This window comes from Rana temporaria, chromosome 2, assembly GCF_905171775.1.
Source record: "Rana temporaria chromosome 2, aRanTem1.1, whole genome shotgun sequence".
NCBI classification, from domain to species: Eukaryota; Metazoa; Chordata; class Amphibia; order Anura; family Ranidae; genus Rana; species Rana temporaria.
In genome coordinates, this window is record NC_053490.1 from 336401591 (window position 1) to 336545769 (window position 144179).

Sequence of the window (144179 nt, forward strand, 5' to 3'; positions counted from 1 at the left end):
GTTCTGGCGACCCTCCATCTCGATAGCAGCAGTGTTGGCCTGCACGACCACCCCCAGGCTCTGAACCTCCGCCATGATGCCTGCTGCTGTGGCCTGCAGCTCCCCCATAGCCATGTTGTTCCGATCCAGGCTCGCCTGCACATCAGATGCCTGGTCCCCAGATATTGAGGGACCCCCTGCTACCATGTTGTGACGCATGGCATCAAGGGTCTCGGATTGGTCACATAGGCATGTGGCCATGGCTGCACGGTTTGCATTCACCTCCTGCAGGCAGTCAGTGATGGAGCTGGTATGCTCAGCCTGTTGGCTGAGGCACTGCTGCATATCGGCTGCGGTGCCCTGCACAGCCACTGTACACGCAGCCTGGGTCTCCACCGAGGACCCAACAAATGAGGCCAGGCTGTCAGCGACACGGTGGAGGTCACTAGCAATATCGGCCATGTGCCGTGTCTGCCGTGTCTGCTCCCTCTCCAGCCCTTCTGGGAGGGATCCGGCTACACCCCTGGTCTTCCTCAGAGCCTTCCTTGGAGATGGAGAGGCTTGTGTCCGTCTGGACGGGGTAGCCCTTGAGGGGGTTCCCCTGGATGGGGTAGCCCTTGAGGGGGTTCCCCTGGATGGGGTAGCCCTTGAGGGGGTTCCCATGGATGGGGTAGCCCTTGAGGGGGTTCCCCTGCATGGGGTAGCCCTTGAGGGGGTTCCCCTGATGGGCGTCGAGGTCTCAGAGGGTCCAGGGAAGATGGAAGCCTCCTCAAGGTAGAGGCATTCCTCCAGGTGGATATCCACGTGCTCCTCCACAACTACCTCTAGAGCAGAGGTGTGGGCACTCCCCTCCACCAATGTTTCCTGGCTTCCCAGGGGGTCAGGCTGAGGCTGAGGATGATGTTCCGGGGATGGCGTGGGTTGGACACAGGCAGACGATGGCCCAGCTCCCTCCAGCACATCTGTGGATGACACAAAGCATTCACATGTTGGTGGACCCACACTTGTCACATGTTCCTTTCCACCCCCTTACATTCACCACACCGGATGGGGATAAAACACACTTACCTCTCCTCAAGTCCTGTTCACTGGAGTCAAAGCCCTCCAGGCCCTCCGCCTGCTCCTGCTCCAGACAGCTGGCAATCACCTCCTCCTCAGCTGTCAACTTGAGAGAAGTAGCTGGTCCGCCTCCTGTGCCAATGAGGTGCCTTTTGATGTTGGCCAGCTTCTCCCTGACCCGCCGACGCATGTCGTTTATCTTTTTTTGTATATCCCTGCAGGTCCTGGTTTCATGCCCAAGGGCATTGATCTCCAGGGTGACCTTCTGGAGGATCTCCTGCTTCCTGGCCTTGCTGGTCTTGGCGCTCTGTGCGCCATGGAGGAAGGCATCATACTTTGAGATGGCTGAGGTCAGGATCGCCCTCTCATCCGCCGAGAAATTTTGGTTTTGGCCAATTGTGGCTCTTCGTTTTTTGCGTGCTGTGATTGGCCAAGCATGCAGGTCATAGTGCATGCTCGGCCAATCATCAGCCAGAAATGCCGCAGTGAATTATGGGCCGTGATGCATCACTCGAATTTGGGGCGAACGGCCTGTAACGTTCATCTTTCGACGAACTATCGAACATACGATGTTCGAGTTGAACATGGGTTTGACTCGAACACGAAGCTCATCCCTAACCGTGAGGTACTTCAATGGAAATTAAACCTATTGTAGCAACGGGTGCTCTCAGATTCAAGCCCAAGTCCCACAGAGGGAACAAGGTTTTCCCTCAAGGTCATGTATAGATTGTTATCTGGAAGAAGCATCTGGTCACTGGCTTTTGCACCCTTCTGCAGCCTGTGAAAAGATAAAGTAGAAATCTGTACCTTAACTGTAGTTGTAGCGCTCTAGCGCTAACTGTAAAAACGTCAAGGATATTGGCTAGAGCAGGGAACACAGGAGAGAAAGCTTTCACTGAGCAAACAAAACAAACCTCTTTCAAATCCTTTCCTATGTATTGTTCATGGATGATCTTCTGCTCATCAAGGTCTGAACAACCTCAGATGAGAATGCCTGCACCTCTAGTGTAGCCTATTCCATAGCCAGGCTATTAAAAGTAGTCTTTGCATTGGTATCCTGTTGAAAATATCAAAAGCTGCATGTTCAGTGAATTCTCCCTGAGAACTACTGCCAGGATGTCCCATAGGGCCAATATTGGTATGAGGCACTAAGTGGTTCTTATTTGCAAGATGTAACAAGAAAATACTTTTGGTGTCCTCATGCAATGTAGGCTACTACAGTCTTGTTGTCAACCTTACTCAGCCCCCTGGAAGATCCTGAAAGGCTTGTAATGCTAGAAAAGACTTCCATCCATTCAAGATACCTGGCAAGTCTGCGTTTTAAAAACATTTCAATGGCCTTGCACATCTCCTGGGCTGAGCGGCATGCCTCTGAAAGAAGCACAGTGCCAATGTTCAGTATTCCAGTTCTTGTTGAATTTGTATAGGCACAAAGATTTTATGATCCATAGACAGCTCAGCTCATAGGTTAAAGAAGGCAACTTGAAAACATCTTCATGTGTCACCTGGCCCAAGGTACCACCACTGCCAACAAGATCTTCAATCCAGTGCCAGTTCTGTAAAAGGCAGACATCTGAAGTGGAAGTGACATCTGACCACCACAAATTTCACATGCCTCTGGTGCTCGGCATTGATTGGTACATGGAAGTTTGAGTCGGCCGGTCGATTTATACCAACTGGTCCTCCTGCTGAACTGTCCCTGCGACTGTCTGCATGGACTCCATCTTAAACCTCTTGGTGTATATGAACACATTTGATTCCTTCAAACTGAAACAAGCCAGAAGGCTCCTGCCTTAAGTACTAGAAAAACTGGGGGGAAAGGCCCACAGATCTGTTGAACATAAATTAAATTAATAAAGTGGTCAACTTTAGAATTCTCCATTGTACTTCCACCTCTCCTCTGGACCCTCAAGAAGGAGTCTAGAACCATCAATTGCACTCAGGCCCCCTGGTCCCAACTGGAAGACACTGGTTGGACGGACCTTCAAAAGACTTTCCAGCCATCTTTGCCGCTTGCTCTGGACTTGATTTCATGTCAAAAGTAACTTTGAGACAACTCCACTGTGATCTGTTAAATCTGCAGCCTGTCCTACAATACCTGTCGCCGAGAATGTGTTTCCAGCACGACGGCATCGCGCTGATTCTCTGCGACATGGTGCCGACATCTCGCACTTGCTGGAATAGAAAAACCTCCCATTATAGGACATGTCAAAGGTTGTGTAGAAGTTCCGCCTGTCCTCCAGTGGCATAACCATAATGTTCTCGTAGCAGTGCATGTAATAGGTCTACCAAAAGCATCAACCAAAAGGCAGATTCAACTCCTTCTGAAAACTATGCCAAATCTTGTCGTTTCCTGTGTTGAATGCAATACCATTTCTGAAGTTTATATAGCGAATTTAACTGCTGATTGGCAGGCAAAATCTGTCACTGCATAGATCAGGGATCCTCAAACTACGGCCCTCCAGCTGTTGCGGAACTACACATCCCATGAGGCATTGTAAAACTCTGACATTCACAAACATGTCTAGGCATGATGGGAATTGTAGTTCCTGAACAACTGGAGGGCCGTAGTTTGAAGACCCATGGTATAGATTCTGTGCAAGTCTGATGGCCAGATTACCACAATTACTATGTTCCATATGTGTTTCTGCATGAGTGTTCTTGATGCATTCTCAATGCGTTTTGCCATTTTCCAGATGTGTTCCATACAGAAACAATGCAACATTCTACTTTTGTTGACTGCACTAGAATGTGCTTGCCCCCGACTCCCGTGCGTGTGCCCGGCGGGCGCGATCGCCGCCGGGCACACGCGATCGCTCGTTACAGAGCGGGGAACGGGAGCTGTGTGTGTAAACACACAGCTCTCGGTCCTGTCAGCGGGGGAAATGCTGATCTTCTGTTCATACAATGTATGAACAGAGGATCAGTGTTTCCCCTAGTGAGGCCACCCCCCCCCCACAGTAAGAACACACCCAGGGACATACTTAACCCCTTCCCCGCCCCCTAGTGTTAACCCCTTCACTGCCAGTGGCATTTTTATAGTAATCCAATGCATTTTTATAGCACTGATCGCTATAAAAATGCCACTGGTCCCAAAAATGTGTCAAAAGTGTCCGCCATAATGTCGCAGTACCGAAAAAAAATCGCTGATCGCCGCCATTACTAGTAAAAAAAATATATTAATAAAAATGACATAAAAATACCCCCTATTTTGTAAACGCTATAACTTTTGCGCAAACCAATCAATAAACGCTTATTGCGATTTTTTTTTACGAAAAATACGTAGAAGAATACGTCTCGGCCTAAACTGAGGAAAAAAAATGTTTTTTTTATATATTTTTGGGGGATATTTATTACAGCAAAAAGTAAAAAATATTCATTTTTTTCAAAATTGTCGCTCTATTTTTGTTTATAGCGCAAAAAATAAAAACCGCAGAGGTGATCAAATACCACCAAAAGAAAGCTCTATTTGTGGGAAAAAAAGGACGCCAATTTTGTTTGGGAGCCACGTCGCACGACCGCGCAATTGTCAGTTAAAGCGACGCAGTCCCGAATCGCAAAAAGTGCTCTGGTCTTTGACCAGCAATATGGTCCGGGGGTTAAGTGGTTAATTAGACTCGATCCAATGTTAAAAAAAAAAATTGGGTGAACTCCCGCTTTAAACACACATAAGCGAGACCAAGTGGTGGGGGACACACAATGTCGATGGCGGGGATAGACGGGAGGGAGGGGCCTGATTATGCCTGCCAGAGTGTGAGTGCCGTCCCCGAGAAGAGCCAGGGCAGACCAACGACGTGTGAGGCTGTGAGGGCCTGCGGATGAAGTCCCCTGAGACTACCCAGCTCCCAGGTGCTAGTGGGTGGCGTAGCCAGTGCCTGTGGAAGCAGCACTTACAGAAGGAGACATAGGAGCTGCGATCTGCTGCCCCCCCTCCTCATCTCCCGCATACTCCAGCTGCCTCTCATACCAGCAATCAGCTGTTAGCCATGCAGCGTGTGGGAGTAAGGTAAGATAAGCTAGGAAGCAGGCTGGAAGAAGATTCCCGAGAGCCACAAACGGATCAAGCGGAGAAACTGAAGAGCAGAAGAAGGAGGTATCGTTAGTGTCATATTTGGAGTTAATGAGAACTGTCCTCAGAGCTTGCTTCTAATTTGTTATTGGTATATAATTGCCAGCCGGTACTTCGCCGTGTCTGCACTATACATAAGTAAATACACATGGCAGTGGAAACGGTGTCATCAGGATAAGATACTGCGATAAGAACTGTCCTTGTTATCTGTAATCTCAGGCTTGTAACAGATAAGAACTTCTGGTACAAAGGACGGGTGTTATTTAATAAATGTATCAGCTAATCAGCTAAGTGAAGACCCAGTCTGACCTAGACCTAGACTGAAGAACCCTGAAATTTAGGGAGCAGTGAGCAGAGTGGGAATTTCTCAGAGAGTGTCGGAGAAATCCCATAGCCATCACGCTTAGTACAGAAGAATGGGCTGCGATTTCAAGGGTGGTTGTAATTCACATTAATTTCAGCTTATTCAGTCAAACTTCCATACCCTGCCATGAGTATGATCAATGCTAACAGGAGGAACAACTGAGTTTATGAACTATGAGTCCGGAGTTAATTGTGAATTGACGAGATAAGCGGATGAATAAGTTTATGTGAACAGATAAAGTGGCGGTAGCTGGACCGAACCTCTGTTTGCACATCTTGTCCGGGCTCAGCGTTTTTTTTTTCCTCCTCTGCAGCTACGGAAAATAAGCCAGCCCGGCTAAATCAAATGGTATTAAATACTACCCATTTCCTTCTTCCTCCCCTTAATTTTTTCATTTTTTTGCACCTCTCAGGTCCATAAGACGGGGCAACTAGGGGTAACCCACATAGACGGATTTATCAGTACCCTTGTACATAGAGGTGGAAATCCAACCTCTAATTCATCCCGCTGGGGGTTGATAACGGGCACTAGTGAATCTGCCATATCAGCTGAAACTGAATTATAACAGAATTGTATATATCAATGGGTCTGCCACAAAACAAAAGGAGGAGAACACTGTAAGCATTGACATTTTGCTGTCAGGAATAGATCTGCAGACGGAGGGTGAAGGTGAACTATACTAAGTCGCCAGGGGCGAAACGTTTTTTTTTTTTTTTTTTTTGCTACTTTGACGGACACAGGGGAAATTTTATAAAGGGTCAATTTGTATACCTCATCCCCCTTTATTTTTTCTCATAAGTACACCTCTGTGGGCCTATATAAATTTGCTCTTTGGTAATTGGTAAACTGGCTTGCCCAGTTGAAGTTGCATCGCACTAGAATCACTGCTATAGAACTGTGGATGGAATTGGGACTTTTTTCTTTTTCTTTTCTTTTTTTTTTCTAGAAGCCTACGGGGACATTTGGGTATCCATACTCCCTGCGCAAGACAACATAATTTTCCGCTTTAACGGACCCACAATCTGGAAATCTATAGGTCGGGTTGGATTATAAAGTAATCCACCCTCAGTATATATAGATAATAAAAATATCTAACTCCAAACTGGGGAAGCGCATAAGAGCGGTTAATAAAAACATCATGAGTAGGACAACAAGCAAAACCACGAAGGGCAGCGCCCCGAAAACCCCTAAAAATAGCACAGTAACGAGTACTATAAAACAATACATGACCCAAGAGGCTAACCCCAAAAGCCCTGGCCTGAGTAAGCAGCAGCCAGATAAATCAGATAAGAAAAAAAGATAAAAAGAAGAATACGGCTAAAAAAGCAGAAAGTACGCTAGACCTAGAGACGACTTAACTACAGAGAGTGAACTAGAGATGAGCAGAATGGATGAACAACAGACAGATGCACAAATCCCAACAAACAGGGGAAATGACGGAGATGTTAATGCGACTGGAAAATGCTATTAAGGTTGAGATAAACTTGTTAAGATCCGACCTAGGGCATCTCCTGACAAGGGTAGAGGTGATGGAAGAGAGAACAGATAAACACGCCCAGGAACTAAGTAAATTAAAAAAGCAGGTCCGTGCAACACAACAAAATCAGATCGAAATTCTATACAGATTGGAAGACCAGAAGAACCGAAATAGAAGACAAAATTTGAGGATGCGCTCGCTTCTGGAAGAAAGAGTAGAAGATCTGAGAAAAATTGTGAATATAATATTTAATCCCTTATTAGAAAAGGAGATAGAGGACCCCCTTATGATCGAGAGAGTGCACCGGATGGGAAGACCAAAAAATGCAGAAGCTGATTGGCCAAGAGATATCATAGTGAGGTTCCGGTTCTACGAAGATAAAGCAGAAATATGGACGAAAATAAGGAAAAATCCTCCTTTACAGTATGGAGGGTCGGAGCTTCAAAACTATACAGACCTAGCCCCAGAAACACTCGAAAGACGGAGACTCCTAAAACCACTTCTGGAGCAAATGCGGGAACCGAACATCAAATATAACTGGGGATTTCCGGCCTGTTTAATAGCCCAGAAAGAGGGAAGATCAGCTAGATTGAGGTTCCCTGAATAATTACCAGGATTTTGTAAAAAAAATGCAAGGTGCCCGAATTGCCAGGCTGGGCAGAAAAAGAAAATGAGATATGAGAGGAATGGTGGGCGGGTGGGAAGGGAGGAAGGGGGAGGGAGGGAAAGGGAATCTTACCTCATTGATTCCTCAAGAAGGTGAAGAAAATTTTTATGGTAGGCAGATCAAAGGTGACAGCAAAAAAAAAGAAAAATAAGATGAGATGACAGCAATAAAGTTAATGTCCTATAATGTCAGAGGCCTAAATACCCCCCTTAAGAGACATAAGATATTAAAAGAGATCAAACTGTACAGAGCAGATGTAGTCTTCCTACAAGAGACCCACCTGGCTCTGGAATCAAACGTTAGGTTTTTCTAAGGAAATGCGGTTCACTTTGGATGCTAGGATGACGTATACAGAAGGAAGATTTCTCTTCCTAAAAGGAAAACTAGGGGACATGGAGTGCACTTTGGCAAATTTCTATGCACCCAACGTGAACCCCATTAAATATGTTACCGGAATGATGGGAAAATTGAAGGCATGAACCCGGAAATTGATAGCACGTCCCGGGCACAGGGGACTAATAAAGTCAAGTTGAAAAAGATAAAACAAAAAATGTATAGTAACCAGATGGTCGATATCTGGAGGATAATGTACCCAAAAATACAGGATTATACATTTTACTCCCCTGTGCACGGGACGTATTCTAGGATTGACTATATTTTGGTGGACCATAGACTATTGGAGAAGGTAATAGAGACACATATTGAAATTGTGTCACACTCGGACCATGCCCCTATAAGTATGAATCAAAAACAACCTTATTCCTGGCGACTCAATGAAGAATGAGGCGGGATTAGAAAGGGTGAAAAAGGAATTAGCACAATATTTTCTGATAAATGACACCGAAGGGGTATCAGGAGCCACCCTATGGGAGGCACACAAGGCCTACATTAGGGGGATTCTGATCTCGGAGGGAGCTAGGAGGAAAAAAGAGAGATGTAATAAATTAAATACTCTGATGGGGAAATATTCAAAGCTGAACAAGAGCATAAAAAACAGAGACAACAACAAGAGCTATACCACAAAATAGTACTAAAAAGATTAGAGCTTAACCACTTAAGGACCGCCTCCTGCACATATACGTGGGCAGAATGGCACAGCTGGGCACAAGCACATACCTGTACGTCCTCATTAAGTGCCTGCGACCCGGTCCGAAGCTTCGTGACCGCGGGACCCGCAGGCCCGACCGCCGCTGGAGTCCCGCGATCGGTCCCCGGAGCTGAAGAACGAGGAGAGCTGTGTGTAAACACAGCTTCCCCGTTCTTCACTGTGGCGCTGTCATTGATCGTGTGTTCCCTGATATAGGGAAACACAATCAATGATGTCACACATCCAGCCCCGCCCCCATACAGTTAGAAACACATATAAGGTCACACTTAACCCCTTCAGCGCCCCCTAGTGGTTAACTCCTAAACTGCAATTGTCATTTTCAGAGTAGAAAAACAACAAATGCGGCGCTAAAAGGCAAACAATAAACACTGTGATCCACTAACATGTGGAAGTATAAAAAAATGCCACTGGGTGCATACAGAATGTGTAATATAAACATATAAAAACGTGCAAATGTACATAGATAACCATATACAGCGATGAACTGAATAAAGTGCTGAAGTCCAAAATCACCACAGTGACACTGTGAGAGATTGAATCATAAATGGTTCTGTGATGCGACTATGTTGAACATGTGAGATGAGTCGCAACACTCCTGAATTTCAAGGCTCAAGCGGAAAATCCACCATAAACTCCAAAGCCATAAAAGATGTATAAAGAGAATGGGTACTCTTACCGGACGTAGTGGACACACTCACCAGCGGTGGTGTGTCAATCAAGCATATACGAGATCCTCGAGCTGGTACCGTCCATAGAAGGAACACCAAAGGCAACCAGGGGAATCCAGAGTCCTCGATCTTATGCGTCCAGGGTATGGTGGATGGAAGAAAGGCTCCTCACGGAAGTGAATTCACATGGAAGGACATGCAAAAAAATGAAGGGAGACTCTACATAGTGCAATTAAACCCAATGAGGGATAAAGCAGCTTTATTTGCAAAAAGCAAAGTATAACAAATGTCATAAAAACATAAAAAAATATATAAAAAACAACAGGGTACTAGCCACAGTGAAGAGGTAGGTACAGGTGATCACAGAGAGCAAAGCGTGGTGGACAAATAGCTGTGGCAGGCTATGTACCCCGCCATTTTTATAGCTTTTTTGCTGTGAAAATGCCAATTGTCCCAAAAATGTGTCAAAATTGTCCGATGTGTCCACCATAATGTCGCGGTCACAAAAAAAATCGCTGATCGAAAGGCGCATGCGTGGCAGATTCCAAGATGGCCGCCGGCATCTAAAGCTCCGCTCCACCGCCGCCTGAATCTGCTCACTGGAGCTGATTAAGCACCCCCTTAGCCCTCTTACCGGGTAGGGGAAGCACCCCCGAACCCGCGGATGTCCTCACCACCGGCCAGGAGAGATCTATCGGATCAGATAGCAGCGTTTCCTGGCCCCCTCAGTTATGCCAAGATGGCGGCTCCACGAGGCCTGCAGTCCTCAGAGCGGACGGAGGACTCCATAGCCGACCAGGACCTGCTCCCCCCGCAATCTCCAGGTACTGACTTTGCCCCCTTGGCTGCAGCCACCTCTCCTTTATCACTGCTGGGCAGGGTGGGGGCTGGATTCCCCACTACCCCCATGATGGATCCCCATACAGGCCTGCTGCTGTCTGTCAGTGAGGCACAGGAGGAGGCCCCCATTCCCACAGACATCCCTTCCATGATGGCTGCTTTCTCCCAAATGCTGTCCAAAAGCTTAGCTTTAAATGCAGCGCAAATTACATCATCCATCCATGCGGATTTGCTGCACTTGGGGATGAGGATGGACACTATTGAACAGAAGGCTGATCAAGCGGTGGTACTGATTAATCAGAATTCCGCTAGGCTGCAGGAGGTACAGGATCAATTGGAAACAGCTTTTTCAAAGATTGATGACCTCGAGAACAGATCAAGACGCTATAACTTCAGGGTACAGGGGCTCCCGGAATCCGACAAAGAGGTACAAGTAGCGATGAAATACCTCATAAAAAGCCTTATCCCTGATATTGCCGAGCACCATCTTGAGCTAGACAGGGTGCACAGAGCCTTGCAATCTCCACGATCAGATAGTCTGCCCAGAGACATCATTGTAAAACCGCACTACTATGCAGTCAAGGAAGAGGTGATGAAAAGGGCTAGGCACTCTGACAACCTCACTTTGAGCGGCCACAGAATCCAAATTTTTGCTGATCTATCTCCATACACGGTGCAAAAGTGGCGCACTCTTAAACCGCTGTTGCAGGTCCTTATGAAAAAATAAATCACATACAGATGGTCCTTCCCGTTTGAACTTTTCCTACAGAAATAAAAGCTTTGGATTCTCCTCTTTCGCGGAGGGAGAGCGCCTGCTGATACACCTAGGGCTGATCGCCCTGGAGCCTCCATCTTCACAGACAGGCAGAGGAACACCCGCTTCCACAAAGAGGCCTTCGCCTGCAAGCCTGCTGCAGCAAACTTGGCTGAAACAAAGTCATAAGCGTTCCAAAGAACATTTTCAGACCTGAGGATCGTGCTCTCTTTATTTCCATTGATTGCCCATAATGGAACAGTTTACTTGTTACATGGTTCAAGCATTTTTTTTCTCACCCCCTGGGTGTTTTTGTTTTGTTCTTTTTGGGAGTGGGACAATTGACTTGGACTTGTGGGGAGGTGGGTGTCCGGGGCCCCTGCGCTCCTGGTGGAACCCTAATTACAAAGTGTTTTACCTGGTTTACATTTCTTTCCCGGTCTTTCAGCCTTTCCCTAGTCTGGGGGCTGGGTGTTATGCTCGTTCGGGTGGCCAGTCTTTTTTTTTTTTTTATAGCAAACTTAATAGCTTTCTCCTAGGCATAGCAGATTCAGTGAGTATCTCAGGTAAGACTGAGACTACTTTATGGGGGGGTGCCATCCCCAGTTCTTTATCCCTATTAGTAGTTAATTCCCTGGGTGGGATCTGCTTGTCCCCCTATCTCCTCTGCACTTGGGGCTGGGGGGGGGTCCTTCATAGGGCACCCGGTGAGTTAGTTTTATAGGTATTTTATTACTTTTTACTTATATTCCTTATTCTGTTGGGACGTTCAGTTTATGGGTATCATGGGCTCATGGCTATTTTGTGGTGACGGGGCTGTGGTGGACCCAGTGCACCTCTATTGGATCAGGAGCACCTTTGGTGCAGCCAGATCCGCTTCCGGTCTCCCTGTTTTAGGGTAATTCCGGCTCTCGATTTGTCTGGGGGAAAAAAGAATATAGATATCCCTCGGGTATTCTCTTTCGCCTAAAATCACAGGGTGGTCTGGGGCTTCCTAACCTATGGGGTTACTATCAAGCTACAATCCTGATTGGCTCACAATGGAGCGTCAAGCAATCCCTTTAAACACCATTGATTACCTGTTGGGGTGTGACCCCAAACACAGACCAGCTATATTGTCTCCCACACTCTCCCACTCTGTTGCCCTCTGCTCCAAACTATATTCCCTACACACCCTGATTTCCCCCCTGAAGCCCCTAACACATTAATTTCATAATCCTGAATTCCCCCCAGGGTTGGATATCAGGGCATTTCGGTGGTGGACGGATAGAGGCCTGTACAGGATAGGGCACTTTTTCTCCCCAGTGGGCACTCTTTCCCTTTCACACTGCAAGAAAAACTAGGCATGCCCAACAATGAACTCTTTAGGTTTTCCCAAATTTCCCACTTTCTACATTCTATTTGGATGGATAAGTCAGCACCCCAACTATAACTCCCTACGAACACTGGTGTTCAAATACAATGGATCAGAGGGGTGGAATCTCCTTGATATATATGGCTCTGATGTCTAAGACAGATAAGCCATCTTATGCACGGGCCTAGGAGGAGGACATGAACGCCTCATGGAACACTGCGGTATGGTATCGCTCATCAAATCGGGCGTATAAAGATATTCACAATATCTGTCTCATAGAAGCAAGTCTTAAAATTATGCTTAGGTGGTATTATGTTCCTTCCAGGCTGGCAAGAATGTTTCCAGGGACTTCTCCACAATGTTTTAGGGGATGCGAGCTGGAGGGTTCCATGTTTCACACTTGGTGGTCCTGTCCCCGCCTTAGATCCTTCTGGAAGAGGGTTTTTTGTACCATCGGTTCCGTGCTGGGAACAGTGGTACCTCCTCAGCCTGGTGTGGCACTACTGAACCATTGTATACCTGGCCTTTCTAAACACTCCCAGAATCTATTATTTTTCATTTTATTAGGGGCCAAAATGACCATAGCCAAGTCGTGGAAGGAACCTTCCGTTTCCTTCCTGGTATTTAGGAGAAAAGTCTCATGGATTATGTCGCAAGAGCAAAGAGTTGCTAAATGCGCAGACCAATCTGAAAAATTTAGATCCACGTGGGAACCCTGGGCCACCTTCTGCAAGCTGTCTCTCATACCTGGGGTCCAGCCTGGAAGCGGGATCACTCCAATCCATTCATGACAGCGTTTCTCTGATCTTCCTCTCCTTTCCTCCATCCCACGTTTCTCTCTCTTTACCTCTTCTCGCACCTCTCTTGGTGTTATGGTGTTCTGCCGTGATTACTAAAATGGCTTGTGACATGCTCTAACGTTTGCTGTTTGCACTGCTGTAGGCAATCTTCTTTGTCCGTGTAGGTTGTGCACTGCCTGACATTACTGGGCGGGGCTCTGGCCTTGACTCCCAGGACGCAGTGTGACCGCAGAGGTGATCAAATACCACCAAAAGAAAGCTCTATTTGTGGGAAAAAAAGGATGCCAATTTTGTTTGGGAGCCACGTCGCACGACCGTGCAATTGTCAGTTAAATCGACGCAGTGCCGAATCGCAAAAACTGTCCGGGTCCTTTACCTGCATTTTGGTCCAGGTCTTAAGTGGTTAAAGAACTCATGGAACAAGAGATCAAACAAACTTTAAATAGTATCGCCAGAGAAAGGTATATATGGGGAAATAAATCGAGCAAGCATTTAGCAAAAATGGTACAAAAGAAGAAAACCAGGAATTATATAGAAAAATGGGAGCTTTACACAGTGGAACAACAGAATTGGCAGACAGGAGAGAAAAAAGCAAAAATGAATGAGTTTTTAGGAAAAGCTAGAGTACCAAAAATTGAGGAGATTGAAAAATCTATATTAGATGAACCAATTACAGAGGAAGAAATCAGCAGAGCTCTAAGGAACTCGGCACCAGGAAAAAGTCCTGCACCCGACGGGTTCACAATATTTTACTTTAAAAAATGTAGGGAGATTTTGATCCCTAGGCTGAATCAATATATGAACGGGATCAGACTACAAAATGAGTAGGGAAGCCGCAGTGGCTACTATAACGGTAATCCCGAAAGAAGGGAAAGATGGGTCACTCTGCCCCGGATATAGGCCTATATCATTGCTTAACGCAGACATAAAATTGTTCGCAAAAGTCCTGGCAGAAAGATTGAAAAGGGTGATCACCACCCTGGTCCATCCAGACCAGGTCAGATTTACCCCAGGAAGGGAGGGGAGGGAAAATGGGGTGAGAGCCCTACTCTTCCTCCAGAAAATAAAAGAGAATGGGTCCCCAGGTCTACTCCTGTCAATAGATGCAGAAAAAGCATTTGACAGGGTAGACCGGGGACTCATGACTAAAACACTGGAAACAATGGGAATTGGATCAAGGATGATCCAGTGGATAAAAACACTATACCATCACCCCTCTGCCAGGATTAAAATTAATGGTACCTTATCTAAAGCTTTTGAGATGAAGAACAGAATGAGACAGGGCTGCCCCCTATCTCCCCTTTTGTTTGTGCTGTCCCTGGAGCCTCTTCTTGCTATGGTCCGCAACAATCCGGATATCAAGGGCATTAAGGTAGAAGAAGAAGAACATAAACTGTCAGCTTTTGCAGACGACATACTGTTCTATATTACCAACCCCAGGACTACATTACCGAATGTGCTTAAAACCCTGAAACAGTACGGTGAGATATCAAACTTCAAAATCAATGTAACGAAGATGGAGATTTTGAATGTCAACATCAGTAAAGGAGAAAAGCAGCTCCTGAGAGATGAGTTCAATTTCCCATGGCAGAAGGAGCTTAAGTATCTGGGCATAAAATTGGCTAACTCAATAAAAAAAATATATTAAAAAAAAAACGACATCCCTCTCCTAGACGAAATTAAAAGGGAAATAAAAAAAAAAATAGACAGATATCATGGATAGGACGAATTAACATTCTGAAGATGGTATTCCTACCAAAGATACTGTATAAATTTCAAATGTTACCAGTGGAAATACCCCAATCTTACTTCAGAGTGTTAAATACCCTGTTAATTAATTATGTATGGAAGAACAAAAAACATAGAATCTCCCTAAGGGTATTAAAACAGGACAAGAAACATGGAGGACTGGCTGTTCCTGACATTAGGAAATACTACGAAGTGGCAGTTTTGTCTAGGGTAGTGGAGTGGGCCAAAGACAAACAGGAAAAAAGATGGGTAAAAATTGAATATGCACTGTCTAAGACACAATTGGGAAGTATTATATGGAACCCACCGCAGTATAGAGCACTAGATGGTAGTACACACGTTTTGACACGTAACACACTAAGGATATGGGATAGGTTGCATAAACAAATAGATAGGGACTATAACTCACCTCTTATAGATTTAAAAGAAAACAAATATTTTGCACCCGGGAAAAAAATTGTGGGAGGGAATTGGATAAAAAAGGATAAAGCACAATTAAGAGATATTATAAAAAAAAGGAAAAATAATGACACTCCAGGAGCTAAAATGTAAGGAAGATTTAATGACAATGGATGAATGGCGTTATCGCCAGCTGTATCACTTTGTGCAGAACCTACCCCAGCTGATTAGGTCGGGGGAGGATCTTACACCACTGGAAAGGCTGTGCATAGCAGAAAGTACAAAAGGTATTACTTCAAAACTTTATAAACTTCTGCTGAAGATGGACGAGTTGGAGATACCCCCATTCATCCATAAATGGGAAAAGGAGTTGGGAACACAATGGGATAAAATCACTATAGAAAGAATTATAGACTTGACCCACTCTTCTGCCATCGATATCAGGACCGCTGAAATGAATTACAAGTGCATAACAGGGTGGTATGCAACACCCGATAAAATAAGTCGATTTAGTGAGGGACAGTCAGCAGACTGTTGGCGAGGGTGTATAACAAGGGGAACAATGGCGCACCTATGGTGGGATTGCCCTAAGATCAAAAATTATTGGGAGAAAATCTTAGGCCTAATAAAATAAGTCACTAAGAAGGAGGTTAAAAAAGACCCATGGGTAGTCTTATTCCATGGAGGTGAAGAGAACGTAAAACATTACAAAGAATCACTGATCCCTCATTTATTAAATGCAGCCAAAAGGATGATCCCAAAAAAATGGCAAGAAGCCGAAAGTCCACTAATATGGGAATGGATAGACTCGGTGGAAGAAACTTACAGGATGGAGGAGTTGAAATACAGTACAGGAGAGGAAAAAATATGATTTAAAGAAAAATGGATAAAATGGAAAGAATTTAAAAAAACATGGAGCTACGCGGAAAAATTAAGAGTACTGGTGTTAGAGTAAAAACTAGGGCGAGAGGGAGAACTACCATAAAAGGAGAGGAGGAAAAATGAGGATGGGGGGGGGGGGGTTTGGTAGATAATATGTTGAAATGGGTGTTTATTCGGACAATTATCTGGTTGGCCTCTATTGGAAATATGAAGGCCAATATCTCTTATGGTTTCTTTATTAAAAGAAAAAAAAAAGAATAAGGGAAAAAAGAAAAAAGGAAAAAAAAAAGAAGGGAAAAAAAAACTCTTCATAAATAAACGAGTAAAAAGATAACCACAGATGATGTGAAACCGAGCAGAGACAACATGAGCTAAGAAACCATGAGCAGGTCTCTTGTCAATGGTGGAGTCTGAAGTGGATAAAAAAAAACACACATCAGCCATCCTTCCTATTTAGATAAAGTTCAGAGAACCTGTTACTGTAAATTGGTCTTCTGACGAGGTCTCGTCATCCTTCATCAATTTACGCTCTTACATTATGGGAAAAGACCATCCTCCATCATGAGCATTTTACGCTCTGCCATTGTGGGAAAAGACCATCCTTCATGAACGAGCGATATACGCTCGATTGTCATGGGTGTTGCTTGTGGTGTGGATATTTTGCAGTATACTGCTATAGCCGCCTTAATAGACCTGAGAATTTTGCACAACCACATCCTTCTGAGGCAACCTGTGCAATTTCATTTCTCTGCCACTGCAGACAGCATGCAGGCCCAAAATGCACCCTGAGCTTGGCTAGGCATCTTCTATCATGCTGGTATAAACACATGTGCCAATCTCCTGGATCCTGTCCCTTCACAGGGTAAGTGGAAACAACTCCTTTAGAGTGTATTTACCACATGCTTAAAGAGGAGTTCCACCCAAAAATGGAACTTCCTCTTAACCCACTCCTCTCCCCCTAATTTTTTTTGGGGGGAAGTGGGGGCTTCAGGAGAAGGGGACTTCCTGTCCCACTTCCTCCTTCCACCGAGGGGCTGCTAAGGCGATACGTCATATCGCCTTTTGGAAGCCCCTTCCTGTAGGCGATCGCCTGGGACACGTGACAGGTCCCAGGCGATCGTCTGTCCAATCAAACAGCGCAGCGCCGGGCCGCGCCGCGCGCGCATGCGCAGTGCCGCTCACGCATGCGCAGTGGGTGCCCGGCCGTGAAGCCGAAAGCTGTCACGGCCGGGTGCCCACAGTGACAATGAAGACGCCGGCCGCGGAGGGGGGGAGAGGAGCGGACCCCCAGCCGGCGCGTCGCTGGAACGCTGGAGCAGGTAAGTGTCAGTTTATTAAAAGCCAGCAGCTACACTTTTTGTAGCTGCTGACTTTTAATAAACTTAAAAAATGGGTGGAAAACCCCTTTAATGAATGTGACAGCCTGTTAGGTGTCGTCATCCTGCAATCATTGGCAGGTCTTATGTTTTTTGAAGCGTTTGAGTTCAGGGTTTTTGCTCCTCAAATAATGCAAAACACCTTAATTTGCATATTTTCCTTGGGCACTCTTTTAAGAACCTATGTTCTATGTCGCCCCCTTTTACCTTTGCTAATCTTCTGTGCCACTAACAGGTGTGGCAAGCTCATATTTGCACAAAATATATGGAGAAAAGCATCTTACCTCTCACCAAAAAACATGGATTCCTGTCTGTTTAACCACTTGCTTACTGTGCACATATACCCCCTTCCTGCTCAGGCGAAATTTCAGCTTCCGGCACTGCGTCGCTTTAACTGACAATTGCACGGTCGTGTGACGTGGCTCCCAAACAAAATTGATGTGCTTTTTTTCCCCACAAATAGAGCTTTCTTATGGTAGTATTTGATCGCCTCTGCTTTTTTTATTTTTGTGCTATAAACTTTTTGCTATAATAAATATTCCATTTTTTAGGCCAATACGTATTCTTCTACATATTTTTGGTAAAAAAAAAATCGCAATAAGCGTATAGTGACTGGTTTGCACAAAAGTTATAGCGCCTACAAAATAGGGGACATAATTATGATTTTTTTTTTTTACTAGGAATGGCGGTGATCTGCAATTTTTATTGGGACTGCGACATTATAGCGGACACATTGGACACTTTTAGTTAGTTAGTCAGGTTGAAAAAAGACACAAGTCCATCCAGTTCAACCACAAAAAATAAAAAAACAAAATAAAAAACACAGTACAATCCTATACACCCAACTCCATACCCACAGTTGATCCAGAGGAAGGCAAAAAACCCCAGCAGAGCATGATCCAATTTGCTACAGCAGGGGAAAAAATTCCTTCCTGATCCCCCGAGAGGCAATCGGATTTACCCTGGATAAACTTTACCTACAAATCTTAGTACTCAGTTATATTCTGTACATTTAGGAAAGAATCCAGGCCTTTCTTAAAGCAATCTACTGAGCTGGCCAGAACCACCTCTGGAGGGAGTCTGTTCCACATTTTCACAGCTCTTACTGTGAAAAAACCTTTCCGTATTTGGAGGTGAAATCTCTTTTCCTCTAGACGTAAAGAGTGCCCCCTTGTCCTCAGTGTTGACCGTAAAGTGAATAACTCAACACCAAGTTCACTGTATGGACCTCTTATATATTTGTACATGTTGATCATATCCCCCCTTATTCTCCTCTTCTCAAGAGTGAACAAATTTAGTTCTTCTAATCTTTCCTCATAGCTGAGCTCCTCTATTATTATGCCATTATCGAGCTTATGATCAACTAAAACCCCCAGATCCTTCTCCACTACAGATCCCCCCAGTTGTACTCCCCTAGTACATATGATGCATGCATATTCTTAGCCCCCAAGTGCATAACTTTACATTTATCTACATTAAACCTCATCTGCCACTTAGTCGCCCAATTAGACAGAGCATTGAGGTCGGCTTGTAAATTGGAGACATCCTGCAAGGACGTTATTCCACTGCATAGCTTGGTGTCATCTGCAAAGACAGAAATGTTACTTTTGATCTCAGACCCAATATCATTTATAAATATATTGAAAAGTAAGGGTCCCAGCACTGAACCTTGGGGTACACCACTGATAACCTTGGACCATTCAGAGTAAGAATAATTAACCACGACTCTCTGAATTCTGTCTTTCAGACAGTTTTCTATCCATTTACAAACTGATATATCAAATCCTGTAGACCTTACCTTACAGATGAGCCGTGTGTGCAGAACTGTATCGAACGCTTTTGCAAAATCCAAATATATCACGTCCACAGCCACGCCTCTGTCCAGGGTTTTACTTACCTCTTCATAAAAGGAAATCAGGTTTGTCTGACAACTTCTGTATTTCATGAATCCATGTTGTCTGCTGCTTAAATAGTTTTTTTTTCCAGCAAGAACTCATCCATGTGGTCTTTTAATAAACGTTCCAGTATCTTCCCAAATATAGAAGTTAAACTAACAGGTCTAGTTACTTGGTAAAGACTATAGTTACTTGGTAAAGACTTTGTTCCCTTTTTAAATATGGGCACCACATTGGCCCTGCGCCAATCCAGTGGTACTATTCCTGTCATTAATGAGTCCCTAAATATTAGATACAGCGGCTTTGAAATGACAGAGCTCAACTCACCTAGGATCCGTGGGTGGATGCCATCAGGTCCAGGTGCTTTATCCACCTTTATTCTGTCTAAATATTTCTGGAGCATATCACTTTTGAGCCATTGTGGATTTGGGGCTGTGTCACTCCCACCCCCATTTTGGACATGAGCTCCCCCATGCTGCATTGTATACACAGAGCTGAAGAAAGTATTTAATAAATTTGCCTTATCTTTGTCCCCAGTCACCCACTATAGATTATTTTGTAAGGGGCCTACATGCTCAGACTTCACCTTTTTACTAATAATATATTTAAATAATTTTTTGGGGTTTGTCCTACTATCTTTTGCAATCTGTCGTTCGTTTTGAATTTTTGCATCCTTGATTTCCTTTTTACATATCCTGTTATATTCTTTGTAACATTTAAACAACACTAGTGTTCCTTCATTGTTATATTTTTTAAAAGCTACTTTCTTATTGTTTATAGCTTTTTTTACTTTGACCGTGAGCCACATAGGTTTTGTTTTTAGCCTTTTAAACTTATTGCCCATGGGAACATACTTTGCAGTGAGGTTCCACACAGTCTTTTTGAAGAATTCCCATGTCTGTTCTGTGTTCATCTGTGCCAATAGTCCCTCCCAGTCCAAGTCCTGGAGAGCAGCCCTCATCCTTGGAAAATTTGCTCTCTTAAAATTTTGTGTTTTAATATTTCCTGTATGTATTTCTTGCTTATAGTTAACATTAAATGAAATCATGTTATGATCACTGCTACCCAGGTGTTCCTTTATCTGAACATTAGTAATAAGCCCTGCATGGTTTGAGATTATCAGGTCCAACAGAGCATCATTCCTAGTTGGGGCCTCAATAAACTGCACCATAAAATTGTCCTGCAATAGGTTTTTACATTTTTGTCCTTTAACTGTCCCAGAAGTGCCATTAATCCAGTCAATTTCTGGGTAGTTAAAATCCCCCATTATTATCACCGTCCCAGCCCTTGCAGCCCTTTCAATCTGTGCAAGGAGCTGAGTCTCCACCTCCTCATTAACATTGGGTGGTTTATAACAAACTCCAATGATTCATTTTGAACTACGCACATCTGTATGCAGTTCCACCCATAATGCTTCAGCCTCATCACACTCTCCATCAACCAGGTTCTCTTTCACGCTTGCTTTGAGGTCACTTCTCACATAGAGACAGACCCCTCCACCTTTCCTTTTTACCCTGTCTTTCCGAAAGAGAGCATATCCAGGAATATTAATAGCCCAGTCATGTGAGGATTGAAGCCAAGTTTCAGCAATACCGATTACATCATAGCTCTCCTCATGCACCAGAGCTTCCAGCTCACCTGTTTTGCTTGGCAGACTTCTGGCATTGGTGAACAAACACTTAAATGTATTGTTACATTTTTCTCTGGTGTTTTTCATATAATTTATAGTAGTACAAATGGCACTTTTATTTCCAATGGCTGTTTGCAACATGGGAACTTTCCTGTCACCTGCCATAACCCTCCCCCCATCTATCCCCATTCCACTCTCCATTAATGTCTGACCACTAACTGACCTGTCTGCTCGATGTAATTCTAATTCACCCTCCCCCTCAATCCTAGTTTAAATACTCCTCCAGCATTCCCATAAACCTCTCCCCCAGCACAGCAGACTCCCCTCCATTCAAGTGCAAACCGTCTTTAGCATATAGGTTGCACCCCAATGAAAAGTCAGCCCAGTGCTCTAGAAACCCAAATCCCTCCTTCCTACACCAGGTCTTTAGCCATGCATTTAGCTCTCTAATCTCTCCCTGCCTTTCCTGTGTTGCGCATGGCACAGGCAATATTTCAGAGAATATCACCTTGGAGGTCCTTCCCTTCATCTTGCAGCCTAGTTCTTTAAATTGATTCTTAAGGAGCCTCCACCTTCCATGTATACTGTCATTGGTTCAAATGTGGACCAAGACAGCTGGGTCATGCCCAGCCCCTCCCAGTAATTTATCCACCCGGTCCAACAAATGCCGAACCCTGGCACCAGGGAGACAGCAAACCATTCGGTTGAAGCGATCCTGGCGACAAATTATTCTATCAGTCCTTCTGATTATAGAATCCCCTATTACCACCAACTGTCTAGGCCTACCTGCACTCCCCTCCCCATCTCTACTAGATGGGTTGCTCTCCCGGCTGTTAGGGGTAGCAGTAACATCTAGGGCTGCCACCTCTGTGTTTGCCACCTCCACATCATCACCCAACTTGGCAAATTTGTTTTGATGCACAAATACAGGACTGGCCTTCCCTTTCTTCATGCCCCTTCCACTCCCTCTAACTACATTAACCCATCTCCCTATCTGATAATCCTGACTTGCCCCTCCACCCTCCACATCAACCTTACTGACCACTTGCTCAGCGAGCAGAGGACCCCTTTCAAGGTTGTCATTTCTACCCAGTGTTGCAACTTGCTCCTCCAGATCTCTAATACGAGCTTCCATTTTTGGGACCATTCACATTTATACAGTGAACAGTGCTATAAATATGCATTGATTACTGTATAAATGTGACTGTCAGGGAAGGGGTTAACCACTAGGGGGCGGGGAAGGGGTTAAATATGTAGCCTAGTGAGTGTTCTAACTGTAGGGGGAGGGGGGTGACTGGGGGAAGTGACCGATCTGTGTCCCTATGCACAAGGGACACAGCATCGGTCTCCTCTCCCTGACAGGACGTGGATCTCTGTGTTTACACAAAGAGATCCACGGTCCTGCTCAGTTACTGGGCAATTGGGGCTGTCGGGCATTGCGGCCACCAGGCACGCGCACTGTGTTCCCAGTAACGCGGCGGATGCGCGCGCACGCTGCCGGCGACGCGCACGTGCCCCCTAGCGGCTTTAAAAGACGAGGACGTCATATGACGTCCTGTCAGAACAATTGAGCTACCTTGCCGCCGTCAATTGACCCATCTGCATTATATTCTATTTTTTATTTATTTTTTACCATTTTATCCACAATAATATTAGATATGTGCATTCCCGTTCGTACGAATGTTATTTTCGTACGAAAATGTTCATTTTCGTACCCGCAGAATAATGTGTACATACGAAAAAAATAAAGCACCAAAGTACGAAAACGATAGGATTACGAATGAGCTGCATAACGAACAACCGCAAATACGAACGAATGATCTGACGAAAATACGACAAAAAACGAAAACGGCAAAAGAACAAAAATTACATCTATAACAAAAGATTTGCATTCTGTATCCTGTTTGAATCCCCTCTCTGTTCGTATCCTCAGCCGTATGCTCACACGACATCCACAACAAAAGACCTGCAACCTGTATTTTGAATTCCTTTTTTCTGTTTGTATTTTGGATTCAACAGAATGCAAATCTTTTGCCACAGATGTCACATGAACACACGACCGAAAACACCAAAAGAAAAAGGACCCAAAATACAGAATAGAAATCTTTTATTATAGATGTGATTTTCGTTTTTTTGAATGGGCAGTGAGTGTAGTTAGTGAAGCAGCTTCTCTTTTGTGCTGAGTAGTATAGTAAAGCCAAATAAACTTTTCTGTGGATTTTCATCTGAAGGGAGATCAGTTGGCCAGACTTTTGAACCCAAAAATGGTTTTCTGATAGAGTTTAAAAACGAACAAATTTTCTGAGAACGAACGGAAAACGATCGTTTTTATGTTTGTTGTTAAAAAAGTCTGACCAAGTGTATGGGGCTTAACAATCGTTAATATGGATGAGCCGCGTGTTGAAAGTGTCCCGCGAATCCCCGCGATATATTTACGAAAGTACAAAATGACGAAAATCCTTTTTCTGTTCGTATCTTCAGTCGCATGCCCACATGACATCCACAACAAATTGTCATAGATGTCACATGAACACACGACCGAAAACACGAACAGAAAAAGGAATCCAAAACACAGAATGCAAATCATTGACGAAAATTCACGAAAATTATTGTCTAACAAGTAACGAACATGAATTAAACAGAATAACGAACCATCCCGCATGTACGAAAATAAAACGGTAACGAAAATACGAAACGATCGGAATACGAAAAAATCTCGTCGTACAAAAAACGAACGGGAACGAACAGGAAAACGGGCGTCTTACGAAAAACGAACGGAAACGAACCTACGGAACGATACGAAACAGAACAAAAAAAAAACGAAAACATTTTCTGTGCACAAGTCTAAATAATATTAATAATATATATATATATATATATATATATATATATATATATATATATATATATATATATATATATATATATATTTCACTCACTTGCTACTTTATTAGGTACACCTGTGCAATTGCTTGGTAAAACAAACTGCTAATCATCGAACCACATGGCAGCAACTTTATGCATGTAGGCATCTGTATATATGTAACCAGATCTGCTACCAGAATAAAGATTAAGGCTTGGTTCACACTATTGACATATTCGGCTCATAGCAAGGGTCCGGTGCGTGCACATTGACCATTTCAGGTCTAACTTCAGCCCGAATTTTTGGCTGAATTCGGACCTGAAACGAACCAAAAGACACACAGGACCCCTGTGAAAATTCACGGTGGAGATGTGTGAACCAGCAATATAGAAAGCCAGACAAAATCTCATGCTATTGTGAATTGGATGCGGGGAACCCGCACCCAGTTCTCAATAGTGTGAACCCAGCCTTATCTTATTATATGTTAGGTTAGACAACTAATGCTAAAAAGAACCAGGACATCGCTAAAAGAAAAAAAAATGGGAGTCAAAGGGATTTAGGAGCAAAAAGGCCAGAAAACAAATGTGGTTAATATGCAATCATTTATAATAATGATAAAATTGTGTACATAGAAGTGAGATGTTTTTATCCACAGAGATATTCACCTGCACCATCTAGAATGATTTTGAAACAACAAAATGCTATATGATCAGCTGATCCAGTATAGTATCTTCTAATAAATGCGAACATCACATTATAAATTACTTTAAAGTAAAATCGTAGAAAGACATTCTAATCAAGTTGTATCAATAGAAATCTAAATGTTTAAATATTTTTAAATATCACCTAATTTGCCATTATATTAGTCTCTTGCAGCTTTGTGTGCAACAGGATTTAGACTGGAGAGGAAAGGAAGCACCAGTTCTATATGCCAATCAGGCTTTACCACATTGCACAGTGCAGAGGTAGCTGCTGGATACAGTAGGAGAAGAAAACAGAGAGTTGACATCATAAGTGTTTTTCTACTCCTTTACTATCCAATGAAAAGCTGGCGTGGTCAATGACCAAGCTACTGTATTTTGCTTTAACTGAAAGAGAGGATAGCACTTGACTGTGCTTCCTGACAATTATTGACTGGATTAGAAATTTGTCCTAGCAGAATTGTATTTTTTTTGAAGGTAAGACAGTTCACAAAATGTATTTCCATGGCAAATGTTGCTGTTTGTACATATTGTTAAATACTGAAAAAAAAAAAAGTAAAATAAGGGCTCGTCACATCAGGTGCAGTGAAACTGAGCTGGGCAACTTGCCTCCGATCCTTGGCCCTGTCTAATATCAGGCCAGTGTGCACAGAAAGGAAGTACTGCTTACAGTACTTTTTGGAGCACAGCGGACTGTGGCCAGTAGAGCTCTGTGACTTTTCAAATTTGCTTAAAAAAAAAAGTATAAAGTGTGATGAGCTGGCATTGGCACATCACTGCCATCCTACCACACACCAGCTGCTTGCATTGTAATGAAGCCGCTAAAGCGAATGGGCCTAAAAATACACAATGCTCTTCTTTAAAAGGTTTATGTTTTAACACATATTTAAAAACTGCCATGAAATGTGAATGAGCTTTACAATTTTTTTATTGTACATAAATGGCACTGGAAGGGTATCCTCTGATTACTGAAACATCAAAAAAACTAAAACAAAACCTTTCAGACATTATATGATTGTTTTATTGATAAGCTACTTTTATTGGGGGAGTTTATATTTGATTCCTAAATGTATGGTGTATGTATGATACACAAGGTTTATTTTTCTGATCTATTAATATTCCAGTCTGCTTGGTAACCTACAGAAAATGGTTATTTATTTTGAAATGAAAGCAGTATGTCTTACTAAGCTGCCTTTAGTAAGGACAAAGGCAGCGTCTTGTTTTACAGTTATAATACTGTGCACTACATCACCGCCCTGCTAAGCTGATCTTGTCCTTACATTGGCCAAATATTAGCATAGAAAAGTTTATTATGTGAATAAATCAAAACATTCAAAGACAGTTTGTGCATTCTGCCTGGAGTAGATTGCAGTCATTACTCTCTCTGTGCATTCATGGTCTGGAAAGCAGAGATGAGATTTGATTATGTCGGAGCTGAAACAGGAGGCAGCATGAAGCGAGCAGTGAAGGAGATGGTCCATCAATCATCAAAAAGGCCGAAGCCCCCATAGGCCCTAGGGGTAAGGGGGGATGGAAAAGGAAAATAGCCAACAAAATAGCTTGGTAAATAATAAGGCTGACACATCCTATTTCATGGAGTGTTGAAAATGCACTTTTGTACTTCTACTCATCTTTTATTCTCCTGTTGTGTTTGCATTATAGTTTTCATACTAATGGGAAATTGTGGCTGCAACGTATCTAATTACTTACAATTATTGATGAGAAAATTTGGATTTATACTAGTGATACTAATTAAAAAAAAAGCAATTAGTATATCTCTGATTAGCTTTTTCACAATGCTGTTATTCTAGAGCAGGGGTCTCAAACTTGCGCTCCATAAACAACAACGAAAGGTGCTACTACCCCAGATTAATGAAACTCCCCCTGAGCTGTCGGGTGCAGGATGTGCAGTTTCTTAGCTTCCAAAATGATGAATGGTTAAAGGATGAATAAGAAACTCCATACATGCTCTTTAAATCAGTCCAAATTTATTATATCTCCATAAGGCATGAGGTAGACACGTTTCAGCTGCAATGGCCTTGTTTAAAACATTGATGTACAAAACAGCACAGAATATATACTTGTAAAAAACTGACAGCCCTCCAGCTGTTGCAAAACTACAAGTCCCATCGTGCCTCTGCCTTTGGGAGTCATGCTTGTAACTGTCAGCCTTGCAATGCCTCATGGGACTTGTAGTTTCGCAAAAGCTGGAGGGCCACCAGTTTGAGACCCCTGTTTAGAGGTTCATGTTCTTTTTAAGATATGGATATAAAATATTACATGTTGTTTGTTAAACAATATTGCTTTTATTACTGGAAAATAATATATTTAATAAACAATTAATACTGAAATTGAGAAGTATCCTTGTCACTAAGAATGTGTACAGTTTACCTAAGAACGTCAAATGCTTAATTTGACCTTCAGCTATACTGTACTGCTCTGGTTTAAATTGTCAACTGTGTTAAAGATGTTCTTGAATGGGTATAAGGGAACCGGGTAATGTTTGATCACCACCATAGGGGACATGTACGAATGAAAAAAAATGTAACGTAAAGTACAGTTCAACACAGAGGGGCAGATCCTCAATGAAATTACGCCGGCGTATCTCTTGATACGCCGCGTAATTTCAAATTTTGCGCGTCGACACGACGGCATCTGTGTTAGATCCGACAGGCGTAAGCCTTAGTACGCCGTCGGATCTTAGATGCAATTTTTCGGCGGCCGCTAGGTGGCGTTTCCGTCATATTCCGTGTCGAGTATGCAAATTAGCTATTTCCGACGATCCACGAACGTACGAGCGGCCGTCGCATTTTTTTACGTCGTTTCCGTTCTGCTTTTTCCGGCGTATAGTTAAAGCTGCTATATGGTGGCGTACTCAATGTTAAGTATGGCCGTCGTTCCCGCGTATAATTTTAAAAGTTTTACAATGTTTGCGTAAGTCGTCCGTGAATAGGGCTGGACGCCATTTATGTTCACGTCGAAAACAATGACGTCCTTGCGACGTAATTTGGAGCAATGCACCCTGGGAGTTCTTACGGACGGTGCATGCGCAGTTCGTTCAGCACGGGGACGCACTTCATTTAAATGAAACACGCCCCCCTACCAGCCGAATTTGAATTCCGCTCCCTTACGCCACAAGAGATACACTACGTCGCCGTAACTTACGGCGCAAATTAGTTGAGGATTCAAACCAAAGCCAGGTAAGTTATAGCGGCGTAGCGTATCTTACATACGCTGCGCCCGGCACAGATGTATGTGGATCTGCCCCAGAGAGTGTATTTTAATGCAGCTTAAAGGACATTACTGCTACTAAATGTTAAATCTTCAGATAGCTGGTATTAGTAAACAAATTGGCCAGGGATCCTGGGTGGCAACATTGATCAAATATAATCCTTACAATATTTTGTCAATGACAAAACCCTTGATCCCCTGCCAGTTTCATAGTTGCCAACATTGCAAAAAAATGTATAGTGACAATTTTTTGTATATAGGCAGAGCCTTACTATAATTAGGGCGACATTTGTTTGAAGGCAGGACATCTGAAGGAAAGAACAAATGGGTGTGGTTTAAATGGAACATGGGCATGACTTAAAGTGGGCTCAAAGGGTGTGGTTAGAGTCTTTGGCCCCATACACACGATAGAATCCATCCGCTGAAAAATCCCAGCAAATGGGTTTCAGCGGATAGATCCTATGGTGTGTACACTCCAGCGGATCTGTTTCCGCGGATATTTATCCCCTGGGATGGATTTCCAGCGGATAAATATTTGTTGACATGCTATCAAATCTATCCACTGGAATCCATCCCAACGGATGGATCCGCTGGTCTGTATAGACTCACCGGATCCATCCGTCCGAAGGGATCCCCCGCATGCGTCATAATGATTTGACGCATGCGTGGAATTCCTTATATGACAGCGTCGCGCACGTCGCCGCGTCATAATCGCGGCGACGGCGCGACACGTCATCGCCAGAGGATTTCAGCGCGGATTTCCATGCGATGGTGAGTACACTCCATCGCATGAAAATCCATGGAAATCCTCGAGAGGATTTATCCATTGAAACGGTCCGCTGGACCGTATCCGCGGATAAATCCTCCCGTGTGTATGGGGCCTAAGATGAATGAGGGAGAAAGTAAGGGCTGAGAGAAAAAAAAGAAAGAAAGAAAGAACAAGGGAGGGAAGAAGAGAGAGAAAGAAGGACAGAAAGAAAGAGGGATGGAGGGACAGCAGGCCCAGATCCTACACCACAATAGAAATATGTGTATTGCAGAAAGTTTAGCAATCAGCAGATAAAGATACTCCAAACACCTGTAGCGCTTCAATTCATCACGGCACCATTGTTGGTATGGTGGCAGGATGATTGAAGCACATTATTTGGAATCAGTGGGAGCCCTGAGTGTGTCACTGGCCACCGTCACCTGCCATCAGATGCCATCAGGTGTCCCCAGCAGAGTCCCTTTCTTAGACAAGGCATTTCCAGTAAAGTCCCTCCTTACATTAGGTGCCCCCAGCAGAGTCCCTTCTTACATCAGGTGCGCCAATCAGAGTCCCTCCTTACATCAGGAGCCCCCAGAAGAGTCTCTTCTTACATCAGGTGCCCCCAGCAGAGTCCCTTCTTACATCAGGTGCCCCAGTGGCGTCCCTCCTTACATCAGGTGTCCCCATCGGAGTCCTTCTTTACATCAAGTGCCCCCAGCTGCATCCCTCCTTACATCAGGTGTCCCCAGCCAGTGGAATCCTTCCTTACATCAGGTGCCCCCAGCGGCATCCCTCCTTACAACAGGTGTCCCCAGCAGCGACCTTCCTTACATCAAGTGCCCCCAGCAGAGTCCTTCCTTACATCAGGTGTCCCCAGCCAGTGGAGTCCTTCTTTACATCAGGTTCCCCAGCCAGCGAAGTCCCCTCAGTTGCGGGCCGCAGGTGATTTGGTCTCTGTGCCATTACAGAAGACTGTCAGAAGGGAAGAACCAAGAGACGGAGCCTGGGTTCTGCCTCTTCTTTCTTCCTCACGATAGCTGGTCCTCAGGAAAATGGCAGCCTCTAGCGGCGGTAGTGAAAAAATGGGAAAAACAACAATTCGGGACAGTTGGCAAGTATGCGTTTTTTTTTACAAAACAACACCTTTTTTTTTTTTTTTATATATATTTCATTCTTTATTATATTTTTATCTCATACAAATTTTTAATAATTCATTAAAAACAGGAAAAAATCATTCCCTATATACATCACAATCTCAGTACAGACACAAAAAGTAAGATCTCCTAAAATTAGTTGAGGAGCCCACCGGACCACTAGTTCTATATAATATTATAGTTTGTGCTATTTATCAACCTTCCTCTCTTTTCATTCCTCCCTACCTAATACTGCTCCATTAATCTATTTCACCGTTGGCTTCATGAATTTATTCCATCGCCCGGCTGTCTCCCCACCTTCATCCAATCCAGAGACCACAGCAGTCACCGCTCCACCAAATTATCCCACATATTGTTTATTGATTGATTATTCTCCACCCCAGGTGCAGTTCCTACCTCCTAGAGAGAAGCGCCCCTTTTCTCCAACCATAGTTTCCACATTTCCTCAAATTCCTTAAAGCGGGGGTTCCGCGGGTTATCCTTTTTTTTTTGCATTCTTCTGGCGCTCTTACCTTTAGCGCCCCTCCACCAGTGTGTCCCACTCCTTTAGCCGCCGTAATCTGTCTTCTAGAGGAAACGATAGTTTATAAAAACGAGCGATGGTCGTTTCCATTTTAACTGCGGGCACTGTGAAACCCACAGGGTAGTCTTCCGGGATACGGTGAATGCTGACCTCCAAGCATTCACTGCTCTATCCCACGCATGTGCAGTGCTGACGGCGAGCGTCGCCGTCAACACTACACTGTTGCCATAACAACGGCCGGCGTAATAAGCTCACGCCCCGTTGTAAAGACTCCTACCTTTCCTATCAGCTGTAGCTCAGAACGGTCACTGAGCAGCTGATAGGAAAGGTAAGCAGATAGAGTTTCCACTGTGCCCTCAATACGAGATAGTGCCCACTTTCTGAGTCACCTGACCCGCGAGCACAGCGCGTCTCCTGGGATTCTCATGACTCCCAGGAGACATAGCGCTGGTCGGGGGAAAAGGACCATACACGCCCACTCCCCGCGGGGAATGTTGATTGACAGGACACAAACGGCAGCAATACAAAAGTAAGGATGGTGATTAAAAAAAACAAACAGCGAATTATTTCTTGTCTATGGCTAGTAGTTGACTTCAGCCAAAGTGAAAATTTAGGGTGAACCTCCGCTTTAAGGTTGCCTCTTTTTATGTAGACTGCTCTTTCTTTACAGATTGACTTGTCTATCACCCTGGTCCATTCTCTTAGCGTCGGTGGCGTTGTTGCCTGCCATCTCATAGCTATTAATTTTCTAGCTTGAAACAAACATCTCAATATTGCAACTGTGGTACTTCTTTTCTCCGCCCGTTCCTTCCTATAACCCAGTACACATAGTGTGGCCTCCATCTCCAACGATACTCCAAATATATCTCTCAAAATATTGAGCACTCCCTCCCAATAGCGAAACAGCTTTGGGCAGCGCCACACCATGTGCACTAGGTCTCCAGGCTCCTGACATCTAGGGCATTTATCATCTGATCTTTTACCATATTTGAACAGTTGCATAGGCCTGTAATAGGCTCTGATTATCAACATCAGGTGGGAGATTTTCTGAGGGGGTGCGACTGAAACCTTTGATCCCATCTCCAGTATTCTCTTCCACTGTTCCTGTGTTATTTCCCCTATATCTTCTTCCCATCTCTCTCTTACTTTAAGGAGGTGTGACCCTGTATTAAACCTTTTGGTTATCTGTACATATATTTCGCATATGAGGCCCTTGGTTAGGCCACCTTTAACTAAGTTTTGGAATAGAGGCGTTTTATTCCAAACTAGGGTTTGTGTCCTAAATTGGGCTTCAAGAGCGTGCCCTGCCTGGATATAATTAAAACATGAGTGTTGCAGGATATCAAATTCCTCCCTCAAATCCAGGAACTTCCTATACCTGTCGTCCTTATACAGTTGTCTCAGCCTTTTTATACCGCACTTTTCCCATTCCCCCACCTTTCCTATCTTAATTATTTCCTGTAGGTTAGAGTTATTCAACAAAGGGGTATACATATTCAGTGCATCCAGTATAGCCCATCAGTTTTTTAACCTTTTTCCAAATTTTTATTATAATTTTTATTGTTGGGGTCCTAAATCTAAAGGAATCTGCTTCTAATACTTCAATAACAGAATCATGTGGGGCACCATTCAGCATTATTCTCCCATTAGGGGTATCCCCTCCCGGGGTATTACATCCCGTTAGTTGTTGCAATTGTGCCGATAAGTAGTAGCTCTCAGGGTGGGGAACAGCCAGACCCCCTTCCACTACCGGGACCTGCAGTGTACTAAGTCGAATCCTAGGTTGTCCCCCTTTCCATATTAGTTCTCTGAAAAGCGTTTCGATTTTATTAAACCATTTTCTACAAATCCAAACAGGACAATTATGCATTATGTACAGCAGTTGTGGCTGCCAGATCATCTTAATTAAGCTGCATCTGACAGCCACTGATAAGGGAAGCCGTTTCCAAATATAGATTTTTTGTTTGAATTAAGCCAGTAGGGGGATTAGATTTTTATCTATATATTGATTGGGGTCTTTCGTCACCAGTATCCCCAAATATTTCAATGTGTCCACCACCTTCAATTGTGGTATTCCCAATACCCCAGTTTCTCCAATTGGGTCTAGCGGTAATAGCTCTGATTTTTCCCAATTTATCTCTAAGCCCGTAAAGCTACCAAATTCCTCTACTATACTCATTGCTCTTACCAGTGATTGTTCCGTATCACCCAAATAGAGGAGAATATCATCAATTCTTTCGTCTCTCGTCTTCCGTTGAAATCCAGTTATCTCAGTGCTTGACCTTATGGCAATCGCCAATGGTTCCATCGCTGGGGCGAAGAGCAGGGGTGACAAAGGGCACCCCTGTCTCGTCCCCCTCTCTAATAGAATATTTTTTGAAAATTCATTATTAATTCTGATTTTAGCACTAGGACTGTCATAAAGCATTTTTATCCAGCCAGTAAATTTCGGACCAAATCCGAACTTTCCCAGCACCCTCCAAATATAACCCCATTCTACACTGTCAAAAGCTTTTGTCACATCAAGTGACAATACGGCTCTCGTTCCCTCCGACTCCGTTGGGGTTTGTAAATTTAAAAAGGTCCTTCTTATATTCATGCTGGTAGATCTATTAGCTATGAATCCCGTCTGGTCTGGATGAATCAATTTTGAAATAAGCCTATTAAGCCTCGACGCCAAGACAAAACAACACCTGGATTGGAATTTGTCACTTGGAATGGGGCTGCATTGCCAGGTGGAATGTCATTGTGGTGGCATGGTGGCATGGTGGCAGTAGTCCTACGACTGCTAAATAATATATCTCTGCCTTATTTTTACACACAGCAACTGGCTGAGGATCTGTCATTTTGCTGACAGTTGTTTGTAAACAAATCAGTCAGGGATCATGGGCGAAATCTTTGATCCATCCTATGATTAAGTAACGTGTGATCGTTACGATACGCGTGAGGAAGAGGAGGATTGCTGGTGACTTGATCCGCTCGCGGCCGCAGAGCGGAGACCCGATCATACTACACGCTGTTTATACAGCTCTGTCTGTAAGTGTTTTAACTGTTTTTACTCATTAAATTGTGAATGGTCCTACGCTAAGGAAGCCTCCTTGTGTTCTTTTTGAGTGCCATTGCTGGGATCAGGTCTCTGTTTATGCAGTGTAAGAACGGCAGACTGGCTGTGGGACATCCTTCATTTACATGTTATAAGGCTTACATACAAGCCGCTTCAAGGTAAGGGGCTTGTATTAACTATTTCCATCTTCACTACTGCACTGTGAAACGGTTTGGAGTCTGTCATTTTGGAAGCACGTTTTTTACTTTGCAATGAAGCACTCATCATGGAATCTTAATAGAAGTGAAGCACAGATGCACTTTATATTCATTCATTCTTTGCTTGATATTGCGTTCTTGACTATTGGATTGAATTGTTTTTCATCTTCACGTTATTATTGCACTGGACACGTTTCTATATATATATATATATATATATATTTTTTTTTTTTATATATATATATTTTTTATATTGACATTTCTTGATATATATATATATATATTTTTTTAATTCCTTGGTGAATTATATGGGACATTTTTCACTGCAGTCATTTATGGATTGAAATTTTTTTCACTTTTATGCATGGATTGGAATTTTATTATTTATATTTCTTCCACTTTTTGATGTTTTTTTCACTTTTATGGATATTATTAATTTATTGCACTATGCACTTTGGATTGGTTTGAGCTCATTTGCATATTTGCACTATATATGTTATATGTTTATGAAGATAGCTACTGCTTGTTAATTTTATCTGAACGATTCCAGATCACTCGCTATTAATATTGTGTGGGTCACTGGCACATTTGTCCTTTTTATCATCATTTATCCACTATTACTACTCTTCACATTACTCAGTTAATGTTGGGTGGGTATATGATTTTATTCAGAGTTGAACACATTTTACACAGGAACCAGTGGAGCACATTTTCCTGACAACTTATTCACATTATGGAAATCGTTATTGATATTTAGTTTTAATTAGATCCTGTTGCAAGCGCCATTACACCCCCCCTTGTCATTATTTGATCAAATATGGTTATGATCTAATTTGGTAAATTACATCACTCAGGATCCCTGAACAGTTTGTTTACAAACAGCAGTTGGTTAGGGAATGGATCCATCATTTTGCAATGATGTGCATTGTTGTGCAGCAGATTGCGTGTCAGTGGGTAAACATTGTTGGGCAGCAGGTTGTCATGGCAGCCAATTATTATGATTGACGTGGATATACATTACTAAATTATGTAATTGACATTGGATTTGCAAAGTACGATGGGGTAGATTTGCTAAACCTGGAGAGACCATAATCTGGTACAGCTCTGCATGGAAATCAATCAGCTTCCAGTTTTTTGTTTGTTTTTTGTGATAGGTTAACCACTGATCCATTGGGCACTTAAACCCCCTTCCTAACCAGACCAATTTTCTGATTTTGGTGCTCTCACATTTTGAATGACAATTACTCAGTCATGCTACACTGTACCCATATGAAATTGTTGTCCTTTTTTTCACATAAATAGAGATTTTTATGGTATTTAATCACTGCTGGGGTTTTTATTTTTTGCCCTATAAAAGAAAAAAGACTGAAAATTCTGAAAAATAAATAACATTTTGCAAATTAGTAATTTTTCTTTTGGGCAAAATGTATACTGCTGCATATCTTTGGTAAAAATTAATCCAAATTGGTGTATATTATTTGGTCTGTGTGAAAGCTATGGTGCCAATCTCTGAAAATTGATCACACCTGAAGTACTGATGGCCTATCTTATTTTTTGAGATCCTAACAAGCCAGGGGACTAAAAAAACAAACAAATGACCCCTTTTTGGAAAGTAGACATCCCAAGGTATTTAGCAAGAGGCATGGTGAGTTTTTTGAAGTTGTCATTTTTCCCCACAATTTTTTGCAAAATCAAGACCCCCCCCCCCCCCCACACACACACACACAATTGTCATATTAGCAGGTTATTTCTCACACGTAGAATATGCATACCACAAATTACACCCCAAAACACATTCTTTTTTTTTTTCCACAATCAAAGTTTATTCAAAGAAAATTGTAACAATGAATTGACATTGAAATGGGCAACAGTGTTTCAGTTTGTACATAACAATAAACGTCTGCAAAGAACATGAATTGAGTAACTGTAACATTTGTAGATATATTTCATGCATTGAGAAATATGTAGGCTTTATCAAAGGGACATGGGGGAAGAAGTGGGAGGAAGAAGGGGGAAAAAAAGAAGGGGGGGAAGAGTTGTGGTGGAGGAGGAAGGGAGGGGGACAAAAGAAAATGATTATTTGCAAAAGAGTACCAGTATGAATTTTACATGATAAAACAAGTGAGTTGGTTGATTGTAAATTAACAGCTATTGAGAATAAGGGGAATTCCATCAAGATAGCAATATAAATAATTATCCCAGACATACAGTACACAGAAAATTAGCGCCTTTGGGTGAGACAAACAGAGGCGCCATTAGATTATAAAAAAAACATAAGTTTCTTAATGTCTTATAGTCAGAGTCAGAGTAGATAAATAGGACCCACTGTTGCCATAGGTTATGAAAGTTCTCAGAATTTTCTTTTTTCATAGCAATTATTTCATCCATTTTAAACATATAATGCACTCTGTCCAACCAATCCCTGACCATCCCTGACCATCGGAATGCACCTCCAGTGCAGAGGGATTAATGTTTTTGCTGCTGTCAAAAGGTGTCTCGTGAGTACTTTTTTTATATTTACTGATCGGGAGCAGCTGCATCTAGCACAATTTCAGTATCTGTAATTTTTTTAATCCAGTGAATAACTTGAGTCCAGAAGTCAAGGATTGGGGGACATGGCCACCAAACATGTAAAAAATAACCAATCTCTTTGTGACAGTGCCAACAAGTATCAGAGGATATTGGTGACCATTGTTTAATTTTTAGTGGAGTGATGTACCATTTAGTAAGGACCTTGTAGGAGATTTCTTGGAATCTTGTACTCAGGGAGCATTTATGAGCGAATATGCTAGCTTTTTCCCATTGGGCCTCACTCAGTGCAAAACCTAATTCCTTTTCCCAATTACTCTTGTAACTATTGTGCCTTTTCGCAGCTGGTTGACTTAACCAAGAATAGACCAAAGAGGTTGATTTTGAGATCTGGGATCCAGAAAGACACATTTTTTCTAGCTGAGTGAGGTCCGAAGAATATGCTTTTTCATGTTTACTGTTTACTAAAAAGTCCTTCAATTGCAGATATAACCAAAAACCAGATGACATCTCCCCTAGATCTGCTTTTAGGTCAACATAGGATCTGACTGTGTTTCCATTCAAACAATGGGTAGCTAAGAGTTTACTAGTGTTAGAGGACAAGGTAGAAATCAAAATGTTCTGTCCAGGGAAAAAGTCAGGGTTGTCTACAATTGGGGTCAGTGTGCCTGGTATAGAAGCCAGACCGTAAGTCGGTGCTGATCTATGCCAGATCTCCAAAGTAGTGGCCACTAGTGGATGAATAATAATTTTAGTCAATTTGGAATCATTAGACCAGGGGTAGTAAGAGATTGTTTTTATATGATGAGGATGTTCAAGATGGACCCAGTCCTTGTTGGCCCCATGGCAGTGCCAGTCTATTAACCTTGTGATGTGGGAAGCAATGTGATATTTCTTAAAATCTGGGAGACCAATGCCCCCTCTGCTCTTAGGTAATGTGAGTTGAGAAAAGTTAAGTCTCGACCTCTTTCCAGCCCAGAGGAATCTCAATTGCATGCTGCATAGTTTTGTGAAAAAGGAGGAGTGTATTTTATTGGCAAGGTGTTAAAAAAAATAGAGAAGCCTGGGAAGGATTGTCATTTTTAGGATTGAGGCCCTACCAAACCACAAGAATAGTTTAGGAGACCACTTATGTAAGTCCTTAGATATAGAGTGCAAGAGAGGGGTAAAATTTGCTGAAAATAGGCCATCTATCGTTGGGGTAAGTTTAATTCCCAAATACTTGAGGGATTTCTGTTCCCACTTAAAATTATGGTTACTCTTCAGTTGGTCATAGTTGCTGGTAGAAAGGGTTAAATGCAGTGCCTCAGATTTACTGTGGTTGACTTTAAAATTAGAAAGATAGCCGAATGTACTAAAAAAATATTGTTGGGTATGGATATGTGTGGACTATAAATGAAAAAAAGAAGGTCATCCGCATAGGCGGCTATTTTATATTCTCGGTTGTGAATTGAAAATCCCTTAATATTCTGAGATATGAGTTAATGGACCGTATTAAATGTTCTAAAGATAAAATGAATAGAAGTGGGGAAAGGGGGCAGCCCTGACGTGTGCCGTTATTAATCTTTATGGGGTCCGAGAAAACATTGTTGATCTTTTTTTTTAATATTTTTTTTATTTTATTTTTTCCACTTCAGACTTAACCATTTTCCGGAGGAAGGTGGCGAGATTTTCCCGCCATTCATTTGCCCAACAAATCTCTTTCTGGTATTGCATCATATGTGGTAGTTTTTATTTGTAAATTTATATATTTATATATATATATATATATATATATATATATATATATATATATATATTTTTTTTGAAGTAACACTTTGACCCTTTAGTGCCTTCGTGGCCCTTCAACCCCCCTTCCCTCCCCCCCTCCCCTCCCCCTGTACCTCCAGTTACCTTTCTGTATCTTCTATTCAGTCTTCTCTTCTATCTATTTACTTTCTTAAATTGTATCCCGCCCTGGATATCTAAATAATCTTACAAAATTATACCCTATGCCCTATGCACCCATTAACTCCGCAAATACCATGAAATGTTTGAACTCTGACCACTTTGCCCATGTCTTTTCATATTCCTCTAAGCCATCTGTGTCACTTAGCCTTAGGGATTCTAAGTTTTGAATCGAGTTTATTTTGTTACACCATTCTTTAATGGGGGGACTTTCCTTGTCTTGCCAGTGACTGGCTATTAGACTTTTAGCAGCTGTTAGAAGATGTGGTAAAAGACTTTTTTGATATTGTTTCATAGGTAATCTGATCCTTTGATGCAAGCATCCCCATGGATCATCTGGAATCTCTATGTCCGTTATTTTAGTGATTAACTGTCTAATCCTTCTCCAGAACCACTTAATTTTTGGACATTGCCACCATATATGCGCCATATTTCCGATCTGTCTACATCCTCGCCAGCACAATTCTGAGGCATCCTTCTTATATTTATGAGCCTTATCTGGGGTGATATACCATCGCATCAAGCATTTGTAATTTAGTTCGGTAATTTTACTATTAGCTGACGAGGTATGCACTCTTCTCCATATTTGTTTTAATTCGAGGAGACTCACAGAGGATCCCAATTCTTCCTCCCATTTTTTGATATATGGTGGAATGTCCAAATGACCCACTTCTATTAGACATTTATAAATTTTTGAAATAACTCCTTTCCCTGAGTCCCCCTGACAAATTCTCTCCAGGGGGCGTAGGTTTTCCACAGATCTATGTGGTTGTGGAAGGGCCTCAAAAAAGTGTTTTAACTGACCATATCGCCATTCATTTATCTCTATTACCTCCCCTCTGGCCTTTAATTCCTCATAGGTACCTAATTTGTCTTGCGTCATGACATCCTTCAACTGAGCATTTTTTTTTTTAATCCATTTCCCAGAAATTTTCTCTAACCCTGGTGAAAAATATTTTGAGTCATTTAATGGCATAAATGGTGAGTTAAAATCCCATTTTTCCCTCTTATGAACTTTGTCCCAAATTTTAATAGCGTGCCTTGTCATGCTATGTGATTGTTTATCTAACTCCCTATATTTATCTGGAATCCAGATAATACTCCCTAAACGAGCCTTGCTCATATGGTATTCCATGCTTACCCACCTTTTTTGCTTAGTGTCCCTAATCCAGTCTATCACTCTTGTGAGAATTACTGCTTCATAATAACTTCTTATATCTGGTGCTCTCCATCCCCCTTGTGTCTTATTTTTTTTTAAAGTTGCCCAACTAATACGCGCTTTTTTGCCCTGCCAAACAAATTTTAATAAGATCGTTTGTAGGGTCTTAACCTCCCTGGCGGTATGATTCTGTCTGAAATTACGTACCAAAAGCGGTACAATTATTTTGCAAGGAAATTGGCGTTTTATACTGTAGGCCTGTAATTTTTAGAAATAACTCACTTAAATCTGACCAAGCAAGAGTCTTGTAGGCATCCCGGGTATGATTTTTTTTTTTAAAACAAAATTATAAATTATAATATAATAAATAATTATAAATAATTATAACAAATAATAATATAATTATAATAAAAATTATTCAATAATGTAATCAACTCAAAATCACTGAAATTTGCAGTTGCAGAATTGTCGTTGTCATTATTTTATTTTTTTTATGACGAATTTCCCCGCAAATCGCTATCGCACATTTCTGCAAGTGATTATAATTTATTATCGCTGTTTTCTAGCTGATCTAAAACCATTTTTGACATAAAGGAACACTTTTGGACAATCTACAGTTTTTAGGCAGAAATTACATTTTTTATTATATAAAAGTACATGCAGGGCACTGGGCAGACCACTAGGGGCAAGGGGGGGTGTGTATTTTTTACATACAGTACTGTAATCTATAAGATTACAGTATACTGTATGTAAAGTGTTTGTTTACTTTTTTGAATTTGGCGCCGTTCTCCGTCCCCGTGCGTCGTAACGTCGCAGGGAACGGAGATCGGCGGCACACGGGGACTGTGAATCGAGCGAGGAGGACCCGCTCGCTCACACAGCGGGTGGCATCACTGGATCCAGGGACAAGGTAAGTAAACCAAGCCTGTGGATCCAGCGAAAGGTAAGCCCGTCCAGCCCGAGCGTCACTCGGGTTTACCGATCCTAACATGAAAAACCAACCCCGAGTCACGCTCGGGTTTACCGTCAGGGGGGTTAAAGTACTTCTGAGGTAGAGCGATCGGTAACATCTGTATCTTATACATAATTTTAGGTAAGATTACCATCTTAAAAATATTCATTCTCCCCCCCCAGGATATCTGACCTGCAGAGAGTCTACTGAGTTCTGTTTTAATATCATCCAGCAAAGGTACAAAATTTTCTTTATAGATCATGTCTTTTGAAGTGGCTATTTTTACCTCTAGATATTTTATTACCTTTTTCCCCCAAACAAATGGAAACTCCTTTTGAAAGGTGTTTTGGTCATTCTTAGCTATATTGATAGAGAGGGTTTCAGATTTAGTTGGATTCATTTTAAAATTAGACAGCTCTCCATACTGTTTCATTAGTTTTAATAAATTTTATAGTGTTGTTTTGGGGCGTGTTAGGTAGAACAAGATGTCATCCGCGTATGCCGCAAGTTTGTGTTCCTCACTTCCTACTTCTATGCCCTTTATATCAGAATTCTTCCTTATTGTCCTAAGGAGTGGCTCTAAAGCTAGGACAAACAAAAGGGGGGATAGAGGACAACCCTGTCTTGTGCCGTTGTAGAGTTCAAACGCCCCTGAGAGGATCCCGTTAATTTTTACCCTGGCAACGGGTTTATTATACAGTGCTTTGATCCAGTTTAACATTTTTGGGCCTATTCCTATTCTCTCTAGCGTCTTGTATATGAAGCCCCAGGCCACTCTATCTCTCTGCTAGGATTTTGGAGAAGATCTTAGTGTCACAGTTCAGTAAAGAAATTGGTCTATAATTCGCACATAATGTGCTATCCTTCCCCTCTTTCAGAATTAAGGTGATAGTAGCTTCAATAGCTTCTTTACTCATGTCCCACTTCTCCCCTAAGCCATTAAAATACGAACACATTTTCGGGGCCAAAATATCGATAAACTTTTTATAGTATAGCACTGTTAAACCATCCGGTCCTGGGCTCTTACCATTTGGCGCATTTTTAATTATTTCTCTGATTTCTCTTTCTGCGATCGGGGCTTCTAGTCTGTTGAGGTTATCTTCAGAGATTTCCTCCCACTCTATTTCCTTTAAAAACTCATATATTTTTTTCCCTTTCAAACTTTGCTCATCCTTATTTTCCTGTTTGTTAACATTGTTGATCTTGATCAAAGCTTGGGGGTTGGTGTAAAGTGCTTTTATCCAATTTATCATATTATTCCCTAATCCAATGTGAGAACATGTAGACAGCATATATTCCCATGAGACCCTGTCGAAGGCCATCTACGCATCCGTAGACAGGAAAAGGCCCTCGATTCCCGTCTGTCTAGTGTAATGGATCAAATTCAGTGCTTTTGTGATATTGTCCCTGGCTTCCCTACCAGGCATAAAACCTACTTGTTCTGGGCCAATTACCTGTGTCAAAAGAGGTTTCAGTCTATTAGCAAGAATCTTGGCCAAAAGCTTGATGTCTACATTTAACAGTGAAATTGGCCTGAAATTCACGCAATCAGAATGGTCTTGGGCATCACAGCAATATGAGCCACATACAGAGGCCCAACATGCAGGGAGCACCAGCAGGTGTTCTAGGGGCATACATTTGAAATCTAATTTGACTACCTATTACACTTTTGTGAGACACTGTAGTGGTTTGGAAGTGGTATTGATGAGAACTGATGTGGTGTGAATGGGGATGGACGAGCTGTGAATGTAAATGGCTGAGTATGGATGGGATGACTAAGCATGAATAAGTATGGCTGGGTATGGCTGAATATGGATAGGATCGCTGAGTATGGCTGGGTATTGCTGAGTATGGCTGAGTATGGCTGGGTATTGCTGGGTATGGCTGAGTATAGCTAAGTATGTATTGAGGTGGTTGGGATGGCACAGATGAATGAGTGCTGCAATGGGCATAGAGTAGTGCTGTGGGAGCTACAGATAGGAACCGGAAATTACACTGGTTTGTTAACAAGTGATCGCTCCGTCATCTGACGTTGCGATCACGTGGTAAACGGCGGCTGTCAGTGGCCATTAACCATGATCCACGATGCGTCGTCATTCTCCCCAAGTTATCGAAGCCATGCTGTAGCCGTCTTTTGGCTATAGAGCGGTTAATTGAACAAGCTGGTTGGCTACTATGCACAGCTGCACCAAATTTTGCACTCTCCAGTTTTAGTAAATCAACCCAATTGTCATTGTGTGGGTGCTTTTATTTACTTTTTTTTTTTTTGAGGAATGAATCATATAAGTACTAATGCACCTCATACTCTCTTCCCTTAGGGGGCGGTTATCTAGAGACCCCATTATTTTAAAGGAAGCCTTCAGATTCCAGTAAGCTTCCACTCTGCTGTTGTAAACAAACTTATATATCTTACTAGGAGCAAAAACATTACCCATTGGTCTTGCTAAAAATCTTTCTCAATATTTTTATTGAATGTTCAATTTTCAAATAGAAAATACAAACTGTAAACATACATCCGTAGTTATACAGTGAATTTCCATAAGTGAGTATTGTTGTCAATAACAGTATGTAAGGAAAACAATATAAAACAGTAAAATAATTAGAAGTATTATGTAAATTCTTAATATTAAAGGTTTCATAAATCCCGTATAGGGTATACATTGTAAGAAAATTAATTAGATGATTAAGTAGAGACGTAGAAGCAAAAGGACATATAAAGAAGAAGTATTGAAGTTATTATGTCTTATCAAAGCAGGAGACATGTATTATGTTTCAAGTCTCATCGTCAATTTGTTTTAAGTATTATGGTGTTTGGATATAAGCAATCCAAGGGGACCACACTTTTTCAAATACAGCTTGTTTATCTTTAAGGATGCTGTTCAATTTCTCATTGACCATGATCCAAGAAATTTAATTTTTTACCACATCAAGATTAACCACTGGGGTCTTCCATGCAAGTGCTATTGCTATTTTTGATGCAGAAAGAATAAAAAAGATAAGAGTTCGAAGATTTCTTGGAGTCCCCTCTGGCAGGTCCGTAAATAGTGCTGTCTAAGGCCTCGTACACACGACGGGACATGTCCGATGAAAACGGTCCGCGGACCGTTTTCATCGGACATGTCCGCTGGCGGATTTTGTCCACATCCTCTGAAGCAAAGGGGCAAAGTTTCGTTGGGACCATATACCACCTGGATAATACTTTAAAATTTGCTTCCACTAATGAAGAATTAAGTATTCCTCTGTGCACTATGGTTGACCATTTTTCCCAGGTTTCATTCTCTATAGTTTCACCCAAGTCTGATGCCGCGTACACACCATCACTTTATGTGATGAAAAAAAAACGACGTTTTAAACCATGAAATAAAACGACGTTTTTGAAACTTCATTTTCAAAAACGAAGTTGCCTACACACCATCGTTTTTTTCAAAATGCTCTAGCAAGGCGCGGTTACATTCAGCACTCTTTTCCATTGAAGCTAGCTTCATAACTTGCTTCTGAGCATGCGTGGGTTTAAAAATGTAGTTTTAAACGTAGTTTTGCCCACATGCATGCTTCAATTTTTTTTGTCGTTTTTCACAAGACATAAAACAACGTTTTCCCCCACACACGGTCATTTTAATTTACGTTTTTCAAAACGTTGTTTTTTTTTCATCACATAAAGTGATGGTGTGTACGCGGCATGATTCCCATGCTATTTGCTAGAAATCTTGCCAGACAATTCCTGTACACTCTGCCTCTATTGCGCTCTTATGGGCTAGCATTAGTTCAAGCTCACTCTGTAATTTACAGAACACATCAACCCTATTATTTTGGAGATGAGGAGAAAAGGTGTCCTGTGGTCCTATAACCCTTCCTAGGATGGCAATACTTCTTGTACATATATACAGCACAATGAGTGAGTGTTGTAATTCAAAGACCTGAAGTGTGTTACTAGCAGAATCACCACATGGAAATAAAAGGAAAACTGCCTGAAAAACAGAAATGTAATGCAAGCAACACAACTAAGAACTCTCATGACAGCTTCCTCTGCTATAAATACCAGAATGCTAGCCCTATGAAAATAAAAGTGTTTTAACATTATTCATTAGAACAATAAACCTAGTTCAAGAATCACTATTTTTCTATGCTAGGGTGGCAGCCAGGTATAAACAAATCTGCCCATGTTCAATTTATTGCCAGTTTCACAACATTTGGAAAATGTTAACGTTTCCAAAAACCCTGAAGTATAGGGTGGAAAATTATGATATCCAATTCATTATTTATATGGGGCTAATAAACAAACTATTGTCAACAAAAATCAGAAAATCAAACAAAAGCAGCCCTGCACTAGGTCCTATTATGTAGTGACAAAATGAAAGAGAGATATACACAAAGGGAATGATGCACTCATAAAAATGTTTGAATATGGAACACATCATCTAAATAGTGTTGTGCTTTCCCTGTAAATGCTTTCCCTGTAAATGCATGTAGTGCTAACAGTGCACAGCAAAAATAAATATTGCACAACATACAGTATAAAACCATCGTGAAAAATTGCACACTGCCTGAAAAGACCTTTATGCAGGTAAAGGACCTGGCCAGTTTTTGCGATTCGGCACTGCGTTGCTTTAACTGACAATTGCGTGGTCGTGCGATGTGGCTCCCAAACAAAATTGGCGTCCTTTTTTTTCCCACAAATAGAGATTTCTTTTGGTGGTATTTGATCACCCTTGTGGTTTTTATTTTTTGTGCTATAAACAAAAATAGAGCGACAATTTTGAAAAAAATGAAATATGTTCTACTTTTTGCTATAATAAATATCCCCCAAAAAGATATAAAAAAAAGTATTTTTTCCCTCAGTTTAGGCCGTTACGTATTCTTCTACCTATTTTTGGTAAAAAAAATCGCAATAAGTGTTTATCGATTGGTTGTCCTGCCTGTCCCTATCTTCCCCTATCTCCACCTTCCTCACTTTTCCTCCTTTTTATTTTCCTTTTCCTTACACACACGCCCTCATCTGTTGGTTAACCCCATTCACTCCAGCTTATCACACACACTTCATTATATCCCTTTTCACCCCATCCATTTTCACTCTTCCATGTCCCCCTCCCACATTCCCACTCTCACTTCCTCTCTCCTTACACCTCCCTTTCCCCCAGCTTTTTATGCACCTGCACTTTATCACTCACTATTCCACCCTTCTTCTGCCCTCTCACTCTTTAACCGCTTCTTCACATTCTCACCTTTAGTGTCTCTCAATTCAATTCAACCCACGTGACACTATCACTTAATACAAGAAATCTACATATTTAGTCTTATTTATTTTCAATTAATTTAAGTTGTGGGATCTGTTAGGGCTGGCCATTAATGGGATCCAATTACTACAAGATGTGTTTTATGGATATATATATATATATATATATATATATATATATATATATATATACACATTACTAAAATCTAATTTAAGAATGCCTTTAATTACTTTACTGCAGGTCAAAACTCCCCCCCCTCCGCTTTCTCCCTTCCGATCAACCATTTTGTCGGGCGTCGCCCCCATCCCCCTGTGGAGTCACATATGATTACTCAGCAACCTTTTGGGACGCCTGTGTGGGGGCACCTTGAGGTTGGAACATCATCCAGGGAACCAGCTGGGCCTCCTTTGTTGCGACGATGAAGCTTTTTTTTGGACTGTTCCATACTCTTCTACTTGGCAAAGATGATTTCCATATCTATTTTTACTTTATTTTTTATTTTTATGTGCATTTATCTTTTCTCTCCCCCCTCCATTTCACTAGTGCCATATACAGATGGGGCTGGGGCGGGGGACAGTTGATATAAACATATAATTAATAAATATTTTTTTTGCAATTTTTTCTTTTCAGTCACAACTAAAACCTCTGAAGAAGACCTTTAGGGTTGAAACACGTTAGTATCTATTTTTATATATGCTATGTTTACCCTTATCAAGCTGTATAATTACCTGTTGTGTGCTGTAAAAAGTTATGGAATTGTAATGCCTTTTGTATTACCGCAACTTATGTCTTAACCATACTCCCCATCCCTCCTTTTGTATGTGTTATTCCCAATAAACCTTTTTTAAACATTGCATTCTAACTCATTACTTGAGCTGCCTAAAAACCCCACTGGGGGAAAATTTCTCTGTCGCATTTATCGGGGTGAGCAGCAATTTCTCTCTACTACGTGTGTTTTGTCCCTTTCACTCATCCTCAAGTCTGCCACTCCTGGCAGGTTCTGGCTGCCTGCCCTCCAACGCCAGGGCCATGCGGGTGAGCACCGCATTGGTCTCTACCTGCATCCGCAGCTGGCGGGTGGTGGTTAGCTGATGGTGGCGCCTCCTGTGCCTTCCCTCCGCCGCAATGGCAGCCGTATTGGCCTTTACAGCCACTGTGAGGCTCTTGACCTCTGTCACGAGGCGTGACGTCATGGCCTGCAGCTCCCCAACACAGGTCACAACAGCTGCACAGTTGGCACTTATATCCTGCAGACAGTCGGGTAATTGTGCCGAGGAGGCCAGGCTGTCTGCGAGACGCCGAATGTCCCGGTCAACAGCACCCACATTGTGGGTCTGGCGGGCCTGATCCCTCGCAAGAGTTTCCTGGATGGCTTCAGGAACAGCCCTGTTTTTTTGGGTGGCCTTCCTGGGGGCAGGAGAGGCTTGGGGCCCTGTATACGGGAATGCCCTTGAGGAGCTTCCCCTGATGGTGGAGGAGGGTGAAGGTCTTTCCCTGAGGGGGAGGATTGGGAGGGGGGGTCCCCTGATGGGGGAGGAGGGTGAGGGGGGTCCCCTGATGGGGGCGGAGGGTTGGGAGGGTCCAGGGATGATGGGATTTTCCTCCATGAGGTAGAACATGTCCTCCAGGTCCCCGTGCTCCTCCACTACTTCCTCCAGAGGAGAGGTGTGGGCACTCTCATCCCTGGATGGCGTGGGTCACCCAGCAGCCGACCATGGCCCAGCTCCCTCCAGCACATCTGTGGATGACACAAAGCATTCACATGTTGGTGGCCCCACACACTTGTCACATATTCCCTTCCACCCCCTCACATGCTACACACCGTATAGGAGCTAAAACACACTTACCTGACCTCAAGGACTGCTCACCGGAGTCTAATCCCTCCCTATACTTCACCTGCTCACGCTGCAGGCATTGGGCGATCATCTCCTCCTCATCCGTCAACCGCATAGATGAGGCTGGTCCTCCCCCCGTGCCTCTGGCATGCTTCCTTATAGCTGCCAGCTTCTCCCGAACCTGACGTATCAGGTCATTGATTTTCTTTTGAACATCCTCGGGGGTCCTGGTCGCATTCCCCACGACACTGACCTGCAGGCTGAGCTCCCCCAGGATCTCCTTCTTCCGTGCCTTGCTGGTCTGGTGACTGAGGGCACCATCGAGGTACTTGTCATATTGGGCTATCCCAGCAATGATGATAGATTTCTCCTCCTTGGAAAAGTTTATTTTCCTCCTCTCCTTGCCTCCATTACCAGCAGCCGCCATCGCACAGCAAAATTACCTTGCTCAGGGGGGGGGGAAAGCAGGATGTAATTTTGCGCCGGACGGGCGCATGTCTGGGCGTATTTATGCGTTCGGCGTAAGCCAGTGGGCCGGCGTATCCCAGGAAGTTGAGCCGGCGTAGTTGTGAGCATGCGCACATGGGAGCGTTCATACGCATGCTCCGTTCATGATACGCCGGGCGTAAAACACTGCTCCACGCTCGGACCATCATTTGCATAAGGTCACACCCACTTACGCTGGATTACGCCAACAAAATTACGTTACGACGGCGCAACGTTGGGAGCAAGTGCTTTGTGAATACTGTACTTACCTCTCAGGCCCCATACTCACGACCAAACATGTTTGCTGAAACTGGCCCGCGGACCAGTTTCAGCATACATGTTTGGTCGTGTGTAGTTACGAGCGTACAGAATTTCACCGTACATTTGCCCGCCGGGCCGTTTTTCAGCAGTCATTTATTTCCAAACTTGTTTTAAAACCGTCCGCTCAAATCCTGTCCGAACGTACATGTTTGGTGGTGAGTACACAAAACCAACGTACAAAAACCCCGCGCATGCTCAGACTAAATGAGGCCACGGGAGCGCTCGTTCAGGTAAAACTCACGTTTGTTTGGGATATGGCACATTCGTCAATAGAAAGATTAATTCTAGCAATAGAACACTGAAGCAAAACACACAATAACCAATGCTTGATGCCGTCGTTTTATTCATTCTTCTCTTGCTATAACTAATCAGTTATTTAGCTCATGTTATTTCAACTGAGTTGTTCCATACTGAAAAGTGACATTTGTTAGCTGTGATGTAGTAAGATTTTTGCAAACTTTTATTGGCCCGACGTATCATATTTTTAGTGGTCCTCCACATTTCAAATTTTTTGCTTTTAATGTTTAATGGTTATCTTTCCCACTTTCTTTAGGTGTTTATAGTTATGTCACCATTTAGAATATTTTAATAGGAAATAGTTTTGATTTAGCTTTTGTTTGTATATTTAACATGATTTTTTTGAAGGTTGTTTAAATTGTCTACCATGTTGGCACACCAAATGACCCCCCCCCCCACATGAGTTAGTGAATAGTTTAGATTAAACATTTTATTTGTTTGTAATGTTTGATGCCTAAAATAATACCCACAGTATTACAAACAATAGGCACGTTTTTCAAATCAACAAAAAGGCTTTTATTTGAGCAAATTATAAAAAGGATCAAAAACAGAATGGCAGCACTTGAACAGCTAGCAACATACATGCAAACTTGCATTTGAAACATGGTGAAGGATAAACTAGCCAACCTCAGGAAGCACACAAAATAAAATCTGAAGCAGCAGCACATAACCAAAGGAACCCAAGCTGTGGTAGTCCAAACAAGATGCCATTTGTGGGGGATCAAATGGAAGGCAGGGCATCAACGTCTCCTCTTCCTTGCAACCTTCCTTCCAGGCTGCCTTCCAGCGGGTCTTCCCTGGGCCCTTGCAGGTGGGGATGATGTGGCAGCAGGAGAATGGTGTTCAGCAAGCCGGGCCGGGTCACATAGCCCAGTGTCTGGGGTCAGCAGCTCCCTCTGCATCCACCAAAGGGCCTGGTTGATGATGCCCTTGGCCAATTGCCTCTGCTCCTCCGTGCCTTTATTGAGGTCATGTGCCACGGAGGCACTGTAGGCCTCAGTGGGGTTGAGGGGGGCCCTCATGATGGCACTCGCCTCCTGAATCATTTTCAGGCTGGCTTCCTCCACTGCCCCCAATTTCTTCTTACGGCCTGGTGGCCTAATATAAAGGGGAGGAGCCTGGCTGGTGGTGCTTGTCCTGGGGAGCTGCTGAACGCCACTGGGCCCGGCCTCCTCCTGGCTGCCACTGACCCCTTCGTCCTGGCTGACAGTGAGGAGAGGATCTGCCACCTCCTGGCTGGTCTCTTCTTCCTGTGTAAAAAAAAGGGACATGTTGTAATATATTTAGGAATATACTCACTCACATTTTCATGCTTGAATCTTATTTTTTGCCTTGAATTTAAACTTGAAAACAGACTCACCCTCTGACCCCTGCAGTTGTCATCCCTGACACCTATTTGTTTGCCCACGATTTTAGATTTTTACTTCCCAGCTTGTATTTTATTAACCAATATCAAGTCAAGAATCAAACAATAATTAAGATTATTACATAACTAGTTATGAAACTACTATACCTCATCATCGTAGAGGCGCAGATCTGCCTCTCTGTCAGCCAGGCCCTCTTCATCCGACTCTGCAGGGCTGTGGTGATCTGGGGAAGTCCCGCTGGGAGGTAGCGTGGAGGAAAGGTTGGGATTCAGACTTGACATTGATGCCCTGCCTTCCAGTTGATCCCGCAAAAATGACATCTGGTTGTAATACCACAGCTTGGGTTCCTTTGGTGGTCTTGCTGCTGCTCCAGATCTTAGCTGCTTTTGGTGAGCTTTGTACGCTCTCCTATATGTGCCCCTGAGGTTGGCAAGTTTATCCTTCACCATGTTGGCACTGCATTCTGGCACCCATGTCCTCATGTATGCTGCTAGCTGTTCAAGTGCTGCCGCTCGTACGTCCTTGTTATGATAATGGTCCTGCTTTGAATCCCACAGGATGGGCATTTCCCTGAATTTATCCAGCAAATGCTGTATAATGTCTTGGCTCTGCAGGAGATCCATTGTGAAATTAGGATTTACTTTTTTTTTTTCTAGATTGAAAAAATAAAAAGAAACCAAAAACACAATTAAAAAAAGCCTCAGCATTTACATTGATAGAATATGTTGTTTAAAAAGTAGTACCTATATAGAAATACAAACACAGTGTCTCTTGTTTAGAAAATGCTGGCCAGCTCTGCCCCATTGGTTGGTTTTAGATAACATTTTTTTTATACATGCCGCCCCTTTGGTTACATTGCAGGAAATAATATAAATCTACAACCATACACAATTATTACAAATGACAGCATTCATCAAGCCACTATTGCATGTGTAGATATCCTGCCCCTCAGCATTGATTACATGAAAGAAACTTCCTAATGACCTCTGTCCAACCAACACAGAACAATACTTGGCCTGATCTGAATACACCCTACATAATTGATAATGAGTCACAGCATTTTTGATCTCTCTATTTTGTGATGTCTACAAAAGCATTTGGGTATGAAAATCACATTCTGGTATCCAAGAGACATAATAGCTTAATAAAACTGTGCAACCAACAGACCAAACCCCCATCCCATTGCTCTACATTTTAGAGCCCGCTGCTGATCCCATGTTTAAATTTCTTACCTGCCTCTCTCACAATCCTCGTTTCTTCCGCTCGCTGAATTAACACGTAACCTACGTAATCACGTCAAGCGCCTTTTATACACTCCGCGTATGTATGAAACGCCGCCCTCGTCACCTTTGCCATGCCCCTAATCAATTGAAAAAGTAAATATGGCGTTAACTGTGTAGGTTCTGGAATCGCGCGAATATTCTCCGCGTAACGTACGTCAATACGTTGTTGGCATTCGCGACACTCCGCATATGCAATAATCCCCGCCCTCATCTCCGCCCCTGACGGGACATTTCCTCGTTTCCACGCCCCTAATCTCTGTGGGAAGGAAAGATGGCGATGTCACACGAGCGGGCACGGAGCTCTCATGGCGCAAGTGAAGGGACAGAGGCTGGACCGTCCCGATCCAGGCCTAAAAGATATAAAGCCACTAATATGGCGTTCGAAGAAATGGTGGAGTTGGTTTACATCATGAGGAGGAAGGATTATGATGGTGAATGTGGGCCCTACAAAACACCGAACCGTAGGAAGTCACACATAATGGACAAGGTGGCAAGGAGAATGAGGAGAATGTTTGGTGTCACCAGGTCAAAGGAGCAACTACGGAAGCGTTGGTCCGATTTAAAATTGAGGGAGCCACATCACATGAAGAAGATACTAAAAATTCTGCGTAAAAGTAAGTCCATATTATTTAAGGGAGGGTGGGAAATGTCTGCAATAATGTGTTGACATGTATTTTTTCACATCTGCCTCCTTGGCCTGCTTGTACTTTTGAACACGTGTAGATACTGTATTGTGTTTATGTCAAATAACAACCTTAAACAAATTTGGTGAAATAGTAAACACGCGTAATATGACATTGTTTAGCAAAAATGTGACGTTACTCCAGGAACAACACACCTGGACATGGCTGACTGGCCACAAACTTGGTTTTCCAACATTGTTGACTAGCAAAATCACAGAAATTAAATTGAGTGAATGTGACAGGCAAACAAGATTCATTCTCCAAAATGCAAATAAAGCTGATGTTTTAACATCTTGAAATGCAAAGCACCTGTGTCTCAAAAATCTAAGTATATTTATTTGGAGGGTCGACGAGAATTAATGTTTTGGGGTGACATCCATTTGTGTCACTTCTTTGCAAAAAAGGGGCAGGATCAGAGCTTGGCCTAGAACTACGCCAAAAATGGAGGATTGCTGAAAGAATAAACAACCAAAAATCATCATAAATGTATCGTCTATGCAATGTGTGCGATTTATGATATCCAATATCTGTGTGCTGATGAGTATACCTTTTGTTTTTTATTATTTCTTATAGGGGAAAGAAGACGCCAGCAATTGGAGGAGGCAGAGAGGGCCAGACACCCGGAAAATCAAACACCTCCACATGTTGAGCAGGAGGAGGCTGGGGAAGGAAGAGAGGAGGATGTGGAAGGAGAAGAGGATGTGGAAGGAGAAGAGGATGTGGAAGGAGAAGAGGATGTGGAAGGAGAAGAGGATGTGGAAGGAGAAGAGGAAGGAAGAAAGGAGGAAGGAAGAGAGGAGGAAGAAGTTATTTTGGACTTAGAATTTATATCAGATGAAGGGCAAGTGGCGGAAGAACAATTTGGCGAATTGCAAGAAGGTGGATTGATGGATGAAGGAGGAGTCGAAGATGATGGGGAGGTGGTGGAAGAAGGAGGAGTGATAGAAGATGATGGGGAGGTGGTGGAAGAAGGAGGAGTGATAGAAGATGAAGAAATTGGGGATGTGGAAATTATCAGGCCATCAGGTCAGTGTCACCCCTATATTAATAGGGCCAAACATATGCAGATAGGCTGGAAATTATTTACATATTTTGAATGCCAATTTGTTTCTTTTTAGGGGATCAAGATGGAGTAGCACATTTTTCACGTGCAAGTGCTTCTATCATTATACAGCAACTAATGGAGTGCAGCACGGAAATGGACATTATGCAGGAAAGGATGCTAGTCATGGAGCAGAATGTGCGAAATGTCATTTCAGAGTGTAGCACGGAAATGGAGAACATGCGACAAAGGATGCTAGTCATCAACCAAAATTACAAAAATATCATGGACATGATGGGCCGTGTCAAAGACTGAACCACAGAAGCCCATCCCCCGCCCATCCCCCGCCCACAAAACCCTTTTTAATTTTTGTACTTTAGAATACGCCAAAATTTCTAAATGCACACACAGTGTGCCAATATGTGCTAGCTGCCATCACAGACTATCTATTGTCTGTGCTTTGTGGGTACAAACCCCTCCTCGATCCTCAAGTAGTTGAGAGGAAGGGTTTGCTCCCACAAAACACAGACATTGATCACCCATGATGTCAGATAGCACATGTGGCCATTTGTCTGTTTAACCAATGACATTTGGCGAGTTTGCACTGAATGTGTGCATTTAGAAATTTTGGCGTGTTCCAGTGTGAAAGCACACCATCCATATGACTGACTGCTGTTATTGTTTTTAATTTTTGTTTGGTGTTGATCTTTTTTGGTTTGTAAATGTTTCCAGTTTCAGATCACAAAACGAACAATAAATCTCACCTAAAGAAAGAAGTTAACTAATTTTGGTAACAAATCCTAAAATTTTTGTGTTGTGTTAAAATCTTGTTGAAAAAATTAGACACAAACAAATGACAAGCCCAAAAATTCTTGCGTATAGTTTTAGTGAAATTATTCTTACATTGTGTTTCGATCATTATTATTGATAATCACTGTCAATAAAGACAAAAAAATAAATAATTAAAAGCCAATATTTTGTCTCAAGAATTTGCAGGAAATGTTTTCTGCCTAAAAATACACATTTCTTGTTAAAAAATGAATAAACTAAAAAAATAAATATGAGACATCAAAAGCAGAAAAATGAGTGGCTTCTTATTTCTAGACTGAATACCCAGTTAGTAGATGAGTGAATAATGTGCAAATGTGGTTAGTTTATACATCTGAGTAAGTAAATCTGGCACTAGAAGTGCACTATTTTTGGAGATAACCTGGAAGACAGAAAAATAGAGAAAAAGCAGTAATGACAAACAACTGTATAAAGTCCAATGGTCTAATTATTTATTAGTTGTGAGAATATTCCTTTCTTTGGGGGCCGAATTAGAAAGAAATATGATCTGGCATAGCAATGGCCCCCCGACCCATGAAGTACTCAACATATTTGTCGCGTACCTCACGAGCAGATTGGGGGGCCAAGCCAGCGCGACCAGTGTCCAGGCCAGGAATGTTCTCTGAGGGTAGTCCTGCCTCAGAGCCCATGGAGGCTAGGTACGTCTGGGAGTGCCTGCGTAGAAAATTGTGCAAAATGCAGCAGGCAAATATAACGGTGTTCAATTTATATTCCGCCAAATGTATCGATGTCAGGAACAGGCGGAACCGGTTGCTGAGGATCCCAAAGGCATTCTCGACTACCCTCCGAGCCCTGGACAACCGAAAATTGAACACACTCCTCTCTAAGGTGAGGGTCCTCTGGGGAAAAGGCCGCATTAGGTGAGGTCCAAGGCCGAAAGCCTCGTCCGCTAGGAACACAAACGGAAGTCCTTCCACATTATCTTCATCTGGTGGCAATGCCAGACCACCAGTTTGGAGACGATCATAGAAATCAGTCCGTGCGAACACTCCCCCATCTGACATCCGGCCGTTCTTCCCCACGTCCACATATAGAAACTCATACTGTGCCGACACCACCGCCATCAACACGATACTATGATAACCCTTGTAATTATAATAGTAGGACCCCGAGTGGGGTGGGGGCACAATGCGGACGTGTTTCCCATCTATTGCTCCACCGCAGTTAGGAAAATCCCACCGCTCTGCAAATTGGGAAGCCACAGACTGCCATTCCTGTGGTGTGGAGGGTAGCTGTGGGGACAAACAAAAAAAGAGATTTAGTACTTTGGCACATAAACATTGCAAACAGAATCCTACAAGCATCCTTGTGCAACTTTACATTTTTAAAATAGCATTTGCAAATTATGAAGGGAGAATTTCGGGGCACAAATATATAGGCCCACTTAATTAAGAAGAGACTCCACAGCCCTCTGATGGGGACAAAAACACTTTGAAGGGGGGGTGGGGGGTGTTAAAACTGTTTTTAGAAAAAAAAAAAAAAAAGTGGCATGGTGGGGGTTGGCCCGAAGATAGCATGCTGGACAGGTTAATATTGGGTAAGATCAAAATATGCAGGTAGGCCAAAATAAAAAGAACATGTAAAAGCTGATATCAACATGCATAGTGAGAAAAGGGAACGTTAGTTAAACACACAGCATATCTGGGAAATAAAATAAAAAGTTAGTTTGCCACATTATTAAAGACACATTGTGAGGTTAAAATGAGGAAACTTACCTTCATATACTCCTCGTGCATAACTTTAATGATGGCAGCACACGTGTCCGGTATGATGACCCCAAGCGCCTGCGGAGAGATGCCTGTCGAGAACTTGAGGTCCTGCAGGCTCCTCCCAGTCGCCAGGTACCGCAACGTGGCAATAAGCCTCTGCTCGGCCGTGATGGCTTGGCGCATCACAGTGTCCTGCCTCGTGATATAGGGGGACAGAAGATCCAGCAGACTGTTGAATACGGGGTCCGTCATGCGGAGAAAATTCCTATAATCATTAGGATTATTCTCCTGGATTTCCCTAAGCAGAGGCATATGTGAGAACTGGTCACGCTGGCGCAACCAATTCTTGGTCCAGAAACGCCTCCGCCCCCTGTTTCTGGCCAAAGTACTGGAATAATGAACATATCCAGCAGCCATCCCATAAACAGCACCAACTCGCGAAAATTGACGCTGCTGCTCCATCATGGCTTCAAACCGGCCGGCTGGTCAGTCAAGAACACACTCCAACAGAAAGCACAATCAAATCCAGCGGTACCTGCAAAGAACGCACGACACACAGATACGAACGCACAGTACGAATCTGCTAAGCAGAACGAACTGCACGCCTGTACCCGAATGCCAACTACGTACCCACAAGCACACGCACTGAACGAGAAAATACTACCTGCTAAAGCCTGGAGACCGAGAAGCGCGAATCAGCTCTAACCAAACCTTCACTAACACGAGCAAAGCCGTAACTAGCAAAAGCGGAACAGAGGGCGTCGCCATTGACTTTGGCCTTTCCCTTTATAGTGACGTCAAACGTGGATTACGTGCACGCGTTCAGGTCCGCAGGGAAATATCGTCCGCTGGTGTGTACAAGCCAGCGGGCCAAATGAAAAAACAGCCTTGTACGCCGGAAACAGCCCGTCGGACATTTCGAACGGACATGTTTGCTCGTGAGTACTCGGCCTCAGAGTTACGTCGGCGTAGCGCATATGAAATTTTACTACTAATGGCGGCGATCAGCGATTTTTTTTTTCATGACTGCAACATTATGGCGGACACATCGGACAATTTTGACCCATTTTTGGGACCATTGTCATTTTCACAGCAAAAAATGCTATAAAAATGCATTGTTTACTGTGAAAATTACAATTGCAGTTTTAGGCCCCGTACACACGACCAAACATGTATGCTGAAACTGGTCCGCGGACCAGTTTCAGCATACATGTTCGGTCGTGTGTAGGCGCGAGCGGGCCGAATTCCAGCAAACATTCGCCCGCCGGGCCTTTTCCCAGCAGACAAATATTCCTGGACGTGTTTTAAAACCGTCCGCTGGAATCCTGCCCGCTCGGACATGTACGGTCGTCAGTACAGACCTACCGTACATGTCCGAGCGCCCGCCGTCCCTCGCATGCGTCGAATGACTTTGACGCATGCGTGGAAGCCTTTAAATGGCAGACCCGCCCACGTCGCCGCGTCATCGCCGCGTCATTGTCACGGCAACGACGCGGACACGCCCCCGCGTATTGTTTACGCGCGGACTTCTGTACGATGGTTAGTACAGCCATCGTACAGAAGCCCTCTGGCAGACATGTACGGTGAAAACGGTCCGATGGACCGGTTTCATCGTACATGTTTGCCCGTGTGTACCGGGCCTAAGAGTTAACCACTAGGGGGCGCTGTAGGGGTTGTGTGTGACCTTATATGTTTTTCTAACTGTAGGGGGAGGGGCTGGACGTGTGACATCATTGATCGTGTTTCCCTATATTAGGGAACACACGATCAATGAAGCTGCCACTGTGAAGAACGGGGAAGCTGTGTTTACACACAGCTCTCCCCGTTCTTGAGCTACAGGGACTGATCATGGAAATCTGACAGCGATCGGGTCCGCGGGTCCCATGGCCGCGGTCACGGAGCTTCGGACCGGGTCGCGGGCGCACGCCGCGGGGGCGCTCCCGCGACCCACGACTGGGCACTTAAAGAGGACGTACAGGTACGTTCTTGCGCCCAGCCGTACCATTCTGCCAACGTATATCTGCAGGAGGCGATCCTTAAGTGGTTAATGTGAAAAATGGTGCAAAATATGTGAAAATTAAAAAAAGACAAACACAGAATCAGTAGTTAGGTGCTAATTGAGAATAGGCTCATTGGGCCGGATTCACAGACATTTGCACTTGTGCCGCGTATCAGTAATACGCTACGCCGCCGTATCTTACCTGGCGGAATTTAAGTAAGTTACGGCGGCGTAGTGTTTTTCTGGCAGCGTATTTGAAATTGGGCGGGTTGGGGGCGTGATTTATTTAAATGAAGCTCCGAATGAACTGCGCATGCTCCGTTTTGAAATTTCCCGCCGTGCTTTGCGCAAAATGACATCGCACCAACGTCATTTTTTGAACTTAGACGTGAGTTACATCCTTTCCTATTCACGGACGACTTACACAAAAAAAAAAAAATTCAAATTTCGACGCAGGAACGACGGCCATACTTAACATGGCAAGTTTATCTATACGCCGCAAAATAGCAGCTTTAACTATACGCCGGGAAAAGCCGACTAGCGGCGATGTAAGAGAATGCGACGGCCGCGCGTACCTTCGTGGATCGACGGAAAAAGCTAATTAGTATACCCGACGCGGAAAACGACACGAACTCCACCCAGCGGGCGACGAAGTATTGCACCTACGATCCGAAGGCGTACGAAGCCGTACGCCTGTCGGATCGAAGCCAGAAGCCGTCGTATCTTGGTTTGAGGATTCAAACTAAAGATACAACGCGGCAAATTTGAAAGTACGCTGGCGTATCAGTAGATACACCGGCGTACTCGCTCTGTGAATCTGGCCCATTGTCACCATGTCTATGCTCCCCACCACACAAAATATGTGTCTCTTGCTAAAAGACCTCATAAATAAAGGTCAAAAGCACATCAGGGTTATCATTAGACATGTGCACACTGAAATATTTTGTTTCGGATTTTCGTTTTTGTCCAAAAAATGTATTTAGTTACTCCCGAAATTCGTTTTTATATATTTTGTTTTTCGTTGGAAATTGCATTCGTCCCAAAATCCGAACAAATTAAGGTTGAATCTGTCATTGAAGGCTTATGGTGTCTGACTGTCTGTTGAATGTTCAAAGAAGATTCGACGGAGCAGTGAAACTGTATGACGTTGCAATCATACTTTTCCGGTTGAATGTTCAGCCTACAAGCTATAGCAGAATTCTAATGTTGTATGACTAGTAATAATTATATTTATTAATTATTATTACTAGTCAACCAACAATAGAATTTTTATATAGCCTATGGCCTGAGCATTTGACCGGAAATGTATGATTGCAGCGTCGTACAGTTTAGCCGCTCAGTCAAATCTTCTTAGAACTATCAACTATCAACAGACACCAAAAGCCTTCAATGACAGATTCAACGTTTTTCAATGCTTTGTCGAATCTTCGTCGTTCATGTTGAAGTGTCAAGTTAGTTCTAGCTATTTTACTGCTCCTCCTCTTTGGTTACAATCAGCCAATAACATTCATCATCATCATTATTTTTATTTTACTTCCCCCACCCAATTCCAGCAGCGATCTTTTCTCTCTATGTCAAATCTTTCCTCTCTATAATGTTGAATCTTTTCTCTTTAAAATGTCGAATCATAATGTCAAATCTTTTCTCTCTATGTAGAATAATCTTGGACTAATATAGTTAAGGTTAGGCACATTCGACTGACGAAAACGAAAATAAAGCATTTGTTTATGTCGGATTTTTCGGTTTTCGTATTCTGTGCGTTCGTTTTCGTTTGTTAAAACGATAACGAAAATACCTGAAATTCGGACGAAAATGCATTCGGACGAAAACGAATGCACATGTCTAGTTATCATAAAGATTCAATGTACCAGGTCCACTGTATTAATAAAGGTAACACTTCCTCTGATGGTCTGATGGTGTATGGAGGAGAGGACCTGCATACAGTGAGGAAAATAAGTATTTGAACACCCTGCTATTTTGCAAGTTCTCCCACTTGGAAATCATGGAGGGGTCTGAAATTGTCATCGTAGGTGCATGTCCACTGTGAGAGACATAATCAAAAAAAGAAATTCCAGAAATCACAATTTATGATTTTTTAACTATTTATTTGTATGATACAGCTGGAAATAAGTATTTGAACACCTGTCTATCAGCTAGAATTCTGACCCTCAAAGACCTGTTAGTCTGCCTTTAAAATGTCCACCTCCACTCCATTTATTATCCTAAATTAGATGCACCTGTTTGAGGTCATTAGCTGCATAAAGACACCTGTCCACCCCATACAATCAGTAAGAATCCAACTACTAACATGGCCAAGACCAAAGAGCTGTCCAAAGACACTAGAGACAAAATTGTACACCTCCACAAGGCTGGAAAGGGCTACGGGGAAATTGCCAAGCAGCTTGGTGAAAAAAGGTCCACTGTTGGAGCAATCATTAGAAAATGGAAGAAGCTAAACATGACTGTCAATCTCCCTCGGACTGGGGCTCCATGTAAAATCTCACCTCGTGGGGTCTCAATGATCCTAAGAAAGGTGAGAAATCAGCCCAGGACTACACGGGAGGAGCTGGTCAATGACCTGAAAAGAGCTGGGACCACCGTTTCCAAGGTTACTGTTGGTAATACACTAAGACGTCATGGTTTGAAATCATGCATGGCACGGAAGGTTCCCCTGCTTAAACCAGCACATGTCAAGGCCCGTCTTAAGTTTGCCAATGACCGTTTGGATGATCCAGAGGAGTCATGGGAGAAAGTCATGTGGTCAGATGAGACCAAAATAGAACTTTTTGGTCATAATTCCACTAACCGTGTTTGGAGGAAGAAGAATGATGAGTACCATCCCAAGAACACCATCCCTACTGTGAAGCATGGGGGTGGTAGCATCATGCTTTGGGGGTGTTTTTCTGCACATGGGACAGGGCGACTGCACTGTATTAAGGAGAGGATGACCGGGGCCATGTATTGCGAGATTTTGGGCAACAACCTCCTTCCCTCAGTTAGAGCTTTGAAGATGGGTCGAGGCTGGGTCTTCCAACATGACAATGACCCGAAGCACACAGCCAGGATAACCAAGGAGTGGCTCTGTAAGAAGCATATCAAGGTTCTGGCGTGGCCTAGCCAGTCTCCAGACCTAAACCCAATAGAGAATCTTTGGAGGGAGCTCAAACTCCGTGTTTCTCAGCGACAGCCCAGAAACCTGACTGATCTAGAGAAGATCTGTGTGGAGGAGTGGGCCAAAATCCCTCCTCCAGTGTGTGCAAACCTGGTGAAAAACTACAAGAAACGTTTGACCTCTGTAATTGCAAACAAAGGCTACTGTACCAAATATTAACATTGATTTTCTCAGGTGTTCAAATACTTATTTGCAGCTGTATCATACAAATAAATAGTTAAAAAAATCATACATTGTGATTTCTGGATTTTTTTTTTTTGATTATGTCTCTCACAGTGGACATGCACCTACGATAACAATTTCAGACCCCTCCATGATTTCCAAGTGGGAGAACTTGCAAAATAGCAGGGTGTTCAAATACTTATTTTCCTCACTGTAAATGATTTATTAAAACAGGTTTTACAATGGATACTCACAATAAGATTCAAGTGTATACCGTATAGAACTCAGACGCGCAACATCAGCCAACATCAGCCAACCAAGTGATATACAGGAAATAAGTATAGTTAGATCTATAGAACTCTGAACACAGAGGCATAGAAAAGGTGGTGTAATTTACCACAGTAAAGAACTGTAAAGCATAGTATAGCAATAACATTTACACACATTACACAGATTTGTCACCTTTCCCTAACCAGTCCGAACACACAGCTATGATATGTCTACCTTAAGCCCAACCTTTTTATAGTAAGGAGACTGGATTGTCAATTGTTTTAGATTATTAATTCCCATGGACCGATCTGACCAGAGGCAAGAATTATGTGGTGCTTAATTTAGGTCATAAATTGAGTTTCATAACACAGATCCACATTGGATCCAATGTGGCCCCTAACCAGAAACTCGTCCTTAGTGAAAACCCTGTTGTTGAGTCAGTGCTACTGTGGGTACTATCAAACCTATAGTATGTTATTAAAATAACTGTATTTCTCAATGAAGAGGCCATTGGCTCCCGCTGCTGTCAATCAAATCAATGACGTGGTGCGCCGGGGGGGGGGGGCGAGTGATACAGTCTGCGGCTTTAGCTGCTGGCTGTATCACGGGAGCGCACCCGCAAGCTAACCCCCTTGGGAGAGCGCTTCCCAAGAAGGGGGTTAGCTCTTGCGGCGAGGAGCCGAGACAGCTGCCGAGGGACCCCAGAAGACCAGGGGCCGGATTCAGAAAGAAGATACGACGACGTATCTCCTGATATGCCGTTGTATCTCTGAGTCCGGCCGTCATATCTATGCGCCTGATTCATAGAATCAGGTTACGCATAGATATATAAAAGGATTGGTTCTGAGATCCCCAACCAGAGAACCAAAGGGGAGTGGGGCCATTTGTTGGACTATTGCGGTACGGGTAATATAGATATAGAGTGTACAGACACAAATATACAATTATAAGTAAAACATTTTTATTGGATACAACATCAATAAAAAATTACAGCGGGTAAAAACAAAATGACATTCAGCTTGACTAGTTTCGCGGCTTTGGCCGCTTCGTCAGAAGCATGTCTAAAATTTAAATAGCAAACAAAGAACAATTATACTTTGAACAACATATAAAGAGAGTAAGTTGGGGAATAAGGGGCTCAGCTGCTCACCTAAAAACCCTGCAAGCGAGCAAGGTGGGTGCCACCGCACAGGGTCGTGTATGGAGACCGGGGGGGCGCGCAGATGTCTGGATGGACCTACTACTTGGGTACATAAAGTGGAAAATGGTAATTAGTGTGGCAAGCTCAAAACTTGGGTGAAGGGGGGAAGTGCACACACGCGTGAGAGTGACCGTGAAAGGAGGAAGATAAGAAAGGGGGTGATGTGAAGGTGTTTGGGGGGGGGGAGGAGGGAGGGGGGATCGGTGGCTAGGCAGGGAAGGACAGAATAACCCAAAGGAGGGAAAAGGGGGGGGAGAGGGGGGAAGGGGGAGGAAGGGGGACCGGAAGGATAGGAGAGGGAGGCAAAGAAAAAGGGGGTGAAGAAGGAGAGGGGAGAGAGGGAAGAGAAGGGGGAGGAGAAGGCAAAGGGGAAGGATAGGAGGGGGAGGGGGGGAAGGAAGGAAGGTAGGGAAGGGAAATTGAAATTATGATAAGGTGAAAAAGGGGGGGCGAAGATTATTATATACCTTAAATACAGGAGTGTATTGTGTGTAGGGGGCCCCGGGATACAGGAGCCCAGACTGAGGCAAGTGTATAAAGCCACATATAACCTCCAACAGGGAGGGTCCATGGTAGTGGACCCAGAAGGGAGGGGGACCACGTTGGATCCCAGGATGGCTCCAGGGTGATGGAACCTACCAGTGGAACCTGAATGAAAAACAGTGAAAATGATTACAAACAGTGAATGGATAACTAAGGGAGAAAGGGATGTGAGGGAGGGAGTGGACTGAGAAAGCCAGTTGAAGAGAGAGAGCATGAGAGGTTCTCACTTACTGTGGGCTAGGTAAGGCCACAGAGATCCCGGGGTCCAGCATCCATTGCGCTCTGAACAGATGGAAGCTGCTATTTAAACCCCCCGCCCATAACAGCTGACACACGTCCATAGGACGTTGATGTACAGCAACGACGGGTCTGGGCGTCAGCGTGACGGCAGCGCGGAGGTTTTGCGCATGCGCCGTACAGGGCTGACCCGCGATGCGAGGGCATCAGCATGACGACAGCGCATGGGTTGTACGCATGCGCCATGCAGTGATGGCCCGCAATGTAAGGGCGGAAGCCCACACCGCGAGGTCTCCGGACGGGGCACGCCCCAAAGGGGTGGGGGCAGCCTTCCCATGGAGACAAGGGCTCGGACGCCACAGGGAGGAGTCCGGAAACGTCCAGACCAGCCCGCACAAGGGGGAGTGGTGGGCAGCTGAGTCCTGATTAGGAACATAAATTAAATATAAGAAAAAGGGTAAAGTTATTATAACATGGTTAAACATTGAATACATAAAGTGTAAGTAAAGTATAACTACAATAACCATTGTAGTGAGATGCCCCATGGATAATGAGCATCAGGGTGGACTGAAGCCCCATATTGCAACCACTGGGAGCCTGTGTGAGGTGAAGGCAGGGAGCCTTACCCAGGGGGATCATAACACTCAGACTGAGCTGGTAAAGCACACTTGAGATGGTCAAGAAGTACTCAGCGTGCCCTCGCGATGGCAGTCGCGTAGGGCAGGCTGAGCGCATAGTCTGGACAGTTTGAGGTCATCTCGTCCAGCCTGGTGGTGAATCAGGCTGCAGGCGGGAGGGACAAAACCAGGCCTCGAGTCCAGATTGGGTCCCAGCGAATGACAAGGCACGGTCGCTAAAGTCTGACTGTCTGTCCAGACGAAGCTACGCATTTGCCTTGCGAAACGCGTTGACGTCACAGGGCGCCGGGCGCCACTCAAACCATGCCCCCTTACAGCGGGAACCAGAAAGAGTTTGAACTAGATCTAAACGAGAAGCTACGAGGACTCCTGGCGACAGGACTTTTTCAACTAAGGTGGTCGAAAGGCCCATACTCTAACCGCATAACCTGAACCTGGTAACACATGGTAACACATGGATGTAAGCAGCGTCCGAAGACACGATCGAGCGCACGGCATCATTACCCTCCACGCATGCTGCCTATACAGACGCATCTGACAGAATACAGATGCTGTTAGCAGCACACCAGCAATTCGGATGTCGGGAGGTACATAGCCAGCGGCTCATCCCCGGACTCATTACGTCCAAAACGGGTAAGATCGTTTCATTCTTTCGTGACGCTGTTCTATACCAGGAAGTCCACTGTCCACTGTATTGCCATTGTGCCTCAGCGGATCTAACCATATATTAAAGTGGAGTTCCACCCATAAATATAACATTACATCAGTAGTTTTAAAAAAATGTCATTAGTCCTTTACGTATTTTTTTTTTTTAAATGCCTTCAAAGTGTTGTTGCTAGGCAGAATAGTTAATCTTCCCACTTCCTGCACCTAGGTGCTTAATGCACCGCACAGACTCCTGGGAATGTAGTGGGTGTAACTTTCCAGGAGTCTGTGCACTCCTCAGTCTCAAAGAATCATGTGACTTGGACAAGGCACAATAAAACCGATCTTAAAAAAACCCACCCTCGACCCTAAAGATCCAAACAATAGGAGGCCCATAACGGGTCTAAATGTTTTCTCCAAGATAATGGAGAAAGAAGTTGTACAACAGTTACAACTGCATTTAGAAAACCAGAAATTACATGATACGTTTCAATCAGGCTTCCGTCCGGGTCACGGAACAGAAACCGCTCTGGTAAAAATATGGGATGACGTCCTAGAGGCCGCAGATGAAAGAGAATCCTCTCTCCTGATCCTGTTGGACCTTAGTGCGGCCCTTGACACGGTAGACCATGAACTACTACTCACTAGGCTAGCTGAAGTAGCAAAAGTCGCAGAAGCAGATTTATCATGGTTTTCCTCCTTCCTGGAAAACCGATCACAAACAGTAAAATTGGGATCTTTCACATCAGGAAAGCATACGGTATCATGTGGAGTCCCTCAGGGATCTCCCTTATCACCGGTACTGTTCAATATCTATCTCCGTCCCCTCTTTGAAATCATCAGGAACCAGAAGCTACTTTACCATTCCTATGCAGACGACACTCAACTATATCTCCGCGTCAGCAACGAAAAGGATCATTCTCTTGGATTAGAGAGATCCCTCACTCTAATAGATAACTGGATGACATCCAGTTATCTTAAACTTAATGGTTCAAAAACAGAACTTCTCCTGTTTCACGCAAACCGGAAAAGTCACTCCACCCCAACTTGGACCCCACCGCCTATTCTGGGTAAAAATATCTCCCCTAGCACCAAAGTCAAAAGTCTCGGAGTCACCTTTGACTCCTACATGACTATGGATGCACAAATAGGGTCAGTAGTCAGCGGATCCCATCATCTGCTGCGCCTACTACGCCGACTTACCCCCTTTATCCCTAAAAAGGATATTGCAGTCGTGGTGGGAACAATCATCAATTCCAGACTGGACTACGCTAATGCCCTTTATTTAGGACTTCCCAAATACCAAATCACTCGTCTGCAAGTCGTTCAAAATACGGCCGCTCGATTAGTGACTGGAAAAAAACCATGGGAGTCGATCTCCTTTTCGCTTAGATCTCTTCACTGGTTACCGGTGAAAGACAGAATCACTTTTAAGGCACTCTGCCTAACACACAAGTGTATTCAAGGAAACGCTCCCCAATATCTATGCGAAAAAATAAAAACCCATAACCCAAATCGCATTCTGCGATCAACAAATCAAAACCTACTGGAAATACCCAAGGCAAGATACAAATCCAAAGGAGATCGGAGATTTGCTGTCCAAGGACCTCGACTGTGGAATGCACTACCAGCCACCATCCGACTGGAGTCGGACCACTTGGCCTTCAGGAGAATGATTAAAACTCATCTCTTCTGAGGTAAAGGATTTCCTTATAGAAGGAATGGAAACAGCGCCCAGAGGCGATTCAGTTCGCAAGTTGTTGCGCTCTATAAGTTTTTCACTCACTCACTCACTCACAGCACAGGTGCTGAAACCTGATCTGACACTGCTTGTGCAGCACTGAGCATGTGCGAGATCTGCAAGGCTGAAATCCAGGAAGTCATACAGTCTAGCTTCATGATGCCCACACTTAAGATGGCCCCAGTCAATTTCTATTTTATAAAGTGTCTAAAAGCTGTAACAACCTAACAAAACGGACCTTAGTTTACAGACTAACTTTACTAGAATACATTAAGCTTGTGTATTATAGGGGTATTTATATTTAAAAAGTGAAATTGTGGCCGGAACTCCGCTTTAAGCATCACAATTCATGAATTGCAACGTATTGCTATATATTGAACCTTTCTGTTGAACCCAAGGAAATCCTGAAGGGAACTGTATGTTTTTCTTTTTTCATAGTCCTCTATACTTATATGGAACTACTACCAGAGTGGACTCACTGTACAAAACAATTCAGTTCTTCTTTTTTCCTGACAGAACCAGCCTGTTCAAACTAGTGCGCGCAGACATCCACACTGCACCGCGCACCTGAATCAGATCTTGTTTATTTTGGGTTCTTTTTCCTCTGCAGGGCTACTTCTGCTGTTTATCCATTTATTTTTCAATCTCTTGATAGAACATCCTACGGTCTATCTTGACCAGGATTATCAGCAGAAGGGAGCTATCAGGCGTCCGGATCGCCATTCATTTTTGTCCTTTATGTTTGTCACTTGTCTGTGTCTTTTTTATGTGGTTTATGGTGCACATATATGAACTAGGTTCATTAGTGCAGTACGGGCCGGCTGTTGCAACTAGGTTTGTTACTGAGCTATCTAGCTCATTTGGTAGTAATTTTGATATCATATCATGTACAGTAGTGTAATTTTGTAATTTTCATTAAACTTTTAAACCTTATTTCTGTACTTTTGTCCGTCTCCACCTTAGTAGTCCCTTGGTTGCCCCTTGGGATATCATTCTTCGGTATACCCATGGGACAACATCCTCCCCCTTTTTGTATGAGTGTCGTGTTGCACCAGTGTGAACCCGGCCTCAAGATGAACAAAGCACCTGTAAAGCAGCAGGGTACAATTAAAGTGGTAATAAACCCAAAAAAAAGCTTTTACTTTATTGCAGCTTACCAATTCGTAAATGTGATAGTTGCATTTGTTTTCTTTTTTTTTACTTTTTTCCTTTATATCCATGTGGTGATCCAGTACACAAGGGGTGCTTATAATGACCAGCTTTTCTTTATTTGTGTAAAACCTTTATCCCCCCAAAAAAAGTTGTTGTAACTACTTATAGTGTTAGCTGGAGTATCTAAACGTGCTAGTATATCTAATACAGTAGTTCATTCCCCCAGATTGGCAATACTGCTGTCAAAAGGTGCCCCTGTGCTCCTTTATTTAAAGTAGAGGCAGTCTAATACAGGATGTGATTACCAGGATAAAATAGAGGTGGGAAAAAAAGCATAAAAATGAAAGCGAATGAAGCTACCACATCTATTGAATGGTAAGCTGCAATATATAAAATGTTGGGTTTTGAGTTTAATACTGCTTTAACACAAAAAGATATTGCACTCTACAGACCACATCCTCCTACACGCAATCCTTCTATCAATAGTTTCCAGAGTGCATTTGTTATGCTGAACAGACTCTGTCCTCCCTTTCACTTTACTAGTGAAAGCTTACTAAATGACATGAAAATGCTTTCGGCATTTGCTAAGCGATTGAACTAGTCATCAGTGAACGCTTACCCACCAGGAAGAAAATATTGTATGCGTTAACTCTTACTCCAAACAGGAGCTAATTACAGCTGCTGCTAGAAGGTACAATCTGTAGGAATAAACCCTAGAAGGGCATATGTAGAGAAAATAGAAAAAGACTGTGAAGTCTGAGACTAGGAGAAAGTGGACTTTGTAGGCACCAGATTTTTGAAAAAATATAAATAATTTTAATTTGAACAATACACTAGCACAAAAAACACTGAACAATTGCTCAATTTGATAATTAAGAAAGAAAACAAAACAATACAATGAGATACACAAATAACTCAATTCCTATCCCTTTTTGAAGACATTGCTGATAGCCACAGGGCTGAATGTATGAAATACACGAAAAGCACTGGGTGGCGTTGTCACTTCAAGAGATGGTACAGGATGAGTTTGGATAAAAGTGGGGATCAGCTCGACATGTTTCGCGACGTTGTCGCTTCTTCGGGAGCTTCTAATTATTTAAAAGACAAAACAATATTGCCATTAGAAATATATATATATCTGAGTACAATACAGTATAATTTCACATTTAGGCATGTTGTACATAAATGCAAAAAGCCTCTAAGCATATTGAGAGAAGTGTTTAACTATGACCATAATACTCACCGAAAAACCGGTGTTTAATAACTTTGAGGAATGCTCAGCAGCGTCCAAACCTGGATATATGATCAGACCATCTACCTTAGACAGATGAAATAAACTACCATGGGTCAAAACCACACTGACCATGCACCGCCGGGCAGATTGGAACCAGTTGGGGTATCTAAAAATAGGTAGTAAACAGATAGGATAATAGGTCCAACATTGGATGGGACCGTAAAAAACGGAGATCAAAAAGAAAAAAGAAAAAGAAAAAGAAAAAAGAAAAAAGACAGATATAGAAAGAAATATGAAACAGTATGTGTAGCGCTTAGCTGGTATGGCGTACCTTGAAAGAGGTATAAGGGCCTAGGCATTCAGAGGACAATTCCAGGGACTGGAAAAGGGGAACACCCTTAGAAATAAAATATTGAAACAGCAGAAGGTGGAAGATCCATATAGGTCCCCTCCTAACTGTAAAAAGTCCAGAAAAAATTGAAAAATAAACAACTGTGTATGTAGGTATAGAGGGAAGCAATAATAAATAATTAATGTTATTAATTGCCAAATGATAGGCTCAGAATTAATAAGCACTTAATTTATAGCGAATGTTATTGATGTTTTAAACCAAAACTTTGCATTTAAGCAAAAAAGTTGGTAGGTGGGCAGTGATTAATTACCTTGATACTGGAAGACTGGATAACACGTCAATTCAAGAACTGCCACAAGATGGCAGCGTTGAGCGTTAGGCTGATGCAGGGAGTAGAGACCCCTCACAGAGGAACAGCAATCAGCTGTTAAAAATACAAAATCACTCTTAATAGAGACATAGTAGCAAGCCAGCACTAACAAAGATAATGAAGGGGAAAGTGTACATACCTAATGCTTAACTGGTAAATGAAACAGTCTTGAGCAGTGAAATACCGTGCAGGCCTCCCAGACCTCCGTCCTTGCTGGCATTCAACAAGAGCACCTGCAAACACAGGCTCTTGTTGAGTTTAAATACCCCGCACGGATGACGTCACGGTGATTGACAGTCATCCGGCCGGCCAGAGAGAGATACACGGCGCATGCGCGTTGCGCATGCGCACAGTGAGCCGCGATGCGGCTCCCTGTATGGATGGACAACAAGTGTATACATATGGTGTTTCCCAGATGGAAGGAAATAGGGAAATTGAGACACCATATTGAAAGTGCCACCACACGTTCTAAGGTCTGAATGAATAACATCTGACCAGAAGGTGTGATGGCTTACCTGGCCACTGGTTCATTCACTCAACGGCGCATGGTAATGTGGTGACAGTTGGTAGGGCAGGCATAGGTCTGAACATATATATCCGCTTGGTGAGCAGACAATAAACACAAAATGATAAAACATTTAAATAAGAAAACACGCAAAATGCATGTATAACAGTTTTAGATCCATCAAAAAAGTTGGCATGTAGAACATATTAGTGAATGATAGTTGTGCTACTGTTTCTACTTATTGATAGAAAATCAATAGAGAAACTGCACAATATTAGTCACAGACTACACTTTTTAAACCTGGAAATTGGAAAAGAAAGAGAAAGAAAAATGGGGGTGGCCCAAAATGGGGCCAATGCGGCCACTAGAACAGACTAGCTAAATACTGTAGCTGGGTCAGGTAATAAGGACTTGCGATATTAGTCACATTTATCTGTGATGAAGTTATTTTGTAGAAAAAGTTGAAAAATTGAAAACAACACCATTTAGATTCATAATGGTCAGACCAGAGGAACAGTGGCTCAAACATCAACATCAAACCAATAGACATATAATTATAAATTAGATGAACAGATAAATGAAAATAAATATATAGAAAATGTCAATTTTGATGTGATTTTGGGCGGGTAAACCGTCAACGTTGAAAAATCAACGTCGGTTTGATGGAGAGGTCTCTGGGTATGAGAACTGCCATACAGGTCCCTCAAAGGAAGGGCCTGTATGACAGTACCTCATTAATCCCCGGTGCTTTAGTGGCGCCCAAGCGCTCTATCCACAGAGTCTCCCTCTGAAGAATAGATTTGTCCCAGTTACCCCCTCGAGGGTCATGTGGGACAACCTCCAATACTAGAAATTTAATAGAGGAAGTGTCAAATTTATGAAATAGCCCCAGATGGCGACTTATGGGTGTGAGCATCTTAGCGTATTGTGAATAATAAATGTGATCATAGATCCTTTTCTTGAATTTGCGTAATGTTTTTCCCACATAGTAAGCCCCGCATTTACAGGTCATTAGATAAATGACCCCCTCGGTGTCACAGCTGGCCTGAAAGCGAGGTCTAAAAGTTTCCCCGTTGGGCAAGCTAAATTTAGTGCCAGCTTGCACCCATGGGCAATAAGAACAATGGCCGCATTTAGAGATACCTGGGCTTTGATTGTGAGTCACAGGATTGGTTTTCGCTTGGTAGAGACTTGATGTTAGTTTATTACCAATTGAGGTGTTCTTCCTAAAAACTATTTCGGGTCTGTGTTTGACATATTTACCAATAGTAACATCTTCGCTCAGGAAGTGCCAGTGTTTTTCTAGGCAACTGCGTAGTTGGTAGTGTTGGGACGTATACTTTGTTATAAATCTAGTGATTTGTTGGTCTTTGTTTTCAATTTTTTGAGGATGTATAAGAGAGGGTCTATCTCGATTGAAAGCCTTATTAAAGGCTTTTCTCAAGGGCATAAGTACCCTCCCGGTACAATGGGATTTTAAGGGCAAACAAAAACAGAAATTTGTAAAAATATGGGCCCAGATTCAGGTAGATCCGTGCAATATTTGCGTGGGCAAAGGGCAACGATGTTTGCTCTGCGCCCACGCAAATATTTTGAAATGCCCGCGATTCACGGAGCAGTAGCTCCGTAAATTGCGCGGGCGATATGCTAAATAGCCGGGCGTAAGGCTGCCTAATGTAAATGATCCCGCCGGGGGCGGGAATCATTTAAATTAGGCGCGCTCCCGCGCCGAGCGAACAGCGCATGCTCCGTCGGGAAACTTTCCCGACGTGCATTGCGGCAAATGACGTCGCAAGGACGTCATTTGCTTCTAAGTGAACGTGAATGGCGTCCAGCGCCATTCACGAATCACTTACGTAAACGACGTGAAATTTAAATTTCACGAGCGGGAAGGGCGGCTATACTTTAGCATTGGTTGCCCCTGCTACAGCAGGAGCAACCTTGCGCTAAAGTCGCCGTACGGAAACTCCGTACCTTGCGTGCGCAGGGCCCGCGCAACTTTTGTGAATCGGTGGTAGTATGCAATTTGCATACTATACGCCGATCACAATGGCCGCGCCCCCTAGCGGCCAACGCAAGAATGCAGCCTGAGATATGAAGGCATAAGGAAGCTTATGTCTGTCATATCCTAGGCTGCAGTCGGTGTAACGAGGTTCCTGAATCAGGAGCACTCGTTACACCGGAGCAAGTAAGCACTTGCGCCGCGCAACCTATGGTTGCACGGGCGCAAGTGCTTCTTGAATCGGGCCCATGGTATTTATTAGAAAAAGATTTTCATTATTTTAAAAAATGTTATCTGAATGCAAACATAAACATATGTCAAGCACATTGATAGTCTGCACAGTATACATTATATTAGTATGAAACATAAATTTAACACGCGTTGTACAAATTTTCAATGAAGAAAAGTATTGCTCCTTGAGTCTAAGGCCTCGTACAGACGACCGGATCTATCCGCTGGGATTGATCTGCGGATCAGTTCCAGCAGATAGATCCGGTCGTGTGTACGTCCGAGCGGACATTTCCCAGCGGATAAAAATCCAGCCGACGGATTCCCAGCAGATAAAAATTTCTTAGCATGCTAAGAAATCTATCCGCTGGAATTTAGTCCGCCGGACTTATCCGGTCGTCTGTACAGACTCACCGGATAAGTCCGTCCGATCCCATCCCTCGCATGCGTCGTATTGATTCGACGCATGCGTGGAAGTATTTACCTTCCAGGGTCGCGCACATCGCCGCGTCATCGTCGCGGCGACGGAGCGGCCACGTCACCGTGGATGTATTCCGCGGGGATTTTGATCTGATGGTGTGTACAGCCATCAGATCAAAATCCGCCAGAGGATTTATCCGCTGGAAACGGTCCGTCGGACCGTTTCCAGCGGATATCCTCGCGTCTGTAAGAGGCCTAACAATTCCTTCTTCAGAGGCTCTTGGTACATATCTACTCTGGAACAAAACAAAAAGACAAAAACTCAGAGAGTAATTCCATGGGTCAACCTCAATAAAGTCACATACACATTCATTGTACATACCAAGCATTAAATTGGTAGATTTTAAAGATGTTTCATATCATTTAAAAAAAAAAAAAAGCCCTAAAAAAGATTGTCGCAGGACTGCCATTGCCATGTATAGGGGGGGTGGATAATGATACTCATCCCTGTCCCAGCACGAGATGTCCCACACAGAGGTCCCTGTAAACACACTGGGGTGGATTCAAGAAGCAATTGCGCCTGTGTAACCATAGGTTACACAGCGCAATTGCTTACTTGCCCCGGCGTAACAAGTGCTCCTGATTCAGGAACCTCGTTATGCCGACTGCAGCCTAAGATCTGCGCGGCATAAGGCTCTTATGCCCGCATATCTTAGGCTGCATTCTTGCGATGGCCGCTAGTTGGCGTTCCCGTTGTGCTCAGCGTATAGTATGCAAATTGCATACTAACACCGATTCACAACATTGCGCGAGCAGTGCGTACGCAATTTACGTCGTTTACGTACGGCGGTTTTCGCGCAAGGCTGCCCCTGCTATTAGCAGGGGCAGCCCATGTTACGTATACCCGTAGTTCCCGCGTCGCAAAATTTGAATTTTACGTAGTTTGCGTAAGTGAATCGTGAATGGCGCTGGACGCCATTCACGTTCACTTTGAAGCAAATGACGTCCTTGCGACGTAATTTGCCGCAATGCACGTCGGGAAAGTTTCCCGACGGAGCATGCGCTCTACGATCGGCGCGGGAACGCGCCTAATTTAAATGATTCCCGCCCCCTACGGGATGATTTAAATTGCGTGCTCTTGCGCTGGGCATTTTGCCGGCTCGCCCGCGCAATTTACGGAGCTTCTGCTCCGTGAATCGAGGGCAGCGCAAAATCGTTGCCCTGTGCCTCCGTAATAAATGCGCAAATCTCTTTGAATCCGGCCCAGTGCCTGAAATCAATTGATCTGTGGCCCAGAGATGTACTGTACTTCAAATCCTGACAAAGAAAGGAAAAAAGAGTAAACCAAACCAGAGAATTTGTTTTTAAATAATACCCATAGGTTGCTTAATACAAACTGATTTGCATTAAATATAAATAAATAAATAAATAAAACCAATATGATATAACATACTGGGCATTGTACCAGATATATGTAAGAAGGAAATCTATTATTAAGTAGGTTGAATGGTGAAAAAGTGAAACTGACATGTAAGGAGAGTAGGGCTGAGCTTCGTGTTCGAGTCGAACTCACGTTCGACTCGAACATTGTATGTTCAACAGTTCATCGAAATACGAATGTTATGGGCCGTTCGCGCCAACTTCGAGTGGCGTGTCACGGCCCATAATTCACTGCGGCATCGCAGTGCATTGCTGGCTGATGATTGGCCAAGCATACACTATGACCCGCATGCTTGGCCAATCACAGCTTGCAAAAAATGGAGAGCCATAATTGGCCAAAGCCAGGGTGGCTTTGGCCAATTATGGCTCAGGGGGTTTAGTACACGCCCCACACTATAAAAGGCAGCCTGCAAGTCGGCCTTGTGTAGTGTGTTGCGGCGGTGGTTAAAGATAGAGACAGAGAGAGAGAGACAGTGTCATTTCAATTGAGTTAGATAGAGCAGGCAGGCAGGCTAGTCAGTTAGAGTTACAATGTGTAGAGGATATATATGCATCCCAGGTGTTGTATATATATTTATACACTGTATTGAGTTTAGCTAGATCCGCTCTTCCTAACTTACTGACAGGCAGGCAGGTGATTGTGCTAGCTGCAGTATTCTCACACGGTGTACTGTTTGTGTCCTCTGCACCTAAAGCTACGTGGTGTGTGTACTGTCTGTGTCCTCTGCACATTGTGCACCTAACGTAAAGCTGGTGTTTCACATATTTACTCCTAGAGGCAGAGATCTGCTCATATTAATGCTATAGGCAGGGAATAATTCTGCAAGAACTTTCACGTGGTGTACTGTCTGTGTCCTCTGCAGTGTGCACCTAAAGCTACGTGGTGTGTGTACTGTCTGTGTCCTCTGCACATTGTGCACCTAACGTAAAGCTGGTGTTTCACATATTTACTCCTAGAGGCAGTGATCTACTCATATTTAAACAATGGGCAGGGGATATTTCTGCAAGTACTTTCACGTGGTGTACTATCTGTGTCCTCTGCAGTGTGCACCTAAAGCTATGTGGTGTGTGTACTGTCTGTGTCCTCTGCACATTGTGCACCTAACGTAAAGCTGGTGTTTCACATATTTACTCCTAGAGGCAGGGATCTGCTCATATTAATACTACAGGCAGGGGATATTTCTGCAAATACTTTCACGTGGTGTACTGTCTGTGTCCTCTGCAGGCCATTAGTATGTCTGGAAGGACAACAAGGAGAGGCAGAGAGTCATGAGCCGATAAAAGAGGGCAAGCAGGCTCTGTGTCTAGAGGCAACAGTGCTGGTCGTGGACACGGTGCATCCTCATCAGCACTTGGCCGCGGGACACGGTCATACTTTTTTTCGGCAGCTGGCCGTGTTGAGCCGCAACATGCCGAAGACTTGGTAGAGTGGATGACCAAGCCATCCTCCTCTTCCTCCTCATCCTCTCTCACCCAGGCTCAGGGTACTTCGTCTGGCAAAGCAGCTGCCAACGGGGCCTCTTCCCTCTGCTCTATGGCATCAGTCACTCCTTCTCTAGCCCCACCATGTCCTCCTGAGGAGTCCCCCGAACTGTTTGACCACAGTGTTGGGTACATGCTGCAGGAGGATGCGCAGCGTTTTGAAGGTTCCGATGATTGTGCACAGCTAGAGGAAGGCAGTAATGTGAGCCCAGAGAGAGGGGGTTCCCAAGAAGGACAGCAATCTGGCAGTCATGTTTCCCCAGTTTCAGCATACTGCCAGGATTTCTACAGTGATGAGGAGGGAGGGGATGATGAGGTCACTGACTCCACGTGGGTGCCTGATAGGAGAGAGGAGGAGGAGGAGGCACATCTCCAATGAGGCAGGATGCCCTCCAGGGGCCAGCTTAAGGGCAGCACACCGACTGCATCACAACGCAGAGCTCCGCATGTGCATGTGCTATCTCTCAGCGTTATTCCAAAAGTTCTTTGGTGTTGGCCTTTTTTGAGACGAGTGCATCAGATCGCACCACTGCTATTTGCAACATATGTCTCAAGCGTATCTCACATGGCCAAAACATCACCCGCTTGGGCACCACATGCTTGTCCAGACATATGTCGACCTGCCATGCAGTTCGTTTGCAAGCGTACCTCAAAGACCCACACCAAAGAACAAAGCTGACCTCTCCTTGCTCCTCATCAGCTGGGATCTCCAACCCCACTATACCCTCAGTCCTCTCTGAAGCCTGCACTAATAGGACTGAAGGTGTAGAATTAGGTGTGTCACAGACAAATACTTGCGGGCAATCTACTATCGGTACAACGATGGCAGATTGTACCAGGCAAATTTCCCTGCCCAGCTGCTGCAGCGCCGAAAAAAGTTCTCTCCCAGCCATGCACATGCCCAGCGGTTGAATGCTAGCTTAGCTAAATTGCTAGCACTTCAACTGCTGCCTTTTCAGTTGGTAGGTTCTGCCCCTTCCGTTGAGTTTGTAGAATGTGCGGTACCTCAGTGGCAAGTTCCAAAACGACACTTTTTCTCACGGAAGGCTATTCCGGCTCTCTACCGGCATGTGGAAGGCAATGTCCATGCCTCGCTGGACAGGGCGGTCAGTGGTAAGGTGCATATTACCGCTGACTCATGGTCCAGCAGGCATGGACAGGGACGTTACCTATCTTTCACGGCGCATTGGGTGATTCTGCTGGCAGCTGGGAAGGACGCAGGACAAGGTACAGTAGTGTTGGAGGTTTTTCCGCCACCACGCCTCCAAAATGCTACTACTGGTTGTGACACACCTATCTCCTCCACCCCCTCCTCTTCTTCCTCTGTGGCCTCTTCCTGTGCTGATGTGTCCTCGGAACCAGTGGTGCTCCGTAGACGTTCAAGGGCTACGCAGGTACGCAGGCAAATAGATGCCATGCAGTGCTTGAGCTTGTGTGCTTGGGGGACAGGAGCCACACTGGGCCAGAGGTTCTGTCAGTTCTGCAGAGGCAGGCTCAGAGGTGGTTGACGCCACACCAGCTTAAACCAGGAATGGTGGTTTGCGACAATGGCACCAACCTCCTCTCCGTCACGAGGATGGTGAGCAGTGACAGTGCATGCATCAGTGACACTGTCCCTGTTATTCACCTGTTGGAGCACACGCTGGGTGGAATAATGGACATGGCCCTTGAGGCAGAACAGAGGGAGGAAGAGGAGGACTTCCTTACCTCTCAAGGCCCCCTTTATCCAGACAGTGTTCCTGCTTGCCCGCCTATCACACAGGAAGAGGACGAGGAGGTGGAGGAGGATTGTGTCAGCATGGAGGTGGAGCCTAGCACTCAGCAACAGTCTTCAAGGGATCAATTACAGTCCCAAGAAACCCATGGACTTGTACGTGGCTGGGACGAGGCGGCTGCGGATCCTGTCGTCCTCAGTGACCCAGAGGACACTGCACCAAATGCCTCAGCAAACCTACATTGTATGGCCTCCCTGATCCTGCAAAGCCTGCGGAAGGATCTTCGTATTTGTGCTATCAAGGAGAGGGATCATTACTGGCTGGCAACCCTCCTTGATCCACGTTACAAGAGTAAGGTTGCGGACCTTATCTTGCCGGCGCAGAGGGAGCAGAAGATGATCTTCCGGAGGCCTTGCAGAAAGGTCTGTGCAACGCGTTCCCAGAGACTGGGAGGATACAAAATCCTGGTCCTGGACAAGTGTTGCCGAGGCTTCGGTGAGTCACAGAAGGAGCGGTGAAGAAGGTGGGCGTCTAACCGATGCGTTCAGACAATTTCTTAGTCCGCAGCCCCAAGGTATGACCGGTTCTAGCAACCATCGCCAGCGTCTGTTTTACATGGTGCGTGAATACCTAGGGGCAAGATCAGACTTGGACACCTTTCCCACCGAAAGTCCTCTGGCTTACTGGGTCTTGAGGATAGATCACTGGCCAGAGCTTGCACAGTATGCAGTTGAGCAACTGGCTTGTCCTGCATCCAGCGTTCTTTCAGAACGCACATTCAGTGCTGCTGGAGCCTTTGTAACCGATCACAGGGTGCGCCTCCCTTCAAGACTGCCTATGCTGATGCTGAGTGACTATCCTGTTAAGCTGAGTGACTATCATTTTCCTCCTCAATGATCATGCTGATAGCTTGTAAGAACATTTTTGGTTCTGGGCACCGCCATCAGTGCCTAAGGCCCAATTTTTCTGCCCCTGTTAAACAGGGGCGTGTAATTATAATTTTTGTTGCAATACTTTGCAGCGGGCTCATTCCTGCGCTCCTAGAGTATCTGTGAGGGGTTGCAGTGTTGTGGCACCAGTACCACCACCACCAACGAAGGCCCAATTTTTCTGCCCCTGTTCAACAGAGGCATGTAATTACAATTCTTGATCTAATATTTTACAGCAGGGCCCATTCCTGTGGCCACCAAGAGTAACTGTGAGGGCTTACAGAGTTGTGGCACCACCACCACCACCACCACCAACAAAGGCCCATTTTTTCTGCCCCTGTTCAACAGGGGCATGTAATTACAATTCTTGATCTAATATTTCACAGCAGGGCCCATTCCTGCGCCCACCAACAGTAACTGTGAGGTCTTACAGTGTTGTGGAACCAGCGCCAGCACCAAAGGCCCAATTTTTCTACCACTGTTCAACAATGGCATGCAATTCTTGATATAATTGTTCACAGCAGGGCATTCCAGCGCCCACCAAGACTAACTGTGAGGGCTTACAGTGTGGCAACACCAACACCTAGGGCCCAAATTTCTGCAGAGTTTATACGGCAGGCGCCTACTTTCAAACATCCAACTTACAAACGTCTCCTGTCCACTGATGCTTTATCACCAATCCTTGTTTCACTAAAAAAACAAATTTTCAAAAATCCATTTGTCATTGGGACAGAAAGTGAATTGCAATATTCTGAACAGATGCACACAGACAGCGAAACCAAATGTTACAGGGTGATAACCCTTCTCTATGTTTTCAGAAAAGCTTAAAAATAGATTTTTTGGCTGGAGCTACACTTTAAAAAAGTACCAGTTCAAAATTACAAACAGATTGTACTTAACAATAAACCTACAGTCCCTGTCTTGTTTGCACTGCCTGTATACTGCTGTTCAAAGTATATAGGGCCAAAGGGGCTGGTAATGACCTGGGGGGAGGGGGGGAAACCCATGCTATTTTTCTCAATGATTTTCATCCATATTGCAGGGACCAGACATTACATTAAAGCCGCAAGCAGTTTTAAACTACTTTTTTCTTATAGTAATGTCATTTTGTGCAGGGACAGTTCTAAACATGTGCCACTTCACAGGCATACTATAGACACCCAGCAGGTACGATATTTAAAGGAATTGTTCAATTTTTTTTTTCACTTTAAGCATCATTAAAATCACTGCTCCAGAAAAAAAGACAGTTTTTAAACTTTTTATAACATTGATACATGTTCCCTGGGGCAAGACCCGGGTTCTCAAACCTGTTTTACGACAATAACTTGCATATTAGGCTTTAAAATGAGCACTTTTGAATTTGAACGGTCGAGTCCCATGGACTTCAATGGGGTTCTAAATGTTTGCGCGAACGTTCGGTCCGTACAAAGGTTCTTGTGCGAACCGAACGGGGGGTGTTCGGCTCATCCCTAAAGGAGAGTATACAGTGATCCATTTTGGAAAATAAGTTTTAAACATTAAATGAGTGATCCAACAAGGGTTTACTTTAAATAAGGTGCTTGGTAGATATAGAAATAAATAATAATGAAGAGAAAAAAAATGTGGAGAAATCCACTTACCAACACACGAAAATGTGGCTTATGCAAGACTGGCTGTAAAGGCAGCATCTGTGCTGTTGCATTGCGCCATTTGCGGGCTTTAAAAGACGCCCGCGCATGCGCAATGCTCTTTGTCAGGTGATGACATCACTCGGTCGCGTTGTCACAACAAACGGCGTGATAATGTGTGTCTGGGCTTGCACATCGGCCGCTCGACGGGCAACAATATGCTGACTTCTCGAGCGGTATGGATGCAGTTGTCAAGGAGCAGGCCGATGATCCAGAGCCCAAGCAGAGTGCTATGGGAAAACACCTACGCCCTCTGCTGGCGCCGGGAAATCATATGGCATAAGACATTAATAAATAGAGGGACCGCGCCCTCTACTGGTAAAAAATGGTCCAATCCCTTGTTGGATTACTCATTTAATGTATAGCACTACCCCTGAAGGAGATGCTGGTTTGTTTTGGGTGGCATGTTACCTCTATTTCCTTGCTGTCTAGGGTATCAATGAGAGTTGAGAAAAAGTTCAATGTCCACACTTTAAACTTATTTTTCTTTGTTTTATTTGCTGAACTTGGTAAAGAATAAAATAAGTAGTTGAAGAGGTAGAAAGGTAATAGGTAATAGGTTCAGGTGTACAACTTCTATCTGGAAACACTCCTGCTTCCAGCAACAAAGCTTTCGTCGCTACTCTAGCCAGAGTGTATATTGCGCACCTGAATAGGCCTCTCTCACTAACCTAGCAGCCAGGATGACACACGGAAATTTGGTAAAGTCTCTGCCACAGACCTTCCTTCAGATGGAGATATGTTTGGTCCAAAATCCTCTCACACAGGATTCAGCACCCGGATCTCTCCCGATTAACTTCTTGCATACCTAGAACTGACAGGCGACCATCATTCAGCCCTTTCAGTAATGGTGCATCCTTCAATGAAGTTCAAGGCCTCTCCTGAGATACCAGCCTCATGCTCGGTGCTCTCCAATAGTGTTGAGCAGAATATGCCATATTCGATTTCGCGATATATCTCGAATATATATTCGAATATTCGAGATATATTCGCTAAATTCGAATATTCGTGATATTTTATCGAAATTAATTGATTGCGATTTTTCGCTATTGCGAATGCGAAAATAATTGCGATTTTTTTGATAACTGCGGTAGGAGCGCTCTGATTGGCTTAGAATATTCGTGATATTTTATCGAAATATCGCAACATGCGAATGCGATATTTATTGCGGAATTTCGAGATATGCTGGAGGAGCGCTCTGATTGGCTCAGAATATTCGTGATATTTTATCGAAATATCGCAACATGCGAATGCGATATTTATTGCGGAATTTCGAGATATGCTGGAGGAGCGCTCTGATTGGCTCAGAATATTCGTGATATTTTATCGAAATATCGCAACATGCGAATGCGATATTTATTGCGCAATTTCGAGATATGCTGGAGGAGCGCTCTGATTGGCTCAGAATATTCCTGATATGTTATCGAAATATCGCAACATGCGAATGCGATATTTATTGCGCAATTTCGATATATGCTAGAGGAGCGCTCTGATTGGCTCAGAATATTCCTGATATGTTATCGAAATATCGCAACATGCGAATGCGAAATTGATTGCAGATATTTCGAAAACTGCTGTAGCAGCACTCTGAAATCGAATATGTATGATATTTTAACCAAAATACATATTGCGATTGCGATTTTTCGATCGTGCATGCGCAATTGCGCGAACAACACGCGACCATTTCCTGGAGCCTTGCCAGTTTCCAACTTATGATCGCAGCGCAATCACACAGCAACATGGTTGGAAGCAATTTCACTAAGTCTGAGGAAAAGTTGCTGATTTGTGTAAGTATTTTGACCACTGTTTTTTCTTCATCTTCAACTGCATTTTAGTCTAGTTTAAAAGTTAGTATATATGATCAGATATTAGTATTTCACAAAAAATGTGTCTCCTGCTTTTACAAAACTACAAGTCCCAGCCCAGCACAGCATTTTAGTCTAGTTTAAAAGTTAGTATATATGATCAGATATTAGTATTTCACAAAAAATGTGTCTCCTGCTTTTACAAAACTACAAGTCCCAGCATGCCTGGACAGCTGCAGACACCCTGGTTGGCAAATGTGTATTTAGGCACTTTTCCTTGTTATTTAGCATAATGAATTTAAAAAATTTTTGGACATAGGACGTATGTGAACGTCCTGACTTCAGTGTCCTCAAGGCCCAAGGACGTTCGAATACATATTGCCCTTTAGATGTTGCAGAACTACAACTTCCAGCATGCCTGGGAATGCTGGCACTTCTAGTATTGTAAGTTCTGCAGGCCCCCATTTTTCAGGCCTTTATGCACGGGTCTCTAAACTGTGGCACCCTAGATGCAGCAAAAGTAAAATTCTTAGCATGCACTGACAGACCGTGGCTGATGGGAGTAGAAGTTTTGCAACAGCTGGAGGTGGACTGGTCTTGAAACCCAGAGTTAGGTAACAAACCCGTAGTGTTTTGCAACCATTCTGCCTCCAGCTGTTTTTTTCCTGTTGAAAAGCCTGTGGCGTGCAAAACACAACCCAAAAACTCCACCCGGTGCAAGGAAAAATTTGCACACACCTAAAGAGTGACATCACAAAAAACTGCGGCGGTTGCATACGTCAGTGGTCCTCCGAAAAGGTCCCGTCTCTGACCCCCTGGGGCGTTAGGCTCCTGACAGGGAAAAGAGTTACTGTGGTCCATACAGCCGAAGCCATATGGACCCATCTCGGTCCAAGCAGCGCAATCAACACGCGAACAACACGCGACCATTTCCTGGAGCCTTGCCAGTTTCCAACTTATGATCGCAGCGCAATCACACAGCAACATGGTTGGAAGCAATTTCACTAAGTCTGAGGAAAAGTTGCTGATTTGTGTAAGTATTTTGACCACTGTTATTTCATCATCTTCAACTGCATTTTAGTCTAGTTTAAAAGTTAGTATATATGATCAGATATTAGTATTTCACAAAAAATGTGTCTCCTGCTTTTACAAAACTACAAGTCCCAGCCCAGCCCAGCATTTTAGTCTAGTTTAAAAGTTAGTATATATGATCAGATATTAGTATTTCACAAAAAATGTGTCTCCTGCTTTTACAAAACTACAAGTCCCAGCATGCCTGGACAGCTGCAGACACCCTGGTTGGCAAATGTGTATTTAGGCACTTTTCCTTGTTATTTAGCATAATGAATTTAAAAAATTTTTGGACATAGGACGTATGCGAACGTCCTGACTTCAGTGTCCTCAAGGCCCAAGGACGTTCGAATACATATTGCCCTTTAGATGTTGCAGAACTACAACTTCCAGCATGCCTGGGAATGCTGGCACTTCTAGTATTGTAAGTTCTGCAGGCCCCCATTTTTCAGGCCTTTATGCACGGGTCTCTAAACTGTGGCACCCTAGATGCAGCAAAAGTAAAATTCTTAGCATGCACTGACAGACCGTGGCTGATGGGAGTAGTAGTTTTGCAACAGCTGGAGGTGGACTGGTCTTGAAACCCAGAGTTAGGTAACAAACCCGTAGTGTTTTGCAACCATTCTGCCTCCAGCTGTTTTTTTCCTGTTGAAAAGCCTGTGGCGTGCAAAACACAACCCAAAAACTCCACCCGGATGCAGTGAAAAATGTGCACACACCTAAAGAGTGACATCACAAAAAACTGCGACGGGTACATACGTCAGTGGCCCTCCGAAAAGGTCCCGTCTCTGACCCCCGGGGCGTTAGGCTCCTGACAGGGAAAAGAGTTAGCAACGCATATCTCCCCTATACGTGTATCCTGTGTTGTTAATAATATATTCATAATTATGCAAATGATAATGGCTGCTATATTTATGCAAAAAAGGTGGCAACCGAAATGGCAGGATATAAAATCTTTCATGTTACCCCTGTCATTGATTAATAAGGCGAGAATGCTTCCAATTGTTGAATAGCATACATTTACGTCATATATCCATAAGGCTGTCAACAGAAGTATTACAATATACTTTGTTCTTCATCTTGCAGAAGTTCCTGGAAACAGGATACGATAAGCTGCGGAGGCAGCCAGAGAAAAGGGCTGTGGTCAGCGCCCTAATCGCTGACTTTGGCGGCCAACACGACCACAATGCAATTGTCAAGAAGTGGTCTGACCTGAAGAGGCGCCAAATGGATCAGGTCAGACGTCTTCGGGCTAAATATCATCCAGGTAAGTTATTGTTGACAGTTATGTTTTTTTTTTAAAAAGTGTATTTTGTGCGTGAACTCGAAAGAGAGAGGAGCCGGCCTGCAGGAGTTGGGAGGCCTCCCCCAGAGACAATCTGCCACCTTTCTCCATGCCCCGGTTGGCAATGGCGGGTGTGAGGGGGTCCTCCCAACCCAACCTCGCATAGCACACCCACCAGGGGCGGGGCTGAGACCACCAAACGCAATTCACAGGTAGCCGAGAGCGGGATCCCAACCCCTAGCTGCAGAGGTGAATCACTTGTCAGTGCAGTGGCAATCGCGTGGAGCCACCGCAGCTCCTTTGGTGACAGTTATGTAAGGTCATATGTAATTCATGTAAGGTCAGATGTTGTTAACCAAGATGCCATGTTGTGCTAACATATATCAGCACCAGCCAAGGTATTCATAGTACTGTTGAAAAAAGACATGGGACAGCAGACAGGAACACAGAAGTTATGTGGGAACATAATTTTCCCATTGCTTTGCATGGGACTTTAAAGAAAAACCCCGACCATGGCAAGTGGGGGTGGGTAAGGTTTAAACCACCTATCCTATGTTTGTGGCTGACATATAAGTAACCTGTGTGCCAAGTTTCATATAAATATCTTTAGCCGTTTGTACGTGATGCTGGAACATACATACATACATACATACATACATACATACATTTATGCACACACACACGTTGAGTTTTATATATATAGATTACCACTAAATTCCTGTGTTAGGAGTGGGGTTGTTATAGTAATCCCGTGTGCTCCATCAGGCCCTTTTTTTAACATGAGATGGTCTGAACAAAACAAAGGAGACAAAAACAGCTCATTTTAACATGGTTGCATCCCAGCTCACGCTCAGTCCCCTGTAGTGCCCACAAGACCCTTTAATATAACATTGTCCCATTGGTTAACTGTCTATATAAATCAATTTGTATTCATATACAATACAGCAGAGTACACAGAATTTGCATACGTCATTAGAAAACATTTTTATAATATATGAACATTGTGTTATTATAGGAGCTCCAATGCCAGTTGTCCGCGCCAAGCGCAGAAGGCGCCAGGCCGATGAGGAGGAGGAGGAGGATGCGGCAGAGGAGGATGCGGCAGAGGAGGAGATGGATGAAGAGGAGCAGCCAGGGCCCTCCCACTCCCCAACCCCAGCTCCTGCTGAGGAGCAAGCTGAGGAGCTTCCCCCCCCCACCACCCCAACTTCTCAAGCAGAAGAGCAGGAGGAAGAGAGCGGTCCTGTGAGCCTCGTTCAGGAAGGTAAATATGTGCACAATGATTAATAACATTTCAACAATAAAATGTAGATATAAAAATGGACAACATATAAAGCGCACCTGTCAGATTGTAGAACCATAATATGGTATTGATGCTAGAAGTATACAGGTAGTGCATAATTATTAGGCAAGTTGTATTTTTGAGGATTCATTTTATTATTGAACAACAACCATGTTCTCAATGAACCCCAAAAACTCATTAATATCAAAGCTGAATTTTTTTGGAAGTAGTTTTTAGTTTGTTTTTAGTGTTAGTTATTTTCGGGGGATATCTGTGTGTGCAGGTGACTACTATTACTGTGCAGAATTTTTAGGCAACTTAACCAAAAAATAAATATATACCCATTTCAATGATTTATTTTTAAAAGTGAAACCAATATAACATCTCAACATTCACAAATACACATTTCTGACATTTAAAAACAAAACAAAAACAAATCAGTGACCAATATAGCCACCTTTCTTTGCAAGGACACTCAAAAGCCTGACATCCATGGATTCTGTCAGTGTTTTGATCTGTTCACCATCAACATTGCGTGCAGCAGCAACCACAGCCTCCCAGACACTGTTCAGAGAGGTGTACTGTTTTCCCTCCTTGTAAATCCCACATTTGATGATGGACCACAGGTTCTCAATGGGGTTCAGATCAGGTGAACAAGGAGGCCATGTCATTACTTTTTTTTATTTAATACCCTTTCTTGCCAGCCACGCTGTGGAGTACTTTGACACGTGTGATGGAGCATTGTCCTGCATGAAAATCATGTTTTTCTTGAAGGGTGGTGACTTTTTCCTGTACCACTGCTTGAAGAAGGTCTCTTCCATAATCTGGCAGTAGGACTGGGAGTTGAGCTTGACTCCATCCTCAATCCGAAAAGGCCCCACAAGCTCATCTTTGATGATACCAGCCCAAACCAGTACTCCACCACCACCTTGCTGGCGTCTGAGTCGGACTGGAGCTCCCTGCCCTTTACCAATCCAGCCACGGGCTCTTCCATCTGGCCCATCAAGACTCACTCTCATTTCAGCAGTCCATAAAACCTTAGAAAAATCTTTCTTGAGATATTTATTGGCACAGTCTTGACGTTGCAGCTTGTGTGTCTTGTTCAGTGGTCATCGTCTTTCAGCCTTTCTTACCTTGGCCATGTCTCTGGGTATTGCACACCTTGTGCTTTTGGGCACCCCAGTGATGTTGCAGCTCTGAAATATGGCCAATCTTGTGGCAAGTGGCATCTTGGCAGCTGCACGCTTAACTTTTCTCAGTTCATGGGCAGTTATTTTGCACCTTTGTTTTTCCACACGCTTCTTTTGTTTGATGATCACGCTTCAGAAGCTTTGCAACTTTAAGAGTGCTGCATCCCTCTGCTAGATATCTCTCTATTTTGGACTTTTCAGAGTCTGTCAAATCCTTCTTTTGGCCCATTTTGACAAAGAAAAGGAAATTGACTAATAATTATGCACACCTGATATAGAGTGTTGATGTCATTAGACCACACACCTTCTCATTACAGAGATGTACATTACCTAATATGCCTAATCTGTAGTAGACTTTCGAGCCTATACAACTTGGAGTAAGACAACATGTATAAAGAGGATGATGTGGTCCAAATACTCATTTGCCTAATAATTCTGCACTCCCGGGATGTGTTAGACACATAACAAGTGTATACACATGATAATGATTGATTAATAAACAAAAAAAAATTTTTATTTATTTGGTAACGTTATTTTAAATCCACATTTTTTTTTTATTATATCCTAACAGTATCAAGAAAGATGATGAGGCAGAACGCGCTCATAAAGACAACCCACCAGAGGATCCAGGCAAATCAGCGCCAGATCCGCTACCTTATTCAACAAAATGTGCTGCTAGAGCAGCAGCAATTAAAAAATATAGAGAAGATGGAGCGCCTTCAGAAGCTCAATCAGAGTTATATCTGAAATTATGTTTTTATTAATAAATATTATTTTTTGGAAATGTTTCATTTCTTTTTGAGATAGATTTGTAGGTTTTTCAACACATCTAACTTCACATCAAACAAATCAACATCAACACATTTAACTTCATAATAAGCAAAAACATTTTATACTATTATTTTATTTAACAGTAACCTAGGACAAACTAAAGCACACGACACAGACACGACGAACACAAAATAAACTGTTGAAAAATGAACATAACAAAAGCAACAATATATATATATATATACAAAGAGAGAGAGAGGGAGAGCAAGAAAGAGAGAGAATGCAGATGAGCTCTTGCAGACAGCCCAATGGTTGCAGTATAAATGCCGCAAAACAGGGTTTAACATAAGGTTCATTGTTATAGTTACACTTGCTGTTTAGATCCGGTCTGGTAGCTTGTAGCGGAGGCTGTTGGTGGATCCGCTGTGCCAGAGAGGTCATGAAGCTTTACTCAGCATGGAGGCAGCAGCAGGAGTATTAAAATATAATATAACTAGACAATGCATTTCCTGAGGAAAATGCGAGTGGGAATGCTGAATAGCTTAATTGGTGAGCCCCTTGCCAAAGACATTCACCATAACCACTACACTATCTTTAGGACACACAGCTTCTTTCTCTATCTGCAAAGTATAGAGTATGCTGACTTCCTGGTCGCCCCTCCCCCCTCAATAGGTTTCCCCTCCCCCCCAGGTCAGTGAGGAGGAATATTGCACTGAGGTCAGGAAAGTGATTTATGGAAAGAAATAACATTACAAACGCTTTTAATTCACAGATCTAATACATGATTTAAGCCTCCAAACAAAGCTTAATAAATCCTCAAACGTACATGCAATTGATACAACGACTACACCGTTTCAAATACACGGCCCTTGTAAACGCATCGATATGAAATTTATGTAGATAAACTTAAAAATGTGGCCATGTCTGCGATTTAGAAAAGAGCGTCTTTGTGAGTTCTGCAGCAACATTTTTTAGATAATTTAACATGAGAGTCTATGAGACATAATTTCTGGCTGTTGCTCCAATAACTAAAACTAAAATACGTATCGCAGAATTGATCACATTGCCATAAACCAGACAAGCATAGCTACGTTTTGATATAAAAATTGTGTATGAAAAGTAGATCTTGTGGGCGTGAGACCAATTTGTTTCCCCTTTTTGTAAAGATATTTTTAATTACAAAGATCTCCAATGTTAAGGTCACATGACAGACTCTAAATCCCCTCCATAGGATTACATTATAACCTATCGCATTTTTGTGAAAAATTCGCAAAACGTAAATTGCGTTTTCACCAAAAAATTGTAAACGATAACGATCTGAAAAGTCATAGCCGGATAGCTAAATATTTTGTGATCGCTTTACAGTTTTTTCAGTGTCTGTAAGTGAAAGTATGAAGTAGCTGAAACTTTTGGCAGGGCATGTGAATTCAAAGGGGAAAAGGATGTTCTCATTGACTTCAATGTTAAAAAAAGGGTCTAAAAGCTTAAAATTTATAAAAGTGTAAAAAGTAGGAAAAAACTTGAAGAAGTCCCATCATTTGCTGAAAGAGACGAACATTTTTACAGTTGAATGGTCTCAATAGCTGAAAGTATGCCGAAGTTACGCAGAACCAAAAAACGTAAGGAATAATAAGATTACTAAATTTACGGATATCAATACTGGAAATGTTTATTAAAGCATTCACACTAATTAAGATTAATACATTTATGGGTATCCATACTAGGAATGCTTATTAAAGCATTCCCACTAAGTATCACACAGGCACGATTTACAAGCAGTAGTGGTAATAGTAATACATAGCATAAAAACACTTGGGGAATACTTTACAGCATCAGTAGTGGTCATAGTAGTCAATAGTGTACCAAAAAATTGGGACACAGGTGTCTTGACTGAGCTGTAATAGTAGTAGTAGACATTGACAATACAGTGTCAAATCACTCGGGCAAGAGGTGCCATGATGAACAGCAGTCTTAATAAGAGTATATAGGGTGTGAAATAACTGCTGACATAGGTGTCTTGACTGGGCAGCAGAAGCAGCAGTAGTAGTATTAACAGTAGTAGTTGATACAGAGTCATATCACATGGGCAGGAGGTGCCATGATGAACAGCAGTAGGAATAGGAGTATATAGAGTGTCAAATAACTGCTGACATAGGTGTCTAGACTGGGCAGCAACAGCAGCAGAAGCAGCAGTAGTAGTATTAACAGTAGTAGTTGATACAGAGTCATATCACATGGGCAGGAGGTGCCATGATGTACAGCAGTCTTAATAAGAGTATATAGGGTGTGAAATAACTGCTGACATAGGTGTCTTGACTGGGCAGCAGAAGCAGCAGTAGTAGTATTAACAGTAGTAGTTGATACAGAGTCATATCACATGGGCAGGAGGTGCCATGATGAACAGCAGTAGGAATAGGAGTATATAGAGTGTCAAATAACTGCTGACATAGGTGTCTTGACTGGGCAGCAGCAGCAGAAGCAGCAGTAGTAGTATTAACAGTAGTAGTTGATACAGAGTCATATCACATGGGCAGGAGTTGCCATGATGTACAGCAGTCTTAATAAGAGTATATAGAGTGTGAAATAACTGCTGACATAGGTGTATTGACTGGGCGGCAGCAGCAGCAGAAGCAGCAGTAGTAGTATTAACAGTAGTAGTTGATACAGAGTCATATCACATGGGCAGGAGGTGCCATGATGAACAGCAGTAGGAATAAGAGTATATAGAGTGTTAAACAACTGCTGACATAGGTGTATTGACTGGGCGGCAGCAGCAGCAGAAGCAGCAGTAGTAGTATTAACAGTAGTAGTTGATACAGAGTCATATCACATGGGCAGGAGGTGCCATGATGAACAGCAGTAGGAATAAGAGTATATAGAGTGTTAAACAACTGCTGACATAGGTGTATTGACTGGGCGGCAGCAGCAGCTGAAGCAGCAGTAGTAGTATTAACAGTAGTACTTGATACAGAGTCATATCACATGGGCAGGAGTTGCCATGATGTACAGCAGTCTTAATAAGAGTATATAGGGTGTGAAATAACTGCTGACATAGGTGTCTTGACTGGGCAGCAGCAGCAGCAGAAGCAGCAGTAGTAGTATTAACAGTAGTACTTGATACAGAGTCATATCACATGGACAGGAGGTGCCATGATAAACAGCAGTAGGAATAAGAGTATATAGAGTGTGAAATAACTGCTGACATAGGTGTATTGACTGGGCGGCAGCAGCAGCAGAAGCAGTAGTAGTAGTATTAACAGTAGTAGTTGATACAGAGTCATATCACATGGGCAGGAGGTGCCATGATGAACAGCAGTAGGAATAAGAGTATATAGAGTGTTAAACAACTGCTGACATAGGTGTATTGACTGGGCGGCAGCAGCAGCAGAAGCAGCAGTAGTAGTATTAACAGTAGTACTTGATACAGAGTCATATCACATGGGCAGGAGGTGCCATGATGAACAGCAGTAGGAATAGGAGTATATAGAGTGTTAAACAACTGCTGACATAGGTGTATTGACTGGGCGGCAGCAGCAGCAGAAGCAGCAGTAGTAGTATTAACAGTAGTACTTGATACAGAGTCATATCACATGGGCAGGAGGTGCCATGATGAACAGCAGTAGGAATAGGAGTATATAGAGTGTTAAACAACTGCTGACATAGGTGTCTTGACTGGGCAGCAGCAGCAGAAGCAGCAGTAGTAGTATTAACAGTAGTAGTTGATACAGAGTCATATCACATGGGCAGGAGGTGCCATGATGAACAGCAGTAGGAATAAGAGTATATAGAGTGTTAAACAACTGCTGACATAGGTGTATTGACTGGGCGGCAGCAGCAGCTGAAGCAGCAGTAGTAGTATTAACAGTAGTACTTGATACAGAGTCATATCACATGGGCAGGAGTTGCCATGATGTACAGCAGTCTTAATAAGAGTATATAGAGTGTGAAATAACTGCTGACATAGGTGTATTGACTGGGCGGCAGCAGCAGCAGAAGCAGCAGTAGTAGTATTAACAGTAGTAGTTGATACAGAGTCATATCACATGGGCAGGAGTTGCCATGATGTACAGCAGTCTTAATAAGAGTATATAGAGTGTGAAATAACTGCTGACATAGGTGTATTGACTGGGCGGCAGCAGCAGCAGAAGCAGTAGTAGTAGTATTAACAGTAGTAGTTGATACAGAGTCATATCACATGGGCAGGAGGTGCCATGATGAACAGCAGTAGGAATAAGAGTATATAGAGTGTTAAACAACTGCTGACATAGGTGTATTGACTGGGCGGCAGCAGCAGCAGAAGCAGCAGTAGTAGTATTAACAGTAGTACTTGATACAGAGTCATATCACATGGGCAGGAGGTGCCATGATGAACAGCAGTAGGAATAAGAGTATATAGAGTGTTAAACAACTGCTGACATAGGTGTATTGACTGGGCGGCAGCAGCAGCAGAAGCAGCAGTAGTAGTATTAACAGTAGTAGTTGATACAGAGTCATATCACATGGGCAGGAGGTGCCATGATGAACAGCAGTAGGAATAAGAGTATATAGAGTGTTAAACAACTGCTGACATAGGTGTATTGACTGGGCGGCAGCAGCAGCAGAAGCAGCAGTAGTAGTATTAACAGTAGTAGTTGATACAGAGTCATATCACATGGGCAGGAGGTGCCATGATGAACAGCAGTAGGAATAGGAGTATATAGAGTGTCAAATAACTGCTGACATAGGTGTATTGACTGGGCGGCAGCAGCAGCAGCAGAAGCAGCAGTAGTAGTATTAACAGTAGTAGTTGATACAGAGTCATATCACATGGGCAGGAGGTGCCATGATGAACAGCATTATTAATAAGAGTATATAGGGTGTGAAATAACTGCTGACATAATTGTCTTGACTGATCCAGAGGAGTCATGGGAGAAAATCATGTGGTCAGATGAGACTATAATATAACTTTTTGATCATAATTTCACTAACCGTGTTCGGAGGAAGAATAATGATGAGTACCATGCCAAGAACGCCATCCCTAATGTGAAGCATGGGGGTGGTAGCATCATGCTTTGGTGGTGTTTTTCTGCACATGGGACAGGGTGACTGCACTGTATTAAGGAGAGGATGACCGGGGCCATGTATTGCAAGATTTTGGGCAACAACCTCCTTCCCTGAGTTAGAGCTTTGAAGATGGGTCGAGGCTGGGTCTTCCAACATGACAATGACCCAAAGCACACAGCCAGGATAACCAAGGATTGGCTCTGTAAGGAGCATATCAAGGTTCTGGCGTGGCCTAGCCAGTCTCCAGACCTAAACCCAATAGAGAATCTTTGGAGGGAGCTCAAACTCCGTGTTTCTCAGCGAGAGCCCAGAAACATGACTGATGTAGAGAAGATCTGTGTGGAGGAGTGGGCCAAAATCCCTCCTCCAGTGTGTGCAAAGCTGGTGTAAAACTACAAGAAAGGTTTGACCGCTGTAATTGCAAAGAAAGCCTACTGTACCAAATATTAACATTGATTTTCTCTGATGTTAAAATAGTTATATTCAGCACTGTAAATACATCAGGTCCGGGGCTTCATCAGGGAATGCATGGCAAGGGACCCTTCAGCGCCCTGAACCGACGACGGGTGCCAGAAAGTCACCGCCGATCCAGGACTCATTCATCTTTATGAATGTGAGTCTGTCCACGGAGTCTGTGGACAGACGGGTCCTCTTGTCCGTGACCACCCCACCTGCCGCGCTGAATGTCCGCTCAGATAGTACGCTGGAGGGGGGGCAAGACAATAACTCCAGCGCATACTGAGCGAGCTCGCGGCAGGTGTCCAATCTGGCAACCCAGTACTCCATGGGGTCGTCGGTGCTCATACTGTCAGAAGCACCGACGGACGCCATGTAGTCTGCCACCATGTGGGCCAGCCGCTGGTGGTGACTGCTGCTGCTGCTGGTGCTGGTACTGGGTCGCTCGGTTTGGAAGAACATCCTCATCTCTTCCATTAGGTCCCCTGCTCGGCTGCAGCTGGGTGCAGCCACCTGCTGGGTGAGATGAGGGGGGACAACTGGAGGCCGGGGAGTTGCCTGCTCCAACCGTCTGACAATGGCTGCCTGCAGTTCCTCCATCCGGTGCTGCCTCCGGCTGGCTGGGATGAACTGCTCCAGTTTCCCCTTGCACCTGGGATCCAAAAGGGTGGCCATCCAGAAATCATCCCTCGTCTTGATGGTCTTAACCCGGGGGTCCCTCCTGAGGCATCTCAGCATGTGGGCAGCCATGGGGAAGAGCACAGCCCGCTGTGACTCCTCAATGCTGGCCAGGTGAATGAGGTGCGACTCTTCATCCCTGAGGCGCTGCTGGTCAAACTCAGACATGCCCAACCCCCGGACTATCGGTGCCCCCAACACCGGCTCTCCCTCCTGACCAGGCCCTGACTCCGGGACGACACCAGCAACCACCTCCTCCTCCTCTTCATCATCATCCTCCTCCTCCTCCTCCTCGTCCTGGCCCTGGTCTCGGTGGAGCATTGCTGACTCCTCCTGCTCCACCAAGGCACTCTCCCCAGCCTCGAGCAGGCGATCTAGTGTCCTCTCCAGCATGAACAGTATTGGCAGCACGCTATTGAGGCCGATTTGCTCACTGCTGACCATCTTGGTCGCCTGCTCGAAGGAGGACAACACTTGGCAGACCTGGTTTATCTGCCCCCACTGCGCACAGGCGATGAAAGGGAGTTGTGGTGAAGCCCTCTCAGTGCCTAGTTCCATCAGGTACTCCCTCACCGCCCTTTGCTGCTCCCACAACCTCTTCAGCATGTGGAGGGTGGAGTTCCACCGCGTCACACTGTCCACAATCAGCCTGTGAAGGGGCAGATTGTACTTCCGCTGCAATTTGGACAGGGACGCGGTAGCGGTTGGGGAGCGCCTGAAGTGGCTGGCAATCCTACGCGCCTTTGCCACAATGTCACTCAACCCTGGATAAGTGCGCAGGAACTTCTGCACCACCAGGTTGAGGACATGTGCCAGACAGGGCACGTGGGTCAGACTGCCAGCACTAAGGGCGGCGAGTAGGTTGCTGCCGTTATCGCAGACAACCATACCTGCCTGGAGCCTTCGGGGTGTCAGCCACTTCTGGACCTGAGCCTGAAGTGCTTTCAGCACTTCTTCTCCAGTGTGTCTCCGGTCCCCTAAACTAACAAGCTGGAGCACGGCCTGACAGCGCACGTGCCCCACACTTGAGTAGCTACGGGGGCGCTTGCTGGGAGGCTCAGCAGCTGCGGAGACAGTGGCTTGAGGGAGACCAGCAGTTCTCCCCTGGACACCCCGGGGCGGCACCACAAGATCGGTTGCCGCCGATCCCTCACCGACGCCTCGGAGGGAAACCCAATGGGCCGTGAAGCTGATGTAGCGCCCCTGCCCATGCCTGCTGGTCCAGCCATCCATTGTCAGATGAACCCTGTCGCTGACAGCGTGATCCAGCGACAGGGTTACATTCTGCACAATGTGCTGGTGTAGGGCAGGGACACCAGTCCTGGCAAAGAAATGGCGGCTGGGGACACGCCATTGGGGTTGGGCCTGCTCCAACATCTGCCTGAAGGGGTTGCTGTCAACTATGTTGAAGGGCAGCAGATGTTGGGCAATAACCCTTGCCAGGAGCCCATTGAGGGAACGCACACGTCGGTCTCCAGGGGGGAAGGGAGTGGTGCGGTCAAAGGCGTCTGAAATCGACGCCTGGCGCCGGACGGCAGTGCGGGACACAGACGCGGAGGGTGCTGTGGAAGTAGAGGTCTGGCTGCCGGTACCAGTACCTCTACTAGAGGGAGCGGGGGGGCATGACCTGCTGGAAAGAGATGAAGATGTGGCAGGGGCTGCTGTACCCTGCTCACTTGTGGTGGTGGCGCTGCTACCACCACCACGCTTCATCTCGTCATACACCGCCCAGTGGTTTATCCTCAGGTGCTGGTTCAGGGCTGTGGTACCCACCCGAGCCAAACACTTCCCTCTCTTCACCCTCACTTTACAAATCCGGCAGATGGCCACGGTAGGGTTGTCTGCCACCAGGGTAAAGTAATTCCAGACAGGTGACTTCAGCACCGCCCTCCTGTCAGATGGGGTGACGCATACTTGCACCTGCTGGGACTCGGTGCGCACAGGTGGAGCTGCCTGCTGCTGCTGCTGCTGCTGCTGCTCCTCCTCCTGACACCTCCTGCTGCCATCACCAGTGGAGACCCTGACGATGGTCTCCCTGGTGGTGACCTGGCGCACCGTTTCACCAGGGTGCCTACCTTCCCCGTCGTCACTGACGTAGTGAGCCGACGCGTCAGATGGCAACCATGATGGGTCACCCTCTTCGCCCCCAGAGATGTCAGACCAAGGGCTGAAATGTGTTGGTCTGAGGGAACCACCTGACATGGAGCCTCTAGCCTGGCTCCGCTGTCCCCTCACCCACGCCTGGGTCTGACTAGGTGCTGCTGTTTCCTGCACCAAAACAGCAGCACCAGTTTGAAGGGATGTCTCTGGGATACTGCCAGCAGGTATCCCATCCTCCTCATCCATCCCTTCAAAAAGGTCCTGACCATCAGGACAGAGCTGGAGGTCTGCCTGATGCATGGCCTCCCCCAAGAGATCCCTCTCACTGTCGCTGTCGAACAGTAAGATGCTGGACTCTTGGGGGCTGGGGGGGGGTAGTACAGGCACCGGTGTAATGGTGGTACTACTGTGAGTCGGGACCGACGACTCAGTGGCACTGCTGTGCCCCATGTAGTCCACCACTACTTGAGCCTGAGATGGCAATATCGGGCGGCTGCCCGATGGGAAGAACTCCCGGATCAGGCGTACTCCCCTTGCACCCGATCCTCTACCACTAGTAGGGGCACGAGAGGTACCCCGTGCTGGCAGCGATCCAGCACTGGGAGTAACTCCCCTACCCCTGCTGCCACGGCCACGGATGCCGCTCATTATTGCTGATATGTGTGTGGGGGGGGTAAACTTTATTGGGGGGGGAAAATGTGAACAAAATGTGTTTTTGTGTATTTTTTACAAGACAGGCACGCAGACAAAGACGTACACAGACAGCTACTAAACTATAAGAAAAGTAGTACACCAGACAAGGACTACAAAATTAAAGAAAAAAAAAAAAGCACTAAACAAACACTAACTTTTTTTTTTTTTTTTTTTTAAACACAAAACACAGACACTTAACACACACTAAGCTAAGCTAGATGAAATAAATGTACACTAACAGTGTGTACACTTACTACACAAAATTTAACTAAACTGAACACAAAACTTAGCTTTTATAAAAGCTCTTTAGGAAAAACTAAACAAAATGTGAACTGAGATGCCTATCAAATATCACTGAACAGCGAACCTGCAAGATCTAACAGTAACACAAGATGAACAAAACTTAGCTTTTAGAAAAGCTCTTTTAGAAAGCTCAGCAAAATGTGTTCTGAAATCTCTAGCAAATATCACTGAACAGCGAGGATTGCAGGATCAAACAGTAACACAAATGAAAAAAACAGCACAAAACAGCACAAAACGTAGCTTTGAAAAAAGCTCTTGGGTCTATTGCTTTGAAAAAAGCAGTTGATATACTGGAAAAGATCCACTGGAATCACTAAATAGCAATGCTGGTGATGATCTAAATCAATCAAGAACAAAGACACAGGAAACCAGGAACACAGAAACAGCCTCCACACTCTATAGCCAGCTTCTGAATCTGCAATGAAATGGTGCTGGGAGTGAGCTTATATAATGTCCATGCAGGCAGGTTCCTATTGGTTGCTAACCTGTGACGAGTGTGGAAGGAGAACTCTGATTGGCTCTGATGCAAAAGGGCGGAGCAAATAATCGCGCAATATTCCTATTGCCGAATATTCGCATTGCGAATATTCGGCAATATAAAATGATCGCTTCAGCTACTCGGCCCAATGGCTCTAATCATACCAGCAATGCTTTCAGACGTCTATGGAGATCACTAGGATGTGATCTGTTTTAAAAATGAAACTGTAAAAATCGCTCTGATGCGGAAGATCGGGGCGAGGAAAGTAATCGCGCGATATTGCGTTTGCCGAATAATCGCATTGCGATCTTTCTGGAAAATTCAATGAACGCTTCAGCTACTCGGCCCAGGGTCTCTAATGATACCAGCAATGCTTTTAGACGTCGATGGAGATATCTAGGATGTGATCTGGTTCAAAAAAAAAATTGTAAAAAATCGAATATTCGGAATTGCGAATATTCACCGCGAATTTCGAAATATAGCACGATTTCTCGAATATGCTATATTCGAGTCGAATATTCGCAATGCGAATATTCGTGAGCAACACTACTCTCCAATATAGGCTCCTCATCGAATGGCTTCCTCCCTCAGGACGGACAGCACAGGACCACTCTGAAGCATCTGACTACCAGGCCTACTTAGTTAATCACAACCCCCGGACCAACGTGGTCCCGGAGCCAGGAACACTTGAACACGCACCCTCGGCCAGGGGGGCCACACACGAGGGGTGGTGGGATGACAGACCCAGGATCGACGATGAACCCGGACCAGTGGCGTCTGTCCCTTAAGTAATCCTCCCCAGCATGCACAGCGCACCAATGGTAATTATACGTGCTTTGGAGGGAAGACAGGAGAGAAAGAGGAATGTTTATGGGTAATGCTTCTTTTTTAGCTGCATTCATTTTAAAACCTGAGAGGCAACTAAAGGTTGATAGCACATTATGTAGGTGAGGCAAGGAGGAGTGTGCATGTGTGAGAGTGAGGAGAATGTCATCTGCGAATAAGGATAGTTTATATTCCGTGTGTCGAAGATGTACACCTCTAATATCCAGACATTCCCGTATAACCGCAGCCAGGGGTTCCAAACTAAGAATAAAGAGCAGCGATGATAGAGGACAGCCCTGTCTTGTACCATTACTAATTAAGAAAGGACTTGAGAAATGTGAGGAAAGTTGCACTTGCGATGTGGGCTTCGAGTACAAGGCTCGAAGAGCTTGGACAAAGGAGCCTGAGAATCCATAACAAGTTAGTATTGCAAACATTTACGGCCAACTAAGTCAGTCGAACGCGTTTTGGGGGTCTAAACTAAGAATCAAAGCGGGATTTTTGGTTTTAGGTAAGTAGATCTATAAGATTAATTGTGCGACACGTGTTGTCATCTGCATGTCTCATGGGAACAAATCCCACCTGGTCTCTATGAATTAGGGCTGGTAGTAGTAAGGATAGTCTGTTCGCCAGAATCTTGGTAAAAATTTTGTAGTCCGAATTTACTAGGGTGATGGGACGATAGTTATCGGGAAGGGATTAATCTTTACCCGGCTTAGGTATAACGGTTATAAAAACGTGCAAAAACGAAGAGTGCGGTAGTTTACCCTGGAGTAGCGAGGTGAACAGGGCTAACAAATGTGGTGTTAGGGTCAATAAGAACGTCTTGTAATGGGAATAAGGAAGGCCGTCTGGATCTGGGGCTTTATGTGAGGGGAGGTGTTTAATTACTTCAGTTATTTCCTCAACGGAAACAGATCGACTTAATGAGGAGCGTTGGTCCGGCGACAGTCTGGGGAGGTGTACAGATGACAGGAAAGCATCAAGTCTGTCTTGTGAGAACTGTGCCTGTGGGTCTGTGCTCAAGCAGTTATAAAGTTTACTATAATACTCTCCAAAAACTCTGGACATGGTCTGAGGACAGTGTGTAGGTGAACCATCCGATTGTACTATATGATCAGGGACGTTCAGGAAAGGGCGGGGTTTAAGCTTGAGGACAAGCATCCTATGAGGTTTGTCTGCATACTCATAAAACTTTTGCTTAGACCATAACATTGACTTCGAAATGTTGTTTGTATCTACAGACTTAATGCGATTATGAATAGCAATCACCATATGCAAGCGACCCACCATAGGAGAGTGAAGAACTTGTGCCTCCGCCGTCCGCAACTGGGCCACAAGCTCTGACCTGAGCTTAATAGAGTCACGTTTCAAGCGTGAACCGGCTGAAATGCACTCGCCCCCAAAAAAGGCCTTATGAGCTTCCCATATAGTGGATGTATCAGGGACTGAGCCTACATTTAAATGAAAAAACTCCTCCAAACTCTTGAGAAGCCTGTCTTTTGTTTCAGCATGCCGCAAAAGAGACTCGTTAAGCCTTCAATGACATGTCTTAGGTGATGCAGCTTGGAGCTCCAAACTCAGGGTAATGGGGGCATGATCAGACCATGTTATAGGATCTATTTCTGAAGAAACTATGTTAGGTAGTAAAGGGGCGGAAACCAAAAAGTGGTCTAGGCAAGAATATAGTTTATGTGGAGGGGAGAAAAAAGTATATTGACGTTGAGTAGGGTGCTTCACTCTCCACGCATCAAAAAGATGGTGGGAGCGAATTAGTTTGCGGAAGGAGGTGGACAATTTAAGAACTTGAAGAGACAGAGTGTGGTGAAATAAAACACGTCTATCTCTGCTAGGAGACATGCACATATTGAAATCCCCACCTACGATTGTGAAAGGCTGAGAGAAGGAACGCAGACGATCAAGAACTCCAGTGAGAAAACCAATCTGCCCCGTGTTGGGTGCATAAATATTAGCTAAGGTGAAGGAGGTATTCAGGTGGATACAGCTCATGAGGACATACCGACCCCGAGGGTCCAGAGTCGAGGCCAGAATCCGTACGGGACACGAACGTTTAATCAGTATAGCCACTCCAGCCTTTCCAGACGGATCTGAGGCCATATAAACTATGGGAAACATTCTAGATGCAAATTTAAAAGAACCCTCTGGGCGGAAATGCATTTCCTGAACCATAACCACATCAGCTCCGGAGGATTTGAATAGATTCAAGGCTAGCCAGCGTTTACGTAAGGAATTAGGCCTTAACATTACAAGAAAATATCTTTAAAGCCATACTATAACCATGGAGAGATAGGCAAATTACATTTTAACATAACTCATAGTCCAACCCAAGGAAATCTGGTATAAACATGTACACATCAGCAATTCTGAGCAATAAGACAATGTGTGATGAATTCACAACCTGCAGCAATATATAAGAACAACAGGTCAAAAAAGGACCTGATAAAAAAATTGAAAGGTTTAGCGAAAACAAAATTCAAAGATAATAAGAAACAAACAAAAAATAAAAAATAAAACACACGTTTTGAAAGCCTGAAGGAAAAAAGACCCTCAGGAGGCCAAGGCAGAACACCTTGGACATGTATAGGAACATGACAGACAGCTAAAACCGCTCCTATAGGAAGTGAGTATTCTCGGACAGTTAACAGTTAACATCTCAAACTGGGGGAACAGTAGCCTTCCCATATGTGTGGGAGAATGGACAGAAGATAGTAACAGAACTTAACGAGCCCATCAGAAAAAATAAAAATAAAATAACAATCAGGATGGGTTTAAGGGGAGCGTACTCTCCGCAGAAACCTGAAGAAAACGACTAAGTTCCTAGGTATCTGTGAATCAAAAAAAGGATGCCTCGGGGGTTCAGGTGGGGGTTCTAGGCAAATTGGAGCATTGCAGTGTAGAGAAAGCCTTCTGTTGTCTTCGACGGACTGGGGTCCAAATGGCTGCAGGGGCCTGAAGGGGCTTGGTAGCCAGAGCAGACCGGAGGGAACTAAAGGTCTTCTTCTGGAACAGGTGGCAAACCCAAATTGCGAGTGAAGACCTTGCATTCATGAAGATCCCTGATGGAGTACTGTGTACCATCTCTGGAAGCTGAGAGGCGAAACAGAAGACTTATTTTTATGTTTGCATTCAGATAACATTTTTTAAAATAATGAAAATCTTTTTAGAATAAATACCATATTTTTAAAAATGTCTGTTTTTTGTTTGCCCTTAAAATCCTGTTGTACCGGGGGGTACTTATGCCCTTCTAGGGTTTATTCCTACCAATTGGGGATGGTGGCAACACCTGAAGGATAACAACTTTAATATCATTTTTGTTATCACATCTTTGTACCTTCTGGTAATAACTGAAATGTGTGGGGTGGCTGCTTCTCTTGTAAAGGAAATGCTAAATCTGACAATCCTGCTGTAGAAACACTTTAGATGCAATAGATACCGTCTGTGGGACTACAAGTGTCAAGGACAGTCTGGATAGCAGGAAATCTCTTATCAATATCTCAGTCAATTACTCTGATAGGCAGATGCCCTCTCACCAAAGTCCTTTCTTGTATTAAGAGAGGTATGAACTCCAGAGACAGAGATATAATTTTGCCCCTGTACAAATCATTAGTAAGACCTCATCTGGAATATGCAGTTCAGTTTTGGGCACCAGTTCTCAAAAAGGACATCGGAGAACTGGAGAAAGTGCAGAGAAGGGCAACCAAACTGATAAGAGGCATGGAGGAGCTCAGCTATGAGGAAAGATTAGAGGAACTGAATTTATTCACTCTTGAGAAGAGGAGAATAAGGGGGGATATGATCAACATGTACAAATATATAAGAGGTCCATACAGTGGACTTGGTGTTGAGTTATTCACTTTACGGTCAACACTGAGGACAAGGGGGCACTCTTTACGTCTAGAGAAAAAGAGATTTCACCTCCAAATACGGAAAGGTTTTTTCACAGTAAGAGCTGTGAAAATGTGGAACAGACTCCCTCCAGAGGTTGTTCTGGCCAGCTCAGTAGATTGCTTTAAGAAAGGCCTGGATTCTTTCCTAAATGTACAGAATATAACTGAGTACTAAGATTTGTAGGTAAAGTTGATCCAGGGTAAATCCGATTGCCTCTCGGGGGATCAGGAAGGAATTTTTTCCCCTGCTGTAGCAAATTGGATCATGCTCTGCTGTTTTTTTTTGCCTTCCTCTGGATCAACTGTGGGTATGGAGTTGGGTGTATAGGATTTTACTGTGTTTTTTATTTTGTTTTTTTGTTTTTTGTGGTTGAACTGGATGGACTTGTGTCTTTTTTCAACCTGACTAACTATGTAACTATGTAACTATGTAACTATGTAACCAATACGGATCCTCAGCCAACTGGTATACTCTGTCTGGAACCTTACTTGGTGATGCCTCGGTGAGAGAAGATGGCGCCGTCACACAGCGCGGCCGCTCCTGATGCTCTGACAAGTGAAAGCGTTTCAAATGCTCTGAAGCGCGGACCTATCTACCTGCTCGACCAGCAGGGCTGTCCTCCAAAGATCCCTCTGGGGCGGATGATCCAGCTTTCCTCTGTAGGTCGCAGTCTCTCTTTCTCAGTTACACACAGACCTCCTGCTGGCAGTTGAATGGCATCCAGAGAGACTGAACTCAGGCCACACTTGTCCTTTTATCTGGCTATCCAGCAGGCTGTTCTGTGTCGCTTTGCATTGTGGTTCCGCTGCTTGGCATTGTGGGCTTGTAGTCCTCAAACTGATTAACACAATAGGAGTCACTTTCTCATGAAATTACTGTTTATCTTTTAACCAAGAAAGAGAGATATTCTAATAATATATTGTGATCGTCAGAGGGAGCCAAACCCTTTACTAAACAATACATAACTTAAAGGGGTTGTAAAGGAATTTTTTTCCCTAAATAGCTTCTTTTACCTCAGTGCAGTCCTCCTTCACTTACCTCATCCTTCCATTTTGCTTTTAAATGTCCTATTTCTTCTGATAAATGCTCATTCCCTGTTCTTCTGTCTGTAACTCAACACCGTAATGCAAGGCTTTCTCCCTGGTGTGGAAAAGGCCTCTTGAGGAGGGAGGGGGCGAGCAGGTAAGTCAGGACACTCTGTACTTTGCAGATAGAGAAAGGAGCTGTGTATTAGTGGGAGTCCTGACACTCCTGCTTGCCCCCTCCCCCGTCAAGAGGCTTTCTCCACACCAGGAAGAAAGCCTCACACTACGGTGTTGAGTTACAGACAGAAGAACAGGAAGTGAGCATTTCTCAGACGAAATAAGGACATTTAAAAGCAAAATCGAAGGATGAGGTAAGTGAAGGAGGACTGTACTAAGGTAAAGGAAGCTATTTAGGGAAACATTTTTTTTCCTTTACAACCCCTTTAATATGACAACTTCACAGTAGCAATCCCTTGGCTACACTAATAAATTCATATTTTTATTTTTAAAAACCTTTTGTAGCAAAAAGAGAGAATCTTTTTTCTCTGTTGTCATTGGAGAAATTTTGCTTTAAAGTTAGACCAGATGAAAATAAGAAGGTGGAAGAAAACAGCGATATCTGTTAAATCCTAATATGTTCATAAACTGGTTGCAGGCGTATGCAATTTTAGTTAGTGTCATTGGGAAAAGGCCCCTGAGCATTGTCCCCCCCCCCCTTAGTTTTTTATCAGTGAAGCCCAGCAAGTCTATGGTGTAGTTGCTTTGTTTTGCTATGACAAGCAATTTCGTCAGCACAAGGCAGTCCGGCCCTCTTTGCAAATCAGGGGGTTATCTTGGCAATGCAATGCTGGATCTTACAAGTGTAACACTACCCCCGGAGGAGCTGCTGGTTGTTTTGGGTGGCACATTTACCTCGTGGCTCTTCCGAATTCCTAGGGGTGAATGGTGCATATAGCAATAGTAAAAGAATGTCCGCAACACGTGTCTTTGCTGTGCTCTTTATTACCCAGCTGGGTAAAAACAATAAACTGGCGATAAAAGGGATAGAGTTTGCAGGATGATGGAGAATAGCAGATTCAGGCTTAGTATTTGGAACAGTCCTGTTCCCATAAGTAACACTTTCCGTACCACTCCTGCCTGAGTGTGTTAAGTGTACCCAGACAGGCCCCTCTCACTGACCTGGCAGCCAGAGTATCACTCGAACATTTGTAGGATAAAGTCTCTGCCACAGACCCTCCTGAATGGACCTCAGGGAGACGCCTCTGCCACAGACCCTCTCTGGTTGCAGTTACAGAGGTAATCCTCCTTAGGTGAATTCAGGGGAGAGCTGGCAGGGGGGCAGGGTGGAAATCTCTCCCCGGGCTGGTGACACTATGCACAGCCACCGGACACCACTACCAAATGCTGTTTTTGCAGAGCAGGAATATGCCTGCTGGAGCTCTGTTAACACAGTTCACGGCCGCTGCTCACCTCCCACTGGTGGACTCTGATGTAAGGGGGGCCTCTGTGCGGACTTTGATGTAAGGGGGGCCTCTGTGTGGACTCTGATGTAAGGGGGGTCTCTGTGCGGACTCTGATGTAAGGGGGGCCTCTGTGCGGACTTTGATGTAAGGGGGGGCCTCTGTGCGGACTCTGATGTAAGGGGGGCCGCTGTGCAGACTCTGATGTAAGGGGGGCCACTGTGTGGACTCTGATGTAAGGGGGGCCACTGTGTGGACTCTGATGTAAGGGGGGTGTTTTATAGATAATTGGAGCCTCTGCATTCTGCAGGCCCCTCAGTCAAGTGAAGTTACATTGATTTAGTGTTGTGTGTATCTTCTAGCTGTGCTTTTCTGCTCTACCTTTGCTCTCATAAATAATTCATGCACAGGCACTAAAGAACAACTGCAGTCTATTTAAAAGTACTTCTCAATCAAGCAATTGTCTAATAAGATGCATGTGAAGATAAAGTTAAAGTCATAACTGCCAACTATAGTAAATAATGATCCACAATATGAGAGTGAGCCAAAAACTGTTCCTCTCCAGTGAGTGCAAATAGTTTTGAACAGCAGCGATCAGTTTATGTTTCAAGGTTAAACTGGGATCTAAATAACAGTAAATTAGCACAGGCTTTATAAAAAGCCATGTCTAACCAGAAAGATCAATTTCTATGAAAAGGTAGGATCAAATCAGGATGTCGGAAAGGCTATTACCTGTAAAATACAATTGAGAAAATAATGGATTCCTGTTTATCATGATGACATAAGTAAAGGGGTTAGGACTTCTGACTAGGGATGAGCTTCAGGTTTGGATCGACCATAAGCTCGAGCCCTTGCTTCAGCCATTTATTTTGTGACAATATTCCTAATGTCCCTATATGAAGTATATTATTACGTGTAAACTGGCCAACAGGCATCCCATGTGATGTAATTGACCAAATATGGGTGTAGCACTACCCCCGAAGGAGCTGATGGTTTGTTTTGGGTGGCATGTTACCTCTATTCCTCCGCCGTCTAGTGTGCACGATGAGAGCTGAGAAAAACTGTAATGTCCACACTTTAGATGTCTTTTTCTGTGCTTTATTACCCAACGGGGTAAAATAGTAGAAGTAATAGTAGTTGAAGAGGTAGAAGGGATAGTAAGAAGTAGGTTCAGGCGTATAACTTTGTTCGGAAACAATCCTGCTTCCAGCAATAAACTTTCAATGCCACTCTAGCCATAGTGGGTATTGTGCACCTGGATAGGCCTCTCTCACCAGCCTAGCAGCCAGAGTGTCACACGGAACTTTAGCAAAGTCTCTGCCACAGACCTTTCCAAAGATGGAGATGTATTCGGTCCAGAATCCTTCTCAACACAGGATTAAGTACCCGGATCTCTCTTGAATTAACTTTGGTAAATTTAAAACTGACAGGCGACCATCATTCAGCCCTTTAGTAATGGTGCGTCCTTCGATGAAGTTCAAGGCCTCTCCTGAGATACCAGCCTCGTGCTCGGTACTCCCCCAGACAGGTTCTTCATCGGGCGGCTTCCTCCCTCAGGACGGACAGCACAGGACCACTCTGCAACTGTAGACCCAGTCTAACTACCAGGCCTACATGGTAGATTAGAACCCCGGACCAACATGGTCCCGGAGCCAGGAACACTTGAACACACACCCCAGCCATGAGGGCCACACACAGGGGGCGGTGGGAGGACAGACCAGTGATCGACGACCGCGAACCAATGACGTCTGTCCCTTAAGTACCTTCCCCCAGCATGCACAGCAAGGCGACCAACCCCCACTGATTGGCTGCTGAGGAAAAATACCCAATGCACCTTGACCTGACTGCTGCCACCCTTGGCCTGGGGTGGTACAGGCACCCCAGGCAACAATAGTGGTCACATTTACAGTACAGCCATGGCTGGAACAGAGGCCCAAATTTTGCAAAAATAACACGGTCAGAGGCAACTAAATCTCTGACCACCCTCTAAATTTAAGGCAGCACCATCTATGAAAGTAGCAGAGCGCTACATGGGCATGACAATATTTGGCCAATGATGTTGGTTTGTTGACATTCAGCACCTAGCCAAGTAGTTGCTATTGTGATGAGGGTTAATTTTCCGTGTCATTGTATTTGTGTTGGTGGGTCTGCAAGGTGTCATTCAATGGCCCAGATTCAAGTAGAATCGCGCAATATTTGCGTGGGCAAAGAGCATTTTTTTTTCTCTGCGCCCACGCAAATATTGCGCTTTGCCCGCGATTCACGGAGCAGTTGCTCCGTAAATTGCGCGGGCAATATGCTAAGCAGCCGGGCGCAAGGCTGCCTAATGTAAATGATCCCGCCGGGGGCGGGAATCATTTAAATTAGGCGCGCTCCCGCGCCGAGCGAACAGCGCATGCTCCGTCGGGAAACTTTCCCGACGTGCATTGCGGCAAATGACGTCGCAAGGACGTCATTTGCTTGTAAGTGAACGTGAATGGCGTCCAGCGCCATTCACGGTTCACTTACGTAAACGACGTGAAATTTGAACGTCGCGAGCGGGAGGCGCAGCTATACTTTAGCATTGGCTGCGCCTGCTATTAGCAGGAGCAGCCTTATGCTAAAGGCGCCGTACGGAAACTCTGTACCTTGCGTGAGAAGGGCCCGCGCAACTTTTGTGAATCGGTGGTAGTATGCAATTTGCATACTATACGCCGATCACAATGGCCGCGCCCCCTAGCGGCCAACGCAAGAATGCAGCCTGGGATGTGAAGGCATAAGGAGGCTTATGTCTGTCACATCCTAGGCTGCAGTCGGTGTAACGAGGTTCCTGAATCAGGAGCACTCGTTACACCGGAGCAAGTAAGCCCTTGCGCCGCGCAACCTATGGTTGCGCGGGCGCAAGTGCTTCTTGAATCTGGGCCACTGTGACTGGCGATGGATCTACTGGATGTGTATTATTTTTTTTGTTGCTTTTAAAAAAATACTTTTTCTATGATATGTGTGTTTATTTATTTATTTTTCAGATTAGCAAGGAGTAGTAAGTACAACCTAAAATAATAAATAGTAAGTACACTGACAGCAGGGCCCGTGGAACCCAGAATCCCTTGGAAAGGTTGAGAAACCCTTGTTTCAGCTCCCCATGCACCTCTTATGTCTAAGTCACCCTGTGCCCTCCTGGCACAGGGTGACTGAGAAAATATGTCTTGGATTACTTAAAATGTGACAGTAATATTTATCTACAATATCTCCCAGGATATATGAAGACTATTTGTCTGAGTCTGAACTCAACATGTTAGTTGAGAGAGCTGATCACATTGGCCTCTGTACAATGTAGGAGATGGGCCGACTCCTGCTGGAGCTCCTGCTATTGTGTGAAGGTATCCTGTGTTTATACTAATGATAATGTATAATCTACTATGTTAAGCTCGGTTACAACAAGTCTGACCTGTAGTGAAATCCTGATTTATCACAACAATGACTAGGAGGACACAAAGTCACATTGACTGCTTTAAGGGATTAGTTAATTAGCTCATGTTAATTTCTGTTTCTGTTTACAGGAGTATTGTTAGAGTAATATCAGCAGGAGGGGGGCTCTGCTCCTCTTTAACTGTATATAAGACATGTATTCTTGTTCTAATAAACAGTCCATGTTCAGCAACTAAACAAGTATCTTCTTGTTTTGTGCTTGTGAGCGGTTGGAATATCTGATATCTATATTCAGACTGGGAGGAAGTGGTACTGTATATGATGAAAGCACTCAAGCGGAGTGTGGGACGTTTCGTTACATACACCTTACTCATTCATGTAGAGGAGTGGGGATTAGTGATGGACAAACATCTGACAGGGTGGTTCGCGAATGCTAAACGCAAACTTTCTCAAATGTTCGCGAACCGCAAGTTTGCGGCAGGCCCCATTGACTTTAATGGCAGGCGAACATTAAAAACCTGCAGGTCATATTTGCAGCCACAAAATACTAACTAGCTGTGCACAAATAGTCCCACAACATGAACACTGACCTACCAGAAGTATTAAGCGAAAAAAAAAAACGGATACAGAAGTAAGTGTAGGTCATTACAGGCCCCAAAAATTAGCCCACAGGCATTCACCTGACAGCAAACAACTTTGTATTCTGTGGCTGGAGGTACATTAGGCATTCACAGGATAAATAAGTGCAGGCCCCAAAAATTAGGCATTCAACGGACATAAAAGGCCTTTTATGCCGCTGTATTTACCTAAGACAGGGACCATGAATTGTTATGGGTGGTGGCGGATATTTATGGCCTGTCATGAGGAATTTGAATCAAACATGGTCTACTGGTCACATGTGTTGAATTCCTCCGAGATCCATGCCTCATTAATTTTTAGAAATGTAAAGTTGTCAACACTGTCATGAGCTGGGCGAGTGCGCTTATCGGTCATGACCCCCCTGCTGCGCTGAACGTCCTTTCGGACAGGACACTGGAAGAGGTGCAAGCCAACAGTTCCATTGCAAATTGTGCAAGCTCTGGCCAGAGGTCAAGCCTGCCCACCCAGTAGTCCAGGGGTTCATCACTTCTCAGTGCGTCCACATCAGCCGTTAACCCGATGTAGTCGGACACCTGTCGGTCTAGGCATTCCCTGATGCTGGATCCGAAGGACAGCTGGCGATGGGTTGGCTGAAAGAATGATCTCATATCATTAGTGACCAACACATCTTCAAAACGCCCTCTTTTTGCAGGCGCTGTTGGATTGGTACCCGCAACTGTTTCTCTGTGAGTTGAAATTCCTCTGCCAGCGCACGCAAAAGTAGAATGCAGCATTTCCCGAAGCAAGGCCTGGAACTGCTGCATTCTGATAGCCCTCTGTGATGGTGGTAACATTTCCACCATGTCTTGTTTGTACCGGTGGTCTAATTACGTTGCCACCCAGTACTGGTCCTTGCCCTTTATGCTTTTTATCCAGGGGTCCCTCTTAAAACACTGGAGCATGAAGGCCCCCATTTGCTGGAACTGGAAGCACTGTAATGGCCTGGTTCATGTTCATCATCCAGGATAATGTCATCCTTGTTCTCCTCCCCCCATCCACGGACAACACCAGGGATCCCAGAAAGGTTTAAAGCATGCTCTTCTTGCTCCTCCTCATACGCCCCGGCACCATCCTCCACTAACTCCTTTTCAGACTCCCGTTGTTGACTTGTCTCAGGTGGAGTAGCCCCCCTGGGAATCCATCCAGCATTGCGACTTCCTCATCTTCCTGCTCCTGCTCCTCGACGGCTTGATCAATGACACAACACAATGCACACTCCAGAAAGAAGGTGTAAGGTATGATGTCACTGATGGCATCCTGACTGCGACTGACCAGTTTGGTGTTCTCATCAAATGGCTGCAGAAGTCTGCATGAGTCGCGCATGAGCAGCCACTGGCGCGGTGAAAAAAAACAAGCTCCCAAAACCTGTCCTGCCGCAGAGTTCGTACAGGTAGTCGTTATCTGCACGTTTCTGCTGGAGCAGCCTATCAAACATATACAAGGTTGAGTTTCATTGCGTCGGGCAGTCACAAATAAGACGATTGACAGGCAGGTTGTGTAGCCGCTGAATGTCAGCAAGGCGAGCCATGGCCGTGTAAGATCTTCTGAAATGGCCCGAGATTTTCCTGGCCTGCCGCAAGACGTCCTGGACCCCAGGGTATTTGGCAACGAATCGATGCACGACCAAGTTCAGGACATGTGCCATGCATGGCACGTGTGTAATTTTGCCCTGTTTCAGCACGCTCAGCAGATTGGCACCGTTGTCGCACACCACTTTACCAACTGTCAAATTGATCGGTGTTAGCTACTGATCTGCCTGTGAATGCAAAGCTGAAAGGAGTGCAGGACCAGTGTGGCTCTTGTCTTCCAGGCACAACAGATGCAGCACAGCATGGCAACGTCTCACCTGGCATGTTGAATAGGTTTTGGAGATCTTGGGCGGGGCAGCGGAAGAGACGGTAGAATCGGAAAAGGAGGAGTCAGCCAAGGAGGAGAGGGAGAATGGAGTAGGAGGAGGAGGAGAAGAAGAGGCAGGCCTGCATGCAATCCATGGCGGTAAAACCAAATCTACATGGGTGCCACGGGTTACATGCTTGACACCCGTCAGAAGGTTCACCCAGTGGGCAGTAAAAGTTATATACCTTCCCTGCCCATGTTTGCTAGACCACGTGTCTGTGGTCAGATGTATCTTGGCACCGACACCGTGTGCCAGAGATACTTTCACTTGCCGCTGAACATGGCTATATAGCTCTGGGATGCCCTTTCTGTGAGAAATATTTCCTTCCTGGGACCTTCCATTGTGGTGTTCCAATGGCCACAAATTTTCGAAAGGCCTCCGAGTCCACCAGTTTATATGGCAGTAGTTGGCGGGCTATCAGTTCCGACAAGCCAGCGGTCAACCATTGGGCAAGAGGGTTATCTGGCGTTATTGTTTTTTTACAATCGAACATTTGGGCCACAGAAGCCTGCCTTTTTGCAGAAAAACGTGAGGACGGCATGATGGAAGGTGGAGTGGAGGACAATTGTGAGTACAGAGGAGAAGGAGAAGGAGTAGAGGCTGGATGGTGAGAGCCTGGAGTGTGGCTTTGTGGGTTCTGATGGCGTTGCTTCCACTGGGCTCGGTGATGGGAGGCCAGGTGCCTTCTTAAGGCGGTCGTCCCTAGGTGAGTGTTGGGCTTACCGCGACTTATGCGTTGACTGCAAAGGCTGCAGATGGCAACACTATTGTCAGCAGCGGACACGTTAAAAAAAGCCCACACTGCGGAGCCATTGGCCGGCGTCCTGGGAACGGCAGATGTGACCGTACATGGTTGATGCTCTGCTCCTGATACATTAGCAGTCTGGTTTGTCCCTCCTGTGCAATGTAAGTTCAGCTTGCTTCTCCTCCCTGTCTGCTGGTCCATCTCTCCCTCTGAACTCCCCTCCTCTTCCTCTCTTGTGGGCACCCACGTGAAGTCTGTAGACACGTCATCATCAATGTCACCTTCCCCACCACTAACAGTAGAGATCTTGGAGTAGGCAGCAACAGCGGGGACCAACCTCCTTGGGCTGATCTGGGTACTGTCGTCAGACTGCTGAGTGGCAGCTGTTGCTACCTCCTCTTCCTGATCCAATGCCAAGAATGGCTGCGCATCGTAAATGTCTTCTGATGGATCGGAAAATAATTCCTGTGACTCAAGCGGAGGGTATATGGTGATGATGGTGCTGCCCTACCCCTACCACCCCTGTGGAAGGGCCTGCCTCTTCCTCTGCCTGTCATTTTTTTAATTACCCTGTGACAAAAGTTTCTAGAGAAGCGCAGTATATGTGGAAGAAGGTATATAACACCCCGCTTCAATCTGTCATTTTGGGGGGCCTCTAGTTATGAAACTTATTTTTCAGTAAATGTTGTCACTGTGTGTAGCAGAGGTAAAGCAGCAAAAGAGGCAAAAATGCTGCAGTACCCAAATACACTGTTATGAAAGTATATTTTTATATAACACCCCGCTTCAATCTGTCGTTTTGGGGGGGCCACTAGTTTATCGCACCAGTTATAAAACTTTTTTTTCAGTAACTTTTGTCTCTGTGTGTAGCTGAGGTAAAGCAGCTAAACAGAAAAAAAATTCTGCAGTACCCAAATACACTATTATGAAAGCATATTTTTATATAACAGCCCGCTTCAATCTGTCGTTTTGGGGGGCCACTGGTTTATCGCACCAGTTATAAAACTTTATTTTTTCAGTAAATGTTGTCACTGTGTGTAGTAGAGTTAACACAGCGAAAGAGGCAAAAATTCTGCATTACCCAAATACACTATTATGAAAGTACATTTTTATATAACAGCCCGCTTCAATCTGTCATTTTGGGGGGCCACTGGTTTATCGCACCAGTTAAAAAACAGAAAAGAAAATTCTGCAGTACCCAAATACACCACCAGTCACAATGCTGCACAATTCAAATCCACTATAATATGCGTCTATGTTAGACAGTATATTATAAGTGTATTACACCCCTATATACTGTACACCAAACAATAGTACACCTATACCAGTCCTTAAAAGGATTTTTGTGGACCTGTTAGCTAACGATTTGTGTCACTACAGTCTGTCCCTGCTCCATACAGCAACCTCCCCTACACTGACAAAAAGCAGAATGTATCACACCAGTTATAAAACTTTTTTTCTAGTATCGTTTGTCACTGTGTGTAGCAAGAGGTAAAGCAGCAAAACAGAAAAAAAATTCTGCAGTACACAAATACACTAGTCACAATGCTGCACAGTGCACAATACAAATCCACTGTAATATGCTTTCTATGTTAGAAAGTATATTATAAGTGTATTACACCCCTATATACTGCACACCAAACAATAGTACACCTATACCAGTCCTTAAAAGGACTTTTGTGGACCTTTTAGCTAGCGATTTGTTTCAATACAGCCTGTCCCTGCTCCACACAGCAACCTCTCCCTACACTGACAAAAAGCAGAATGTAAAATGGCCACCGGATCAGGTCTATTTATAAGGTAGGGGGTATGTCCATGTGCTGAAATGTCTCAATTGGCTGTCCTGTACCACCTTATGGATGTGTCATGGGTCAAAGTTCTTCTCAATGTAAAATTGCGAACGGCAGCGAATATCGCCAGATGACCACCTGTTCGGCGAACCGCGAACGAGCAAAGTTTGCCGCACACCGACCGCCGGGCGAACCGCCAGGCCATCTCTAGTCATTTCATATATATTCACACACACACACATATATATGTGTGCATGTAATACAGGCATCTACTGTATGGTACATCAAAGTATAGTAGCCAAGCACCACATATTGGTCTGAATTGATTTGTAAATACATTCCAATAAGTACATATATGTACATATAACATATGAGCAGCACTTGCAGATAAAAGTATTATAAAAACAGCAAGACCATGATTGATTGAAAAGTGATGTTCAAAATTGATGGTAAGGTCGGGGCATGTATCTACATCCCAAATGCCCAAAAATAGTTGGTTTGATGGGGGCATGTGTCTGCATCTCAAAGTGCCCGATGCGTTTTGTGTGTATCACATTCATCAGGGGCGGATGCTCAAAGATATCTACAAGGTATAATGGGATACAGTTAGTATGGTTGTAATTAAACATATCAGGGAAGGGACAGCTAAGCCCACCCTGAATACTTACAGAAAATCTATGAGATATGGTAAATATGGAGCCGGGGCCAGTGCTGGCAGGGCGCAGATAAAGAATGAATTCACTTACTTTTGAAGGAGAGATATACTAAAATGTCCAGAGGCGGTTAACTGTACTAAAATTATATGGGAAGGAGGAAAGTCACCATAGTCAGAAACATTTTAACTACCTCAATGTACTTGTGGTTTGATAACTAAATGTGGCTTGTATAAGTCTTTGGTTTCCTAGAAGTTACCATGAATCCTTTTCATGTATCCGTTCATCCAAATGTTTATTCTAGACTGTTGAGATGTTTTTTGTGTATTTTTTTTATTTATTTAAAAATTTTGGGAAATTTGAATGCATACATTTTTTTTTTTTTTGCTTCTGTGTATATTCTATGAATTAATCAATGGCTAATAAGTATGTTAATAATTCTAAAGACAACATAGAGTGTATTTGTTTCCACCAAGGTTTTATACAGTTACAATTATGGACTACTGAACACATTATGGACCTCAATGTGTCCATAATTATTACAGTATGAGTTTTTATGAAATCTCCATTAGCAGATGTAAAAAATCTTATAATTAGAAATATCAATTTGCTAAAGCTTGATCAGTGTGGATGTATAATCTGTCTTCTTATCTGTCCATGTTCTGAAGATAGAAGGGAATTATTTGGTTTGAATGTTAAGCCTAGTACACACACTGGCCCAGATTCAGGCAAAGAGCAAATTTTTTTCTCTGCGCCCACGCAAATATTGCGTTTTGCCCGCGATTCACGGAGCAGTTGCTCCGTAAATTGCGCGGGCAATATGCTAAACAGGGACCGTGAGGCCTAACCGGCATGACATGCCATCAGCATTTTCAAATAAAAAGCTCAGGAAAGGAGAAGTAGCTGCATGGCAAAAAGGGAAAATGTTGGCACTGAAGTGGCGGGACCAAAAGGACGTTTCCCTTATGAGCACAGTTCATAACACCTCGACCGCCATGGTCCATACCAGAGGTGGAAAAGATGTTAGAAAGCCACAGGTTGTGTTGGACTACAACCACACGATGGGAGGTGTGGACAGGGCTGACCAGGCCATGACCTTTTACCCAGCAATGAGAAAGCAGCAGAAAAAGTATTATAAAAAGATTTTCCGACATCTTTTGGAGCAATGTCTCTGGAACTCCTTCATCCTGCTGAAAAAAATAAGTGTCAGGTCTATGGTCCATGCAGACTTTATGTGGAAGGTGGCAGAACAGATTTTTCTGAAACACCAAACTCCAACGGCGGTAAACCGTTCTGGACGACGGGCTTCTGGTGTTGTAAATCCTGAGCGACTGACTGGTCGTAATTTTTTGGACCATGTACCACCCACTCAAAAAAAACAGCACCCACACGGATGTGTGTGGTTAGCTGCTCCAAGCGCGACGACAGTGGAAGAAAAATACGCAAAGAAACGCGCTACTGTTGTCTCGACTGCGACGTTGGACTTTGCGCCATACCTTGTTTTAAAGATTTTCATACCCGAGACATTTACTGAATTATGATTTTGCACCCTTGTTTGACCCCCCAAAAAATCTGAGTTTTTGAATATATTATTTGTTAAAATGTATTGAATAAAAAGTATTGTTATTATTAAATTATTATTTGTTATTATTTATTATATTATAATTTATGATTTTGTGCTTCAAACTTTATCATAGTCTACTAGAGACTTTGGTTTGGACAGATTTAGGTGAGTTATTCCTAAGAATTACAGGCCTGCAATCTAAAACGCCAAATTTCCATGCAAAATAATGGTACCGCTTTCAGCACCTTTTTTTTATGAAAGAATCATACCGCCAGGGAGGTTAATGGGTTATGTAGTAACCACAGGTGATTGGACACTGGCAAACCCAATTGAAATTAAGTTCCTCCCCTATATAACCCCTCCCAAATGGAGAGTACCTCAGTTTTTTCGCCAGTGTTAAGGTGGCTGGTCACGTTCAGCATGTGCTAAGAAGAAAATGCTCTTTTGATGGTCTGGCTGCGGAGACCTAGGAGCTATAAACGGATCCATTACTCGGGCTGATATCAAAGGCCTAAGATGGTTGGTACCCGGGCCTCGTGTAAGAAGAAACAAGGTTTGCCTGTAATGTCTCTCTGCGGAGGTCTGGGCTCTGGGATACAGACTTTGGTGTACTAATACATATGTGGCACGAAAAGTTTCCGGCAGAGGTCTAGATATGAGGTTTTCTTGGTAAACCTGAAGGTTGGCACAACTTGCCCGCCATGATGGGTGAAAGCTGGAACTTCTTTTAGTAGCTTTCCTGCGGCATGGATCAGGTAAGAAGAGTATAATTTTATTTATGTATTATCTTCTTTGGAGTAGGATTTCTTTCCTGGTTATCACCACTGGAGGGAGAAAGTGCAACCTGGTGTTTTCTTACATAGCCTTCCAGGATAACATGCTCAGTGAAGTCAGTCAAATATAACACCACCCACCTCCTTCCGCAGAAGGCTCTTCCACAATACGCATACAGGGGTCCACAAGATGCCCCCAGTAATCTCTCCCCCTCTTTTTCATCTCCTGGGTGCCGCCATGTCAGTGCGCATTTTTCTGTCAGTATAGAGACATGGATTTGGGGGCCAAAAGTGGTTGCTAGTGCCCATGCGCAATGCAGGACACCTGTGTGCAGGTGCCAAGAGGTTGGTTCAAAAGCCCAGCACGCCAGAGCTTTCTGTAAGCGGCATGGACACAGAGCTGTGGGCTGTAAGCATCCCTGTGGATTGAACCTAAGACTCCTACTCGGCATCAGGTTGTGCAGTGAGCTGATATTTTTGTGTATTGTAAGACTACAGCACAACAGTGATCGCATTTATATTTGTGGATAGTACCTTTGCTTTGCAGTAAGGACTATGTCCCGGAAAAGAGGGTCTAGGGTGAGTAAAAGAGGCACCAGAAAATCCCCACGTACGGCTAAGGATTTTGAGCTTGCCTGCAGTTTACCATCCCCCTCTGTCAGCCTGATAGCAACCTCACAGGATGAACCCCTGTCTGGTTTTGCAGCTTCTCCTATGGCAGCTCCTGTATACATCACTGAGGACGCTTTAAGAGTTGCTTTGGATGGCTTGGAAGGAAGGATTGCTAATATTGTCACAACATCCTTTAGAGATCCGGGATAGATCCCCTTCATCTGCTCTGGCTCTCTTTTCAGATGAGTCTTCTGTGGGTGAAAAATAATTCTCTGGAGATGAGGATCATGTGCAGTCTGAGAACTCAGAGGATGATAGGTTTCCTGCGACTTCTCAGTCGCTAAAGATGCAGGTGCCATATTATGCAGCGATGGTGTGTGCCACTTACAAATTTCCTCCTGTTGAAGCTTCTAGGCCCTCTGTTTCCTCTTTGGCATCCCAGAAATCACCACAGGCTGCATGTGCCTTTCCAGTTCATCATCCCTTGCTGGATAAACTGATGTATGATGACTGTGTTCACCCAGATAAACTGTTTTCTCCTCCTAAGCAGTTCTCCCTCCTTTATCCTATGGAGGAAGGTTTCACCAAGAAATGGGTGGTATCTGCTATTGATGTAGCTATTTCTTGTGCAAACAAAAACCTGACCTGTCCTTTAGACAACATGCAGGGTTTTAAGGATTCAACTGATAAAAAGCTGGAGTCCCTATTAAAAGCCTCCTCTGCCATGACTGGGGCTGTAGTACAACCTGCAGTTACAGCCATTGGTGTATGTCAGTTCCCCAAAAAAACTAATGAAGCAGATGATTAACCTCCTCCCTACAGAAGAGATTGAGGTTCATGAGGACTCTGTTCAACAAGCATCTCGCTTGAATCTCCAACAGGTACACATGCGCAGGTCCCTTTGGTTAAAACATTGAGAGGCAGAGGCTTCCTGCAAGAAATTATTGGCAGCGTTTCCCTTTGGGGGAGAACGCCTGTTTGGAGATGACCTGGATAAATACATTCAAACGATTACCGGAGGAAAGTCTACTCTATTGCCGGTTAAGCAAAAAGAGTAAGCATCCCTCATTTAAACATACTCTTTCTCCAGCCCCTGAATATTAAGGGGAACCCCGAACCAAAATAAAAAAAAAATGGCATGGGGTTCCCCCCAAAAATCCATACCAGACCCTTATCCGAGTGTGCAACTTGGCAGGCCACAGGAAAAGAGGGGGACAAGAGAGCCCCCCCTGAACCATACCAGGCCACATGTCCTCAACATGGGGAGGATGTCCCCATGTTGATGGCGACAAGGGCCTTATCCCCAAAACCCTTGCCCGGTGGTTGTGGGGGTCTGCGGACAGGGCGCTTATCGGAATCTGAAAGCCCCCTTTAACAAAGGGGACCTCCAGATCCTGCCCCCCTATGTAAATTGGTAAGGGGTACCATTTCACAAAAAAAGTGTCACCATTTTAAAAACCACAGGAGACAGCTTGGGACAAGTCCTTTATTAAAAAAAAAAAAAAAGATTCCAGCAAAGTAATCCATTCTCGATCTCCAGTGAGCATACGACGCACACGATTCTGCCTCCACAGGAGGCACCCGACGAGTGACGCGCTCCAGCCTGACAGCTCTTATATAGCTGAGGGCGGGGTTGCCTGTCACATGTGCAGGTGACCCCACCCCCTCTGATGCAAGGGGAAACGATGGGGTTATCCAGTGTCGTGTATGGGTGACCCTGCCCCTCTGATGCAATGGGAAACCTGAAATGCGTCAGAGGTGGGCAGGGTCACCCGTACATGTGTTCATCGTATCCTCACTGGAGATCGAGAATGGATTACATCGCTGGAGATCGAGAATGGATTACATCGCTGGAATCTTTTTTTCTTTTTAATAAAGGACTTGTCCCAAGCTGTCTCCTATCGCATTTAACATTTTTCTGAAATGGTGGGGGTACATTACCCCTTACCAATTCACATGGGGGGGCGGGATCTGGAGGTCCCCTTTATTAAAGGGGGCTTCCAGATTGCTATAAGCCCCCCACCCGCAGACCCCCACAACCACCGGGCAAGGGTTGTGGGGATGAGGCTCTTGTCCCCATCAACATGGGGACATCCTCCCCATGTTGAGGGCATGTGGCCTGATACAGTTAAGGAGGGGGTGCGCTCTCTCGTCCCCCCCTCTTTTCCTGCGGCCTGCCAGGTTGCATGCTCAGATAAGGGTCTGGTATGGATTTTTGGGGGAACCCCACAGCATTTTTTTTTTCGTGCTGGGTTCCCCTTAAAATTCATCCCAGACCTGAAGGGTCTGGTATGGATATTGAGGGGGACCCTACGCCATTTAAAACAAACATTGGCACAGGATATCCCTTAATATTCATACCAGACCTGAAGGGTCTGGTAATGGTATTCGGGGGGACCCCATGCATTTTTTTTTTGGTTCAGGGTTTCCCTTAATATCCACACCAGACCCCATGCCATTTTTTATCAATGACTTGTATCTGTATTGCCGGGACCCGACAATTCATTATAGCCGTGAGTAGTTTTTCCTTTGGAAATGTCATTTTGTGCAGAGACTGTTATACACAAGGGAAACATGCGCTACTTTACAGACATACTATAGAAACCCCCAGGTACGAAATTTAAAGGAATATTTCACTTTTATTGTTTCACTTTAAGCATTATAAAAATCACTGCTCCTGAAAAAGCAGCAGCTTTTTAAACTTTTTGTTGCATTGATACATGTCCACTGGGGCAGGACCCAGGTCCCCAAACACTTTTTATGACAATGACTTCCATATTAACCTTTAAAAGTCTATGGGAGAAATCAAAAGTGCTAGTTTTAAAGGGTGTTCCCCTGCTTTCGAATTTGCCGCGAACTCCCCAAATTGTTTGCTATTCGGCGAACAGCGGAACAGCCAATGTTTGAGTCGAACTCATGTTTGACCAGAACATAAAGCTCATTCCTACCAGCCACGAGCCCCGTAATGGGAATCACAGAGCTCTGGAGACCCTCGTCCACACTCTTGAATGTCCGCCCCGCTTTCCCGGCGCGATCACGGGCCTGAATTTGACTCGGCAGTGAGGGGAGGGTGTACCAAGATGGCCGCTGTCTCCACAGCACCTCAGCCACACACGGCCCACACGGAGGGGACACTGGAACAGAGGCAAGTCATAGCCCTAGCCACCCTCACCTACTCCCAAGTAACTCAAGGGGTTTCCCAGCTCCCCTGGTACCCACACAGGCCTTTACAGAATCACTGCTGGGTCACAATGGAGGCCATAGAAAACAAGTTGGACTTTACGGTATCCAGAACCAAAATTCAGACCACATTCAGGTACTATAAGACCAGCTTGATACAGCCCTCTCCAGAATTGATGATTTGGAAAATAGGTCCAGAAGATATAACTTCAGACCACTTGGCCCACCCGGACGTGACCTTTGCAGTCCAGGACCTCATCAAGGCCCTAATTTCCAATGACCTTTTAGGGCTACCAAGTACAAATATTTGCAGACCTCTCCCCCTCAACATTCCAGAAGCGGAGATCTCTTAAGCCACTCCTGACGGTCCTCCCACAACGGGACATTAAATACAAATGGGCTTTTCTGTTTGCTGTGAAGTTCACTTTCAACGGCAAGACTCACTCACCAAGCTTTCCAGAAGGCGAGAACATCTTCCTTAACCTCAAACTCTAATCTCAGGAAGCCCCCATGGATCTCTCCAATGCATCCGCTGGTTCTTCTTAGTAACCCCCTCCTACAAGCCCAATCTCTCCAGTCTGGAACAAAGGCACGCACAAAAGATCAAAGGATGGCAGACCTCCATAAGACAGCGATCGAGTCTCCAATTCACCCTTCTCTCCTTCATTCCCCTCACCATTGAGGGTGGTTTCACCTGTTGATGAAGTTAGAAGTTCCTGGCCCTAGTGGCCCTTTGACTCTCCCCCCTCCCCATCGGTTATACAACTGTTCAGTTTCTTACCTATCCAGTCTTCTTCAGTTATTAGCTACCAGCCAGTTCAGAAGTATAGACATGGAGTGGACTCTCTCTCCATCTAATCTTGCCCACGGGTGTCCCCAGTTTTTAAGTCTCTTTGACAGTTTTTTTTTTATTGTTCCTTTTTTTATTTGTTACTGTTTGTTTTTTTCCTCCCTCATGCCCATAAGCTTCAAGAACTATGAAAAGCACCTATGGAGGTTCCCTACATCCTCTCAAGCAAGGATCCTGGGGTGTTCATGGGATGAATGTTTCCAAAACCTAGAGGACAGCAATACCTCGGTTGCGGGGTACCCCAACACGAATAGTCTTGGTACCGGGGGCTGTCGTTGGACACCTGGGGGGCACCCTCCCCCTCTCCCCCATATGGGCGGAGGTCCCCTCGAGGGCCCTGGGAATCCTGGTTCCCACACAGCCTCTGGGTTATGTTATTTAAGGTCATGGGTTGTTAACAGTTTTTATTTTCATCAGAAGTCACGGTCCGGGTCGACCCACTTGCGCCTCAACCTCAACCATAGTTGCAGTTTTCCTGTATCTGTGGGATGGGTAGTCGGCCTCCATTTTGGGGTAACCGATCCTTTTTGGTAGGAGTTTGGCAGAACTGTTTTTTGCCAAACCCGATAGGTCTTCCTGGAAGATGTTTTGTCTTGTTTTGTTTTTTTGTTATTTCTCTCTTTCTTTCTTTCTTTCTTTCTTTCTCTATACTTTCTCATTCCGTGCCCGAAACAGTACTGGTCTGTATCTTACCATGCCCACGCACCTGCTCAGGACCGAAAAATATGGCAGGGAGTAAGTGATGGTACCTATAGCCGCATTCCACCCATCTGTCCCCATGGCTAGCCCACAACCCCCGGGATCTAATGTCAGACTAGCCACACACAATGTTCAGGGTTTAAACTCCCCTCTGAAAAGAAGAAAAGCTTTTGACTACTATCATTCCCTCAAACTGGACATAGTTATGCTCCCGAGACCCATTTCCTGATGCGATACAGCCCTAATTTCCTACACGCCAAATACTCAACATTCTATCTGGCAAACGCAGTGAGCAAGACTAAAGGGGTAGCAATCCTGTTTTCGAAACGTAGCAAGTTCTCCATGACAGCAGTCCACAGAGACCCAGAGGGTAGATTTATACTGGTCAAGGGCACCATGGAGGGCACCCTGTATTCCGTGGTGTCATACTATTCCCCCAATGCAGGTCAGACTCAATTCTTTTAGTCCCTCTTCAAAACTCTCGCCCCCCTCTTGGAAGGCAAAGTCATCCTTGGTGGGGACTCGAATGTAGCCTTCGACCAGGGCCTGGAAAGATCCAGACAGATCCAGACCTCCTGAGGCTCAGTTAACCCGCCCACCAGGGCTAGTCTTAAAATAGCTAATCGCCTTCATTCACATGGCCTGGTAGACATCTGGTGGGAAATTAACCCTTCCAAAAGGGACTACACCCACTATTCCTTCCCCAAACACTTTTTATGACAATGACTTCCATATTAACCTTTAAAAGTCTATGGGAGAAATCAAAAGTGCTAGTTTTAAAGGGTGTTCCCCTGCTTTCGAATTTGCCGCGAACTCCCCAAATTGTTTGCTATTCGGCGAACAGCGGAACAGCCAATGTTTGAGTCGAACTCATGTTTGACCAGAACATAAAGCTCATTCCTACCAGCCACGAGCCCCGTAATGGGAATCACAGAGCTCTGGAGACCCTCGTCCACACTCTTGAATGTCCGCCCCGCTTTCCCGGCGCGATCACGGGCCTGAATTTGACTCGGCAGTGAGGGGAGGGTGTACCAAGATGGCCGCTGTCTCCACAGCACCTCAGCCACACACGGCCCACACGGAGGGGACACTGGAACAGAGGCAAGTCATAGCCCTAGCCACCCTCACCTACTCCCAAGTAACTCAAGGGGTTTCCCAGCTCCCCTGGTACCCACACAGGCCTTTACAGAATCACTGCTGGGTCACAATGGAGGCCATAGAAAACAAGTTGGACTTTACGGTATCCAGAACCAAAATTCAGACCACATTCAGGTACTATAAGTCCAGCTTGATACAGCCCTCTCCAGAATTGATGATTTGGAAAATAGGTCCAGAAGATATAACTTCAGACCACTTGGCCCACCCGGACGTGACCTTTGCAGTCCAGGACCTCATCAAGGCCCTAATTTCCAATGACCTTTTAGGGCTACCAAGTACAAATATTTGCAGACCTCTCCCCCTCAACATTCCAGAAGCGGAGATCTCTTAAGCCACTCCTGACGGTCCTCCCACAACGGGACATTAAATACAAATGGGCTTTTCTGTTTGCTGTGAAGTTCACTTTCAACGGCAAGACTCACTCACCAAGCTTTCCAGAAGGCGAGAACATCTTCCTTAACCTCAAACTCTAATCTCAGGAAGCCCCCATGGATCTCTCCAATGCATCCGCTGGTTCTTCTTAGTAACCCCCTCCTACAAGCCCAATCTCTCCAGTCTGGAACAAAGGCACGCACAAAAGATCAAAGGATGGCAGACCTCCATAAGACAGCGATCGAGTCTCCAATTCACCCTTCTCTCCTTCATTCCCCTCACCATTGAGGGTGGTTTCACCTGTTGATGAAGTTAGAAGTTCCTGGCCCTAGTGGCCCTTTGACTCTCCCCCCTCCCCATCGGTTATACAACTGTTCAGTTTCTTACCTATCCAGTCTTCTTCAGTTATTAGCTACCAGCCAGTTCAGAAGTATAGACATGGAGTGGACTCTCTCTCCATCTAATCTTGCCCACGGGTGTCCCCAGTTTTTAAGTCTCTTTGACAGTTTTTTTTTTATTGTTCCTTTTTTTATTTGTTACTGTTTGTTTTTTTCCTCCCTCATGCCCATAAGCTTCAAGAACTATGAAAAGCACCTATGGAGGTTCCCTACATCCTCTCAAGCAAGGATCCTGGGGTGTTCATGGGATGAATGTTTCCAAAACCTAGAGGACAGCAATACCTCGGTTGCGGGGTACCCCAACACGAATAGTCTTGGTACCGGGGGCTGTCGTTGGACACCTGGGGGGCACCCTCCCCCTCTCCCCCATATGGGCGGAGGTCCCCTCGAGGGCCCTGGGAATCCTGGTTCCCACACAGCCTCTGGGTTATGTTATTTAAGGTCATGGGTTGTTAACAGTTTTTATTTTCATCAGAAGTCACGGTCCGGGTCGACCCACTTGCGCCTCAACCTCAACCATAGTTGCAGTTTTCCTGTATCTGTGGGATGGGTAGTCGGCCTCCATTTTGGGGTAACCGATCCTTTTTGGTAGGAGTTTGGCAGAACTGTTTTTTGCCAAACCCGATAGGTCTTCCTGGAAGATGTTTTGTCTTGTTTTGTTTTTTTGTTATTTCTCTCTTTCTTTCTTTCTTTCTTTCTTTCTCTATACTTTCTCATTCCGTGCCCGAAACAGTACTGGTCTGTATCTTACCATGCCCACGCACCTGCTCAGGACCGAAAAATATGGCAGGGAGTAAGTGATGGTACCTATAGCCGCATTCCACCCATCTGTCCCCATGGCTAGCCCACAACCCCCGGGATCTAATGTCAGACTAGCCACACACAATGTTCAGGGTTTAAACTCCCCTCTGAAAAGAAGAAAAGCTTTTGACTACTATCATTCCCTCAAACTGGACATAGTTATGCTCCCGAGACCCATTTCCTGATGCGATACAGCCCTAATTTCCTACACGCCAAATACTCAACATTCTATCTGGCAAACGCAGTGAGCAAGACTAAAGGGGTAGCAATCCTGTTTTCGAAACGTAGCAAGTTCTCCATGACAGCAGTCCACAGAGACCCAGAGGGTAGATTTATACTGGTCAAGGGCACCATGGAGGGCACCCTGTATTCCGTGGTGTCATACTATTCCCCCAATGCAGGTCAGACTCAATTCTTTTAGTCCCTCTTCAAAACTCTCGCCCCCCTCTTGGAAGGCAAAGTCATCCTTGGTGGGGACTCGAATGTAGCCTTCGACCAGGGCCTGGAAAGATCCAGACAGATCCAGACCTCCTGAGGCTCAGTTAACCCGCCCACCAGGGCTAGTCTTAAAATAGCTAATCGCCTTCATTCACATGGCCTGGTAGACATCTGGTGGGAAATTAACCCTTCCAAAAGGGACTACACCCACTATTCCTTCCCCCACCAGACATACGCTAGGATCGACCATGTCCTAGTTTCTCCAAATCTAATCCTGAATGCCCTGACCTCCTCTATCAAAGACACAGCATTGTCTGACCATTCCCTGGTGACCCTTACCCTTCACAACCTCCTTACATGACACTCAAGTACACACTGGAGACTAAACGTATTGCTTCTGTGATCAGTTTACTTTGTTTACATCTTTTTGTATATTGTGAGTAGTCTGCTGTTCTCCGTGGCTGCCTGGTCCATTTACTTCATGCTGGCAGATTAGGGACTTGTTCGGGCATTATGTGGCCACCCAGCATCTCACGATGCAATTTCATGCTAGTGTGACGCATGCATTGGCAGCTGGGGGAGGTCTCCCTTCTCCTTCCCACTGACTTTTACATGTTACTCCCTGCATCCCTCCTCTTCTCGCCGAGCGTCGCTATATCTATCCTAAACGCAGGAGCGGCTGGCCATTGGACACATGCGCAGTGACTGTTCATGGCCGGTCCGGATGACGTCACATAAGCGGCACCGATTTTCTGACTACGGGCGGGACATGCATACAAATAGCACGCTGATTCAGCGTGCTCCCTCAGCTGTCATTCAGGACGGATATTAATCTTTCCGAGGCTGCTGTTTACAAGGGGCTTTTCTTCATCAAGGTATTGTTTTTATAATATCCAGCCTAATGGGCTGCCCACTTTTTTGGTTCCCTATTTTGATATTTCTTTATTTTTATATTATCTTTCAGGCTTTTTTTACATAGACACCCTTTTCTGGACCCACCAGCGCTGTACGTAAACTGCTTTCATTCCCACCTATGGGCATTCTGGGCTTACCCAATATATATCTATTATTCCTTTACTATGTGGTCCACTAGCCTGGTGAGTTCTAGCAATATTATTATGGTAGTCTTTTGTGGTTTATTCAAGTCATTAAATAAGCGCTACTACCAGTTGATCATTAAAAAAAAAATATGCTTTGTTTTAGGCAATCAGGATTTGGTTGTGTCTAGCTTTGTTACTGGATCACTACCAATAATTATCCCTGTTATACAGCGCCTTGTTATTTCTCCCTGTATTATTATCTGGCTGTTGGTTTTATATTACAATTTTGCTTTACACCACACATTATGCAGTAAGTAGCCATTTGTTTTTGACAATGTCAATTTATGGTATATAATGCATATATAGGGGCAGATTCACATACATTTGGACAGGCGCAGCGTATCAGAGATACGCTACGCCGCTGTATCTTTCCTGGCGTAAATTCGAATCCAGGAAGAATTTGCGATGTAAGTTACGGCAGCGTAGTGTTTTTCTGGTGGCGTATTTGAAATTGGGCGGGTTGGGGGCGGGTTGGGGGCGGGTTGGGGTCGCATCCCCGCGCCAAATGAAATGCGCATGCGTCGTTCCTAAATTTCCCACCGCGCATTGCGCAACGACGTCATTTTTTTAACTTAGACGTGACCTACATCCATCCATATTCACGGACGACTTACGCAAAAAAAAAAAAAATTACATTTTGACACGGGAACGACGGCCATACTTTAACATGGCAAGTCTATCTATATGCCACAAAATAGCAGCTTTAACTATACGCCGGAAAAAGCTGACTACAGACGATGTAAGAGAATGCGACGACCGCGCGTACGTTCGTGGATCGTCGGAAAAAGCTAATTTGCATACCCGACGCGGAAAACGACGCAAACTCCACCCATGCCGAAGTATTGCATTTGCGATCCGAAGGCGTACGAAGTCGTACGCCTGTCGGATCTTACCCAGATGCCGTCGTATCTTGGTTTGAGGATTCAAACTAAAGATACGACGCAGGAAATTTGAAAGTATGCCACCGTATCAGTAGATACGCCGGCGTACTTGCTCTGTGAATCTGCCCCTAAATGTTTATCATTTTAGATATTAATATTGATATTTTAGATATTACTATTTTTGGGACCCATTCCTTTCCACCCTATTTCCTTCTGTGTTATTTGCCCTTCTTATGTCTTCCCCCCTACTCTCCCTTTGTTCCCCCAATCCCCCATCCCCTTCCCCCCCCCCTTTTTTCCTACGTCTGTCATTGACCCCATCATTATCAGTATTTATGCTTTTTCGCTCTATTCTTGGTGCGGCTCTATTTATATGGATGCATACCACAATTTTTTATGTACATCATACTATATCACATTTTTAATGAGCTAGCATCCTTTTGTACTACGTCATTATTTTCTTTCTATTATGTTATGCACGCCCCCATAGTGACTTGAATTGTCTCTTTCTGCCTTCATCATGATGTTCGGACCTGGCCATTATGGTTACAGTTGTGGCAGCTTATTATTTGTACTTTCCTATTTTGTACTATAATAATTTATATTCGTCTCCACTTTTTTGATAGCTAACATGTAATGCTCCTGAAGAAGCGTGATTAAACATGCAACATGTTGAGACAATTTTTTCTCTTGTTAAATATCTTTCTTCTGTCTTGCTGTTACCAAACCATACTCTTGGACTCTTGCTACAATATGAAATGATGACACTGCATCTTCCAAGTTTCCCTGTAGTTTTTTACGGTTTTGTACAGTAGCGGTATTGTTGATTATATGTATTTCTATCAAATGTGGGTTTTTAGAGAGTTTGTGAATTTTTGTCTAATTAATAAATATATTTTTGTATAAAAACGTTTGTGTTACTGTGCCTAAAAAGTCAAATTTTTTATCTTTATTCTAAATTCATAGGACGTGGCACTTCTTTACTTATTTTTGTATCCACAACACCACTCTGTGGTATGATAAAAATTATTCATTTTGACATACAAACTGTGTCATCATTTGAGAATGAGCTGTATTTGATTTGTATTATATGATTAATGTATGTTTTTCCTTATTTGTAGTTATATGATAATCGCTCTATAAAGCCTTGCATATGTGTATATTTACTATAAAGGGGGCATAATTTGGAGCTCTGGTCTCATGATTGCTCCAGCCAGAGACAGCATGTACAGCTGATTCCCTGACTGTGGTGATTAAGACTAGGTGAGAGGAGCAGTGAGGATTGAATAGCATACAGGTAATGGCATACCATGTGCCTCATTTAAAGTCCCACCCTCTCGCTCTCTCCCCCTTTTTGAACAGCATACAGGTGATGGAATATCCCAACCCCCCCTCCTTATCTCGGTCGAATAACAGGAGATTATCTGTGTGGAGCGAGGGAGTGAAGAAGTCTGCATTTAGGAGTGTTGAGGAGAGGAGATTGTGAAGATTGCTGAGGACACAGCAGATTGTAGACTGCTTCTCAGGAAGGGGGAGAGTGGAGGGCTGCAGGGAGAATGAAAGGAAGAGTGGAATCTACATTACGGCTGAAGATTGATAGAGACTTAAGGTTTCCCTAATCAGCGAGTCTGGATGGCCCCAGGAAAGCCACGTGTGGTTAAAACTCAAACTGTTACCCCCTGCTCCTCTCCCACTTCAATGGCAGCTAAAACCGCAGGAAAGGCCTTGATAAAATCCCCACAGGTTGCAATGTATGCAGGGACTCAGACAGTAGTAGACAACGAGGTGGAGCTAGTTCCCTCTGGCAAGGACATTATGGAAGCTATTAAAGCATGTAGTGACACACTCACAATAAAAATAAATGCACTAGCTATAGAATCTAAGAGCAGAACAAAGAACTGCATATCATGATAAAGCACATCAGTGCTTTACAGGACAGAGCAATCGATACAGAAAGTCATTTAGGAGGAATAATATCTGGATCATAGACCAGCCAGAGCGAGCAGAGGGAGATAAACCAGTTGAATTTTCAGAGAATTTATTGACAAATGTTCTGGGTTTCAAAGCCATGCCTGTGACATTTGTGGTTGAAAGAGCGCATAGAATTTCTTTTTAAACACCAAAACCAGGCCCCCCCTCGCACGTTCCTTTTACATTTATTGAATTACAGAGACCGAGACCTTATATTAGCCAGAACTAGGCCAGACTTGCAATATGAAAAAGCCAAACTACTTTTTTTTCCTGATTATCCCCCTGAGATACAGCAACAAAGATGAGCCTATACGGAAGTGCGGAAAAGACTATGAGAACATTTTGTCTCATGTACCCTAGCAAATTACTGGTTACTGACGGAACTCATACCCGTTTTTTTGAGACATCAACTGTTGCTGCAGAATGGATAAATAGATCCTTTAATTTTTAATTTATTTTTGTGCATTTATTTTCTTCCCCTTTTCTCTCTTTTTTTATATATATATATGTCTTTTAATACTTTCTAGATTTTCTACTACATATGCATACATATTTGTAGGTTTAGATGTCTTTTTTTTCTCTCTTTTTTTTCCTTTTTGAGGTGGGGAGAAAGGGAAAGGTAAAACTATATGTATATTATCACTAATCACCAAATATTTATAATAATACACATAATAATTAATATGGGAATATATTTAGAATATATTTAGGTAATAGTTAAAAAAACAATTGAAGTTATTGATCATGAAGATAATAGTAATAAAGGGTAATGGAGAATTTTTTTAGAGGGAGGAAACTAAGGTCGGTACTTCCCTTGTCTTTTTTGCAAGGATGTAGGGAAGGAGAACTGGATTCCCCTTTTTTTTCTCTTTGGGTAGAAGGAAACATGATTATGACTTTAATTCAATATGAGTAAGGTAATATGTAAGTACAACTTTGATCTAAATGTCTCTTAGATAAATTGTTCATTAGAGAGCCCGATTCACAAATTTGGGTGGAAAGACTGGGCATAGAATAGAAACTATAATCAGTGAGGTCAAGGGTAAGGGAAAAGGGTCTTTTTTTCTCCCACCCATGGATGGATGGGGTTACAGTGTAGGGAGGGGAGTAGAAAAGGGCAGGATAGGGTGGGAGGGGGAGGGGAGGGAGGTGTAGAGGTTTGGTGTTTGAGAGTCCAGAGATGGTGTGGTGTTGTTGCCCTGGTGATGTTCTTTTTAAAAACCACATGGCTTATGTCAGGTGAAAATAGTTGTCACTCTATAATATCATGGAATGTTTGTGGGTTAAATTCTACGTTCAAAAGAACAATAATGTTTCAATATGTAAAAAAGTACAATCCACAGTTGATTTTACTTCAGGAGACACATCTAGTGGAACGGAAATGAATGACTCTAAAAAAAATGTGGATTCAAAAAGCCTATCATGCTACCTACTTCTCCTATGCAAGAGGGGTGTCAGTGTTAGTAAACACTTCAACACTATCCTATCCTCAGATTTAGACAGACCAAAGCCTCCCAAGCAATATTCAGCTGATCTATACAACTGGCACAGGCTACAGGTGTAATAGAAATTTCGAGATGGAGAAATCCACAAAAAAGAGTACACTGCTGTTTTTCCACCTCCCATAAAACCCCTTCCCAAATAGATTTAGCTTTTGCAGATACAGCATTGGCGACAGATATTGTGGAAGCTACATATTTACAAATTGGCCAAGACCATCCTCTTTTGTTTTTGCCGATACGCACCCCGTTTAAAAAATGTATCACTGTGGCGATTGGCTCCTCAGTGGGTGTTGTACCCAGAGAAAGCAGAAAAAATGTCATTAATGTTAGTAGAATATTGAGAAAATAATGCTGGATAATTGTCGTTAGATATGGTCTGGGATGCTTTTAAAGCATATGTGCGAGGGCAATATATCTCAAACATTGCAGCTGTTAATAAGAAACATAAGATTGATACACAGATATTACAAATGCAGGCAGAATTGCAGAAGGAACACTATAGCCTGGATCCAAGTATAAGCATTTTTGAATTAATGATAGCCGTGCAAAAGGATTTACACCTGCATATGATGGAAATAACTAGATTAGAACTATATAAAAAAAAGACAACATGTTTGGCAAGGTTGGTGCAACAGGAATATCAGGTTACACTTATACCAGAAATTAGGACTACAGAAGGAATCAATCCTGAGGATATTCTGGAGACTTTCAAGAGGTATTACGGTTCCTTATATGCCTCTTCCCTCTCCTTTGGCCTATCCCTGGGGGAGATGCCAGACCTTCACAATTGAGGTGATTTTGAAGACTATACATACTTTACTGATGGAAAAAGCCCCAGGCCCTGATGGAATCCCTGTGGAATTTTGTATAAAATATGGGGAGTTTTTGGGTTCACAAATGGGTTGTCAAAAGAGACTCTTCCAGATTCAATGAGACAGGCACATATAACCCTTACACATAAAGAAATAATTATGTGCTTAATCCAGGCCAATAGCATTATTGAATATAGACATTATATTATATTAGACATTAAAATATTGACTAAAATATTAACATTGAGAATACAACCTTTTTTAAAAACCATTATAGATTCAATCAAATCAGATAGGCTTTATGACTTAGAAGATGACAGATATTAATAGGTTACATACTAATATACATATTATACAGGGATCTTGAACATTGGCCGCTCTGGATGTAGAGAAGGCCTTCAATATTGTCGAATGGCCCTTTCTATGGGAAATACTCAGAAGGATACTTACAGTAGAAGGATGGGATTTCCATTAGTGTTTATTAATTGGATACCAACAGTATACAATGTTAAGCTGGAAGAAAGGCTGTCAACTTTTTTCAGTTATAGAGAGGAACGAAGACAGGGCTTCCCTCTCTCTCCAGCCCTCTTTGCTATAGCAATAGAGCCAGTGGCAGAGGCTCTCTGGACTTCCCCTGATATTTGGGGATTACAAATTGGGGGGCTGGAGGAGAGGGTAGCTCTATATGCAGACGATATGCTGCTATTCCTTGGGGATGCAGGTCCACCGCTACAAGGAGCTTTAGATCTGCTAAATACATATTCCCAATTTACAGTTAAAATATTCACAATTAAATTGGGGTAAATCCCTACTGTTTGCGATCGATTGATCAACGAGCACAGGATACGGCTTGTCCAGATTTGCCATTACAATGGGTAATAGAATTTAAATACCTTGGTATAAAAATTTCACGAGAGGTTGTGGATTTCTTTATGTTGAATTTAAATCCAGTAGTACACAAATTTAAGAGGAAACTGAAGGTGTGGGAGACCTTGCCCCTTTCACTACTAGGATGCATTAATTTAATAAAAATGAAAATTCTTCCAAAATTTTTATATTTGTCAAGAAATTCCCCACAATGGTTGCCAAAATATTTTTTTATACAATTAAACAGTATTTTTTCCTAATTTTTATGGAGAAATAAACTACCCAGAACTAAATTACCTACACTTATGCGTCTTTTGGCACATGGGGGGTTGGCCTTCTCAGACTTTGATAACAATTATTTAGCAGCACAGCTGGTAAGGGCAGGTGAATGTTTAAACCCAGATAAATATAACCCTGCGACAATGTTCACAATTCTTCCCCAACCACCCTAATAATTGTGGGGGTTTACAAACTGGAGGCTTATCAGGAACTGGAAGCCACCATTAACCCCTTTGCTGGCTTCAAGGCAAGAACCTAATCGGAAGCAGCAGTGACATTTACACATCTGGGAGTGTGTGTACACTTCCTCAGCAGACTTTTGCTTTACAGACACCCAATTACTTCCACAGGCATTAAAACATACTGCCCCCTGAATCACCCACCTTCCATGTCCCTCCCACAGGCCCATGACTATCAATTACATAACTTGGTATATCCCACCATTTTGTTTACATTCAGGTGTCAGCTAGGAAGCTGTCAATCATTACAATGTAAATCCAACATCAAAGTGTGTCTGTGTTTTTTTACTTCACGTTTTTTTCCGAATGAATAATGGTACAATATAGCCTCTACTATTTTTTTGTAGAGGGGGAAGTTATCTGGGTTCCTCTTATGTTTTCAGATTCCACTTAGCCCTCTACCCACAGGTCCTCAGAATTGCTGGGCCAGGGTTGTGGCAAAGAGGCAGTGGACCATGATCTGTTCTCCATTAGCTTCAGTGAAGTGCAGGAAGGAGATCAAGGGTCTTATAAACACTTCATGTCATCCAAGAGGACCTGTCACTGTAAATATGTTATTACATAGAGCAGGGGTGTCCAAACTTTTTTCAAAGAGGGCAAGATTTGATGAAGTGAACATGCGTGAGGGCCGACCATTTTGTCTGACATTCTTTGAACCATTAAAATTTAGTCTAAGTGTGTTCCTCCGAGCACTAATACACTGCCCAACAAGAATTCTCTTGCCTTTGTGGCTGTGTGTGAGTAAAGAGATGAGCTTGGGCGTATTATTTGGATATACCATATTTATTGGCGTATAAAACACACCTTCACTTTATGAGCGAAGTTTCAGGAAAAAATAAAATAAAGAACTGTGAAGCAAAATAAGGGTCAGTGCCCATCTGCAGCCTCACAAGTGCCCATCTGCAGACCCACCATTGCCATAAATGTAGCCTCACCATTGCCATGAATGTAGCCTCACTATTGCCAGGAATGCACTCACCATTGCCAGGAATGCAGCACGATTTGCCAGAAATGCAGCACAATTTGCCAGTAATGCACTGGCACGAGCGCCAAAAATTAATTACAAGAGAATCTCCTGTTTACATACGGCCTCTTTAATAGAAATTCCCACCTCCTTTGATGGACAGAACAGTCGTCCAATGGCAGCACGGGACTTCTTATTACAGAGGCCGCCCGTAAACAGGAAATTCTCCTGTGTGTATGGCGGCGCCGCTCGTCCCGCCTCCTCCCTGTTCCGTTCCAAGGCATATACATCTTTTGTGGCCCCGGTGCTGGGAGATCGTCGGGGGCCACAAAAGATATATATATATATATATATCTAAAAAAAAAACGTCAGGCCGTTCAAAACCAGAACGCGGGCCGGACTTTGGACATGCCTGACATAGGGGTTTCAAAATCCACAGCTTCCACATATACCCACATATATATATCACTCACAATTAACTAAAAATGTATGGCATGAATTAAAATTGTTGCCTATGGACAATTTGAGGCACCAAAATGTGTTGCCATTTCACAGGCTGGATATGTTTAATGTCTATTTACTTGACACAACCTAATTTTTTGTATTTTACAAAACAATTACAATTGGTAATATACTGTGTTTGTGTGCAGTAAAATAAATACATTGTGTATTTTTGATAATAATATGCATTTGATAAACCATTATGCTAATATAATGTGACATAAAAAAAACTGCAACTACCATTATTTTATTCTCCAGGGTCCCTGATCCAGAGTCAAAAAATATATAGGGGCAGATCCACAAAGATCTGCCCCGGCGCATCGTACCTGAGATACGCTACGCCGCCGTACCTTACCTGGCTTTAAATCGAATCCATAAAGAAGTCGCACCGTAAGTTACGGCAGCGTAGTGTATCTCAAGTGGCGTAACGGCTTGGAATTCAAATCGGCGATTAGGGTGCGTGTTTAATTTAAATGAAGCGCGCCCCCGCGCCGAATGAATGGCGCATGCGCCGTCCCTAAATTTCCCGCCGTGCATTGCGCTAAATGACGTCACAAGGACGTCATATTTTTTAACATAGACGTGAATTACGTCCATCCCGATTCACAGACGACTTACGCAAAAAAAAAAAAAAAATTCAAAATAAACACGGGAACGACAGCCATACTTAACAAGGCAAGTCTAACTATACGCCGCAAAACAGCAGCTTTAACTATACGCCGGAAAAAGCCGACTAGAGACGACGTAAGAGAATGCAACGGCCGCGTGTACGTTCGTGGATCGTCGGAAATAGCAAATTTGCATACTCGACGTGGAAAATGACGAGAACTCCACCCAGCGGACGCCAAAGTATTGCATATAAGATCTGAAGGCGTACGAAGCCATACGCCTGTCGGATCTAACCCAGATGCAGTCGTATCTTGGTTTGAGGATTCAAACCAAAGATACGACGCAGGTAATTTGAAAGTAATAATGTCTGGGAGTTTTACCTAATCTTCAGGTCTAAAATGTGTCTTTTAATGCTTGCAAAAGACGCAAAAATAGCCCTGGAAGCAAAAGAAGCAAAAAAAACGTAAACATAGAAGGAGCCACCCAGATACCCCCCTCCCGACATGAATGAATAAGGTGCACACAGTACACCTACTTATTTAAAAAAAAATAAGTAAATAAACACACAGACATACTCTATCACAGACACACTTGCCTATCATCAATCACATCATTCAGTAATATGGATATTCATCAATTATAAAGAACAATGTTATTTGTTTGCCAATAGAACAAAGCACCTGGGAGCTGTCATTTACTAGCAATTTAAACAGCTTTGTTTTGAAACTGTCAGGTTTTTTGTAGGTTTGTATACATTCTAGAGATGTGCCGCTTCACAGGAAGGATCAGATCTTCCCCCTTCCACCTTGCTCCAAGAATGTTATTTGAAGGAATTTAGCATTTTTAATGTATCACTTTAAGAATTATTAAAATCTCTGTTAACAGCCAAATGCATTATTATAATTTTTTTTGCTTTGGCAAGTGTCCCCAAGGGCACTACACAGCTACCCATGCCTTTTGTTTGATAATCCCATCCTTATTAGAAAATGGTTGTTACTTACTGTATTTATTCTATTCAGCTCCCATTGATTTCAAAGGGGTTCAGATTCAGCATTTAAACATAGGTAAAGTCCATCAAACATACCCTGAATCAGAGACAAGTATGTTCAGCTCAATCACTAGTCCTTACGAAAAAATAAAAAATAAAAATTTGCTAAAAATAATGCTGTCTGTTGAGGAAAATACTTAAGTTTATAAATAAACAGATTTTTTTGTAATTGATTTGCGATTTCTGAAATATTTAGGTAGCTAAACGTCACATTATTTTCTGTTGGATAACAATTGACAGAAAGCATAAGGTTTATAAATTGCTTGCATATGCAAATACTTTAAATGTGTATTTCTTATTTAAAGAACTATTCTCTAAAAAGGACTTTGACCAATATGTAATGACGTTGTTTCTCTGCGACACAGCACAAAAGTATTTTTCACCTTTTAATTCCATTCTTAGGAATACTTAATTTTTGTCCCTTCAGATTAACTCACGGCCATCAGTACACCACATTCAGTTGACAGATGTCCTAACCAGTTGAACCACAGACACGTCCTGTCACTTTAGGGGGACAAGTGAACATGACATGTTGCAGAATTCATGACACTTATTAGCTGTTGAAATGCCAGCAGTAACAAAGAAAGATATTTTCCACATTCAGAAAACAATCTTAAGCTCCTCACACCTACTTTGTTCAGAAGCCAAGCTGTCAACAAATTAACGGTTTCAAATACCATTTAAATGTATCTTGGTTTTAATTTTTTAAGTCTTTGATTATTTATGGTGCAATACTGGACAGTGGTACATTTTTCTTTTTCAGTAATATTTTACTGTAGAAATATAGGAATAAAAGTAATATTTTATTTATATTTAATTGTGAAAACTGTTTACAGAGCAGATCACGTTAACTTTGTATACATTAAGTAAAATTCATTTTAGCACGCAACCATTAACTAAACATGAACTAAATAAAGTAAATGTAACTGTCCATGAAACCGCATTGCTGTATACAAGATATTTATAGTTTGCTTCTGTATAATATATTTCTAAAGATTTGTTTCAAATATATTGGCTAAATCTTTCTTTTTTTTTCTTTGCCTAAATCTTTAAACTCCTGGAACTATAGTGATGTCAAATCAACATGATTTTTGTAAAAGAGTAGAAAAAAATACCACAACAAGAATATATTAATTAAAGCATAATACTAATACCCATATTAAAAAAATGTGTTATAACGTTGTACATACAGGGGCAGATCCACGTACCTGCGCATAATCTTCAACCGGGCGCAGCGTATCTAAGATATACTACGCCGCCGCAACTTATTTTTTTTATTTCGAATCCACAAAGATTTCACGCCGTAAGTTACGGCGGCGTAGTGTATCTTTGGCGGCGTAAGGGCGCGGAATTCAAATGGATGTAATGGGGGCGTGTTTTATGTCAATACGTCGTGACCCGACGTAAACAACATTTTTTTTAACTGCGCATGCACCGTCTTAGGGGGTATCCCAGTGCGCATGCTCGAAATTAACCCGGAACAAGCCAATGCTCACGACGGTGACGTCATTCTACGCAAATCCTCATTCGCAAACGACTTACGCAAACAACGTAAAAAATTCTAAATTGTACCCGGAAACGCCGGCCATACTTAACATTGAGTACGCCTCATAACAGCAGCTTTAACTATACGCTGGAAAAAGCAGAACGCAAACGACGTAAAAAAATGCGCCGGACGGACGTACGTTCGTGGATCGCCGTAAATAGCTAATCAATAGATACACCGGCGTAATTCTTTTGTGGATCTGCCCCATAGTATGTATAGACAGTAGAGTAGGTTTCAAACTAAGATTGTCAGTAACTAGCAAATACTCATTTTTGTAAACATGTCTAAGGCCCGTACACACGACCAGTTTCCTCGGCAGAATTCAGCTTCCGACCGAGTTTCTGGCTGAATTCTGCCGAGAAACCCGGCCGTGTGTACACTTTCGGCCGAGGAAGCCGACGAGGACCTCGGCGAGGAAATAGAGAACATGTTCTCTATTTCCTCGTTGTTCTATGGGAGAACTCGGCCCGCCGAGGTCCTCGGCGGCTCCAGGACTGAACTGGCCGAGGAACTCGATGTGTTTGGCACGTCGAGTTCCTCGGCCGTGTGTATGGGGCCTAACACATACCATTAGTTGACAAAAAGGAAGCAACCCTAAGAACAAAAAGCAAAGAAATAAATAAAGAAAAGTAGCAAATAACTTTGTAACTCTGCTCACAATATGTAAAAAAAAGATGTAAAACAAGAAAAAAAAGAGATTTTTTTTTTGTTTTACATACTGTGATATTAATATAGTGAATATTGAGTTTATACTGGCTTATTTATGTAACAATAAAGTACAAAGAACACATTTGCAAACAGCCTTTTCAAGACTTCAGAATGTCTGCTTTTTCTCAAACCTCAAAATTCCTGCCAAAATAGTGTTTCAAATAGTCCACAAAGCTTTTACCCATTGTTACGTCGTCGCGAGTGTTAGATTTCCGTCGCAAAGATAGTGCACCGTTAACATGGTGTAAAAGTACTCCACCATGTTAACATATGCCGGTCTTTCCCACGTCGCTTTAGAATTTTTTTTAAATTTTTTAATTTTCCCGGCGTAACTCTTTTTTCACGTCACAAAACGTTGGCGCGTCATAGTTTTGTGCAAAGCACGTCGGTAAATTTGCGACGGGAGCATGCGCAGTACGTCCGACGCGGAAGCACGCCTAATTTAAATGGTACCCGCCCCATTTGAATTGAGCCGCCTTGCGCCGGACCTGTTTACGATACACCGCCGCAAATTTCCAGGTAAGTGCTTTGTGGATCGGGCACTAAATCGGGAAAATTGCGGCGGTGTAACGTAAACCGGTTACGTAAAATTGCGCCCGCTCTACGTGAATCTGGCCCAGAATCTTTTTGCCTTCATGCATTGTCCTTTATAATGATTATTATTGTCACAATTATTATTAAAGGCTGACTAAGGGTCCCTCCCTATATTATGGCTACCTTGAAACACCATTAAGTTTTTTAATCACTTGCCTACAGGGCACTTTCACCCCCTTCCTGCCCAAGCCATTTTTCAGTTTTTAGCGCTATCACACTTTGAATGACAATTGCGCAGTCATGCAACACTGTACCCAAATATTTTTTTTATATTTTTTTCCGCACAAATAGAGCTTTCTATTGGTGGCATTTGACAACCTCTGCGTTTTTTATTTATTTTGCTATAAACAAAAGAAGAGGGACAAGTTTGTAAAAAACACAATATTTTTTACTTTTTGCTATAATAAATATATATATTTTTTTAAAAACTATTTTTTTCCTCAGTTTAGACCAATACGTATTCTTCTACATATTTTTGGTAAAAAAAATCTCAATTAGCGTATATAAGCGTATATTGATTGGTTTGCGCAAATAGGGGATAGATTTATAGAATTTTTATTATTATTTTGTATTTATTTTTTATTATTATTTTTGTCCCTATGTACAAGGGACACACCGGTCTCCTCTCCCTGACAGGACATGGATCTGTGTGTTTACACACATGGATTCACGATCCTGCTCAGTTACTGGGCAATCGCGGGTGTGTCTATGGGAATGCTTGACTATTCTTCCAGAAGTGCATTTGTGAGGTCAGGCACTGATGTGGACAAGAAGGCCTGGCTCACAGTCTCTGCTATAATTCATCCAAAAGGTGTTCTATCAGATTGAGGTCAGGAGCAGGCCAGTTAAGTCCCCCCCCCCAAACTCGCACTATATTGCCAAGAGTATGGGGCCACCCCTTCAAATAATTTGATGGAGGGGGGATTATGGTGTGGGGTTGCTTTTCAGGGGTTGGGCTTGGCCTCAGCCCCTTAGTTCCAGTGAAGGGATGTGTTAAAAAGAAAACATATCAATAAACAACAATAATCCTGCATCATCAGGCCTCTCCCAAGCAGATATTTTGCGAAACAACAAGTGCTGTCCAAGCACTTCTGCAGAAGCATAATACAGCAAAGTTGAGAACCAGCATTTCAGTGGTTGGTGAAGGAGACTTGTGTGTCTTTCTTGTACTGACTAAATCTGGTCAGTCCTAACTTCATTATACATCATAATATTAACCCCAGAGATTCCTAAGCTCAGCATCAACAAGCAAGTCTGAGGCCTCGTACACACGACAGAGTTTCTCGGCAGAATTCGCCGAGAAACTCGGTCAAAACCCGGATTCTGCCGAGAATCTCTGTCGTGTGTACACTTTTGGCTCGATGGAGCCGCCGAGGAACTCGACGAGAAAATAGAGAACATGTTCTCTATTTTCTCGTTGTCCTCGTTCTTCTATGGGAGAAGCCGGCCCGCCGAGCTCCTCGGCGGCTTCATCCCAAAACTCGACGAGGAACTCGACGTGCCAAGCACGTCGAGTTCCTCTGTCGTGTGTACGGGGCCTGATGATACAGAGACAAAAGAAAGTAAGGCAACCAAGCCTTGTGGTGTAACTCTGTCAAATGCCCTAGGATGTCTGGGACAGCTTACCTGACAAATACTTAGAACAAATGACCATGCAATAAAGAATGACATTCCACTTAACATTTTTCACATTAACATTATGCAATTTTATATTTTGCATTGTAAATGAAAGTCACTTTTTAGTTCAACATTTTTATTGATATTTCAAAGAATCAAGACATATAAGAGCAGAAATAAAAAATAAAAAATAAAAAACTAGCAATGCATGAAAGGGAATATAAATGGATGTGCAAATGGAGATACAATACATACACTGAAGAAGACTTGAGGAAGGATAGTGGTACATACAAATACCGGGCCTGATTCCCAAAAAAGCTGCCTAACTTAACTTTCAGCAGTTAAGTTACACTGACTTAAAATTTCTACCTAAGTGCCTGATCCACAAAGCACTTACCTAGAAATTTCACGCCGTTTAACTTAAGTGCCTCCGTCGCAAGGCGGTCCTCCTCTCCGGGGGGCGTTTCAAATTTAAATGAGGCGCGCTCCCGCGCCGGCCGTACTGCGCATGCGTGTGACGTAATTTTCCCGACGTGCAGCGTGCGAACGTAATTGACGCCGGGCTTTGTGGATTGCGACGGGACACTAAAGTTGCGACGGGTGAAAAAAAATATACGCACCGGGAAAACAAATAATTATAAAAAAAAAAAATGCCTCGCTCAGCATGCATTCCTGAGAGGGAGAACTCCATGCCAATTTTCAAAGAAAAAACCGGCATGGGTTCCCCCCCCAGGAGCATACCAGGCCCTTAGGTCTGGTATGGGTTGTAAGGAGACCCCCCCACGCCGAAAAATCAACGTAGGGGGTCCCCCTACAATCCATACCAGACCCGTATCCAAAGCACGCTACCCGGCCGGTCAGGAATGGGAGTGGGGACGAGCGAGCGCCCCCCCCTCCTGAGCCGTGCCAGGCCGCATGCCCTCAACATGGGGGGGTTGGGTGCTCTGGGGCAGGGGGGCGCACTGCGGGCCCCCCCACCCCAGAGCACCCTGTCCCCATGTTGATGAGGACAGGACCTCTTCCCGACAACCCTTGCCGTTGGTTGTCGGGGTCTGCGGGCGGGGGCTTATCGGAATCTGGGAGTCCCCTCAAATAAGGGGGCCCCCAGATACCGGCCCCCCACCCTAAGTGAATGGATATGGGGTACATCGTACCCCTACCCATTCACCTGGAGGCAAAAAGTTAAAGTTATTAAACACACAACACAAGGGTTTTTAAAATAATTTATTAGTCTGCTCCGGAGGCCCCCCCTGTCTTCTTTATTAGCTCTAATACCAGGGGGGGCTTCTTCTTCCGCTCTCCGGGGGTCTTCTCCGCTCTCCGGGGGGGGCTTCTTCTTCCGCTCTCCGGGGGGGTCTTCTCCGCTCTCCGGGGGTCTTCTTCTATCTTCGCCGCTCTCCGCTGTTGACTCGGCGAACCCCGGTTCTTCTGCAGCTGTCCGGTGCCTTCTCCTTCAGCGCTGGCTGCCTGCTATCTTCGTGTGTTAGCTCAATTACTAACAGGCAGCCAGCGCGGTCTTCTGTGATGTCACCTTCTTCTCTTCTGTTCTTCTCCCCTCTTCCGATGTTGACTCGTCGCCTCTTGTCACTGCAATGATGGAAGCGCGCCTTGCATCCCATTTATATAGGCATCACCGTCCCATCATGCTCCGGCAGGTACCCACGTGGTGGGTGCCTACCCACGTGCACCCACCACGTGGGTACCTACCGGAGCATGATGGGACGGTGATGCCTATATAAATGGGATGCAAGGCGCGCTTCCATCATTGCAGTGACAAGAGGCGATGAGTCAACATCGGAAGAAGGGAGAAGAACAGAAGAGAAGAAGGTGACGTCACAGAAGACCGCGCTGGCTGCCTGCTAGTAATTGAGCTAACACACGAAGATAGCAGGCAGCCAGCGCTGAAGGAGAAGGCACCGGACAGCTGCAGAAGAACCGGGGTTCGCCGAGTCAACAGCGGAGAGCGGCGAAGATAGAAGAAGACCCCCGGAGAGCGGAGAAGACCCCCCCGGAGAGCGGAAGAAGAAGCCCCCCCCCGGAGAGCGGAGAAGACCCCCGGAGAGCGGAAGAAGAAGCCCCCCCTGGTATTAGAGCTAATAAAGAAGACAGGGGGGGCCTCCGGAGCAGACTAATAAATTATTTTAAAAACCCTTGTGTTGTGTGTTTAATAACTTTAACTTTTTGCCTCCAGGTGAATGGGTAGGGGTACGATGTACCCCATATCCATTCACTTAGGGTGGGGGGCCGGTATCTGGGGGCCCCCTTATTTGAGGGGACTCCCAGATTCCGATAAGCCCCCGCCCGCAGACCCCGACAACCAACGGCAAGGGTTGTCGGGAAGAGGTCCTGTCCTCATCAACATGGGGACAGGGTGCTCTGGGGTGGGGGGGCCCGCAGTGCGCCCCCCTGCCCCAGAGCACCCAACCCCCCCATGTTGAGGGCATGCGGCCTGGCACGGCTCAGGAGGGGGGGGCGCTCGCTCGTCCCCACTCCCATTCCTGACCGGCCGGGTAGCGTGCTTTGGATACGGGTCTGGTATGGATTGTAGGGGGACCCCCTACGTCGATTTTTCGGCATGGGGGGGTCTCCTTACAACCCATACCAGACCTAAGGGCCTGGTATGCTCCTGGGGGGAACCCATGCCGGTTTTGAATTTACAAATTGCAGTGGAGTTCTCCCTCAGGAATGCATACCAAATGCCGTCGCTTGAATGGGCCTTTACAAGGTGTGACTAATTTTCCACATTGTAAAACCAGCCCTAGTTTTGCGCAAGCAAATCCGAACTTACGCAGAAATCACAATGATGAAAAGTGTTGTGGATCTGCTTAAGTCCTCATTTGCATACTCAAAGCTGCATTTCAATGAGAAATGCCCCCAGCGGCGAATGCGGTACTGCATCCTAAGATCTGACCGTGTAAGTGTCTTACACATGTCAGATTTTCTGCCTAACTTTGGAAAAAGCCTTTTGAGGATCGTTTCCAAAGTTAGGCACAGACTGAACAGCAGTTCCGCCTGCGTATCTCTTTTGGGAATCAGGCCCAAAGATACTCCCTAACATGTTGATCAGACTAAAACAGAAATGAACAATATAAGGGGAAGTGAGAAATAGAAGAATGGGAGAGGAAAAGCTAGACAGATAAAGCATGCAAGAGCATAAGGATATGGCACCAAAGAGTCTTCCAGAGCAAGAATCATTACTTTTCGACATTGCGGTAGTTTTTCATATGCAGTTATTCTTGATGGTTCCAGTTTCACTTCCCTAATGAAAATAAGGAAATAGTGACTTTGATGCAAGCGGAATCTTTCTAAGGTGGACATGTCGAACTTACTGATACAATGACTCGCCGTCAAGGGACCCATGGAGGACATGAAGTGACCAATCTTGTACAAGCCTTTATTTGTCCACCACTGGATTGCCCAAATGTCTTGACAGAAGACATGAAAAAGGTGTGCAAGTGGACGAAAACCAGAGACCAATTAGGGCGACTTATATGAAGCATCACATAGGGCCATCAAATAGGATAGACTGGGCACTACGATTTGGGGATCTATTTTTAGGGAGGACCCATACTAAAAAGGTCAATGGTGTGCAAAGGGACCGCCTGTCTCTCTATATAAACCCAATATAGTTTACTGCCTTGAGCATAAATGACTGAGAACTGTATTAGTTGTGCTGCCTGAAAATGCTTCCAGAGATCGAGTAACCCAAAGTCTCCTTGAGTGCATCTTCTATACAGTACAAGGCACTCTTGGGCACCGGTAACCTTTATTTCCCCAGATAAATGTTGTTATCTGCGATTGAAATTTCTGCAGGTGTGATTTCTGGACCGGGATTAGGAGTGAATGAAATAAGCATAGAATCCTTGGGAGGAGGGTCATTTTAACAGAGTTCATTCTACACAGCTAGGAGAGGCCTCCCTGCCCCCAGCTGGACAGATCTGCCCTCAGTTTCATGAACATGGGGGACATAATTAGCACTATATTTCTGGTCGATGCTGGCCATCAACTTGATACCCAGATAAGGGATATGTGTGTTGCGCCAGGCAAATACAAAGTGTTCCCGAAGCCACGCAACACACTTCACCCCATGTACTGTATATCCGGGTGATTACAAATAGTGATAGTAAAAGTTTTGATTGCGATAGCCAAGATTATAGGGGAAAGAGAAAAGAGTCATAGCCTTGAAGTTTGACTTGGGCACTCAGGTTTCAGTATCGAGGCCTTAAAATCTGCAAAAACTGTGAACCAAACCCTCATCTTTGAACTTCATACAAGTATGACCAATCAACTGTGTCAAAGGCTTTCTGTAAATCCACTGATAATAAGTATCCCTCCTGGTGAGGTCCCCCATCCCATTTCATCCACAAAAGGGAAAGTATATCTACGGCTCTATGAATCTGGTCCAGGACCTTGTCTCCCCGGAATGAAGCCCACCTGGTCTCGGTGAACATAACCTCCTATAAATGTTGACAGTCTGTTGGCTATTATTTGTTAAAATTTTGAGATCATTGTTTATGAATGAAATGGGCCTATATTGCTTACGTCCGAGTGTTCTTTGCCCTGTTTGGGGATGACCGAATCATATGTTAGGTTAGCATCACGGACCAAGGTGGACCCCCCCCGAAGTGAGTTAAAGAACAATGCTAAATATGGAGAGAGGGTTCGACCAAGGCCTTTGTAATAGGAAGAGGAGAACCCATCAGGGCCTGGAGCAGAACCCTTCTTAAGGTTTTTGTCTACTTCCAGACTTTTGATTCCACTATAGGTTTTTCAAGGATCGTTCTATGCCCCCTTTCCAGTTTGGGGAGCGGGATCTCTCGCAAGAAATTTGTGAGGTTACGATGACCCTCTTCCGCCTTATATAACTTGGCATAAAAGTCATGAAATGCGACCATTATCTGTTGAGGATTCTGTGTGAGTGTTCCTGCAGAGTCACATATTTTAGGGAAAGAGAAAGAGTGGGGCCTAGGAAATAAACTTGCCAGCCAGTTTGGGGCATATTCTTTGTTTCTAAAAGGTAGAAACGAGCATTTGTCTGCCCATAAAAGAAGATAGTCGTATACTATTATATCTGCTCTAAGGTCTGTGGATAACTTTCAAAATAACAAAACACAGCTTCAGAAATGTCATTCCAGAATAGTTTATAGATGTGTGCATATCAATCGAAAAGTGGTGTGGCTAAAGTGCCATGGCTATATCATATTGTGCATGGTAGAAAAGAGACAGAATTATACCAAGAAGA